The sequence below is a fragment of the Lepidochelys olivacea genome, assembly GCF_965140295.1.
Source record: "Lepidochelys olivacea isolate rLepOli2 genome assembly, chromosome: 8".
NCBI lineage: Eukaryota > Metazoa > Chordata > Testudines > Cheloniidae > Lepidochelys > Lepidochelys olivacea.
The window spans coordinates 22,289,955-22,433,120 of NC_140418.1; the positions used below are offsets into that span (position 1 = coordinate 22,289,955).

At 48.2% G+C, this 143,166-nt stretch overlaps 2 protein-coding genes across 2 annotated transcripts in view; both read left to right on the top strand.

Annotated features, from left to right (window-relative positions):
• Nucleotides 1-22,048: 22,048 nt before the first annotated feature.
• On the top strand, nucleotides 22,049-117,546 carry PPARGC1B (PPARG coactivator 1 beta). Its single transcript, XM_084636528.1, has 12 exons — nucleotides 22,049-22,187; nucleotides 85,427-85,600; nucleotides 91,720-91,932; nucleotides 93,988-94,104; nucleotides 98,180-99,362; nucleotides 100,373-100,409; nucleotides 101,103-101,167; nucleotides 102,228-103,020; nucleotides 104,441-104,516; nucleotides 105,312-105,433; nucleotides 105,837-105,988; nucleotides 110,243-117,546. Exons 1-12 carry the CDS (start codon nucleotides 22,104-22,106, stop codon nucleotides 110,344-110,346), a joined length of 3,120 nt encoding a protein of 1,039 aa, XP_084492654.1. The 5' UTR covers nucleotides 22,049-22,103; the 3' UTR covers nucleotides 110,347-117,546.
• Nucleotides 117,547-131,017: 13,471 nt separating this feature from the next.
• Nucleotides 131,018-143,166, top strand: part of LOC311525500 (E3 ubiquitin/ISG15 ligase TRIM25-like) — a 13,104-nt gene continuing 955 nt past the window's right edge. Inside the window, exons 1-9 of the mRNA XM_084637682.1 lie at nucleotides 131,018-132,017; nucleotides 133,150-133,245; nucleotides 134,151-134,384; nucleotides 134,485-134,507; nucleotides 135,902-136,038; nucleotides 136,455-136,485; nucleotides 140,492-140,529; nucleotides 141,975-142,070; nucleotides 142,524-143,166. The exon at nucleotides 142,524-143,166 is cut by the window's right edge and continues 955 nt beyond it. Coding sequence (XP_084493808.1) covers nucleotides 131,394-132,017; nucleotides 133,150-133,245; nucleotides 134,151-134,384; nucleotides 134,485-134,507; nucleotides 135,902-136,038; nucleotides 136,455-136,485; nucleotides 140,492-140,529; nucleotides 141,975-142,045 — 1,254 coding nt within the window. The 5' untranslated portion in view covers nucleotides 131,018-131,393 and the 3' untranslated portion in view covers nucleotides 142,046-142,070; nucleotides 142,524-143,166. The remainder of the gene's footprint in view (nucleotides 132,018-133,149; nucleotides 133,246-134,150; nucleotides 134,385-134,484; nucleotides 134,508-135,901; nucleotides 136,039-136,454; nucleotides 136,486-140,491; nucleotides 140,530-141,974; nucleotides 142,071-142,523) is intronic.

Below are 143,166 nucleotides of genomic sequence, written 5' to 3' on the forward strand. Positions count from 1 at the left end.
GCATCAATAGTGGGTCAGCATGGGACATGGACATGGGGATATCTGAAATGGGGCTCTATGGTTTGGCTTTCAGTTCTGAGGGACAATGCAAGCTTCAGACAGAAATTTAGTGGCTCCTGGCTCATGCACCGCCGATCGGTAGTTAAAAGCAGAAACCCGTTGAGACCAACTGCACACGCCACCCCCATTGATGGATGCATGGAGAACTGATGCAATTTCATTGCAGATAAATCAGTTAGACAATTTAGCCTTTTGTAACTTTTGCAAGTTGTTTGTAATCCAGCCCTGATCATTATTCATCACAGGTCACGGGATAATTTGGACAAACAATTTTGAGCCCATTTGTTGCTCATGGCTGTTTCCTTGGATTCTTCATTATTGAAGGGTTGTGACTGGTCAACTAAGTCACGTGGTTTGTCCCTGCTCACTGATTGGGTGAGTAAAACTTCAACGAGGAGGAGGATGCTGAGGAATAAGGAATTCTCCTGTTCCCAGTTGACAATGGGAATTTGCACATCAAGCGTCCATTTGCCCCCAAAATGTTCACACAAATGTCTGCAAATAACTAGTAATAAAGGGCACCCATGTGGTGGAAGGGAGGGAACCACTGCCGGAATTTCAGTGAATGTTTGTGAATTCTAGCCTAAGCTTTGGTGTATTCTCGCCACATCAGCACTGCGCTCCACTGAAGCAGCATTCACATGCAGTCTATCCTGGGAATCTCACTTGAAAATAAAGCAAGTCTGAAAAATCACAAAGGAAATTGTGCTTGGAGGAACTCCCTGAACGTTGTCCCGCCTCCAGCTGATGGTGCCAAATGCGAGGCTTTATTGGATTTTATTGCATTGGAGACAGGTGATGTCTGAAGGTGGGAAGGCAAAAGTGACCATAAAGGTCAGGGCCAAGCCAGGATATAGCAACAAAATGATCAGACTCCATTGGAACTCCAAACAGAGAAAGCCAAGCCTTTGGAATGAGTCCTGACAAACTGAAGGCCTCTCTGCTTTGCATTGAAATGGTCCCAGGACACGTTTTTATAATCATAGGAGTTTGCTCTGGGATCCTGGGCCAAAATTCCCTTCCCCCACACACCAGTGCAGTGTGCTATGTGCCAGCTGGCTGCCACTCTCCCATCCAGTGGCAGCTGCATTCAGCGGTGCTTTTGCCCTTAGTTTGTGGAGTGCTTTGAGATCCTTCTGGATGAATGGGGCTATTATTAATTTATTATTATTTGCACTAAGGTACTGCCAAGAGGCCACATCCAGGATTGTGCTAGGTACCGCTCAGCCTTAGGCAGACATGGTCCATCCCCTTACAATATAAAAAAAAAGATTATTTTCCCCCAGCCTCCCCTAAGGAGATTCCACTGTTAAAACTTCGTTATTATCCCCAAAGAGTGAAAAAGCCAGAGAAGAATAAACCTTAGCACTCCTAGGAGGAGAATTGCTACTGTGTGAAAGTCAAAGGCTTGTTATTATCATCTGCAAGGACATTCATTAAATCCTCATCTTCCATGACCTACCAACCCTCACACTAACAAAGAGAGAAGCGCTAGGAGGAATAACTGAGACACTTGGCAAATGGACGAGCTCCATTTCCTAATCACACTCTCTCTTTCTTGTTTTTGAATCAGGGGAGCCAAACGGAAGAAACTTATAACAGGAGCTACCCAGAGAAGAAGAAAGAGAACAAGTATTTTAAAGGGACAATCTCAATTTGCAGCTCATAGGCTGAATCGTTAGACAACGTAAGTCAGACAGTGTAGGGGGAGCACATAGGCACATAAAATGCCATGCAAGTGCACAGCTAAGTTGGTGCAATTTCCAGGACTGCACAGGCAAATGCAGGTGCAACCAATTGCCGTGATTAGTGCACTCAATCACACATAAATCTATGCACGCGTTTGTGTATGATGTCTGAAAATCTAGGCCCATATGGTTAAATAAAATTCCTTATCACTTACGTAAGATTAGACTATCAAAATCTTAGATTATTAAAACAACTGGAGAGTATCAATAAAACGAAGGATACAAACAACCTAATGTACTCTCCACCATCTATATATGGCATATTTGTTCATTTATTCACACAATAAATACAATTTCCACAGTATGCGTCCGATGAAGTGAACTGTAGCTCACGAAAGCTTATGCTCAAATAAATTGGTTAGTCTCTAAGGTGCCACAAGTCCTCCTTTTTTTTTTTTAATAAAAGTCTACTGAACCTTTCTAAAATAACAAGTATACTGAAAACATACATCTGTTCTTGACAGGAAGAGCGTAATTTTGCTTTGCAGTCGTAATGTTTACAGGAATATACATCCCTAATGGAACGTTCTACCTTTAAAAATAATTGGCCCTTGTGTTCCTCACCCGTATTGTAACTCACAAGAGGAAATGACTCAGACTGGACAGTGACACTTGACACAGCTTCACATTTTCTTTCTCATCACTTTTGTGGTCCAGTTCTCAGCCCATAGCTCCATGCTTTTATGGTTGGGTTCCGATTTCTGCGGAATGCTTACAATTTGGAAAAGTGCTGCATTGACGTTTTCATTTTTAGTCTCATGAAAACATTGTGGGTAACATCAGATTTGGTAAAACCCTTTAAAAATGAAACCAACGTTTTTGGCATTACTCCTCCTTGACGATGACCAGGGGCGCTGAAGATTCTGGCAAAGGACACAGTCTAAGGCCTAGGCTACACACGATGTTTGTGCCAGTATAATGGTGGTTTGGGGTGTCAATTTTACCAAACTAGTTATACCTGTGCATCTCCTAGTGTGGATGCAGTTATACTGATATAAAGCTGCTTTAAACCAGTATAGCTGATTCCATTTCCCATACAGGAACAGCATAGCTGCAGCCAGGTCTACACTACAAACTTTTGCTGTCGGAACTGCGTTGACCAAAGCCCCTCGTGTAGATGCAGTATACCAGCAAAAATGCAGTTTTGCCAGTATAGCTCATTTTGCACAAAGGGGTCAGGGGGCTGTGCTGCTTTAACTAAACTGATATAGATGACACGGTACAATGTTTGTGTACCCAGAATCACAGGTGCCGACTTCCCCTTTGCCCGGTGGATGCTCAACACCCCCACTGCACCTGGCCCCGCCCCTTCCCCACCTCTTCCTGCCCCATTCCACCCCCTTACCCCAAGTCCCCACCCCTGCTCCGCCTCTTCTCCTCCTCCTCCCCCCCTGAGCATGCCGTGTCCCTGCTCCTCCCCCTCCCTCACGGAAAGTCCAAAGCACTGCCAAACAGCTGTTAGGTGGCAGGAAGCAATGGGAGGGAGGGGGAGGAGCAGGGACACGGTGCGGTCAGGGAAGGAGGAGGCGAGGGGAGGGCAGGGGAAGCTTGGCTGCCGGTGGGTTCTAAGCACCCGCTAATTTTTCCCCATGGGTGCTCCAGCCCCGGAGCACCCATGGAGTCGGTGCCAATGCCCAGAATGTCTAAGAAAGAAAAGTTCAAGAAAACCAGCAACTGACGGGCTAAAGAGAAAGTTGAGGGACAATTCACAGAAACCTGATTTTACCCAAGAATCATTCTGGCTGCAATAATTGAGACTGACCCAACTGGGAAGCTACAGGCAGCACATGGCTTTACATTTTATAAAAAAAAAGAAGAGAACAATAATACTGAATAACACAAAGAGTGTCCCCTCCTCCGATGCTGCTTTTCAAGAATAAAGCAAGGGTAACATTAAGCTGGAAAGCTTCTGGACAGTGAACGGTATTCGTTTTCCCAAGGGAAGTGGTAGAAGCCCCATCACTTGGGTCAGCTAAAACTAGATAGGACAAAGTGCTGGAAAATATTGTGTAGTAAACAATCCTGTACTGGCCCCCAGGAGATGGGCACCCTGGGAGCCATTTTGTGCTCTAATTTCAGATTCTAAGAATAACAAAGAACTTTATAAACAAGAATCCAACAGTCCATGTTGATAACTGTGAAGAGTGGGAGGGGAGGGGGGGTGGAATGATGACATGGAGAAGTTATGTTCTGAGGCCAAAAAAATCTGCCCCCAGGATCAGTAATGGATCAGGAGTTTGGACACACTGGTTATTTGAAGTCTAGTGTATTGGCTCACTCTTAACCAGAGTGCAATGGGAAAAGACAGGGAAGTGAACAGAATACGGGAGACAACTAGAGGGTGGTTCTCGTTTGTAAGTGGCAAAGAACCAGTAATTACGATACATGTAAGTCCCATACCACATCCAGTCTCCAGACTAGCATAAACTTTGCTCGCATGCTCTCCCAACAAGAAGGAGTGCTTCTGTGATAGAGTGAACTGGTACTGAAGGTTGTAAGATACTCACTAAACTCCTGGGGGGGTAAAATATCCAGGATGTGTGAGAATGTGGGGAAAGCCCAGACACCAAGACTGTGTTGAGAGTAAGTGGGACGCTGATCCTGAAAACTTCGATTGTGTTCAGGTTCTTGTATTTCTGCACCGCATTTTCATTTCATACCATTATTGGGGTATGCCCACCTGCTCCCAGACTCTTCCTTCTGCTCCCCGTTCCTAGGCTACTAGCTCTTCCTGAGCCGGGGTCGACTCTTGGTCACTGACTCACTGCTTCCTTGAGCCACCTCAGATGTCCAGGCCTGGATCCCAAGGACCAGACCCGCTTCTGCTGACGTGACCCTTTGAATAAAACAACACGGAGAACACTGGACAAAAGTGAAACTGGAGATGCAGCAAAGACAGATGGTAGAGACACATTTACGGCTATGAGCCAAATTCTATAGTCTTAACTGGCCTTTTTCCAGACCGCAGCTCTGTATGCATTCCTCCTTTGACCATTATTCCATGGGTCTCCTTTTAATTGGTTCTTCTGTGTGAGCCCAGATGGGTATGAATGGCAATAATCTTCAGGCCAGTTTACTGGGACACAAGCAGAGTACTAACAAGCAGTATATGCAGTCCCTGGACTTTGGTAATAACCTATATGTAGCTTCACCATACTGTGCACATACGCAAAGCCCTGTGCAGGGTACAGGCGTAGAGGGATACTCCAAGTATATCACAACTTATTTGTCAGCACTTGGCATTCTAGCCAAAGACCTTCAGGCACAGCTGAGCAAACCCTCCACAACCCTCTGAAACAAAGGGAGGTAACTTCTAAGCACTGTGTAAACGTACCAACAGTGATGGGAGAACCATTACAATTTCAGAGGTTCCTTTAGGAAAAACACCTCATCATTTGGAATCTTACCTAAGGCCTTCTCTACTCGGGGGGTTTGGCCACTGGCATAGTTACACTGCTGTAGCTGTACCAGTGAAAGCCTTCATGTAGATGCACTGCATTGTATAAACCCTGACTTGAACAGGGGCAATTTACCCCAGTTAATGGTTTACCCCAGTTCTCTGCACTAAGGATTTGCATTGCTGCAGCTACATCAGGGTAACTGCACTGGTAGCTAAAACCAGAATGCAGACAAGGCCTACATCTTCAAATCTGAACCTCTGGGTTGAAATTCACATAAGAACATCTGCTCTTTTAAGATTTCCAGTGCTTTCTGCTTCTGGAGGGATGAGCAGTACAAGAAGAGCTGCCTTTCTTGGAGAGTGCTACATGTCTGCGCCAGAGAGAACCAACAAGAAAAATAAATTTAAAAGGCTAACCAAACATTTTGGAATTTAAGAAAAAAATGGTTCTTGTTTGTTTTAAGGACTGTATGGATGATGGATGTTCCTTATTTTGTTATTAATATGTATTCTTTGTCAAGCATTAACAATGTAAAATCTACTGAGGAAGAGATGGTCTATGGTCCAAAGAGTTTACAATCTGTTTGCTCCAGCAGAGCAGAAACTGCCATTTCTCCAACAGTGCCTTTCCCCCTCGTATTCTGGTGTCTATAATGCTCTTCTTTGGTGGTAAGCTATTTTGAGCAAACCCAGTTTATCACAGCCTTAAGTTTTTTTTGTATCACCATCCATGGGTTGCAAATAGCAAAATTTCTATACCATACACTCTATATTCCTATACCATAGCTTGTAGGAATAGGTCTCACACCGTGGTGTTGCTTCTCTAGATCCTGTTTTTTGCATCTGTGTGTGTTGTGTGTGGGGGGGGCGGGGGAGGATATATATACAAAAAGCAAGAGAGAGAGAGAGAGACCAGATATGAAAAAGTTAGATGCACAAATGTGCGTGCAATTCCATGTCTAATTTATTCACAGAATTACCCCCAAATAAATATGAAAATTGGGTATTTGTTTTTATGCAAAACACGATTGGCTTTGTCTATGGAAATGCTTGATCTGTGTCACAACTGTGGTAAGCGTGCATGCAAATAGATATGCAATTGTCTGGCTAACTTTTTGACAATCAGGTCTACAGTGTAGAGAGGAGAGAGGAATAGATAAATATATGGGCACATAGTGATGTGAGCTTGCTTCTGTAATAACATATTGCATGCAGAGGAGTCACCCACAGCAATGCTACTAGCTCCAGTGGTATCCAGCACATTATGTTGTGCTGAACATTATGATGTGGTTATTAGGAAGTTAGCCCATGTCATCCTTTGTACTAAACAGTAAATATTTATACCTACACACACATTATATATATAAGGGGTTTCTTTGGAAGGAGTCAGACAAACAGTAAGTAGGGAAGGATTTGGGAATCCAGACAAGGTGGTTGGGTGAGGGGAAAAAATGATAATCTCTTGCAGTTTTTTAGTCACTTGGACAGGGTTTTTCTTGCAGTGTAGACATACCCTGTGACTTTGGCTGTCATGACCAGTGGCCTCCTATTCAACTATGCAAGCTCTAGCCTACAAAAGTGCTCATGATACTGGGGTCTGGAGTGGTCTGGAGCGTAGAGAAGGCACAAGCGATAGGTAATAGCGGCCCTGGGACCCAAGCCCATCACTAAGGGAGGGATGGCATGTTCAGAGACCCTACTCAGAAGCCTGCTGTGCCAATAACGGCAATGAGGGTACTGGTCATTCAGAATGATTATTCTAGGTCAGCATAGTGATGGGGCAGGACTTTTAAGAGCAAATATAAAGAAAAGGGAAGCGAGGATCTAAAGTTGGGGCTAATGAGAGTCTTAGGCTCTTTGCTAAATGGGATACGGGCTAGCAACTGATAGCTCTGGGACCTGAGCCATAAGGAAATGGGATGGCGCCTAGGGATGGCATTGCCAACAATTGCAGTTTAAAGAACAAGAAGTCCTAGTTCCACAGAGAGCTGGATCCCACCACTGCTTCCTTCATTTGTCTTACCCATTCAGCACTTGCTGACACTGAAGAGGAAGCAGGGGTCTGTTCCATGAGATAATCATGCCTCTTCAGAGGGGGACAGATAAACAGAAGGAGGTGAAGGAAAACAGTGATCTCAGTACTCAGATAAAAACCAACCCAACCCCCCAAGGAGAGGTGCATGGAATTTCTGTGCTCTGGGGCCACGGTGATCAGAGAAGAGTGGGGACTGGGAGACAGTTCTTTGGCGTCCAAATTTTGGCCACAAATAAGCATCCCAAGCCCTAGAGAACACAATTAAAACCTGAAAGCAGATAAACAGCAGCTATCTCTATTGATAAGGACTGAATTAAGTTTAGGCATGGAGAACTGGTGCACACTGGCATGAAGATAGCACCATGCACACTCAGATATCGACATGCATGGAGACATCTGCATGCATGAGAAGATATCTGTGCACCCACCAGGCTGTCAGTGCACCCAAGGGTATTGGTGCAGAGAGAAATGTCAGCATACATGGAAAAATGGGAGCATGCACAGGGATCTCTATATGCAGAAGCCTCATTTATACATTCACATATACACTGGGAAAACTTCCCCCTCCCTGTCCGCCCTTGGTGACTTCATCCCATTTGGCTGAGTGCTAGTCTCCACCCAGGGCAGGTCCCACCCGAGCCACCCGGAGACGAAGCTCAGCATTTCGTAGCCTCTCACCCCACCAGGGCATTTTGCCTGTGGTTCAAATTGGCTGTGAAATGCTTTAGGTCATTCTCCAAATGGCCGTGTGTGCCCCTGCTGTGGACACCTGCACTAGAAATGCTGAGCCAGCCATGCAAGCTGCTTGCGCCTCCTGTGACTGATTATGAACTGGGCTATTATTATTCGCTATTATTTGTGGAACACTCAGTGGGGAGCTCAGCGCTCAACATGATTCAAAGGAGGACAAGGGCCTGGCCCTGAGCGATTAGTTTTGGAGTCCGATCTGAGAAGGTCTTCAGTGCATCTTGAGAGCCCTCAACTCCCATTGAGTCCAGTGGGGTCTGAGGGGACTCAGTGTCTTGCTGTGTCAGGCCCAAAGGACCAGGTACTGCTCCTGTTGAAATCAAGGGTAAAACTCCCCCTGGCTTCAATGGGAGCAGGATATATCCAGAAAAAGGGTGGGAGGCACTTTTTTTCTGAGCTGCTCTAGTGCCTGTGGGATTTGAGTTTTATTCCTCCCCGGGCTGAGATAGCATGTTTATTTGCCTTCCAAACTGTCTGGCTCTCTGATGGCACCAGCGGGCCCATGCTGTGAGCAGGAATGCGGAGACAAGATCTATATGGGTTATCAAAGGGAAGGAGATTCCTGCTCAGGTGGGAGGGGCTCAGACTTTGCTGCATTGCCTGTCACTCAGCATGGTTCTCAGTAAGACTGAGGACAAGCAGGTCAGCCCAGGGGGTTCCCAGGTCTCAGCACAGCCTGAATGAGTTGGCCTCATGCATTTAGGGACAGCTGAGTTGAAGCTGCTGATCCTCTGTTGCAGACAAATACAAAATACATGAGAGTGACAAATGGAAAGGTGATGTGGCTGCTGTTGCATGACATGACATTATTAACCACTGAGACCGGCCAGGTAAGCAATCTTATTGTAGGAGAAGCTAAGGGATGCTGCTAGGAAGGGACCTGCAGCAGGATCAAATGAGCAAGGCAGCATTACTAAGTTACAGCAAGATGACATCAATACAATATGACAGACACCGTAAGTCAAGTGTAACAGCCTGCAGTGGTACAGTAAAGCAGGGTAAGCAGAGTTCGTCCAGAGTGAGAGAGTGAGTGAGAGAGAGAGCTAGTGTAATGTATGCTGGGAGATTGCTGTGTTTGGTCACTAAAAGTAAATAGCTTTCTAGTTTTATCCACCTAGATCTCCTTCAAAGGAACAAATTGCTTTAGAGGGGTAGGAGGTCAGTGATCTAAAGTAGAAATGAAAGGGAAAGATCAGTGCCTTGGAGTCAGGCAAGGACGCAGAAAACTGCACAGATAAAGATGGGGCTGTTCAGTACCATGACAGCCCTGTAATTAGGGTAACATAAACCTCCCGATTTCTTCTCTGATAGGGTAAATAAGATGGGAGGTATTGGTGCCTGGAAAACTAAAAGGGGACAGGGCAGGCATCTTGCTCTCAGGTACAGGGCAATTGGAGTTACCCCTCTCCAGGAATGGCTGGCATCAAGAGAAAAGTGTGGTCTAGGGCCCAGCATTATGGCTATCCATTTATGCTGTCATATGAAACAAGCTTTGATTTCTACTGGCCTCCCCAGCATAACTGGCTTTCTAACTTGGCCTTTACCCTATCAAGAACTAGGGCTTCTTACCAACTGGGAGCTGTGTGAGATTTCCAGAAGAAGCCCGCAAAGCTTACTGAGAGCACATGGAGGGCATGACTGTACTGTAGTGGGAAAAGAAAAACACTGCACATGGGGAAATATTCAAAAACGGGGCCAAATTCTGCAATGTGCTCACCACCTTCAACTCCCACGGGCTTCATAGGGAACGGGGGGCTCAGCATTTTGCAGAATTGGGCCCTTTATTAACAACTTTGCATTGTCCCCTCACATATACATATCATCACCTACAACCCCAAGATGCGTGCATGCCCTGGTATACCAGGCCAATGCTAGCAGAAAGACTCATTAAGAAAGACCAGCCTTGCTTCAGCCATTGTTTGTTTCTTCATACACATATCTGCGAGTCACTCAAATGCCATAAGTTGCCATTGAAAGAAATCAGTGGCCTCAGTGTAATCTCTCAGGCCAGATGGGTGGCTGTTAACATGAGCTGTCACATACGAGCCAACTTCACTAGCCTTCTCCCCTGAAAACTCCATCATCCTGTGAACTTCTGCCTCAGGAACTCCCCATCTATTTTAATAGCTCAATAAAACCCTCTCTTAACTTTCTTGCCTCAGATTCTCCCCATTTCTTTTCTCTGTACATATATTATTTTAATGCTATAAACAACGTGTTGAGATACATTTTTGAGAAAGTCACTATGAAAAATTAGGTGACCTGTACTGTATGGCAGTGCTGTACTGTAGCTTATTGTATTTTTGGCTGCAGGCTCTTCTGCCTTTGTTTTGGTCTTTCGAATCGATGGGTTTTGCCTCAAACCACAACCTTCAAGAGCTAAATTTCTAACATCCCACTAGATCATCCAGATGGAATCAAACACTAGGCCAGGTCTACACTGGGAGCGCTACGCAGATGGTGCTGTGCTGGTGTATTCTACTGGCAAAGCGCTCCTAGGGTGGACATGGTTTATTCTGGCAAAACTGCGCTTTTGCCAATATAATTTATCTCAGGTATACTGAAAACAAAGCTGCTTTGCCAATATAACTGCATCTATACAAGGGACTTTTACTGGCTATGTTGGTCACGGGTCATGCTTCTTCAGACCCCTGTTGGACATAAGTATGCCAGCAGAAGTTTGTGGTGTAGACCTCGCCTAACTGTTAAAGATAAAATGATAGCTTCAAAACAATTCAGCCACTCAAGAATCCCCAGTGCAAACAAGTGCTTAGACACAGGGCCTGGAAACAGCTGGCACACACCTATATACCGGACTGGCACCTCTCTGAAGGGACTATCTTGTTCTCCAGATTTTTCATTTGTTTAAAAAAGCTAGTCTCTAGCTAATATGGTTGTGGAGAAAACCTCCAAAATATGAACCTAGGCGATGTCTACACTCCGGATGCTACAGCAGCACAGCTCCAAGTCCTGTCTACATGAGTCTGCAGAGAACTTGGAACAATAGCACTGAGAGGTGTGAGCTGTCCCATTCTTTTCGCTGAGAGGTTAGCTCAGATGCTCCTTGGTGAGCATTTAACTACCAGTATTTTTGACTGCAGTGTTGTTGTAGCTGTATTGGTCCTAAGATATGAGAGAGACAGGTGGGTGAGGTAAGTAATGTCTTTTACAGGACCAACTTCTGTTGGTGAAAGAGCCAAGCTTTCAAACTTACATAGAGTTCCTCTTCAGCTCTGAGAAAGGTCCTTAGAGTGTCACACCTAAATACAAGATGGGACAGATTGTTTAGCCTAAGGAGTTAACATGTTGTAAGAGACCATTTAAGGTGAAGTGGGTGGGTAGTTAACACCTTCTGCATTCATACGAAAAAGAGGGTTAGTGGGTTACAGATTGTTGTAATGAGCCATAAATCTAGCTTCTTTATTAAGTTAATGATTTTTAGGGCTTGTCTCCACTTGAAAACCAAAGTGGTACAGCTACACCGCTATAGCATTTCAGAGTAGGTACTCCTTACAGCAACCGAAGGGATTCTTCTGTTGGCGTAGGTAATCCACCTCCAGAGAGGCAGTAGCTAGGTCAACAGAAAAATTCTTCTGTCAATCTAGTGCTGTCTACACTGGGGATTAGGTCCGTTTAACTATGAAGCTCAGTGGTATGGATTTTTAACTCCGCTGAGCAATGTAGCTGAGTTGACCTAACTTTTTAATGTAGACCAGGCCTTAGTGTCTAATAAAATTGTGAATTTAAGTTCCCAGGCTCATCTTTTGAAGGTGTTGTGCGGGTTTCCGTTGAGAACGAGGACCAAGAGGTCAGATATGGAGTGATTGTTTTGTGAAAAGTGTTTGCCCTGAGTGACAGAGTGTTATCATTTTTCAGCATGAGTTCATTCGAGAGGGCAGTGATTGTCTTGTTTCACCCACAAAGTTGTTATTGGGGCATTTAGTGCACTGGATGAGGTACACTACATGTTGTAATAGGCATGTGTAGGACCCATGGATTTTGGAAGGTGTATTGCAAGTTGTATTAAGCATCATACAGGTCAGTGGAGATATGTCTGCAGATTTTGAATCTATTGTGGCAGGGTCTGGTGGTGCTTTGAATTGGTGGTGTAACACTGGCAGACCAGGTTCCAGCTCAGGCTAAAGGCCCAGGGGGCCTCACTGAACACTGAGCAGGAAACCAGTCTGGCTCACATGTGGGTTAGTATAGTTAAAATAGATATGAGTGTTGTTAGAATGTGTTTAGACTTTATGGAATGCTCGTAGGATGCTGCATGTATTAATCCTACTTATAATATCTGTATCCATTGGTTGAAAGTTATATTGAGTGTTTGCATTGTAAACCTCCATAATTATGTAACTCAGAAGTTCTCGAACTGTGATCCGTGGATCACCAGTGGTCCGCGAGCTCCATTCAGGTGGTCCGCGGATAGTTCCCTCTAAGGTGCAGAGCCGCACATGACAGAATGAAGGGCCACCCACCTAATTAATGGAGTTGCGCAGGCATGCCTGGACCCTGGGAAGATGCACATGTAAGGTGAGGTGGTGGCCTTGGGGGAAATAGGGGGTAGGTGAGAGGGGGCAGTGGGGTGAGAAGAGAGGGTGGGGGGAATTTGGGATGTGCAGGGCTGCGGCGGCCAGAGAAAGAGGTGACTGTCCCCAGCTCCAGGGCTGTGGCTGCCAGGGAGATATGGCCCTCCTTCCCAGCCTCAGCTCTGTGGCTGCTGTGGTGGGGGAGAGACGCCGCTCCTTCCCAGCCCCAACTCGGGGGCTGCTGCAGTGGGGGAGACAGGGAGAGACCCCCCCCTTCTTCCCAGTGTCAGCTCGGGGGCTTCCACAGCAGGGGAGAGAAGGAGAGACACCCCTCCTTCCCAGCCCCAGCTTGGGGACTGCTGCAGCAGGGGAGAGGGCACATCCATCGCATTAGAAAGGTAAGACTACTGATATTAAAATATGAGTTGTGTGCTTCTATTTGTAAAACAAAAAAAATTATTATTAATCTTTTTATATATATAGTGCTTTTATCCAAAGTGCTTTACAATAGTTTGCTAATGATACAAACAACATTTGGAAAGATCATTTAGTGGTCTGCTGAGACGCTCAGCAATTTTCAAGTGGTCTGTGGGGAAAAAAAAGTTTGAGAACCACTTATGTAACCCACCACACAGGAAAAGAAGTGTTAATTAAGTGCTCATCCTGCACACATGATGGTCCATTGAAGGCAAATGAGGCATTGTGTAGCATCAAAGGACAGAGACCTTATTGGCTGCATTCCTAACTCCCTCCAGGAAGGGGAGGGCCTGTGCATGAACTCATACCCTCAGCTTGCATTCTGAGGTTGAGGGGATAAAAATCCCTGACAAGGAGAAACTGGAATCTTTATGCTGTCTGGACTCTGAGGGGCAAAGTTTCCTAAACGTAAGCAAGAGGTTATATGCTGCTGGCATGGGTTAGCCATAAAGAATAATAGAGCTGCTTATTAGAGAAGCTTATATTATCTTTTTAAATCTGAAAGTGCAATTCATTTGTGTGTGTGTTTCCTGTTTTAACCTTCTAGATAACTCTCTTATCTCTTTTCCTAGTTAATACATCTTTAGTTAGTTTACTACAGAAGTTGTTACAGGAGTTGTCTTTGGTTTGAGATCTGAGTACAAATGACCTGGGGTATGTGACTGGTCCTTTGGGACTGGGAGTAACCTGAATATTGCTGTGATTTTTGGTGTAAGGTGATCATCTATCACATAGTCCAGCTTGCCTGGGTGGTAAGATAGTCTGGGATGCCCAAGAGAACTGTCTGTGACTCCATGGTAAGACTGTTCTAGTGCTTTAGGAGTTCACACTTGTTTCTGGGTTGGTCAAATCTAATTAAAGAACATACCACCAGCTTGGGGTGTCTGCCCTGCTTTTTGACAGTCTGTCCTGAGGTTGGCACTCTCGGTTGTGAGCCACTCCAGACAGCGCGGCAGGTGGGTCCTGGTCTGTGGGGAGCTTGCTTCTGATGATGAGCTTTGCAAGGCTGTAGGGTTGTTTAAAGGCCAGAAAAGGGTGCTTGGCAAAGATTTCTTTCAGGATGTGTTCCCCATCATGTATGGATTATAATTGTTTAATGCTAACCTCTAAGGGTTCCAATGTGGGGTGGTAGGTGACAACGATGGGTGTGCAGTGGGAGATTTTTTTTTCCTTTATAGAAGCAAGTCATCTCAGGGTATTTGGGTGGCCTGTTCCATGAAGAGATTTACTTCTCTGGTGGAATGTCTTAGGTGAAAGCGGTTTCAAGTGTGTTAAAATGTATATCCTGGACTTTCTCCTCAGAGCATAGTCTGTGGTATCTGAATGTCTGGCTGTAGATAACAGATTTCTTGGTGTGTTTGGAATGGTTACTGGATCTGTGAAGATAAGTGTGGTGATCTGTGGGTTTCTTGTAAATTGTTGTCTGTAGGGTTCCATTGTTGAAGCTGATTGTGGTACCCAGGAGGTTGATGCTGGTGTGGGAGAGAGGTTGATGAATGGGTGGTGGTTGTTGAAGTTGTAGAAATCTATGAGGGAATATAGGTCATGTGTCCAGATGATGAAAATGTCATTGATATATCTTAGGCATATCACTGGTTTCATGGTATATTTGTTTAGAAATACTTTCTCCAGGTGACTCATGAAGAGGTTGGCATATTGGGGAGACATCCTAGTATCCATGGCTGTTCCCATGGTTTGGGCAAAGTGTTTGTTGTTGAATGTAAAATTGTTATGGGTGAGGATGAAATGGATGAGTTTGGCAATGTGTTTGGGGTGGATATCTAAGTGTTGTCCATTGTCTTGTAGATATTTGAGGCAGGCAGCTAGGCCGCCATTGTGAGGGATGTTGGTGTATAGGGAGGTGCCATGGTGCCAAGGATGGTGTTCTGAGGAAGGTTGTTAATATTGAAGATTTTCTGGAGGAAGTTGATTGTATCCTGCAGGAAACTGGCCTTTTGTGTGGTAAGTGGTTTGAGGATGGTTTCTATGAGTCCCAGTATTCTTCAGTAAGAGTTCCATGGCCAGATATGATGGTTCTGCCTGGGTTCCCTTTTTTAAGAATCTAGGAAAGTCCCTGAGTGAATTGTGATGTGGTGTCTTTGAGTTCTTTATAGTAGGTGGTGTCAGAGAATTGTCTGTTGGCCTCCTTGACCTAGTCATCAAAGTTGAAGACCACAATGGTGTCCCCTTTATCTGCTGGTTTGATCACTATCTGGTGCTTGGATTGTACAGCAGTCTTCTAAGTGGTGGCAAGATTGTGGTGGATGTGATGTTTGTTAAGGATTTTCACACTCATTTTTTTTCCTGAAGCAATCAATATAACGAGGAGGTGTGTGGTTTTGTCCACTGTGATGTGTCCAGACAGAGGATTGTTTTTTTCTTATGACTACTAGTAAGGCCATGGTGGTAGTTGTAGGTGGGTGTCTCTGTTGTGAAAGAATTCTTTTCAGTGGAGTAGGCAAGATAATTCTTCTATATCTCCACATTAGTATAGTATCAGGTTCTGTGGTGAGGCAGAAGTTCAGTCCGTGGGAGAGTACAGATAATTCAGTTCTGGTTAGTGGTGGTCTTGATAAGTTGATGATGTTGGGGTGCCATTTAGTGTCCGTGTGATGAATCCTGGTGTCATGGTTTCTTCCGGAGGTGGTGTTCTGTGGGTTGCAGAGTTGTAGTTGGTTCCACTTCATATTTTTGTGTTGGATGCCTGTCATCAGTTTTTTTTAATAGTTTTTTTGGGTTTCTTGCATGATCTGCAGGTAGGTTTCCTGATTTTTTCCTTCCAGTGTGTGGGAGTACGTAATGATTTCTTGTTTACAGTGGTCCCTTATGGAGTATGTGAGGTGCAGGAGATGGTTCCTCAATTTTTCTGAAGTCCCCACAACACATCTTTCAAGATTTATGGGTCCTACTCCTGCATGTCACAACATGTGGTGTTCCTCATCCAGATCACTAAATGCCCCAATAACCGCCATGTGCGTGAAACCTGACAATCACTATGTTCTCAAATGAACTCACACAGAAAAATTATAAAAGACAAAACCACCATATCACCCATGGGTGAACACTTTTCAGAAAATGATCACTCCATATCTGACCTCTCAGTCCTCATCCTCAACGGAAACCTGAACAATACTTCAAAAGATGAGCCTGGGAATTTAAATTCATAACTTGTTAGACTCTAAAAATCATGGGCTTCATAAAGACACTGGATTTATGGCTCATTAACAATGATCTATAACCCACTAACCCTCTTTTTTACTACGACTGCAGAGGTGCTAAATGCCCATGTCAGCTTGGATGGTCTCTTACAACATGCTAAACCCTTATGTTACGCAATTTGTTCCAACTTGTATTTAGCTGTGACACTCTGAGGGCCATTTCCAGACCAGAAGAGCTCTGCGCAGCTTGAAAGCTTGTCTCTTCCACCAACAGAAGTTGGCCCAATAAAAGATATTATCTTACCCATCTTGTTTCTATAACTTTGTTGACTGTTTCATTCTTCATCTATAGAGGAGATTGAGGATCACAGACTTGGACAATTTATTGCATCAGCGGGATAGGGAGGGGGGACGACAGGAAGGTGGTGGTACTCTTGTTCACCAGTAGGTGGCATTTGAGCTAGCTCCATCCCTTTGTTTTTCCGATGCAGGAAGGAAAGCCGGAGCCCAGCTCAAGATGTCTAGCAGAGCCCATGGGCATTAACCCACCAAGGGGGAGCCAAGAGAACATATAGTATTATAATATGGACATCTGCATTTGAATGTCCCTGCATTTCACTGCATGCTGACTCAATGATTACAACATTTTCTATTTTACAAGTATCAGAAGCATCTGAGATATGAAACCAAAGCCAGAGAGTTCACACAGAATTTTGGGTGTTTCCCACTCAACTGATTTCCACTGGCTCTCTTCTTTATGTCCCACATTTGGCCTTCAGTAGGGCAACAGTATATATAAACTCTGTGTCCTCTCCTGACCAGTGGCCTAATGACATTAGTTGCTCTCTGTGTCCTGCTGTTTTGAAAGGGCATTTGCAGCCTTTTCCTGTCACACTTTAGATTGGTAATATTATACCTAGCCTCTCTGGGCCAAGCATCACATTGCAGCAGTTGGCTATAAAGCTGGTTAAACTCTTGGAGATCACACTGGTTATAATCCATGACTCACACAGACACATACAACTGTGAAAGAGGAAGACGCTCTGAATATTTTTTTTACCTTAAAATTCAGTGGGCTCCTGAGTCAGTATGGCCTGCAGGACCACTTGGCATGTTCCAAGTAGAGCAAAGAATATATATATCACTGAATCTTGAGGTATCAGAAATTCGCATGAGATGGACCCAGAGACATAACAGCTTCTTGCCCCTTTGTTTTGGATAAACCAGGAAATTTCACTGCTTTTCAGGAGAAAAAAATCTCTTTACAATACACTACTTATCCTGTTGCCTCTAGTACTTCTTCTATGTCTGCCAGGCATTCCATTATAACACTTCATTTCTCTGGGGTTTACAACTCATTCATAACAAACTGGTTTTGCCTGAAGCATGGATAAAAGGGAAAAGTTTGTTTTTAATTAACAAAACATTTTGTTTTATACATGAGTTTGGCTGTGCTTTCTTCAGTTACATAAATGCACAAACAAGAGGTCTGACCACTGTCAACTACTTTTCTTTCCTTGTATAACTCAAATGTTTTTATTTAAAAAAGAGACGTGGCAACCAATTAGCTTGTAATGTTGTTGTATAACCACTCAACATACATAATAAGTATATATAATACCACATTATATATGATTAACTCTTTTGCCTCAACATGACATGCAAATGGCACATCCTAAACCCCAGGAGTTGAGTATTTTTAATGCAGCCATGTGGTTTATTTCTAAGGGGAGGAAAACAACAATCATAACTATAATAACTGGCTCTTCTCTACTGCTCTCCATCTGAAGATCTCAAAGCACTTTGCAAACTTTCGTTAATTAATTCTCATACTGATTCTGTGAGTAGGGAAGTATAATTATTCCCATGTTACAGGTGGAAAAAATGAGGCACAGAACAGTAAATGACTTGTCCAGAATCACAGCTTTAATCACTCGCAGAGCTGGGAATGCAGAAGCTCTGACTCCCAGTCATGTAATCTAATGCATACTTCCTCATTCAGGAATCAATCCAGCTCTCATTCAAATCAATGGAAAGACTTCACGTGGAGAGATTTAACTTAAAAAGAAATCCACTCAGCATATGCTTTATCTAGCTTTCCTTCTATGGATTCTTCTATGCATTTACACCAGAACACTAGTTATGTATTAGATGTCCTTAAGGGCTAGAAGTTTAAAAAATGTAGATATCTGTGTTATAGCCCATGTCTGATCAATCATGCTAACTGTACACTTTCATGTTTAAAAAAAAAAATCACACACACACACACACACACACACACAGTGTTAAATATAAAACTATGGTCTGGCTTTAAATCAACAATTTGAGGGAAATTCAGATGCAAGGTTGAAACTATAATTAGCTTATTCTTTGTGTCTAGGTATTGGAGCATACATAGAATATAAAAATCATACTTGGACTCGGTTCCCACTGTTGTGCATCAAATTCCTTCGTAAATCACATGTAACTTGTGAAGGCTTCCAGCACTGCTCTCCTCACTGGCCACGCTTGCCCTGTGCTGTCAGTCTGTATATATAGGATTTAGGGGTAGCACAGTCCAGTTCATAGAGCACAGGACTAGGAGCTGAGAGGCCTGAGTCTGTCAGCAACTCTCCATGTGACCTTGAATTTCAATTTTCCTCTCTGGGTCTCTTCCCATCTTTAAAATGAGGACATCCCTTCCTTTGTGAAACCCTTTGAGATCTATGCATGAAAAGTGCTACAGAACTGCCAACCATTATTATGCTCTCTCAGACAGAAGTGGCTCCGTCCTGCTCCCTGCCCAGCTGCCAGGGAGAGTGGCTGAATGTGTGTGTGGGGAGGCGCAGGGAGAGAAGGACAGAGTGCTGTGGCCCCAGGCTGGGCACAGGGCGGGAGGGGTCACTGGGCAGGGGAGGCGCATGGGGTGGTCATGTGTCCTCCCCTTTAGCTTGCTTGTGCCCCCCCCAGTATGGGGAGTCACCAGTCATCTATGCTACCCACCACCTCTTTATTGGTGTGTTGACATAGTTTTTTGTTTGTAGACCACTCAGACTAACTTGTACTATTTTGTAAAATGACCATTGCCAAATCCTTCTTTTTCTTGATTTTAGTACATGGAATAGTGCCTAAAGCATGTGCTGTACAGAGAGCTAAACAGTGGTGGGAAATAGTCCTTCCTTTGAAACAGCAGTGTGAAGACAAAGTTCAACAGCTACAAATTTTTATTGTTGATGGCCTCAAACAACAATAAATTTATATTAATCCATTTAGAGAAATACAACCATGATGCACTCCACCTAGATCAGTACATATCCCTTATTTGCATAATCAGCTTTATGCACATAAGTATCATATGGTCTCATCTGAGCACTTTGATAGGATTTGGGGATCTGGGCCCAATAGTTTGCATGTGCTGCTACTCTGATCAATTTCACATCGGTTAATTTAGCTGCCTGCACTGCCAGGCAGTGCTTTTCCCCCCTTGTCATCCTTGTGGCTATGTGAAGTTGGAATGTTCATGAGATTTTGGTCCAGTGATAAATTATTTCTGAAAGAGCTTTTAGTATGGGCAGCAAAATGTAAGCCAGAAAACTGTGCCTGCAACATGAAACTATTCACTGACAGAGAGAACACCACACATGCAATGCAGCACTGAGTTAGTGGCGACCTTTCAGTCCTCTTCATTCTTCACTTTGGGTCACTATGTACTCTGGTTATTGAGTGTATTCAGGGGCTAGTCACATGCCTATGAACATTGCTGAGGCCCCGTGCAAGCAATTCTAATGACGATGTGCCTTTATATGCCAACAAGGTGCAACCCTCAGGCTCCTGGCACACTGCCAATGTAGTCTGAGGTGCTGTAAAGTTTGGTCTCTCCAGTTTAAAGGACCAATCCTGCCAACATTTTTACTGTTGGGCATAATGTTTATTACCATGAATAGGCTGACTGAAGTCAGAAGGACTTCTCACAGCAGTCAGTGCTACAGCCAGTAATAAAGGATTTCAAAAGTTAGAGTATGTCATTAAAGCAGCACAATATGCCAGTATAGTTAAAGCAGCACAACCTACCAAGTGCAGATGCAATAAAATCAGTATAAATGTGGTTTATACCAGTAGAGTTTATTCCTGTACAGAAGGAAAATAACCTCTACTTACTGCTATAAGGCACCTTTATACATATAAATTTATCCACACTAGGGTTGTACCCGTATAACTTTTTTGGTAAAAAAAAAAAATCACATCACAAGCAACACAATTATCTCAGTACAAACACTGTGCATAGAGCAGGCCTTAGTAAATAGCTGGCCTTATCTCTTTGAATTGATTGTATTCTGTTTTCTGACCTGAAGCGGCATGTAACTAATGGACATTTTTATTCTTTTTTCTGCTTTTGTCCTGTTTCTGTCAAACATATCGATTGAGAGAAGGTGAGGGGAGTTGCTTTCTATCTGCTGGAGACCCTCAGGGCTCAGCTCAGCCCAGCCAGCTTTTGCAGTGAATTTTATGGAATAAGATAAACGTAGAAAAGTATGACTGGAGCGTCATCCGTTTGCTGTCGCACCAAAATGCAGCGGTGAGGGGACAGCATTGCCTTATGTCATTGATGTGAGATTCAAATAAGGGGATTTGCTCATCCCTGGAGAGCTCTCTTTAACATTATTGGGGTTATCATCAGTGTTATTCACAACCTGGCCAGGGCCCAAAGGTGTGACACAGGCCCCAACGTTAGAGCAGCTCTAGGAAGAGCTGGAAATTATATGAGTTAGGCTGGTGTTGTGCCCAGATGGTTTGATTTTGGGGCTGCCTTCCTCCCACCCCATGGGAAGTGTTTTGTCCCCTGCCCTGCCTGCCCAGGAAGAGCTGTTCTGAGTGTTCTCCACCTCAGAACCCCAAGGGTTCTCTCAGTGGGAGCTACCCTGCACCCCAGAGGGAAGAGCTCTGCCCCCTGCAATGAGAAATGCTCTGCTGCTTGGCTTCCACACAGGGCTTGGCTTTGGCTCTGGTGGATTGCAGGGCTGTCTCAGCAAGGGAATGGGGAGTGAGGTGAAGCAGAGCCCCTCCTAAGGAAGGTTTCAGAGTAACAGCCGTGTTAGTCTGTATTCGCAAAAAGAAAAGGAGGACTTGTGGCACCTTAGAGACTAACCAATTTATTTGAGCATAAGCTTTTCTGAGCTACAGCTCACTTCACAGTATGCATCCGATGAAGTGAGCTGTAGCTCACGAAAGCTTATGCTCAAATAAATTGGTTAGTCTCTAAGGTGCCACAAGTACTCCTTTTTTTCCTCCTAAGGAAGGGGATGGTGGGAGGTGCTGTGGGGCTAAGTACCTGAATGGGGGATGCTCTGGGGTGGGGGCAGGACTGGCCCCTTGGGGGAGGCTCTTGAGGAAGGGATGCCCATTTTGGGGGTGCTCTTGGGGAGGCTGTCGGGGGGGGTCCTATCCCTTGGGGGGGGAATCTCGAGGGGGGACTGTCCCTTGAGTGAACAATTACCAGCCCTCCAGGATTGTCCTGGAGTCTCTCGGAATTAAAAATTAATCTTTAATTAAAGATGATATCACGTGATGAAACCTCCAGGAATAAGTCCAACCAAAATTGGCACCCCTACTTGGGGGAGGTGCTCTGTGGAGGGCTGCTCCTTGCGGGAGGGGGGCCTGCCCCCTTGGGAACGCACAGAACAGGGACAGGCCAGGAACCACAGGACCCGGCCCCTCCCCGGGCTCTGAGGCGGCGGGGGGGGGGCATTCCCACAGGCGGGCCGGCTAAGATCCCCTCCTCCCCGCCCTGCAGCCAGTGCCGGGTCCTCCCCGCCCTGCCGCCAGTGCCGGCTTCTGCAGCCGGCCGGGTCGTGGCTCCTCCCCGCGGTGCGGCCCGGCTCCGCCCCGCCGGCTTCCCGGCTCCGCGCTGCTCTAGGCTCGCCGCATGCTTGGTGCCGCCGCTGCCGGAGCCTGAGCCGGAGCTGGAAGATGGCGGAGCCGGCGCCAGACTGCAGCGCGCTCCTGGACGAGGAGCTCTCCTCCTTCGTGTTCAGCTATCTCACTGACAGCCAGGTACCAGGGCAGGGAGCCCGGCCCAGGCACCGGGGAGCCGCGGAGCAGGGAGCCCTGCACCCCGTGCACTGCGGGCAGGGAGCCCGGATCCCCCATGCACCGGGGAGCCCTGCATCCCATGCACCGGGATCAGGGGAGCCGCGAGGTGCAGGGAGCCCGGATCCCCCATGCACTGGGGACAGGGAGCCCTACTTTCCATGCACCAGACAGAGGGAAATCCGGGGGTGCAGAAGCCCCGCTCCCCCTCATGGACTGAGGACCGGGGAGTCTGGGGTGCAGAAACACCGGTTTCTCCATGTACCACGGATGGGGCAGTCCTGGTTCCTCGCATACAGCAGAGAGGGCGAGGGAAGTCTGCGGGTGCAGGAAGCCCTGACTGCCACTCTACGCCAGGGAGGGGGAGGTTGGGGGTGCAGGGACTCGTGATCCTTCCGTGCACCAGGCAGGCAGAGGGGGACCCAGGGGGCTGCACGCTGCTGCTGCTGCAGTCCCAGTGGGAGAAGCATGGGAGGCTGTAGCTGGCAGCCCTGACTGACGGGGGTGCGCGTGCAAAGCCCCCCGCGCAGCAGTGGTGGACCTGGCACCGGGGAGGCTGCTACGCTGCGCTCCCGAGGAGGCTCGAGCCCTGGTTTGGGGGAAAGCTCGCGGTGCCCGAGCACTTTCAGCACCACTCCCACGTGGACTCCTGGGTGCTGCTGCCAGGCACCTTCCCCATGCACAGCAGCCCGGCCGGGCTGGACACACGGGGGGGAGGGGACGATCAAGGCACAAGGGCCCTACCTGGGCTCAATCAGTCCGTCTTTGCAGGGTTATTGTGTGTGACTGGGGGGGTGGGGGCAGTCTGAGGAAGTGCAGTTGTTGGGGGAGGGGGTGACAGCGCCGGGGGGATCCGGTTGTGTGGGAGGAAGTGATAGTGTGTGTGTTGGGGGGGGGAATGCTGGGAAGGAACAGTCTAGTCACAGTGGTTCTCAAACTTTTGCATTGGTGGCCCCTTTCACACAGCAAGCCTCTGAGTGCGACCCCCACGTCTTATAAATTAAAAACACAGTTTTTTATATTTGACACTATGATAAATGCTGGAGGCGAAGCGGGGTTTGGGGTGGAGGCTGACCGCCCACCACCACTGCTTAATAACCTCACAACCCCTGGAGTGGTCACGACCCCCAGTTTGAGAACCCCTGTGGGTGCAGAGTTCCTTAAAGTTGTCAGGTTAATGTATCGATTCCTGCTCACCCCCCATCTTCCCAAGTGTGTTTCCTTTCTTCTTCTTCAGACAGGTGGGTGAAAGAAGGTGGGGGAGGAAGGGGTGAGAGGGGAATTGGTTGCCTGGGTTGGCTTCTCCCATCCCAACAAACAGCCTGGCCTGAATGCTAGGGCTGGCATTTGGTAGATGGATTAAACATTGTGGTTGCCCTTGCTCGGTCCTCCAGAGATATGGTGGTGATGGGGTTGTGTGGTGTGGGGGCAGATAAGAATTGGACTGTGTGGATGAGTCATGCTGTGTGTCAGTTACATGTATGAAGGCTGAGATCTGGGGGATGCAGTGAGAGGGGTCTTACTGTTGCAAATAAGCGACTCAAAAACCTGGATCAGCTCCTTTTTGGACGGAGCTGGATATTAAAATCAGATTGAGTCTCCTTGGCAGCTTTTGCATGATCACGAGAGGGTGCGTGCTAGATATATCAGAGGCTGCATGCTTTTCCATTTTGGGGGGTGGTGGAAAGGGGCTAAACAATAAACATTGCAATAGCTGAAACCGTGACTGATCTGGAGCACAACCACGCATTTTGCAGCCAGATTTATGTGCCCAGAGCCTGTTGCAAATCTAAAGAGTTTTGTATAGTTACTTATAACCCTCCCCCCAACACACCCTCAGTCTCATAACCACAGATTACAAAACAGCTTTGATTGTGGATCTGCCACATAAATGCCAGCCCTTCTTCTCTCACTGGTTTATTTGTTTTGACTGCAGGAGATGGGGAAGAATTGCTGTTTGGATTCATAACAAATAATAGTTGAAGACTTAGTAAATCTCATTTGCCCCCGGTGCATGTGCCAGACAGAACTCGGCTGGTCTTGCCACAAGCTAGATTGATGTGGTCTCTGTGCCTCCCGAAGCATACACCAGCACTGGAGATTTCCAGTTTGGCATGGGACATGGGGCAGTGGGGATGTGTGTGTGGCAACTTTCATTATTAACTGCAAGCTGTTGACAGTTTGATTACAGATGAAGGGTCAGAAAAGGTGAGAAGTGGGGGGAGGACATTTTATAAACAGAGTTTGTATTTTCTGGTTGGAAGGATTTATTATTACCAGAGGAATTAGTGATGAGGAACCACTGGAGAATATGAGATTGTATAGATAGATGTCATTCTACAAAAACAAAGTATTTCAGAAAGGTTACAATCTGTAAAAGTCTGGTTTCTCTCTATGCAGGTGAAAGGTCTTGGGTACGAGACCCAGTAATAAAATGCATCTTTTCTGCTTGTTTAACATGAAATAAATAATTATATATGCTGTGCATGCACTTTGACAGCCGAAGGAATTTAAAATGCAAAAACAATCTAAAAACGCTATTCCAATAAGAATCTTTCCCCTCTTCTTTTTTATATCCTGATGCAGACATTTTTGAGAGTTTGTATGTTTGCTGCTACACCACCATATCGTGAATATTTTCTGCAAAGTTTGGAACTGTGAAATGGGTTGTGATGAAATAAGAGTGTTTTTTCCCTGACATTTCTTGACATAATATTTGCTAAGTTTGCATCTCTCTCTCATATATAGCATACACAGTAGTTTAGTAGTAGCACTATGTACATACATAGTGTTATAGCTAATCTGTCATCTGTTGTGTGTGTAATGTGAACAGCAGCAAATAGATCTTTGCAGACTGCGCAGGCTTCCTCAGAAGTGTTATGCAGTCTGTGTTGGTTATAGGGTATGTATGGAAGGTGCTTTTGTTAATTTCATTTCGCTTCTCTCCCCCACATGTATAGAAGGGTTAAAGTCCCAGCATGTGATTTGTTTGAGAAATGATTGAAGTTGTAAGTGTGTGTCGTGCTTGTACCTTAACCTCTGATGAAACTGCAGTGAAGGCTCTGGTCACATGTTTTGCTTATAACTATAAAAGGGAGGCGGTTCCTAGGCTCGCCTCTGACGTCTCTCCCCATTACTACTGTACTAGCCTGTGCTTACAACTGGCTTACTGAGTTCTCAATGAAGCCTGAAAGCTGCTCCTGCAAAGTCCCCAGTGTTCTAGCACATGATCAGATTATCCAAAGAGGCTAAAATGTCAGGAGGCCATGAGATCATGAATATTATCCGTTTCCTTCATGGAAATCCTGAAGGACTCCAGCTCTCCTCCATCATCCCCCCTTTTCCTTTCTTTTGCAGCAGTATTGCAGAAATTCACAGCAAGGTGCACAAAAACGGTAGGTGATTAGTGGCCCAGCCCAGCTAAACAGACAAAATCCCTGAGAGGCGCAGTGCAAGTTTAACATGGTTATTTGCATCAGTCTCTTAATTACTCAGGATTGTACTGAGGGTGCATGCTAACCTCTATTTACATATGGAAGGTAATGATTATTCTCATGATAACTGCATTGCTACACAAAGAGAATAAAGGGTTTTCTTTTTATGTTTTACTTTTCTTACCAAAATGGGCTTATTTTGAAAGTGACCTGAAATGTATGATTGATAGGCCAATTTAATGCGTTCTGTGCTGCTCATTTAATCTTAAAAGGATAAAGACAATTGCAGCTAATTTGTCGAGGGTATCAGGTGTTGGAAGGGACCAGGCATAGTGGATAAAACCAGTCGGGTTATGGAATCTTTTCTGATTCTGTGGAATAACAAGGCTCAGTCTGACTTTTCCATTTTTGACTTGTTTAAAAATTAGCATCGGAAAAAATAACACAGGCTGCTGCTTGGAGACGTTTAAAGATCACATGAACTGAAATACCTTATTCCCTATTTAGCTTCTCTGCACCTTGTTAACAGCTTAATTCATTAATGGGTGCAAAAGCACTTTGAGGTCCTCAGTTGAAAAGCAGTATAGCAACTTAATTATTATTGTTAATCATTAAGCAGTTTGCTCTTCTCCAGCTATTTCTCATAGCTCGAACCCATGTTCTACTTCTTGTGTGCTCCTCTTCTCAGTCTTGCTCAATAGCTGTTTATCAAAACTTTTTGTCTTGAGGCCTGGAGTAATTAGGCCAAGCCAAAGATGACCCTTCTTTGCACTTGTGTCAAGCATACCTTTTGTTGGATGCATGCAGGTATGTTCCCTTGTAGTGTGAGTCAGTGAAAAGAGGTGGGAAGAAGGGTCTGAGAATAGTAGCCATGTACAAGTCTAGAGAGGTGTTGCGATGATTACTGAATCTGAGTTTATTGAAGAGCAGACTGATACATCCAAAGCAGAACACAGACATTTTGGGAAGGTGGCCACTGCTTGGAGTTGCAGCAACAGCTTATATCTCAGTGCTGAATGTGAAAAATCCAGAGTACAGCTTGCTGCTGAATTTGTCATTTTCAATGATGAGGTACTAACTGCTAGGAGCAGAGGCAGAGAATTCCCACTGGCAGCTCGGGTGGGACTGGTCCCTTTTCAGAACCTATGCACAGGTCAGCCCATTTTCAAGCCTTGCTTTTCTGGCAATTTGTGTTTAGTATTCATAGTAGGAATCCACTGATTGCATCCTGGTGTGGGTTTGGGGTTTTGTCTGTGTCGTACCAGCACATTCCTTTCCTTGTTTCATCCTGTGATTCAAAGGCATCTACCCCACAGGTGAATAATTAAGGTCTTAACCTGCTGTCTCTAGCAAAGGGAACTTTTATCCCACATCATAGGTGCTGGAACTAGGAGTGCTGGGGGTGCTGCCACACCCCCTTGCTTGAGGTGGTTTCCATCACATGCAGAATTTACGGTTTAGTTCAGTGGTTCTCATCAGCACCCCCACTATAAAAATTGTTCCAGCATGCCTGCCCACATTAACCTTTCCAGTGTCAAAAGCCTCTTTATAGTAAGAAATTCTACTTCCTCTAGGGTTTCGTTTGACAACCTGACGGGGTAAAAATGCACTGACATCCACCCCCCCCAAACTCCCCAGCTGATTTCCAAAAGAACCTCTTCTTCTTTCCCTTAAGGAGACTGGCTTTAAACCGCTGAGCCTCGAACCTAACACTGCTGTGTTGTTGAGTTGCATGATAGCACTGTATGGCATAGTCTCTGCCATGCACATATTCCCCTTTCCTTGGCCCAATAAGTGACTCCTGCTATTTTGAGCTAATTGGAGGGTTAGGCTGGAAGCGAATTGCTGTGCTTTTTATGCGACTGTTCTACTGTCTAGCAGGCATCCATCTTTTGTGTTTCTCACAGTGGAAGACACGGAGGTTTCATACATTGCCCTTTGGTTTCCTTCAGTTAAGTTAGGGACTGGCCCAAGAGCATTCTGTCATGTGGCAGTTCGGCATTCATGTTCCAGGCTAGCAGAGACAGAAGGCAGGGAAGGAGCATTCCATGACACTTAACAGTGACCTTCTTCTGGGCAACACACAGACTAGGATTAATGGGCTCACCAGTGGGCAGGATTCACCCCACCTTGGCTGGAGGGAGGGTGGCTCTGACATGAGGGCATTATGACTTGTGTTGGTGAAATGGGGGAATTGCAGAAGACCCTGATCTTTAGCAGGACCTCTAGAGTGTGTTGTTTTTGCTTCACTCAGTAAACCAAGATATATGCTCATTTGGCTTTCCCCTCTGCTCTGGACCAGTCTTCAATGAGTGTAAAGAACTGAAACTAACTCCGAGTCCCATGGTCCTTCGGAAGGCAGGGGGCAGAGTGCAGGAGCTCTGATGGGAGTGTCTGTGTGCAAAGTACCACTGCAGTGAAACTTGTATTTTCACCGCGGTGCCACTTTCAGGTTGTGAATTTAGTGCCAGATTGACAGCCCGCGAGGCCAAATCCCTCTGTTCCCCCCAGAGCTGGTGCAGCAGCCGGGCACGTGTTCCCTGGAAGGACTGCCTTTAGGGTAGAGACCACAGCTCATGCAGTTCTTGGCTTCTCTCTGAGACTGCCAACCAAGGAGCCAGACGTGATGAGGTATGGATGCCTGTCTACAGAAATCTACCAGACTCCTTTCATATGCTCCACAGAACAGGCCTCTGTCGGTAAATGCTTTTGGTCAGAGGAATCCCCTTTTCAGCTTCCGCTTCCATGGCGTAGCTGCGCTCCATGGCAACACTGTAGAGGCTTATGTTTCTCGTGATGGTTTGGCAGAATAAAGTGATTTAACAGAGAGAGATGGCTTCTAAACCCTGTGAACTGCAGATTGCCAGGGAGCCAGCCTTGGAGCTGGCTTTTTGAACAGCACAGCTGTCTATGGCACACAGCCTTGGCAACACAACACATTTCTCTTCTCCTTGGCCACAGAGTACGCAGTGGAACATGTGATGCGTGTTCCACAGGGTTGTATTTTGGATGGTGCGCTGCTGCATGTATTGTGGAGAAGGTCCCTAAAATGGGGTCTGGTGAACTAGGTTCTGTGGTCTCAGCAACCATATCGCAAATGGCATTATAGTCACCACACTTTTCCTTGCAAGTTTAAATGAATAGGAAGGACATTCCCCATCTCCTAGCCCAGGCTGCATGCTAGACAAATACCAGGTTGTAGAGACTTAGAAGAGGGAGAGAGATTTTAAAAAAATCGTTGACGTTGTAGTGATAAAGACCGCTAACAGGCTAAAGTTAATGGGCCAAATCATCAACGGGTGTAAATTGGCCTAGTTTCATTGAAGCCGTGCCCATTAGCACCAGCTGCGGGTGTGATGCCAGACATTTCCTGAGTTTGTCACTATGTACTGGTAGGCTGGTTTGCTTTTCCACATTTCTCTCAGCCTGGACTACGAAAAGACACAAATTACTGTTTGTTTATTTTGGGTGAAGTGAGCTGTCGCTCACGAAAGCTTATGCTCAAATAAATTGGTTAGTCTCTAAGGTGCCACAAGTACTCCTTTTCTCTTTGTTTATTGTTTGTGTTGCGGTAGCATCCAGGATGTGGCAGGTATTTTATGCACGCCCACCGCTATGTCTATGTCGCCTTGTCCTGCAAGTGCTTATGGTCTTGTCGGCTCCGCTCTTGCTCCTTGGCCATTTCACTTTGGGGCTCGCATGCACCAGTTTACAATGATTTAAAAACAGCAGCTTATTTACCTTAGAGTTGAAAAAGGGAAATCAAACCCTGCAAACATGTCTGCGGACCTTAGTTTCTGTAGAAGCTGAACAGGGTCAGGGCTTCCTCCACACTCCCCCGTGCTTGCTTTGGAATACCAGCATGTATGCAAGGAGCTGTGGGAGCATGAACTTGGTCATAGCCCCGGGGCCAGGTGTGCTGGGTGGACCGTCACCTTCCACTGTGGCTAGCATTTGGTTAGCATTTACTGGGTGGACGTGCTAGGGTGCGGCTTGGCAGTGCTTTATTTATCCTCTCCCTGTTCTTTCCCCCTTGTCCCAAGATGGGGCAGAAGTTTGCCGCTAACACTTCTTTTGTGCTTTCCACTTTCAAAATGTTCAGTGTTATAATCCAAGTGGCAGATCACTGCTTTGTGTGTGTGTGTGTGTGTGGGGGGGGGGGGTTGCAAGTCCACGTCTGAGGTATGGAGCGAATGAAGGAGCAGTGAGAGACAGGGACTGCTGGTGCATCTCTAGCAGCTCTTTGAATCCCTTTCTGTGTCTCCGGATTCCCCTCCCAGGCAGTCAGAGCCAGAATCTTTCCCAGCCTTGGGAAGGGAAGCTAGAATGGTTGAACATGACGCATATTTCCCTTCACACTGGAACAAGAGGCCCCTTGCTATTGTTGTGTGGAGCAGCAGAGAGGTAGAGGAGTCCCAGATGGCTGTGGCTGCTCATCTCCCATCACAATGTAAGTGGGAGAGACTCTGGGGCATTGGGAACACTGATGTGACGCTTCCCCTGTGTTCCTCCTGGGACCAAACGACATATTCTTTACACAGCTGTTTTCCTTTGCTGCTGAGGGGAGCAATAAAATGCAGCTTAGGATGAAAGCAGTGCCTCCAGCTCTTGCAATAAAATCATTGTGGGGAATTATATTTTGATTAGACGGACTTGCTAAATTCTCTCTCTGTCTTGCTCCTAAGCTGTGAACTTGCTCCCAGCAGCAGTACTGAGCATGCTGGAAGAAAAAGCCCCTTTCCGGTGAGAAAGCCTTTGCTGGTCAGGCAGCTCAGTTCTTGTTTCAGTTTGTGGAGTTCATTGCTGCTGCAGCTTCCAAATTTGTTATTCAGAAAGAGCTGCAAGTGACCTATTAATCCCAGGCAGGGTGGCCATGCATTCACCAGGCTAAGAGCCACCTTCACCTCCCCTGAGGAGCCCTAGTTTCCCTGCAGTTCAAGGGCAAGAAAATCCTGAAACTGACAGGACTCTCCAGGGGACCAGAATACCCTTGCCAAGCCACAGGATCGGAGGTCCCTGTGTGTATCAAGCTGGTGTGGTCAGAGCAGTGTGCAGAGGAACACCATTGCTGAGATACATGCACACACCAGGAAGCCTGTCACCATCAAATCAGGTTTCTTTTCAATCCCTGTATGGTGGTGTTTGCAAGTTTGCAAGTTGTCTGAGCATAACCTCCTGCTGTCCTGAGTCTGGGCCTGTTTCTGCTTTCACTTCTTCTGGTGTAAATGAGCCGTAACTCCACTAAAGTCAGTGGAGCTACACGGGTTAAGTGAGCTCAGGATCAGACCCTCCATGAGGTGCTGTTGGGAAGAGGAAGTGTTGCTTGCTGTCGTTGCATCTGGGCGGTTTTTTAGCCTAGTTGAGTGCTTGGTGGTAGAAATTACTTGTCATGTTTGCATTATGAAAGTGAAAATGTAGCACTGAAATGTTGCAATAGGTGTTGCAGAGGCAGGATGCCATAGTGACTGCGCTTTTTGCATGCACAGGAGAGAATATCCAGGGCAGTATAATTGTCCATTACTGGACCAGCTGGATTGGTTTCAAGCAAACAGTGATTACTATTTCATCTAGCCACGTATACAATAAGGTAACAGTAATAATCAGGCTATACGGTATCCAGCTCCCATGACGCCCACTGAAGGCAAATGCTGAGGGAGCCTTGGTTTTACATCTCCTCGGGAAGATAGCGCTTCTGCTGGGATTAAGAAAGAGCATTTCAAGGTGGACCCTGTAGACTCAGTAGGCTGCCTCTTTATTGAAGACAGTACTGCAGTTTGCTTCATGTTATGCAGAGGAGATGTGGTTCTTTGGCTTTGGGCAAGTTGACAGCGCAACCCTAATTTGGGCAGTTTGATTGTCCTAAGTACATGCATTGGCAAAGCAATGGAAAATGTGCCATTTCCTTAAGGCAATGCTGTTACCCTTCAACGAGGAAACCCACTACTGAGAGCAACATCTTTAGCCCTGGTTAATCATTTCGGTCTCTGAGCCCTGCATAGCCATCCTGGTTCCCATCACCACTTCTTCAGAGGACTCTCAGGCCACATCCACAGCAGGGGAGAGGGATTGCGTAGTGACTTGTGCTCTACCAGCTGACAGAGCCCTTTCCTGCTTCATGAATGCTCTTCACCTGGCATCCAGTGAGGCTTCGGTGAACTTTGTTCCAGTCTGTTCTCCATGTTCCCTGAATTCTTGGGAATTGAACAGGCTGGATACTAACAGGCTGGGTTCTCCCTGTTTAAAGAGCTTTGTTTTTGTTAATTAAGAAAGCTTTGCTTTGTTTCTCATGGGGTGTGTGTGTGAATTTAGTGCTGGGGAAAGGTGCTGCATTGGTAGACCTGTTGACTGAAGGCACGTCTTTATCAACCAGAGCAGGTATCATACAGACAGTACCGGTGAAAACTCCCTACACTGTCCCACCAATTCGACTGTAAGCTCCCCTGCCCAGAGACCTTAGTTCCCTATTTGTTTGTAAGGCACCTAGCACACAGTGGGTGTTAAATACATAATGTTAATTAAGAAATGATCAACATCACCCTCACCTAATATATGCATGTATTTACTTTTTTGGAGGATGCTGTTGGCCATACGTTCAAAAGAGCCCATTTTCCCCATTGGTACCTAAGTGAGCTGGGAAGATGTTCAGAGGTACTCAGCATCCAGAATTGGAGTACTGAGCTCTTTTGAAAATAATAGAAACACAAAATCATAGAATCCTAGGACTGGAAGGGACCTTGAGAAGTCATCTAGTCCAGTCCTCTGCACTCAAGGCAGGACTAAGTATTATCAAGAACATCCCTGACAGATGTTTGTTTAACCCGCTCTTAAAAAAATATCCAATGATGGGGGGATTCCACAACCTCTCTAGGCAATTTATTCCAGTGCTTCACCACCCTGACAGTTAAGAAATTTTTCCTAATGCCCAACCTAAGCCACCCTTGCTGCAATTTAAGCCCATTGTTTCTTGTCCTATCCTCAGAGATTAAGGAGAATAATTTTTCTCCTACCTCCTTGTAACACATTTTACATACTTGAAAACTATTATCCTGTCCCCTCTCAGTCTTCTCTTCTCCAGACTAAACAAATCCAATTTTTTTTCAATCTTTCCTCATAGGTTATGTTTTCTAGACCTTTAATCATTCTTGTTGCTCTTCTCTGGACTTTCTCCAATTTATCCACATCTTTCCTGAAATGTGGCACCCAGAGCTGGACACAATACTCCAGTTTCAGAGTAGCAGCCGTGTTAGTCTGTATTCGCAAAAAGAAAAGGAGTACTTGTGGCACCTTAGAAACTAACCAATTTATTTGAGCATAAGCTTTCGTGAGCTCAGATAAATTGGTTAGTCTCTAGGGTGCCACAAGTACTCCTTTTCTTTTTGCGAATACTCCAGTTGAGGCCTAATCAGTGCGGAGTAGAGCAGAAGAATGCCTTCTCGTGTCTTGCTTACAACACTCCTACTAATACATCCCAGAATGGTGCGTGCTTTTTTTGCAACAGTGTTACACTGTTGACTCATATTTAGCTTGTGATCTACTATGACCCCCAGATCCCTTTCTGCAGTACTCTTTCCTAACCCATTTTGTATGAGTGCAACTGCACTTCCTAAATGGAGTACTTTGCATTTGTCCTTATTGAATTTCATCCTGTTAACTTCAGACCATTTCTCCAGTTTGTCCAGATCATTTTGAATTATAATCCTACCCTACAAAACACTTGCAACCCCTTGCAATCCCAGCTTGGTATCGTCTGCAAACTTTATGAGTGCACTCTCTATGCCATTATCTAAATCACTGATGAAGATATTGAACAGAACCAGACCCAGAACTGTTCCCTGCGGGACCCCACTCGTCATGTCCTTCCAGCATGACTGTGAACCACTCATAACTACGCTCTGGGAACCATTTCCCAACTAGTTATGCACCTACCTTATAGTAGCTCTATTTAGGTTGTAGTTCCCTGGTTTGTTTATGAGCAGATCATGCGAGACAGTATCACAAGCCTTATTAAAGTCAAGATATACCACATCTACTGCTTTCCCCCCATCTAAAAGGCTTGTTACTCTGTCAAAGAAAGCTATTAGGTTGGTTTGACACGATTTGTTCTTGACAAATCCATGCTGGCTGTTACTTATCAGCTTATTAGCTTCTAGGTGTTTGCAAATTGATTGCTTAATTATTTGCTCCATTATCTTTCCGGGTACTGAAGTTAAGCTCACTGGTCTGTAATTTCTGGGCAGTTTGTTGAGCTGTGTAAAGGGGAGCGGGGCAATTTTGAAAAATCGGGTCCTGTGTTATTTCCATGCTTCGGGATTATTCTCATTGCTATTACCAGCAACATCCAGCATCCTAAGTGGGGGCAGCAGATAAAAAGCTACCTTAAAGGGGAATTGCGGATTTATTTTTCAAATATCTAAATATAATTTGAGGCAAGAGTGCAAGTTTGGCCAACTGTTTTGTTAATATTTTATAGGCCAATGGGATGAACTAATCATATTCAGAAATACACAAGGCAAAACTGTGCTTAGGATTAAATAACTTCACTTCCCTGCACCTCTGCAAGTTCTGTGCTTCAGCGGGGCTCTAATGGGAGCCGTGGCTGTGACATCTCAGGATGATGAATTCCAGGGCATCAGAGCGGAGCCAGCAGGCGTGACATTTGGGGGTGGAAAGGGAAACAATAGTGAAGGCGAATGCCCTTTGTTGCCCTGGTATTTGTGGCACTGAGCACATTAAAAATACATTTAGCTCATTTAATGAAAAAATGTGCAGTATGCCCTTTAAAACTGTGGGATGGAAAGAGTCTTGATGTGTGTGATTTCTATTAGTCAGAGATAGCTTCATAACATCTTGTTTGTGGCCCTTGCTTTACTGCACCACTTGGCTGAATTAGTTGAGTGGCCAGTGGAAGGAACTGGAATGCACTGTCAGACATATCAGAAAGGCAGGTCTATGGGAGCATCTGGAGTTCCAGTCCCATCTGAGACACGGTCATCCAGTGGAACATGGGATCGGTCGCTCCCGTTCCTTGAGTCTTGGTCACTCCGTCTGGAAGGAGAGCGTAAAAGTGGACGCAGCCTGAAGAAATAGATTGAACTCTGGTCTTTTCTGCCAGCTGGGCCATTAGGGTGGCCTGCAGGCTCCATTCTTATTTCAGGTTAACAAGTCTATATGCACCCCACATGCAGCTCCTGAGACACATACTTGGGCCAAATTCTGCCCTCAGATACACATGGAGAGCTCCTGTTGTCTTCAGTGGGAGCCACAAACAAGAAAGAACCTGAGCGCAGGATTTGACTGCATGTGTAGGTCAGTGTTGTGCAGTCATCTCTCCAAATTGCACTGCAATATGGAGTTTCTCTCTTACATTATCTGGGGATTCTGCTATAGCAACATGCAGATGTAAAATCCTTTTGAAGTGTGAACCAAATGTCAGTGGAAAGATAACTCCCCATAGCTGTGTAATGTGGTCTCTGATTTAACCTGTGATCTCTCTGATCTGATTTACGACTGGGCTGGGCATCATGATTATATGGGCTTGACCCTTCCTGTGGTGGGATCCTCCATTTGTGTATATCTGTGTTGCTGTCCTAAGAACATTGGGTATGATGAACAGTGTGTGCTGCATGATGAGTCTCTGTACCCATCTATTTATAACTGTATAGACAGAGACACCCACACGTGCCCCCTCCTTTCCAGGGCTGATATTCAAACCCAGGCATTCCTGCCATAGGCTTTGTCACTCAGCTGAGCTGTTTGAAGTGCTAACTGATCTGACTTGTGATCCAGTCTCTGACTGGAACATGCATAGGATGTGGCTGCTGTATCTTTTCCACAGGGATGTGGAAGGTCCCTTAGCTACTTGACTTGTTATGCTCAGTGAATTTCTTATTGTTTCCTTTTCAAGGCACGCCTTACTAAAGGAAAAAATACGCCCAGAATTCTGCTGCTGGGTGACTTGCTGACCCTCTGAGGAGCTGCAGTACATACATGGCATTGCCCACAGCACATGCTTCCCAAGCACTGGGCTTCTGCTGTTTGTATCCAGACTCGTTTTTTATCATTAGCCAATGATTTACATTAGACAGTCCCATGTTTAGTGTTTAGAGTCAGCAGTGCCAGTTAGCCCTATGTTGCTGGACCCAGGAGTGGTGCTGACAGCTGCTGTCATGCATGTGTGTGTACAGAATGGCTGAAGGCTTAGAGTGAATACCGATCTGGAGCTCTGCCATGGGAAGGGCTGCCTCTGCTGCTTTTGCTCAATCGCTGGGCACCAACCCATTCCCAGTGGACCAGGAACGAAGACCTGCTGTGCCAGTGAGCTTCCTGCCTGTTGAATCCACTGTCCGAGGGAGAGGCCTACCCAGAGCATGAGTTTTGGAGTCAGTGTGATGCCCCACATGGTCAGCTTGTGTTGTGACCTGGTCTAAAGAGTACATATGTGTGGCGGATATGCCATACGCCATATAAGAGTTCAGTGTGTTACCTTTTGTTTCAATCCACATCTTTGCTTGTGTGCGCACTCCTTTAGCAATGCAAGATACTGACTGTAATAGACATCTGCCAAGGCTCTGCTGTCTTCGCCACTACCTACCTGTCCATCTGTCTGTCTGTCTTGGCACAGAGGCAGAGAAAGCAACGACTGCAATGCATTAAATGAGGTATTACGCTGTAGTGTTGGGATCCATCATGCGTATAATGTAATAAATAGGGTCATAAGCCTTTTACGAAGTCTATTTCCACTCTTGAATCCAGGATTTAATGCATGGCTGCTTAGAGAGGCTGAGGATTTCAGAGGTCAGCAGGGCTAATTGCAATGCTGTAGTAAAAGGGAAGACTGCAGAATACTGCACATGCGAGTAAACCGCTCTGGCAAAAGAACTTAACGAAGGGTGCTAACTGGCTGCGTGATCGTCCAAACAAACAGGCACAAGTACACAGTGTTACCAGTGTTTTGGGAAAACAGTGGAGAGGGTTGTATGGGAGAGAAGGGGCCTCTCAAAATTGCCTCTCAGCTGGGTTCAGGTGACTTTGCAGGATCTGTGGGGGCCTGTGCCAATTTCCTGAGTCATGTGCTGAGAGCAGAATGTAGTGCATTTGATTTCCCCTGTCCTCCGGCACACATGTCTCTGAATATCAATTGGATACAGCATTGCTGGGATTCTTGACCTTAGGTTTCCAGGAGAACCTGAATGCCTCCTAAGGAGCTCTTCAGTGGCTGATGATGGCAAAAATTAGGGACTCATGGAGGGACCGTCTGCTCCACTCTGCCATGTACTCTGCATCCTTTGTGTGGAAAAGGTGCTGGTTGGGCAGCCCTGGAGACCAAAGGCCTGCATTGATCTAGGGACGAGGCCCAGCCTGGGCTGTGTAGGTGCCTCATGAATGTCCCTCAGCCCAACCTAGATGGGCTTCTCTAGATCCGCGATGGCCCATCCGGTTCTTGGGCTTCCTGCCAAGCCTGTCTGCATACAGGCCAGTTAGTGCCAGGCATGAAGTGAACTCCTGTCTGAGTGCTCAGACACCATTGTGCAGAACAGGGAACTAGACAGAGAGACAGTAGGAACTGAACTGAAACCCACTGACTCATTGCTCATATATCATCATCATTGTTATTATCTAGGCAGGGACAACAGGGTGACATGGTCCCTGCCCTGAGGAGCTCATTGTTCAAGTGGACATCACACAAATGCAGGAATGAGGTGGATGAGCAGTGCAATGCACCAAGCGGCTGATTAGCTCCATGGTGTTGTCAGTGGGGGCATTGCCATTGCTTTCCTGAGAGTCGGGCTGGGGACATGTGGCTTGTTGGAAGAGAAACTGGCCGGAGTTTTTACACAGAACTATGTGAAGCCCTAGAAGTGGCTTAAATCCTTGGAGGTAGGGTGTGGAGCAGTAGAGCCACGTGACTGTGCTGTGTCTACTTAGGGGCCCTTCCCAGGGGGCTGGGGGCAGGGCAGAGAGATGTACCTCCCCCAGCAGGGGCATGGTGCTCACCTTGTTCAGCAGAGAAGCAGAGCTGCCAGTGAGTGTGTTAATTTACACTAGGTGGTGCCCAAACTTTGCCACATCGCGAACTTGCCAGGAGTTGGTGGGCTGTGCCTAGTCAGCATAAATTGGAGCAAATGGTAGCCACTCTCAGACTCACCCATGCGTGCTGCAGGTCCCAGTGTGCAGTGCAGCAAGGCTGTTTGGAGTGTTGCATGCTGGGGGGATCATCTATGCAGGCTACACTTTGGCATCTCCCTTCATTAGAGAGTGATTGAGGTTGGGGGACTGGAGCAGTGGGGTCCCTCACTCGCAGGGGAGTTGCCTGCCAGCAGAGCTGTCAGGGCATCCTCACTCTTTCTGAGAGTTTTATCCATCTGAGCAGTTCCCTGTGGAGGGAAACTAATGGCAGTGGATAGCTCCGTGGAGCTAGCTTAGCATGTGGCCAACTGAGCACAGCCTTGGGTCAGCTCCATCACTTCCCCTCAGGATGAAGGATAATGCCAGCTCTTTTCAGTTACTTTCCTTGCCGATCCTGTCATCTCCATCCCGAGCAGGAGCAGTGATGTAGTCATGGTAACCAGCAGGGTTGCAGTCTCACTGTGCAGCTCCTGTGCATGATAGACCAGTAATCTAGAAATATTGTAATGGAGAACTGCTCGTTGGTGGGGAGCTGATCAGAACCCTCCACCAGTTACAGTGATCAGCCATTTGTAACTGGGGAAGCAGCCTTGTCTAGTGGTTCTACTGGAAATTAGGGCTCTTGGGTTCCACTCCCATCTTTGTCCGTGACTTGTTGTGTAGCCTTGGGGAAGTCATTTCACCTCCCCGTGCCTCAATTTCCCCATCTATGTCACAAGGATAATGCACAGATTCATAGACTAGATTATAATGCCAGAGGGGACCATTGTAACAATCTAACCTGACCTCCTATATAACACCAGCCATTGAACTGCCCTGAATTAATCTCTGTTTAAACTAGAACAGATCTTTTAGAAAAACGTCCAATCTGATCTAAAAATTGCCAGTGATGGAGAATCCACCACAACCCTTGGTAAGTTGTTCCAGTGGTTAATTATCCTCACTTAAAATTGTGTGCCTTATATTTCCTCATTTCCAGTCTGAATTTGTCTAGCTTCAACTTCCAATAATGACACTTACCCCTACCCACCCACAGAGAACTGCAGTGAGGCCTGATCTATTAGCATTTGCCAAGCAGTGCGAGATCCTCATAGAAAGCTGCTATAGAAATGCAAAGTATTACTATTAATAGAGTCCTTTTGCAAAGTTATCTTTAGCAACCCTGTTCCCACCTTCATTCGTAAGAGCAGTGAGACAGGCCTGATTCTTCTGTCCTACACTGGTGTAAATCAGGAGTAACTCCACTGAAGTCACTTGGATTTGCATTGGTGTGGGTGAGATCTTCCATCCCATCCCACTTGCCAGACAGGGTTCACACTTCAATATCTTGCCAGCATATTTTGGTGCTTAAATAAAAGTTCTGACAAATCTTCTTTCCCTGTAGTGGGAACAGACTGTTTTTTTTTCTGGTTGTTTTACCTACTGATGATTAACCTCTTGACTCTCTTTGAGCTCCCCTCCCCTTTCCTCCCATCCCATGCAGCCTCTGCCCTGGCTCAGACCTAGTGGGGAGAAACTACCAAGGACTTTCTCCTCTGAGTGTCTCTGAGGAAGTCCAGCATGTCATCTTGATCAAAGGAAGGAGCAGTGTCTGAACTGCTGGGAAGGATCTGGCAGATTTGATTGGCTGGGCTGGAATATGCCTTCTCCATCTTTATTTCAGTGGGTCTGTGATGTTAGGGTTCAGACCTTGGCTGGCCCTTCCCCAGACTGTCTGCCTTGAGGACCCTCACTGTAGGACAGCCAGAGCATAGGCTGTGCGTGCCTACAATGTGGCCTGGGGGTAGCCTGATGTACACTCCACAGAGAGTGTTTCCAGCCTGCCAGATCAGGACGGAGCATTGTGTGCGGCACTTAGCATCTCCACTGGCTGCACTTCCATTGCAGAAGTGCAGGTGATTGCAGTATGCTCCCTTGTATGCACATGGCCCCTGAATTACTGCTGCAGTTCTCAGCTGGGCAAAGTCTCAAGGCCCCTTCTTGCTTGACTCTGCAGTGAGATCAAAAGAACTGGTGAGGGAATGAAGCTGACCCACAGAGAACATGCCAATTCCCACTCCCACAGCTGAGTAGAACTAGTGCCTGATTTTACAAGCCCCAGCAGACTGAGAGGATGCAGCAGGAGGAGGAGAAAGGCGGGGGTCACAAGGGGAAACTTGCTGAATGGGAAGAGCTGTACGTCCCAGGAGAAGAGTGAACTCTGTGGATAGAACCTTTTTTCAGTTCATAAGCTGCTTCTCAGTCATGCAGGGTCGCAGCCTCTGCCTGGAATTCTCTTAGCAGCTTAATAATCGTTTTGATCTTGCTTTCCTTTTGTATTTTAAGCGTGATATCATGGGTCAACCTGAGCACAGGCTGTGCCTTAGTGGGTGTGTACTGGCAGAGGTGCATGCACCAGTGAGGGTGTGTGTGTGTGTGTGCATCAGTCACTGAATTCGAGTGTCAGATCAGACTGACAAGGTCTGAGCTGTGATGTCCGCTTGTGTTTCCTCCTGTTTGGAACGTCAGTCGGTCAACTGGTTTTAAGAAACAGCAGCGTGTGTTGCACTCTTGGTGTGCATAGGCGCGCACACACACACACACACACACACACAGACCAGTTTTCAAACATGGAGGCCTCAGTAGAACCCCCGTGTGATGGATTTGGACACTCACACCGGCCCTCCACCCCAGAGGTGGATGCTCCCCGGGCAGTGCTGATTTGTAAAGCTCTCAGGGTGAATATTGAGAAAGCCCATTTGTGTGCAGACCAGTGTAAATTAATTGAAGGAACGCATGCGGTGCAGGCTTGTTTCCTCCTGTCCATTCCTGGGCAGGCCTCTCCCCACCCTGCCCCCACTGTACTGGCCCTTTCAGCCACATGACGGACTGGAGTGTTGCATGTGCCTGTCACAACATATACAGAACAACAGTCTGACTTGATGCCCCATCATTTTCATGATCACATGGTAGAAATGGCACAGGCAGGTGGGTGGATGTTGCCCTGATTCTGGGTAGGTGGGTCTGATGTAACAGCACCTCCCGCTACAGGGAGTGGGACAAGAGGTGGTTGGAGCATGTGACATTCTCTATCCCTTTGGCCCTGTGGGCACATAGTGTGCTGCCATCCTCATCCCTTGACCCCCTTTTTCTTGGTTCTGACCTGTGGATCTAACATGGGCACGTTGTTAAAAACTTTTTAAGGTGGTAGAGGAGGTTTTGGCAGCCAGGGCAGAGGGCTGAGTGCTTACCCTAGAGGGGCACCTTCTTGAAGATACCTCTTCTCCCCATTCCCCCCTTTCCTACAGAAGTCAAGTGTCTTCCAGCCTCCCCTCCGAACACCATTTCTCCTCCTTTCTCCAGCAGTATTTCCTTCCCCTAATTAAAAACTGAACTGGGGGCTCTTCTTCCCCTATGGCTGCTGGCATTTGAAGAGAACCACCTTAACCGTTAAACAGTTAACCGTCTGTGTGAGACGGAGGGTCCATCTAGCTCAGTATCCTGTCTTCCGACAGTGGCCAATGCCAGGTGCCCCAGAGGAAATGAACAGAACAGGTCATCATCAAATGATCCATCCCCTGTCACCCATTCCCAGCTTCTGGCAAAAGAGACCCCATTGCACACAGCAGTTCAACCCCACTGGAAAGGTGGGAGTTGTGGGATGGTGGGTCTGTGCAATGGGTTGTGTATCCCAGACCCACTATCAGCATCCCAGACTTCCCTGCAGGGGCCACCCACCTGTAGCTTCTAGCACTGAGAGTTGCATTTGCATGTGGAGGTGCTTGTACATCTGTGTGTGTGGTGTGTGTGTGTGTTTGTGAGTCCCAGTAGGGGTGTGCATTAGGGATGTAAATACCATTTAAAAAGTTAACCATTTAAATTGTTAAAATATATTTTGTTTAGTCAGTTAACTGTTTAAGTGGCTGGGGCCCATCCGGCCGGCACAGCTAGGGCTGGAGCTGCTCTGGCTGGGCCTGCTCTGGCCGGACGGTGCTGCTTTGGCTGGGCGCCGTGGCTGGGCCCGCTGGCCCAGGGGTTAATGGTTAAGGTGGTTAGCTGGTAAGACTGTGGTCACCAGTTAACCGGTTAACGTTTTACATCCTTAGTGTGCATGGAGGTGCGTATATGTTTGTTTGGAGGGGTGCATGAATGTGTTATTGCTTTGCTAGAGCCCACCATCTACCTCTTCCCTGTTCGGCGTGCCGTTGCATGTACTGACTGTGTTGGGATACACCCTCCCCATCCCTGTGGGAGATGACAGCTACATCAGTTACACACTCAGCTCACTCCTTACACTGAGGTGAGATGCCCCAAGCCCCCATGGTGGGAAGGGCCTTTAGCTAGTGTCCCTGTAGTGGAAGGAAAGCACTGTTTGGCCGTGGTGTGGAGGCCTTAGACACAGAACCTGTGGGGTGAACCCAGGGTGTTGTTCCAAGGCAGCATGTGGGTGGGGCAGAGACCACAGTGCTACTGCTACACGAGGTTGGATGCCAGGAGAGCGTAACCATGATAAGCTGATTGCTGGAGGTTCCCTGTGAAGAGAAGCTGGAGCGCTAGGGGAGGGAGAGAGGGAACCGGAGTCTGGGTGTGGTGCAGTAAGCAGAGTCCTCCTCTGGGGATGGGAACCTCACAGAGATGCTGCTGCTAGGATGGGAAGGCTCCTGGCATCCTCTCTCTAAGGCTCTGTCTGACTGACTATCTCTTACTCATAAAGCTCCCAGGTTGGTACAGAACCAGCAGCAACGTGGATTCACTTTGAGGTTCCCGGTGCATTAGCACTCAGTGTGGTCTCTCAGCTGCCTTGGGCTTAAACTATCTTCAGTCTTGCGACCTCCTCTCAAACTACCCAAGAAGGTCACTCGGGCTCCCGAGAATGGGGTCGTGAAGCTGATAGTATAGGAGGAATCCAGGCTTCAGCAAGGTAGCTGGTTACTGTGCCTGTTGGTCTTCTTTTCATATGAGAAGTGTGTGTATGCGTGTGTGTGGGGAAAGAATAGGGGGACAAGTACATTAAACTCTGTCCTGGCTGTGTGGAGACTGGCCACCTTACACACAGGTTCTATGCACTGCTGCCGTCATCCTCCTGAACATGCTGTGACACACAGAACATCCTACCCTGCCCATTTGCAGGTGAAGGATTTTCTTAGAAGTGATGCAGCAGACACTGTCTCTGCTCTGCTGTCCATGCCTTTGTTGAATGCTGGAGCGGTTCCTCTGGTGGTTCCACAGCAGGGAGTCTTGCCCACTATTGGGGAGGTCAGCTGTATTGCAGCCTCCCTGTTAATTAAGGCACCTCATTTTTCTCTACGTCACCCTCTTTCAGCCCTAGTTGTGAGTTCTCCGGCTATTGCACTCAGACCCTTGCATGCTGTGCTGCTCAGTGCAGCTCACCTCATCTGTCTCAAGGGCACAGCCCAGGGAAGAGCAGCAGCCCAGACTGGTGGCACCCAGGGGTCGGATTCCCACCAGGGGGGATACATTACAAAGATGAGGACTAGCAGAGTTATTGGAGACGGAAGAGTGGCCTGTAATCTAAAAGGTGAGGTGGAGCCAATCCATGGGGCTCATGTTTACCCTGGGTCATGGAGAGACAGAAATAAGGAAGCAAGACTACACTGATATGTGTAACCCTGTGAGCGCTAGAGACAAATCTGTCCTCTCCACCTTCTCACCCCCCAGCTGTTGCCCCCTCCCCCAAGCAGAATGGACCCTTCCAGTCTCCGTCCACCTTGCTGGATCAGTCCCCCAGTCACTCACCTCTCCATTGTCAGCAGGGACTGTGCTCCTTTCCCACCGGCTGCTGGCTCAGCCTCCCCAGCTCTATATCAGTAGCTTCCTGTCTCTGCCTCCCATTGGTTCCCAGCCTGAGGGGAAGGTTGGGAATCGCAGGGAGGTGTGCAGAGAAGGTGAGTCCTATCAGGAGGATAGGCCTTTGGAAACAGCCAGCCTCTTGGTGACATACACCTGGAAGTTAACTGTTTTCCTAGGGTTAAAAAAGGGTGTAAGGAATTGGCTCTGGAACTTACTGTCACAGGACATTTGAGGTTAATAGTTTAGTGAGGTTCAAAAAAAGGTTAGAAACACGTCCAGATAAGAACAGCATTGACAATGACACTAGCTAGGCTGAAATCACAAGGACTGTCCATTCTCATGCTTCATGATGCTGGTTGCCAGCTTTGGCCCAGAAGGAATACCCCCCTGGCGGAATATTGCACATTTAGACACATAACGTGGGGAGGAGTCTGTTACACTTCCAGCTCTGTAGCATTCAGTCCTGGCCGTTATTGAACAGACATCAGATAGAAGGACCATTGGTCTGTGCTGGTGTGGACTTGATGGACCATTGTCCTGCTTCTGCATGGCAGGAGATGGGATACTGGATGGACAGGGCACTGGTTAGCTCCAATACATATTGGATGGAAAGTTGATCTGCTGTGGTTTGGCAGGAGATAGAAAGGGGGATTGGGCTTCTCCCACTTCCAATGTTCCTAACCTAGGTCACCCCACTGACATCATTGGACCCTGTTTTGATGTATGTTGACCTGCAATCGAACCAGTGACCTTCTGAGATACCGAAAGGAGACGGCCCAGGTCTGTTTGAAAGCTGGGATATTCAGGGATTTCTGGGGTTCCTCCATGCTGTTTGAGTGCTGCCTATTTTCACAGGGCTCTTTGCTGGTCTGTTCAGTGGGGATATCACAGATGTCTTTCCCAGTGCACTGGGCTGAGTACTCAGCACCCACCAGATTTTGTTGGGACAGGGCTGGGATGCCAGGGCCCGCCCTGCATGGAGCGATGGCCCTGCCGCAGCCCAGACTGGCAGTTAGCACGTGCAGTCACTCCCGGCAGTATCGGAGGGAGTGTTGCTGGCATCGTAGCAGGTGATTGCACAATCACATACTTCTTTTTTCTTCCTTTTGGCTGGAAGTGCTGGAGGGTGTGTATATGTGAAGGCAGGCTAGGACAAGGTCAGGCAGGCACTGAACTGCTAGTCATGTGAGGCCACTTGCAATCTTGTTACAACCGACTAACACTTTGGTAATGTTCATTACAACACCAAATGCCTGTACTCTCACCCAGAACTAGTTGCTCCATTAACCCATGCCAGGACATTAAAGCATAGCAACGGTTGAAAGACAAGGGGAAGATATGGCTTTTTGGACTATTGGATGGCCTCTTCTGCTGGGCAATAGTCCGTCACTCCATTGAATGGTAGTCCAGGTATCCTAGTCTGATCTTGAGTGGGGAGAGATCTGCTCCTAAAGTTGTTTTCTTTGGGACTAACGTCTTGCAGTTCCTGTTGATAGTGCCATGTATATAGGGTTTGTTATGTTCAAAGTACTTCCATGGCAATACCCACTAAATGGTCTTAGCTCCCCAGAAGGCAGGTCAGTATTGCCCCAGTGTTGCCGGTGGGGCAGGTGAGTTACACAGAGGAGAAGGCATTTGGCAAAGGCGTGGAGGGTAGTTGGCTTTGGTGCTGGAGTGAAGACTTGAGAGCAGAGCTGTGCAAATAATTGATTTTTTGGTTCACTGACAATTCTGAAAAATTGAAAGAAAAAAAAAAAGGTTTCGGATTGACCTGAAAACAAAATTTTTCAAAAATTCTTTCAGGTTGAACAAACATTTCACTTTGATTTTGAGCATTTTTAAAAAGGTTTTAAAATTATTTTAAATACAATTGAAGGAAATTTCAACATGAAAAGTCATTTTGAATAGGAATATCCAAACATTTAGGCTTAAAAAAAAAAAAAAAAAGATGAACAATTCAGCAAAAGAAACAAGAATCCGTGAAATGTTTCGGTGTTGCTGAATCTGCATTTTTTCTAAAAAAGATTGTCAGTTGAAAATGTTTGCCCACTCTGTCTGGGAGTTCCTGAACCTCTGCGTTGTACTGAGACTCTGAATTTATCTAGCGCCCCTCATTTGAAGGAGCCAGCCATGCATTGGAGACTGGCACCTAAACAATATATGGGGTTCACCTCAGCCAGCACTGATATGCAGCCACTCCTGGGATCGAATGCAGCAGCCCTGCTGCATGGCAGTTGAGACAGAAATTGAAGAGGAGTCCTGCCTAGCAGGAGAATGTAGGTGAGCAAGATGTAGGCACCCAGGTTAGAAGTTTGTTGAGGCGGCTCTGCCCCGGCTACACCGGTGTGACCACTGGAACAGAGTTACACATGAGAGCTAGAATTATCCCAAGGATATGTGCTGACTTTCCTTTGGAAAGCAGCCCATAAATGCTGGAACTAGGAGTGCTGGGGATGTGGCCGCATCCCCTGGCTTGAAGTGGTTTCCATTATATACAGGGTTCACAGTTTGATTCAGTGGTTCCCAGCCGCCGCCCCATTATACAAATTGTTCCAGAACCCCTGAAGCAACCTGTTGTATGACTGCACTGTTACCCTTTACCCTGTTCATCCTCCTCTGCGTGCCCATCCAGTCTGCCTTTGGGAACTGTCTCTCGCTTCTGAGCGGTCAAATGTGGAGAATGCTCCTGGCTGTTCACCCAGGAAGACTCCAGATGTTGACGCTGACGGAATGAATGTTGTTGGGGGTCCTTGCCGGTATAATTTAAATGGAGCCAGGTGGCTTTTCAGGGTGTAACTGACACCGGCAGTTACAGATGGCAAAAGCCCACGTACACTCTCTCCTGGGTGACCCTGGAGCAGCGTGAACCCTGGAGGGTTAATTCCCCTGCTGCAGCTACACAGCCATCTTAGCACAGCTGGGGCCTTAGCCAGTCCGTCCCTGTTCCCACTCCTTTTACAGTATGGGCTTGCTGGCGAAGGAAGCCCCGTAATCTCCTCTGTCCTGCTTCTTTCCTTCTTTGGTCGTCCTCCCTGCTCTGTGCACCACCACCCGCTCCCTCCCTCGTTCTTTCCAGAGCCCATGTCTATGTCTGTTGCCTCACATTGAAGCAGACAGAAAACTAGCAAGAGCAGAAATGGTCCCTGACATCTGGTTGTCTACAGTGAAACCTGGCGGGTCCGCTCATGTTGATTGTGGCCAATACGGAGGCAGTTTTGCAGAGGTTTCTCGTGTATCAATCCTCAGTCAGTCTCTGGCAGAATTCAAGATGGATGCCAACCGGCTTTCCAGGCTTATAGTGCTTAGCACTTAGAAAGCCCTTCACAGCTGCACAGCCCTTTACAGCCATTTACTAATTCATCCTCCTGGTGGGAGGTCAGGATCATTACCCTCATGGTATGGATAGGGAAACTGAGGCATGACAAATGAAAGTGAAGCATTCAGGGTTATAGAGTGAGTCAGTGGCTGAGCTACTCATGTGGTGTCTCCCACACTTGTGGATCAGGATCAGAACTCGGAGCATTCCAGCTCCCACTCCCATTCCTTGTCCACTCTCTCATGCTGGTCTCTTGGCTGGGCATGCTCCCTGCCGGGGATCTTCCTTGAACGGAGAGGAGATATTCCTTGATTGTTAACGGTGGCAATGTCTTTCAGGCCAGCAACCAATAATATGTGAGACTGATACAGACAGAGATACTCCACTGGAGCAGCAAGTGAGCCTTAAGCATAGATTCATATATTCCAAGGCCAGATGGGATCACTAGGATCATGTAGTCTGACCTCCTGTATCACACAGGCCATAAAACTTCTCAAAATAATTCCTAGAGCAGATTCTTAGGGAAAAAAAAATCATATCTTGCCAGTGATGGAGAATCCACCATAACCCTTGGTAAATTGCTCCAGTGGTAATTACTCTCACTGTTAAAAATTTACACCGTATTTCCAGTCTGAATTTATCTAGCTTCAACTTCAAGCCATTGGATCGTGTTATACCTTTGTCAGCTAGATGCAAGAGCCCATTATCAAATATATGTTCCCTATGCAAGTACTTACAGACTGTAATCAAGTCACTCCTTAACCTTTTCTTTGTTAAACTAAATGGATTGAGCTCCTTGAGTCTGTCACTGTAAGGCATGTTTTCTAATAATTAAATGCTTCTCACGACTCTTCTCTGAACCCTCTCCAATTTATCAACATCTGTCTTGAACTGTGGACACCAGAACTGGGCACAGTATTCCAGCAGCCAAATACAGAGGTGAAATATCCTCTCTGCTCCTATTTGAAAGTCCATTTATGCCTCCAAGGAACGCATTAGTCCTTTTGGCCATAGTGTCGCATGGGGAGGTGGAACGGAGCTGACCAGAGCTGTGTACATTGTTTGTCCTTGGACGGACATCTAGAGCCAGTTGAAACTCAGAATTTCTGGTTCATGGGAAATTTCGACATATTGAAATGTGTTTTTGAAATTTATCCAAATTAGACGCTTTATGTCAAAGTATCAAACTATTTCATTACAACACAAAAAGAGACACTTTGATCTAGAAAAGAAGATGAATGTTTCAATAAGTACCAAGTAACAACTGCCTTTAATTATTTTTAAAATAAAAATAATAGAATATTTCAACTAGTATATTGTGTTATATTATGGCAGGAGCCTCACATTATGCACGACAACTACTGGCATATTATAAAGCAATGTACAAATAATTAAAATAATATAAAAATTGAAAAACAATAAAATATTGGAATTTCCCCAAAACTAATGATTTTTATGAATTTCGAAATATTTTTTTGGGCAGGAACGTTTGTAGAAATCAAAAGACATTTTCCTAAATTTTTCAGTGTGTGTGAAAATTGCATATTGCATTAAAAAAAAAATCTATTTTGATGAAACATTTCCAGCTGGCTCTGCCTGCAGCACATTGTCCAGCAGCAGGGCTGCAGCCCAGTGAGAGTCGCCCCGGAACGCCTGGCCCTGGGCTGGCCCGAGCATGACACTAATGCGGAGGTGAAACCAGTATAAACACTGACGGTGAGCAAAGCCTGAGTCACCTTGCAGGGGGTCAGTCCAAGCCCAGCAGCTCCACAGAGCAGGCCTCTGGGCAGCGATGGGGGGAGAGACGGAGGGTGTCCTTTCAGCTAGGATGAAGCAGAGCTCAGGCTTCAGCCTGCAGATGTCACTGTCTGAAATAAACAAAGGTCAAGATGAGCTCTCAACATGAAAACAGTTTCTCTGGGTGGGGTTAAGCCCCCCACAGCCCCAGCCTAGGGGAATTAGTGCCAAGGCTTAGAGGTGTCCCAGCACAGGAAGGTCCAAATCACAGACCCTTCCTGGGACTGCACCATGAGCCTGGAGCTGTGTTCTCTCCATTTGCCCCCTCTTTCCCCTTTCCCCCTTCTGCTGCCCTGCTTCTTCCCCAGCACTCCTCCATGTCTCCCCAGACATCTGGATCCCTGAGTGTCCCCAGGATGTTTACTTGCTGACCGACCGTGGGAGAGTTTCTGGAGCATGCGCTGCTGCTGCTTGAGCTGCCGAAGGAGGAGTGGAAATGCCGGACGTCCATGCAGCTGCACTCTGATTCCAGCCCTGTTCCCATCCTGGCCTCGCTGGTCCCAGTGTGCTACCCATTTCTGAGCCTTTTCCTGGACAAACCTGCATGCCCTGAGGGTCAGAAGCAGGAAGGAAGGGAGCCTACGGGTGGGTAGGGGGAGTTAGGACCCCAGGGGGTGGGTGTGGGGAAAGTGGCTGTGGGGTGAGCACAGGAATACAAGCTCATGGCTCAGACCCTGCCTGTCTCTTTTAAGGGAGCCAAATCTCCCTTTCTCATCCCCTCCTGCTCCGAGCGTCTCCCTCAGTCACTGCCAAGCCCGGCTCGGCTTCTGCCAACTCTTATTTTAGTGCATTGTCTCTCAGCTGTCCCTGGTTGGTGTCTCAGTGGACTTACCCAAATACACTGCTTCAAGGGTTTCTCTCCCCGTAAATGAGTGGAAATTGGGGCAAAGGCCTCAGGGGGAGGAGGGGAGGGAATGCTGGCCACATTCCCGGTTGCAGTGCCTGGGTCCTGTGTGCTGATCCTCCCTGTACCCTTATTGCTACCCCAGCACCATTCAGTTGTGGGACCTAGTAGCCACGTGTGAGGCCAGGTGTGTTAGTCTGTGTGTGAAGGGTGCAGGGCCCCTGGCTGCCCTGGCCATGGAGCTGGGCTCAGAGAAGGCTTTTTTGTCCTGGGTTGGGTGTGCTGTTGTGATCACGTGTCCACATGTGTGTGCCTGCTCATGTGTGATTTACTGCATGGGCCATAGATTTAAACACCTCTCTGTGTGTGACAGAGCTTTACAAGAGAAGGCTAGTGAGGGAGGCATTGTCTGGTGGTCTGAGCGTGGGATGGCGAAGGAGTAACTCTCCTGAGATACAGCCCTGTCTGTGTTAGAGATCCTTCTGAACCCATGGGCCCATCACTGCTTTGTGCCTCAGTTATCCCCCTCTGAAACCACAAAGACACTGCCATCCCAGAGCTGGCTGAGGAATGGGGGGAGGAATTTTTGTACCCCCCCCTTTTTAAAAATCCACTCCCTTCCTCACCCTCATATTTTAAAAAAGCAATTTAGTATTTTGAAATGTCATGAAAATTTGAAAAATGAAGAGCTGGGTGGTAGAAATGCAGGGAGGAAATTCAGGAAAAAGAAATCATCCTTCAACCTTTTTTCCTTTTTTAAAAAAAGTCTAAAATTAGAAATTTCAGCTGAATTTCAAAACTGGAAAATTGTTGCCCATCTGTGCAGTCTCTGCCATGCAGGGGTGTTCTGAGCATGAGATAGGAGTATTGTTTGTCAGTGCTGATGGTATTTTCAGCCTTGTGCAATGCACAGAAGCACAGACAGTCTCCACCTCTAGACACTGACAGTGTAACAGGTGGATGCACAGAAGAAGGGACTTGCTGGGAAACTAGATTGTGTATCACTTTGGACACATAAAGGGATCTCTTCCATCACCATTGTAATGTAGCTGCCTCGGCGGTGGAGTGTGGCACCTGTAAAACAGTGAACAGCAACACTACACAACAGTATAGGCTGGAAAGAGAAGCAGAATTCTGCATCCTGTTGACATCCAAGGAGACTGTTGGGAGGCAGAATGGAATCATGTACCTGTGCGATCCTTGGGAGGGGTGAGAGGGTGGGCCAGAGTGGGAGGGGACAGGGCAGATGATCTTTGGCTGGTACAATGGTTCCTATGGTACAACTGCAGCCATTATCCAGTGACCTGAATGTCTCCCATTTGGGCCAGGATCAGTGAAACAGAATGTAGCTTAAGCCATCTTTCCTCCCGCTCTCCTTAGCTTAGCTAGATCAATCAATGTCGCATAGGGGTGTGAAAAATTCACACCCTGGGCACTGCAGTTAAATCCACCAAACCCTGGAGTAGACATGCGGGTGGGTCAGACTTTTAGCGGGTGCAGTTACCTTCTTTTCCCATGGCCATTGTGAACAGTGTGTGGAGTGGAACGTGGCCCCGGCGCCGGGGCGTTTCAGAGAGAGAACATTCTGGATCAGGTAGCTTCTCTGTCCCACCTATGCTGCAGCACAGACATTGCTACAGACCCCTGGGATTGCGTTTATTGATACAATGCACCACTCGAGCATGCCCAAAATAAAGTTAGGAGAGAGAGACCGCTCTCCCGACATAGGCTCCTAAGCCCTGCTGTGGAGCTGTTTCTCAACACCAGTATCCTTCCACCAGGGAAAGTAATGCTTGCATGGCACTGGGCTACTTCATTAGTAGCTAACTATTACCTCTGAGAGAACAATACCGTGCCCTGACTTTCAGCTCTCAAAGGTACTGTCGTGTGCAGCACTGAGGCCGTTGTTGGCATTTTAGAAACAACAGGGACCTGCCAGCTGGTTTGCAGCTTTAGTGTAGGTGCTGGGATTCAGTGAGTCTCAACAGGGCAGGAATTGCTCTTCCATGCATGTCTCTGGACTCAGATATATTTTCTTTAACTCTTTGTTTATTTACGTAGGAAGTATTAACAGGTTCACAGATTCTTGCCATGTAAATATCAGAAACGAAACAATCACGGCAACAGTGAGCTTTTGTTTAACTAGACATTATCCAGGAATATACTCATCAGACCTTTCTGTTTAACAGGGTGTTACCATATAGCATCATTCCAACACCTGTAATATGTCATTTCTAGTGGTTTTAATAATCTGAGTGAAATCTCTCTCTGCACGTTTTTAACAGATCTGGCATGTCTATTGAATGTTAATATTCCAAAATATTGGACAGGTGTGCTGTGTTTTTGCAGGTGAATGTGCTTGGGGACTCAGATATTTTTAGCGCAGATGATTAATTGTTTAGCACCTTCTCCTGTGTCCCTTTGGCTTTGACCATTGGTTGGATGCATTGCTTGGGGGCGTTCCTCTTGGCTGGCCCCACAGTCACAAGGCAGGAATATTCTGAGTGGAGATGTTGCCATGGCGTAGCAGCGCTGCTGGAGTCTGCCAGCCAGTTGGAGCACAGGGCCACTTGGACCTCCTGTTCAGCAGGTGTCCCAAAGTGAACCAACGTTCTGGAAGCACTGGCATTAGGAGGCAGGATGACTGGCGTTTCCATGCTCCTTGGCCCTGAGTCAATGAGACCGCATGCCAAGAGCAATGGGATGCTTACTCTAAACATCCAGCAGAGCATCTTCCCATCCAGGCTTCCAAAGTTGAGCAGCATTGCAGAGGCAGCAGCTAATTTCCAGTGATGTTCCCTGTTTTTACCCACCAGTTGGAATGACCAATGTGGAAAGAGTTCAGCTCACCTGGCCACAGTCCCACATAGCTCAGGAAGAATGTGGGCCCAGGCCCATAAACACAAAGGCCCAGATCCTCAAAGGTATTTAGGCTCCTAACTTCCACTGATTTCAGTGGGAGTTAGGAACCTCAGTAGCTTTGAGGATCTAGATGTCTGGGCTTCCTTTCTGCGACAGATGGGTTTTCTCTGGGTGTGCTAGGTAGCAGAGAAGGGATTTAGGACATCTTTTTGGCTTCCCCATATTCCTGACCAACCATTTTGAGGACCACTTTCCTCTCTGAGGTCACATGTAGGGTGAAGGCCATTTTTATGAAGGCCCCTCCATGTTGTAGGGCATCTGGCAAAGAGTCCTTATTCAGCCTAAAGGAAACTGCGGGACAAACCACGTGTGAGAAGCCAGATTACAGATACTCATAGAGGGCGTGAACCTGGTTAGCGCTAACACAGGGGGCTATAGACAAGAAAGACTTGGAGAATCCAGGTAGAACCATAATGAGATTCAGTCACATTGTGACCAAAATGGAGACTGTTTCCTACCTGCTCTGCACTGTGAAGGGAACAGGCCGAGGGGAGATAGTCTGGCTGCTGAGACTCAGGATGGGGTTCAGAATGTACAGTCACTCTCCGTAGTGCCCAGCCTATGGGGTACAGGGTGCCTCCCTCAAGGTACTGAGCACTGACAACACCCTGTGAGTGGGCTCATGGGGTGCTGAGCACCTGGCATTTCTCTGCATCCTGAGGAGAGGCTGCCTTGCCCTGGTTTTCAGCTCCCTCTCTTTGTCTTGGCCAAGGGTTAGCTGCTTACCCTGGGAACTGGCTGGAAGCAGACGTGGGTGAGGGGAGTTTCATGGCTTGATCTGTAGTTAGTTGTATTTCTCTTGTATTTCTTATGGGCCAGGGGATGCCCATACTCCCATGCTTTGACAGGGCTCTAGATATACAGCTCAAGGTCTCCAATCTAGGTACCATGCCCCCCTGCTCAACAGCACCACCCATCACTGCAGCCCACTGTGTTCAGATAGCTTTGGCTCTGCCTGGGCATTGGGCTCACACCGTGCAGCTGCCAGGGGTTCACTCTCTGGCCTTCCCTGTTTTAGAGGCAGGGCGGTATGCCCAGGTTGCTGAGGCCTAGCGGTGGTTGTGTAACTGACAATGGTATGTAAACTGTGCCCTCAGGTCCAGAGCCCCAGGAACCACCACAGCTATCTGAGAAAGGGCAGGGGTCTCTCCTCCCCCAGGATGAGGAAGATCAGTGGAATTTCTTGCTACGTGCTGGATCAGACCGCAGGCTGAGAGTCCCAGGGAGTGAGGTGTAAGTGGCCCCAGGTTCACTTCTCCACAGCATCCTCCTTCTCACTCCGGTGACACTGGGGCTCCCTTCCAGCTCAGCCACCCCCAAAAAGACAGTGACACTGAGCTGATAAATCTAGAGGCCGTTCTCCTGTGGCTATAGGAAAGGGCAGGGTTAGAATTACACTTGTGGCTCAGACCTGCCTTTAATTTCCCCCTCAGCAAGAGGCAGAATGGACCCTTCTATTGTTAGAACAGATTTGGTCAGTGATGGCAAGAAAACTCCCTGTCTTTTCCTCCTTCCCTCCCAAACACAGAGAGCTGAGGGACCCTCTGGTAAAGGCCCCATCAGACAATCTGCTCTCACTGACAGGAAGGAATAGACAAGTACAGCTGGGCCCATGTGGGGCAGGGTCACCTGAGAGATGATCCCTAACAGAAGTTCAGTGGCCACCTCCCTGTGTTCTCACTGTCCTTCGTCTCCAAAGTGCGTGGTTTCAGTTTGGTCTTCTCTAGAGTGTCAGTGAGTGATGTGTGACCACCCCCTCGTCTGTCCTCCCACAGGGGAGATGTGAACATTCACCTGCAACATGAATTTGTTGCTGCTGCGAGGAAGCCCTGCACTAGAACCGGAGGAGAGGAGGCTGTGAGTCATGACTAAGGTGCATCAGCAGAGCCGGGGGCTAGGGATTGAACAGCAGGGCATGATGCAGGTTAGGAGTGAGCAGAGTTGGGGCATTCATCTAGGATGTGTTAGCTGGGGTGTCACAGGTCAGGAGTAAGGGGCACTGTCAGAGCTGTGTCAGGGGAGCCCTGGATTGGAATAGCCTTGGGTGCTGCAGATCCGCTCCAAGGAGCTAGCAGAGCTGGGGAGTGGGGTGTGTTTGGGCAGTTTACAGAGTGCCTGCCTCTTGAGCTCAAGCCAGTGATATGCAAATTTCCCCACCCTCCTTCCTCCACAGGCTCATCACTTCTGGAGTCAGACAAGCACATCCCTGGCTTGAGAATTCCCCCAGGTTGCTTTAGGGATCCTTTCCCTAGCAGCCTGCGTTGCTGTAAAGATGATGTTGCCCAGGTACAGAGGCTGGACCCTCCTTCAGTACATTGTGTTTCCTTCCTGGGTTGTTTCTCTGGGGAGGAGGTTGTGCATGAAACAGCCTCGCTCCCTCCCTCCCAGGGTTTGGAACTGGTTGTAGCATGGAGTGTACCTCCAGCAGAGCTGAACAGGTGCCCAATGCAGCTGAGAAGGATGCTCTGCTGTAGGGAGGATTTGATGGGAAAGGCCTTTATGCAGCACATGTCGAGGATGATGTTTGTTTTAACCCGTTGTGCCCGCTTCTGGCAACTCCATCCAGATAGGCTCTGCAGAACCACGCCTGACTTTTGTGTGTTGTTGCAAACTCCTGTAACTTGGCTTTGTGCCATCTCATTTTGTTACTTCCTGGGGAACGGCCAATCCCTGTGTACTTCCTGTTACCCCCAGGGGAGGCAGGCATCACGTCTCTGTGCCTTTGGCTCTCTTGCGGTTGGGTGTGGGACACAGCAGTAACTTGTCTCACCTACTGCTGCTAAGTTTTAGGTGTCCTGAGTGTCATGGAACTCTGCCACTGCAGCAGGGTAGTGGTTTCTGCCGCTCAGAACTTGCCTGCAGTGAGTCTGATCAGGAATCCGGCTGTTTCCTGATTGGTGCTAGGGTTCTGCCCATTTCCAGCTTCCCCCGCCCTGTTCCCAACCTCCTCCCAGGTGAGAATGGTGTGGGTCAAAGGGTTTGGCACTTTAGGGCATATCTACACGGAAAAAAAACTTGGCTCAAAACAGCAGTGAAGACACGGCAGCTTGGCTTTAACTTGATTTGGTCAGTGATAGCAAGAAAACTCCCTGTCTTTTCCTCCCTTCCCTCCCAAACACAGATTGCTGAGGGATCCTCAGGGTTAGCAGTTTGACTTCAATCCTAGGCTGCTCTATAGGTTGACCTTGAGCTTCTGACCTGAGTTAGAAGCCGAATTACCCTGTCTCCACTGTTACTTTAACCTGAGTTAGCTAAGCCGAGGTAAGAACACACCATTATTTTGCAGCGCAGACGTACCCGTTGATGGCAGGGAGGCAGCTTTGCTCTCTTACCAGGTGCGAGTGAGCCACGCGGTTTGCCTCATGGTGACTTATTGAGCCAAATGATTAGTGCAGTTACCCAGGCATATTTATTTCTGATCTGTTACATATTATCTTGGAAATCAATAGCGAAGCTCAGTCCCAACCCAGCGCAGGGGCGTCTCTTTTGTTCCCAGGCCAGGGTCTCCCACACCCTCCAGATCCAGTCTCAGATCTGCATCAAGAACCACTTTGACTTCCCTTTCCCTGCTGCAGCAACACAGATCTCGGCCTGTGGCTGACAGATCATTATGGAGGGTGTAGGATGATGCCAGCGCATCTTCTCAGTCTGTCAAATTTGAGAATTGCCCCCTTCTGCCTCCCACATCAGGACTTGCCCTGGAACTTTGAAGAGGCCTAAGACAGCCAGTGAGCAAAAATTAACCCAGTGATTGCGAGTATCATGATGGAAGAAAACTCAGGAAGGAAGTCCCCTTAAAAATGCAGTTCACATTTTCTCTCTCACTATGGGATCTGAGATGTAGAAACAAAATTATTGCGTGACTTGAGCAATCCTAGGAATTTGGCATAAATGATTCCTAGCTCCACGTCCTGGAGGGACGGCTGATTCCGTCAGATTGACCCCTGGTATCCTGGCTTTTTGGATTGTGAAATGTACCAAGGTGCCAAACCTCATCAGCAGAAAACAACATAAAATGGGTCTCTGGGGGCGCTGGCCCAGGCTGGTTAGCTAGTGTCTCCTGGTCCTTAGCTGCTCTGCTCTCACAAACGGTAAAGGGAATCCCCTTTCCCTTCTACTTCCAATGCCTCTGAGGTGGTAAATGGCCAAGTGCTGTTCTGAGATATGGAGATGGGGTTCATTCTCTTGGAAGATGCCTACAGTGCGAAGCATCAGGGTTAAATCTACAGCTCTGGGGCCTTCTTTAAAATGCTGCAAGTGCCAAGGGGAGACCCCCAAAGAGTTTACACTGTCCAAACAACTATGTTTAGTACCTGGGCTTAAGCAGGACAGTTTAGTGCACTTGTGGTCAAACTGGATCATAACTGCAGTTCTGGGCAGGGCCAAAGCAAGTTGTATCCCAGCGTGAGGTTTTAGGCTGGGCTATGTACCTGGTTCGCTCCCATCTACACTGGCAAGACCAAGTTGTATTGTCACTATGTGGGGGAACACTCCTGTCCCCCAGCAGGCTGGTTTTTATAGCCTTGATCTGTGTTTATAAGTGGGACCATATTTAACATTTTGTGCTCTTTGCATCACTGTCCCTCTCTCAGAGCAGTGGGGACCCTAGATGGGGTGCTGAATGCAGAACCAGTAGACAGTGTTTTCCCCCTGTTCAGCTTTGACTAATCCCAACGCTGCCCACTGTTTATTTTTATACTGATGAATAATGAGGTTTTTCTTGCTGCTGCTACACTTGTTCCTGGCTGTTTCCAGTTAGTTTAGATCACTTAACGATTGTCCGAGTGGCTAACAGACAGCAGGTTCTACGTGTGCACAGACATGTAGACAGACTAACCAGTGAATCGCAGAATGCCTTGAAGCTTTTATATGGCCTTTCCGATCATTCTGGTGTCTTAAATGAAAGTGGGAGACCAATCAGAACTCTCCGTAGCTACGCACAGGTTGATTTTTTCTCTTTAGGGACAGATTTTTGATGTGCCGCCAAAAATACGTACAACTATTCTAAAGGCCCCAGCACAAGTACCTGGTTTTCACACACCAATATGTCCGGCTGATTGCATACTCTGCACCAGAGTATCTGAGCACCCTGCACCCTCCAATCTGAAGAGGTCTATCCTACAATTACATGGGTAGATGAATATTGTTGGCATGTAGTTAGTGGCTCCTTGAGACTTTGGCCTTTGATTTGTGCAGGCAGCACTGCATTGGAAGGCGTGGCCGAAGGGGGATGCTGGGGCCAGACACACACCACTACCTTCCTTCTAGCTCTCCCTTCCTCCCCTGCCCGCCCGTCTTTGGTGGCTTTTGTGTGCCTGGCATAGCAGCTCGCTCCTCAGTGAGACTGCCAGAGAGCAATGCAGCATCTCAGTGCCTGTCCCCATGCACGTGGCTGGTTGCTCTCACTGGCCAAGGGCTGACGGAGGGCAGGGAGGTGTTGTCACAGGCGCCCTGGCTCCGCTTGTACCGAATCCAGTAGGAGGCCCAGTAATAAATGAGGATGCTATATTTAGAGGCGCAGTCTGGAGGAGCATCACATTGTTGCCAGCAGATTTACTACACAACACAAGCAGGTTTCCCTGCCTGGCTGCTGCTACTTCTCTCTCACTCAATATCACCTTTCCAGAAGGATTTTATGGGAGATCCAGCACGAGCTGGAAAAAAACACACCTAGGGTTTAGTGCCCAGTCAAGGATGGTCTGAGCAGGATCCGCTCCAAGGAGCTCTGGGAGGGGTGACGTGGCCAGGAGCCCATTTGCTTTTGCAAAGGCCTCATTTACTTGCACGGAAGTTTAGTAGCAAAGAAACATATTCCTGGGACAGATCCATCTTCTGTGTCACACTCGCCTGGTGGTCATCCTGCTTTCCTGGCACGTTCAGTAACTCAGCCAGGCGGGAATCCTCCTCCCCTCCTTCCACCACGGCCCTCGCTGATCGATTTCTATTCCTCTTACAAAGGGCCGTGAAAACGCCTGCATTACTGCTGCCCACAGCCTTGTGCAAAGCTCTCAGCATAAGTTCAGCACAGGGGAAATTCTACACTAGGCAAAAATAAAATTTTCCTCCATTGCTACTGTGGGTCCAGCAACTCTGGGAGCTTCTAGTGCAGATGGGCTGTGGGATTCCGCAGCCATTTCTGCATTGTGTCATCTAACCCAACACAGACTAGTCTGTAGGGGGCTTACAACGCTGGCAGCAGCCCATGTCCCCAGTGTGGCTCACAATGAACTGGGGTGAACAACAGGGGGATGTTTTGGCAACATTTCCTTTGTGTAGCCAGGGCCATAGAGGATTCTGCTAACCAGAATGCTAAATGCCCTGCAGTCTGTGGTAACAAGCAGATAAAGCGGGTGGAGAGGAGTAATTCATAGCAGGGAGCGCTCAGCTGCTACCCCGCCCCCGTGTCTCCAAATGACATCCCGCACAGCAGATCTCCAATGAAGTCATTCCGGGGTCCAATTAGGACAATACCACCAAAGGCTTTGGTCATGCTGTAGGATGTCTCCAGGGACCCGCAATGGACGGACACCCCCTTTAATGCTCAGTTACTTGTTTGTTTCACATCCCGACAAGGTTCGTTTAGAACAAACACTGTCCAGATATTAGCTTGTTTCTCTCCTCTCCTCCACCACCTTTCTCTTAAGAATCTGCATCAGTTTTTCAAGTTGAAGGTTGAGGCCAGGTGTAAACTACAGTGTTTTGCCAGCCTAGCTCTGTCTGTTAGGAGTGTGATACTATCCTGGCCAAAGAACTTCTTTGGCTGGTATACACTGCATCTCCTGGAGGGAGCTTTGCTGGCATAGGTGTACCAGCAAAGCCTTCACAATGTAGCCTAGCCCTGAGATTTTCCAGGCACGGCAGATCCTCCAATTGGCCTATGCACTGCTTTGGAAATCTCAACACAACAGCATTGCCTTAATGCAGGCAGGCGTCCTCACCCAGCTCTGCCTGTGGAGCTTAGTCCTGACCTGCAGCATTCATAACTAATCTAGCTCTGTGCTTCCCACACACAGCTCTGGCGAGGACCTCAGTCGTGACCTACAGCACCTCTTGCTATTTGTTTTCTTCCTCACCTCTGCTCTACCAATGCACCTCTGCATCATGTTCTGTTATTCCAGTATTGAACCTCTCCAGAGCAGCTATCCAGTGGTTCATTTCCCAACAGTTTGGTGATGTACACAAGTGTCCTCTAAGGTCTCTGATTAGATCACTGAACATGTTTTGCTAGGAGTCTAAACATAGATGTGAACCTGGGTCCTCAGCGATGCAGTCAGTGAGTTGAGAGCCCCTGCAGAGCAGGTTGCCTGGAGCTGCTGTCTTGTGTTGTCATGGAGTGAACACCCCAATGCAGCCATCTCTCCTCTCTGAAGCTAAAAGGCCCCTCATGATATTCCCCATCTCTGTGGCATAAGAACGGCCATACTGGGTCAGACCAAAGGTCCATCCAGCCCAGTATCCTGTCTACCGACAGTGGCCAGTGCCAGGTGCGCCAGAGGGAGTGAACCTAATGGATAATGATCAAGTGATCTCTCTCCTGCCATCCATCTCCACTGTCTGACAAACAGAGGCGAGGGACACCATTCCTTACCCATCCTGGCTAATAGCCATTAATGGACTTAACCTCCATGAATTTATCCAGTTCTCTTTTAAACCCTGTTATAGTCCTAACCTTCACAACCTCCTCAGGCAAGGAGTTCCACAGGTTGACTGTGCGCTGAGTGAAGAAGAACTTCCTTTTATTTGTTTTAAACCTGCTACCCATTAATTTCATTTGGTGGCCCCTAGTTCTTATATTATGGGAAAAAGTAGATAACTTTTCCTTATTCACTTTCTCCACACCACTCATGATTTTATATCCCTTTATCATATCCCCCCTTAGTCTCCTCTTTTCCAAGCTGAAAAGTCCTAGCCTCTTTAATCTCTCCTCATATGGGACCCGTTCCAAACCCCTAATCATTTTAGTTGCCCTTTTCTGAACCTTTTCTAATGCCTGTATATCTTTTTTGACATGAGGGGACCCACATCTGTATGCAGTATTCAAGATGTGGGCTTACCATGGATTTATATAAGGGCAATAAGATATTCTCCATCTTATTCTCTATCCCTTTTTTAATGATTCCTAACATCCTGTTTGCTTTTTTGTCTGCCGCTGCACACTGCGTGTATGTCTTCAGAGAACTATCCACAATGACTCCAAGATCTTTCTCCTGATTAGTTGTAGCTAAATTAGCCCCCATCATATTGAATGTATAGTTGGGGTTATTTTTTCCAATGTGCATTACTTTACATTTATCCACATTAAATTTCATTTGCCATTTTGTTGCCCCATCACTTAGTTTTGTGAGATCTTTTTGAAGTTCTTCACAGTCTGCTTTGGTCTTACTATCTTGATCAGTTTAGTATCATCTGCAAACTTTGCCACCTCACTGTTTACCCCTTTCTCCAGAGCATTTATGAATAAGTTGAAAAGGATTGGTCCTAGGACTGACCCTTGGGGAACACCATTAGTTACCCCTCTCCGTTCTGAAAATTTACCATTTATTCCTACCCTTTTGTTCCCGGTCTTTTAACCAGTTCTCAATCCATGAAAGGATCTTCCCTCTTATCCCGTGACAACTTAATTTACGTAAGAGCCTTTGGTGAGGGACCCTATCAAAGGCTTTCTGGAAATCTAAGTACACTATGACACAAGGATCTGTATCCCCAGCTCGGAGCGGTGGGGCCACTTCACTATCAGCCGTTCGTACACAGCAGCACGGTCTTTCCTCCAATCACCCTTGGCGGCACACTGCTCGCATCATCAATACCGTAAAGCTCGAGGACACCTCAAGGTCTGAGAAACCTGCTGACAGGGCTGGTTTCCAGCTGCCTCACTCCGTGCCTCCTACCTTTCATAATACCGTGCAAAAAGCAGAGTGCTGCCACGGGGCACCAAGCTGCTACTGACACCTCGAAGAGTGTTGCGGAGAGAGCATCTTTATAGCAGTAGAGAGAAACTGTGGACCAGTGGTTCCCAGCCACTGCTACATGCCACATGGCTGTGTCCAAGCACGAAGGTGTATCAGGGAAAGTAAGGAAGCCTGTGCAGTGATAATGGAAGAGGATCTGCAGTGCCCATTCAGCACAGAGGACAGCAGCATCCAGGGGTGGGGGGAGGAAGAGCCTGGTTATTCCAGTAGAGACCATTTCAGGAGAGGGGGGAAGTACCCACCTGACGGAAAGGCGGAAGCCCAACTAATTCATATGGTTACAGTTGCCTCTGTTTACTGTAAATACTGATACAATTAAACCAGCCCCTAGCGGTTATGACAGTTCAGATCCTCCAGGTGGTCCATGGTTTGAAACAGAATTTCAGAACTTTGGGGCCCGATCGTAAGCCCAGTTGCCCAGGGTAGGGGCAGCCACATCGCTGGAGAAATGTGCTGGCTTCCTACATGCTGCAGGAGGAGCTTTCGGCTGGGCAGGGACACGCATCCAAGACCAGAACCTACAGCCCCTGATTTGGCTGCAGGATCACCACTGGGCACAAGCCTGATATGTCCTGGCACTTGAATTCACAGCCTCGGAGTTCAGTCTGTTCTCCACCTGCATTGCTTGCCTGGCAGGCAGAGCGGGGGCTACAGATGATCCCACCGGTGTGTCCGTGAACGGTAGCAGGGCCTGATCAATGTTCCTGTCGCTCTTGTTTTCTCTGAGCAAAGCTGGGAGTAAAGCACAGAGCTCTCTTTATCTCCTCCCTACTCCCCCCTCCCCTTTTCTCCAAAGTTTGCATTGCAGCGTTTCTTTCCAAGGTGACATTGGAGGCGAAACTGCCCATTCAAGGGCACCCAGCTGCATTCTGAGTCCAGCCGCCCCCTGACACAGAAAGCGGAGGCAGCGGAGAGAGACTGATGGCTTCCTTTGAGTGGGGAGATGGATCTGATAAAAGCCAGGCTGCACGATTGGGTGCCGGGTAACTGGAGCTGCTCATGTGACTCGCAAGCAGCTTTCCCTGATGCCTTTCAAAGTTCTTGAAGGTGGCATGGTGAACAGCCACCTTAACCCCTTATAGTGTTGGTCGAGGTGACCAGGCATGTCAGGAACTGGTCTCCTCCAGTGCAGACCTCATTGCCAGGCCTATACGCTGTGTTGGTGCCTTTGCTTCCAATTCACTCAAGCCAGAGATGGGCCCACGCTGCAAAGACTGGATCTAGATTGAAACTTCTTCAGAGTATGTGGATCCAGGTTTTAGGTTTGTGCCATTATAGATAAAGGGGCCAAGGGCAGAGTTTGGATCAGGTTTGGATCAGAGCCTGTGGCTCTGAGGTTTGATCCATCTCTGATTTAACTGGACATGATGTCAAAACCTGCTGCTGGGGGACCTGTGCCTTTGGGTGGCTATGAAGAGGCTAGGTCAGGAGCCAGGGTCGGAGCTGGGAAGAAGGAGGGGTACCCCTGTTTGGGAGCCCATGCCTTGCTCCAGCTCAGCATGCAGCAGCTAGGGCGGGTTACGTGGGTATGGATTTGTCTCAGTTCTGGGATGCGGCGTGCACTGTGCTGCCAGCTGGGTTAGCACTTGAAGCCACATGTGCTGTATTCCGGACTTCCATCAGCTCCCACTGGATTTCTGCTTTGCAAACAATGGCAGCACCCAGGGCATGGAGACACAGCTCAGCACCATTGGGGCTGACCCCGCTGGGAGAGAGGAATGTGCTTTGCGTTCTGTGGAGGTGTTACACACTACACTAACATGTATGGATGGATGGATCACTCGATGATGACCTGTTCTGTTCATTCCCTCTGGGGCAGCTGGCATTGGACACTGTTGGAAGACAGGATACTGGGCTAGATGGACGTTTGGTCTGACCTGGTATGGCAGTTCTTATGTTATGTAGCATCTAGCCCAGTAGTGGTTACTCACTATGTCTACCTGCCATCCCGTACCATCCCCTAGAGAGGGGGCCCCTCATCGCCCTTCAGCCCCACTCCCCAGATCCACAAGCCTCAGTCATATTTCTGGACTATGCTGTAGCCTGTTGTCTTGTCAACAGTCAGTGGAAATCAGTATCCCTTATCTAGGCAGTTGCAGCAAGAAACCAGCTTTGGACACAACTAGCAGGTCTTCACCTTAGATTTCTTTCCTTTTAGGCTCTTAGGATTTGTGGGGAGTTGTTTGTTTTTAGGTTTATATGGATTCCTGCAGGAGGGTAATTTTGAATGGAGGGGAGCTCTGGGGACCTGTGTGTGTCTCGTTTTACATTGAATTATAATAATTAATAAATGAACATTTGACCCGGATAGTGATTTTCCATCTGTAGATCTCTAAGCACTTTCCTAAGCTGGGTCAGTGTCAGTGAGGTGGGAGCAAGGAAGGAAGATTACAGGATCCCAGAGCATTCAGAGGTGCCTGGCTCCGGCTCCCACTCCCAGGCCAGAATACACCACTGTCTAGTCCTGTAACCATACCAATATCAGGAGCAGCTGGATGAATGGCCCAAGCTGCCAATCCCTAGTTGCTGTGCAGACTTCTTCTCCCCAAGGCGTGGCCCAGAATACATGGCAGCCTAGTTCTAGCCAGTCTTTGCTTTCCCCCACCACGTTCCTATCCCTGTGCATTGTTATCCTGCCTGCAGTGCCAGTCACTCAAGTGCTGGGAATTGAAGGGCAAATAAAAGGTTTTACCACATAATGTAATCATCCAGGTAAATGGATGGAATGAGAAGGGTGTTTATGTATAAACAGACCAAAGGAATTCCCATGAAACCGGATTATTGTCTCCTTAAACCTAGACAACCGCCCATTCATTCCACCAACTCCTATGGAGTCCAGACATGGCTGCGAGTTTGGGAACCTGGCAGCAGATCAAACTATAATGTCTGGTCTCCTGCCTCCAGCATGGCCACTGGTGCTGGGCACACGGGCACACATCTGTTCTGACCCCTAAGGTGAGCAGCTGGTGCCCTGAAGCATGGCTTTGGATTGGCCCCGTCTTAGCTATAGTATTGCAAGTAATGGTCAGACATCCATCCTTTAAAAAAATCTAACCACAGCATTTGTCATGCCCTTTCCTCTGTAGTGTTCTAGCCATAGCTACCCAGCGTGGACAGGTGTGAGTGGGGAATCACAGAAGACAATGGCAGTGTCACACAGGTGCCATGGAGAGGGGTGCAGTCTCGGCACCTAAATGGAACAGCCTGGGGAATGGGTGCTGTCAGTCTCAGTGGCTAATTCCAGTGGGCTCCCACTCCTCGGCCAGGGCTGAGAAGAGGCTAGCCAGGCACTAGGCTGGGCGTTGTCTGTTGCGTGCAGCACTCTCGGTCATGTTTCCTGGAGATTCTGTGTCACGCTGAAGCAGAGTGGAGCAATAACCACTCCGGCTGGTCATGTGTCTGCTTGTGCCACGACATCTCCAGGGGCTTTGCAGAAGATGGACACTAATTTGATGAGAAAGACTGCAGTGCCGAGCTAATGAGGGAAACCACAGGGGGAAACAAGGGAGTCTTCAGCTTTGATTGAAAGAGGGTCTGCTGTCCAGATTCCTCTGCACTGGGAGCTGCAGAGAGAAGCGACTGTCCCACTGCTCACCCCCGGCGTGTGGTGTATTGAGACCTCATAGTGCGATAGGCAGGGGCACTGCTGCCGAGGCAGAGCCTCCCTTGCAGTGGAAAGTGACCTGAGCTGTTAGCTCAGAGAGAGGTGTTTTCCCCTGGCATTATGCGGAGTAGAGTGCCGGAGCCGACAGCAGGCAGCTCCCAATATGGTGCCAGGTTTTGTCCGGAGCAGTGGAGGTGAACGTGATGTGGCACTTACAGTGTTGTCCTTGGTCATCCAGGGAACAGCACTTCTGTGTGCCTCATAGTCAAAAATGGGGATGGCATGAGCAGGGCTTTGTTTAGGCTTGTACCGATGAATAGGCCTCCATAGGAATACCCTGCAGGGAGAGATGGGATGCGGGGGTGGAGGGGCACAAAAAGATGCCAGTGTTTTTCCCTTGCAGCTCAGCCCTCAGTTGTAGTGGTGCAACGGACTTTAATCCCGAGACGTCTTGTGACTCGGTCCCTAACAACGCCCTTTAATGTGGGAGCTCTGCACAGCTCAGGATCCTCTGGAGCAGCACACCTGGGAGTGGGGGCGGGGGCAGTGCCTTCTCAGGAGCTCTGGCACGCCGGTTCGCCTTTGTCATTTGTCTTCCAACAATACCTGCTTTTTAAGGCTTGCGAACTGTTCAGCCTTTTCTCAGGAGGCACCTGGGGAGGGGAACAGGGAAGGGAGCGGGGTTCAGAGCATGACAGTAGAAATCATGCCAGTTCTGAGGTCATCATGCTTCTGGGCCCCGGGGGTGTGTGTTGGAGGGGCTAGCTCAGCCCTCGCCAGACAAGCGCTCTGTTCTCCTGTGGAAATGATGGACGAGCCCCCAGAGTACCTGTGCCCATGCAGTGCGTGTGGAACTGAGTGCTCCCATTGTGCGATTGGAGCCAGCTCTGAGACAGTGTGTTTTCTGCATTATACTCCGAGTGGAGGTGTCATCACGGGGCTCCTTCTCCCGGTAGCCTGCCTTGTGCAAATAGTTCTCCCCAGCTTGGGTGGCTTCCTGCTCAGAGGCCGCAAGCCCCTCGTGGAAATGGACTGGGCCAAGCAGAGCACTGAACTGGAGACTGTAAAGCTGATTGCAGCAGATACCGTTCAGTAGCCTAATAAAGGGGTCTTGCACTTACAGAGAATGGGAGAAACACTCCCCCTTCTTCCCTGTTTTCTTTCTGCCTCCTTCCATCGATGTCATAGGAGGGATCCCTTGGAGGCTGGGGGAAGACAAAAATGGAAGAGTGGACCAAAGTCTAAGGGGAGATGAGTGAGCAGGGACACTGTAACACTGCCAGGCAGGGCTGACCTGTGGGGGGAGAGAAGGGGGAAGTGGGTGGGCTCCTGTTTTGCTGCCCAGTAGGGCTGATCTGGGGAGTGGAATTTGTGGGGAGCTGTGGGGCAGCGGTGAGCTTTGCAGCTCTGGTTCATTCAGCTGTTCACAATAATTCTTCTCCCTCCTTCCTTGCTTCCAAAATTTTCCATTTCCTGCTTTTGGCATTTGTATATTTTTTCCTATGGGGGAAAATGGCCAGATTCCAGCTCCCTTCTACTCTGGGAGAAGGAGGAGGAGAGAAGACAGAAAGCTAGGAATTGGCTGGATTTAGATCTGTTGGGGCTCGTGCCTGGTGCTGCTAGCCAGGACCTGGCCAGATTGCCCAGCTACCAAAGAGGATCATGTTCTGCTGTAAACATGCCAGGTTTCTCTCTGTTCCTGGATCTCGGCCACAATCCCTGCTTTGCATTGCAGCTGCAGGGTACATCTGATGGACCTGTGGGTACTTATAGCACCAGGTGCATTGGGGTTTTCATCCCGTTGGAGGTCACGCTAATGCTAGGAAGGACAGAAGATGCTAAGATATTTCTTGTGCTTTCTTAACCCGAGTGTGAACCTTCTTTGTCTCGTTGCTTGTCCTGATTAGCACTAAGGAGACAGTGCTCCATTTCCTTATCTCTCAGGCGATGACACTCAATGAATGCAGGGCTCTGTATTTTCTTCTGCACAGTGAGGGGACTTTAGAAACCTGGTACCTGACCACAAATGACACAGGCAGCCGGGAGAGATGCTCTTCCTTACCAGTCATCAAACTTTCCTGCCCAAGTGCTACCAGTGGTTCAGGAGTGAGGCAGGCTAGGGGAGAGCATGGTCTAAATGCACAGATAGATACTGGTCTGGGTTTAAGGGAATGCAAGATTTGAGAAGGCGCAGGCTGCTTTGGGAAGTTAAAGGAATCCAAGAGATTATGGACCATAGTCCTAACAAAGTGGTAGGGCAGCTTTTGTTGTACAGCTGCAGGCAGCTTATCAGATGTATGCAAAGGGCCTGGATTTGCAGCCTGGTCTCAACCTAGTCTCCCTGTCTGTGCTGCGGGTGTGCTGATACTGAGACGGTTCCATATGGAAAAATCCCAGAGAATTTACAGGAGAATTATAACCTTTCCCTATGGTTGTAATGGACAGAGAATTAGGGTTGCGTGCTGAACTGTTATACCCCTTTATTGGGATGTTGCCCATAAAGTCCTGTGCTAGGTTTCCCAAACCGGAGTAGAACTATATAGAAATAACGTTAGCACCTCCTATCGTTCCTCAGTCGAAGACAGAGATGCCAGGCATCCCGCAATCTGCATTTAGACTGTGGTTCTCTGGTTCCCCCTCTTTTTCTAGGCCACCTGCGGGAGTGAGAAGCTGGGCAGGATACAGAACTGTTGGCATTGCAGGCACAACTTTTCCAGCCTCGCTTTGGAATGGGATTTACAGGGAAGAAATCACATAGCATGATAAGACAAGACTGTGCTTCTGGAGGAAACACGCACACACAAACTGTATGCTTGGGAATCTGACTCCCAGTGACATTCACATTTTGGTATTTCCTGGCTACTCACCCAGGACCTCAGGCATTTCTTCAAACTCAGAGGAACTGCACAAGCACACCAAGAATAGGAATCTCCCCCCACGCTCCATGTGGTTATTGCCGCGTCCCTGGTGTGAGGGTGGGTGTAATCCCTCGCAGAGGGGCCACACTGAAAATTGGTAAGTGTGATAAGTGGTGTCTTCTAACCACACTCCCTGGGGAAACATCACCCGTTTCCCACAAACACGTGCTCTGGCAGCTCCCCCAGTGGTAGTGTTGTTAGGCACCGTAGCATTGCGCGCCTGCTGCCTTCTGGCACCGTTTTACACACCGTTGATTTGGCCATCTGAGAGCAAGGTTAGAAACCCAGGGTTACAGTGTCAGAGACCTGTCTATTCCAGGGCTCTCAACACTGCCGCTGAACTGGTGTGAGCCGGGGGAGAGGGGAAAAGAGATTTTTGCTAAACACTGTAGACAGGGCCCTGGATGACAGTACAGCTCCCATGACCTCCACGGTCATGGAGGGGCCTGCAGTCCAGTGCATTTGCACTGTGCCGGCAGGGTAGTGAGCCTCACAGAGCATGGCTCCTCAGCGGCTCCCTGTACCACGTGGCAGAAGGGTCATGGACAGCAGGTATAATAGGCCGGGGAGGCTAAGCCCCCCCAAACAGCCGCAGACCCGCCACCTTTGAGAGTGCAGATGCCTGGGCTGTGGCCCCACCTGCAGTCTGCCTCGAGGTCCCGCTCCCACTCTTCCCCTGTGGCCCTGCCCGCGCTGCTCCAGCCTCCCCAAATGCCGGAGCCATGTGCCACTCATGAGGGGTAGTTTGGAAGCAGTGACCCAATGATCAAACCCCACCATGGAAGGCAGGAGGGGGCTAGTATGGTGCCTGCAATAACATGAGCAGGGCCAGCAATTTCCCCTTGCCCTGCTAGTTGGCTAGCCCCTCTCCGTCTACAGCTATCATGTGGCCATTTGCTCCAAGACGGTCAGATGAGGAAGGTCTTAAAATATTTCTCCAGTCATTTGTTCCTTTCAAAACAAGGGAGATGCTTGGGTGGGGGAATTTCTGTGACAGATGAGCCTGGCTAATAGCTCCTGAATGAATCAGACATTTGCCCCCTCATCCACAGGGCTAGTCAGGCTCAGCTCCCTGCCTCTGGCAGAGCTGTGGAGATGCAGTGAAAGCTCTCCCAGCTCTGGCCGGGCCCTGGGGCTGGCTGGGGACTCAGATGCTCCCGTTATCTTGTTTGGTTTTATTCCCCTCCAATCTGCTGCTGCTCCAGCTGGAGCTTTCTCTGAAGCTTTACAGATGTGCGGGCTGGATCTCTGAATAGGGCTGGCGTCGTCCATCACTCACGCAGGTGCAAGAGAGAACCCGGTCTGCTGCCTGGGAAGGAGTTGTCCTGATAAAACAGACCCAGCTTCCTCTCATCTTTGGAGCGGCTGGAGTGGCCCATGGAAGGGTGCTGGGCAGCCACGGCTATCAGCCCCAGCATGGGGATGGTGACATCTCTCTGACTTATTCCTCGCTCAGCACCGATTGTGTGCGTGGTGCTGTGTTAGCCAAAAGAATCAGGTGGACAGTTCCTGCTCAGGGAGCTGCAGGAAGGGCCTTGGAGGAGGAGCTGGCTTTAAAACAGGGGTAGCATGAGGCATGGCATCCTCCTGTCTACCTCAAGAACACAGAGCACTGTCCCCTGGCCCAGCAAGGGCAGGCCAATTGTGAAAGGTTCAGGTAAGGGATGGGCAGAAGCTTTGGCTGATTGGTTTTAACCTGGCTCCCTATCATGGGATTCCTGGCTTCCAGCCTCTGGGGTGGTCTCAAGGGGGATCTGCCTACCCAGCAGCCTCAGCCTTGGAGCCAGGAAGCTCTGCTCTTGAGTCACCGTGGGAAAGCCTAAGGGTGGAGAGCCCTGCTAGGCTGAGCACAGGTCACCAGCTGGGCTTGGGAGTCACTAATCACGTCAGACGTGTCTTCAGTTTAAAGATTCAGTCCAAAATAAGCTGGATCCCGGGGGCCTTCTTCTGTGTTTATACAGACTTCTGTTAGCTAGATACTGGCTGGCATTAATGGGGTTTTGCCTGAGTCCAGGTCCTCATTCAGGACTCATCTCTACAGAAATCATGCATTCAGAGCTTCTGTCTTTCAAAAAACAAAGCCTGATCTGCTTGCGTCACTTCCTCCATCCCTCCCTTCTCCCCGGGGTGTCTCAGCCGTGGACAGTCTATGCATCCTTACTGGAGAAAGGCCACACAAAGGGCTGAGTCTTGCACTGGAACAGAAGAGTTGGATCTCCATCTCTGCTCTGTTTCCAGGGCTAGTGTATTCTGCAGCTGTGGGCTCTCGGCTGAGAGATCTTTGTCCCTGGCTCTTGAAAGTTTACCCTGGAGACAATCAAGCCTAATGGGTAGGAAAGAGATCCCTTGTTGGACAGATTCCCCTGACCACATCTGGTTATTTCCCAGATCTACCGGTGTCTTCTCTCGTTACCCGCTCATACCCAAAACCTGTTGCTGCTGCAGGGCTTGGCTGCCTGAGCCAATTTGCTCCTGTTTGAGGTTCCAGTTTGCACTTGCATTTTTGTGCCTTACCCAGCACATACTTACTGTTATTGCTCCTTATTTATCCTGATTTCTTTTGTGTGGCTGATAGCAAGGGATTTATTAGAAAATACCATTAGGGCTCAGAGGCACGTCTGGGAATCTCAGCAATTCGATCTCAGGACTGGCCCCCTTTGCAGTGCATTTTTGTCAGTATGGGTGAAATGGACTCTGACCAATGGAGCTGTGCCAGTCACACTTGGATTGCGATCACAAGTTGCCTCCTGCCTGAGGGATAGAACTGGCATGTCACATGAGCACAGCAAGGTTTGTGTCTGAGTGCATGCAGCGCTCCCCTTGCTGGGGGAGATCAGGCCTGCACGAGTGTCTGAATGCATTCAGAGAGAGGGGATGCTGCTCTCCAGCACGCTGAGGAGCAGCTGTCGTTATTAGCCTGCAGTTACACCTAGGGCTGAGTGTGTTGCTGGTTTTCTGCGGTGCTAGGCTACTGTTGTATTTTTCCCCCATGCAGGCTGGATAAAAAGTCATCCTGTGTAGCCAACGTAAACCAAACTCACTCCTAGTGGAAGCCTCCAGACCTCAGGGGGAAGCATTTGGCCTTTTGTCTTCCTGGTGCGCTTGCCCCATCTTTGTCAGTGTATTGTATTTCTTTGAATGCACTCGTTCTGCCTGGATGGCCTGTTCCCTCAGTGCTGCATATCCTGTTGAAATCAGGGCAGAGCCAGCAGCAAGCTTCCCCCCGCAAAAGCAATAGGTCTAATTTCCATATGCTGCTGTTCAGACTCCAGCTTTGGGAATGTCCTTTTCACAGTTACATTCTACCTGACTCACTCCTGCGGTCTCCTCGCTCTCTGTCCGAATGTGCTGTGCAGCATTGCCGCATGCCGTTAAGCAACTGCCACATTCCACTGCAGAAGTGGCTGCGTCTCAGTGCTGGGTGAATTGAGCCCCGAGCGTAGTCTGATCTGTATATCGGTTTGGGTTTGTAAAGCAGGTTGGGATCCTCTGGGATGAAAGGTGCTAAACAAACATAACTGTATTATTACTTCTCTGTGTTAGTCAGGTCTTTGCTGGGGGAAAGTCTGGAGGGGCTGTGGGTTTTGTCACCAGTAACCTTGGGTATACCTCATCTCTTTAACTGTGGGTGTCATTGTTCGCACAGTGAAACAGAGAGGACAGTGTGATGTGGAAAAATATGAATAAATGGAAGTTTAAATCCCTGTAGTAATAAAATGGGGCTGTTTAATCTGTGACAAAATATACTTTCCTTCAACCCTTCCCAAATTCAACACACCTTTGTTTAGAAATGGTCTTCTTCACCTTTGCTTATTCAGCATGTTTTACCAGTATTTTAAGCCCTGTTTTTTTACTTTCTGAGATACATGGTATGACTCAGGGATGCTCTAGTGCAATTACTTCCATTTTTCCTCCATGTCAAAGATAAAACTATAAAAAAAATACTTTGCCAGGTAAAGTTAATGTTTAATATTTTCTATTGCTCATACCTTGTGGTACTTTTCAGTGCTGTCTTTTTCTATATAAGGCAAAAGCCAGTACACAAGGACACTGTATGTGTTTGTGTGAGTTGTACTATGGGCGAAAGCACAGGGCTGAGAGTCAGATTTGGGGTCTGTTTCCAGCTTTGCCACTGATCCATTATGGGACCGTAGGCAAGTCACATAATCTCACTCTATGCCTCAGTTTCCTGTCTATAAAACACAGCTAACCTGACAATGTGTTGTGAGGCTTAGTGTTCAGTTAGGCAGTTTGTGTGTTAAGACCACGGGCCATCATACTGACGACCATCGGTTCCTTGTGCTCCCCATCTGTCTGTCTTTCTCCATCTCTCTCTTGTTTTATATTTAGGTTTTGAGTTTGTTGGGGCAGGGACTGTTTTAGTGTTCTGTGTTTGTACAAAGGGGCCTGGTCCATGTCTAGGGCTTCTGGCTGCTATGACCATATAAATGATAGCAATAATAAGAAATGATATTTGAGATCCTCAGAAGGAAAGCACTAAGAGGGGTAAAGCATTATCATGTATTTGCGTAGGCCCTACATAATGTGGTAGTATTTTTCCTGGTAACCAATTTGAATCTTTGAAATAAATTATTATTTAATTAAAAACAGTGAAAATGCACAGGCCCAACCTTCCCAGATTCTAACAGGGAAGTCTGATGCTGGAAATCCCTGTATGTAAATATAGGAAGCTGGGAATTCTGGCTGCTCCTTCCACATTAGCCTAAGGGCGAGAAGATCCATGTGTGCGTGGGAGTTAGCATCCTCTCCTCTCACACTGTGCTTCCTGCACCACCACTTTCCTTGCTTTGAGCCTCTCCTTTCATGTCCCCTCTTGGCTGGAGGGTGGGAACTTAGTGCAGGCCTAATGAGAGAGCTCCCTGCTCACCAGCCTCTCGCATTTACAGATCAAAACCCCATGGGGGCTCCTGGCCCAGTCTCCAGTTGGCAGGTTTGCATTCTGCCAGGAGAGGGGCACAGCGGAAGCCCTCAGCAGTGGGCTCGCTCCACACCAAGGGAACCCGTCTCTTCTTTCCGGAGCCCAGCAGGGCAGCATTCCTGCTGCCTCCTCCCCCCCACCCCCCGCGTCAAATATTTATGTTTGCGAGTGGTGCAGGCTGGGTCTCCGGCTCCTATCGCTGCCTCTCCAGGAGGAATGACTGCCCTTGGTGTTTGAGACTTCAGCTATAAATATCCCACCGTCAAGAGGGGCAGCCTGACAAAAGACACAATCCGACACCACGGCTACCCATTCGGAGTGACATTTTGTCAAATGCCATCGCGGGGCTTTACTTATCTGCGGGCACATGCCGCGATGACCTTCATGGCTCCGGCCGGGTGCCTTCTCTCCCTATTTACATGTATTTATAACTTACTTTTCCATCTCCAGGGCTACCCTGCACCAGTCACTCCTCTCCTCCATCCCCCACTTCCCAACACCATATTCTGACTCAAGCAGAGAAGGGTGCAGGGGTGGGACAGCTGTGTCCTTGCCAAACGATGGCCCCTTTTCTGGAGCCAGGGAGGAGGAGGAGGCCTGGACCTGAATCCCACTTGGGGTGGCTGATGATAACAAGGCTCACAGCCCAGGAACCCTGAAGATGGCAGCAGTCCATGGAAGCCTGGCAGAATTCTGCTGAAAGCAGCTTTTCCCTGGACTGGCTGATGGGGGCTGGCAAGTGTGGGGCTCTGGACATGTGAGAGAGGCCTTCAGTTAGGTAGGGCTGAAATCACTTCTCTCTAATGCAGGGGTCAGCAACCTGTCAGAAGTGGTGGGCCGAGTCTTCATTTATTCACTTTTAATTTAAGGTTTTGCGGGCCAGTAATACATTTTAACGTTTTTTAGAAGGTCTCTCTCTGTAAGTTTATATATTATATAACTAAACTATTGTTGTATGTAAAGTAAACAAGGTTTTCAAAATGTTTAAGAAGCTTCATTTAAAATTAAATTAAAATGCTGATCATATGCCGCCGGCCCGCTGGGCCCGTGGCCAGCCTGGGGTTCCTTTCACCTAGGCCAGCAGTGGGCTGAGCGGGACCGGCAGCCGGTCTGGGGTTCAGTCTGCTGGCACCTGCCAGCCAGGATCCCGGCTGCCGGCCCCGCTCAGCCCACTGCTCGTCTGGGATCCTGCCCCTGCCCACATAAAGTGGGTACCTGCCTTCTCCCTGGTTCTAGCCCATTCTCTTCCTCTCTCTCTGCACTGAGCTGAGGGTGGGAGTGCACGGAGCACAGGGCTGGGGGTGAAGGAGCAGGCTAGGGCTTGGGGGGAAGGGTCTGGCCAGGAGCTAGAAGGAGGGAGGGGACTCAGGGTTGGGGTAGGAGGCTTGGGTGTGGAGTGCTTACTAGGGCAGCTCCCATTTGGTGCGAGGGGTGCAAGTGGGAATGTGGGGGGGGGGGTTTCAGGAGCTCCTGTTTGCTCAGGTTGGGGGTGGGAATGTGGGGGGTGCAAGAGTCAGGACATGGGGTGGGATGGGGGGGCTGGGCATAGGGTGTGGGGGGTGCAGGAGTCACGGCGGGGGGACTTGGGGGTGGGGGGGTGCAGGGATCAGGGCAGAGGGCTGGGTCATGGAGGGGCAGGGCAGGAGGTTGGGCGGTGCAGGGGTGAGGGCAGAGGGCTGGGTGTGTGTGAGGGGGGTGCAGGAGTCAGGGCAGAGGGCTGGGGGGGTGGGCTAGGGTCGTGGGGGTGCTCCCGGTCCAGAGCGGCTCACGGCAGGGGGCTGTAGGGGATATGCCCTGATTCCACCCCCTTCCCCAAGGCCCCGTCCCCACCTCTTCTCCACCTCCTCCCCGCCGGCTCTGCTTCTCCCCCTCCCTTGCTTCTCCCCCTCCCTCTTAAGGGCCATCAGCTGATGGGGGGGGTAGGGGGTAGGGAGGGAGAGGAGGAGGAGGGGCAGGAAACCAGCAGGCTGGAGGAAGAGGCGGGGGAGGGGGAGGTTGCCTGCCCTGTAGCAGCGCCCGGCAGGACCAAGCTTCTTCACCCTGCCCCCGTAGCTGGGGGGGTGGGGGGGGAGCGGCAGGCAGGATTTTTAATGGCATGCTGCTGCCTGCCGGGGTCCGGCCGCCGGCCCTGTTTAGCCAGCTGCCGGCCTGGGTTTGGCAGCGGGCTGAGCGGGGCTGGCGGCTGGGACCCGGCAGGCAGCAGCGTGCCATTAAAAATGTGTTTGTGAGCCATCTTTGGCACACGTGCCATACGTTGCCAACCCCTGCTCTAACGGATTAGGAGGGTTTTGTAAGCTCTTTCTCTCCTAGCAAAGGTGCAAGTCATCAAGGGAGGGAAAGCCTTGGACAGAGGGAAAGGAGGACAGTAAGGTTTCTCTCCTGTCTATATGGCTGTGGCCCAGTACAAGCTCCTCTCTTTTATAACGCAGCTTCAGTGAGGCTGGGCGTATTCAATTCCCAGCTTGGGACACCTTGCACATTCTAGATGTGCAAAAGCCACAGACTCCTACAGTGCCTCTTGGTTGTGCTCTAACATGGCCTGGGCTGTTTTGGCTGCCCTTAGCTTTTCCCCAACACTCCTGGGCTCTTTACTGCAGTGGATGAGGAGAGGACAGACCCAGCTCTGACATTAGTCTGCGAACGCTGCTCTGAGCCCCAGGAAGAGGTGGCCACTCAGGGGTGACACAAGGTGCTCCCCCGCACCGGGCTACGCTGGCTAGCTCTGTGGAGCTCCCAGTCCCTGCTGCCCCAGGGATCGTGGGCCTCAGATATAACCCTTCAGGAGGGGTACAGACTAATCAGGCCAAGTTCAGTGCTGGTCTGAGCGTGGGCTCACTTTGACTGTAGTGACTGGGTACACTTACTCCGGAGCTAAGATTGGCCCAATGTGTCCATTGAAGGGCCCCGTTTCCAGACTCATCACACTCCTTGTGTGCACAAACCCCTGCAGCCGCATGCACATGTCAGATCCCCAAGTGTACTAGCCACACACTTACTCCGGTCACTTCCCGCCCCCTTCCTCCCCACCTTCACCAGGGCTAAACATCTACTTCTCGAAAGCAAACCCATTCAGCAGAGCAGCCCTAGGAAGGTATGGAGGCCCCGCGGCTCCCATCTCAGCCAGTGGGGAACTCAGCACATCTTGGGGTCAGATATGTGGGCTGGAAGCATCACACGAGAGCTCATCCCGACAGCTGGGTCAGAAGTTCATCAGAGTGAAACAATCTCTGTGTCTGTCTCCCTGGATGTCCGTAATCCGCATTTTAAACTGTCGGTAATTACGGATTTCCCTGGTAAGCCCAGACGGCTCTCGCCAAAACCCCTGCACAAGGATTTTCTGTCCTTTTTAGAAACAATCCAGAGTGGGGCCAAAGCTAACCTGCCTTTCAGACACACAGACATTACCCTGCACCCGTGTGTGCAACCCTTCCGGTGCTGTTTCCAGCCCTTGGGCTCTGAGTGCGTCACTGAAGGAGCCCTGCGCGGTCCGTGTATTTGGTCACCTTGTGTCAGTTTGTGACCCAACTAAAACACTACTGGCTAATTTGGGGCTCTCTCCTGAGTGCTAATGTATATTTCTCTCTTAATGCTTCAAGTAGGCACTTAGTCATGAGAGGACGGCTCTGTACGGGGTGGGATGAGTCACCGCAGAAGCCGCAGCTCTTTGTGAGTAGATGGCTGCTTGTTTCTGGCTGGGGTTATTGCTTCCTACAGCCTCTATGGTCACTTTTCTTCCTTTTTCTTGCCTAGAGAGCCGCAAAGCGGCGTTTGAATGACAAGCCTATTGCAAAGCATCCTGGGGACATTTATGCAAATGACAATGTAAATCTGGCCTTCGAGGCTTAAACTGGATTAAGTTATTGAGAAGCTGTTGCAGTCAGTCCAGCAGCATTTTAGCAGCGGCAGACTTAGAAGCTTAAACTTTTGCAGCCTCGTTAAACCTGAGCGCAATTTGCATGTGATTACCCAGAGCACTTTGAGCTGTATTGCAAAGTACTTTGCCGTGATTTAAGGTGCTGGAATTAGGGGTTTCCTGGACTAGGGAAATTTGCACCAGTGTAACTATAATGATATTGAGATTAACAGACTAGTTAACTAATGTGCAGTGGGATTTGTGCAGCATATCAACACGGGGTAGCTACATGGGAGCAGGAAATCCCAATGTAGGCAAGACTTACATGCACCTTGTTCCGCTAGATCCCTCAATGCAGTGAAGACAATAATACACTATAGATTCAGCTCTCCTCATGGTTGTTTTGTACACCTCGCTCTGAGAGGCAAGGCTTTTTTCCTGGTAGTAAGCATTTTCAGAGGCTAAAAGCTCAGGTAAGCATTAACATGGGGAGAAATTCAACACTGATTGCCCAGTGGGTTCCAGCAGCAGGCAGAGCAGCTGGCTCGATGTTCCTGAAATGCTGGCCTGCACTATTTTAGCTGCCCACGTGGTAGCAGAGTTACAATTCTTCAGAGATCATGTAGAAATAGTATGGGAATTGTGTTTCTTTCCAAGAAAGTGCACAGATTACAGACCGGGGCCTGCGTGCAGATACCGTCTTGGAGAGGCGCTTGGTTAAAGCTTGCCTTCTGCAGTCTGCCTTCGGTAAAATGAAAAAGTGCTTGTCTTGAAGGCTGCAGGATGGTGTGGATTGCACCCTCAGCAAGTTTGCAGATGACACTAAACTGGGAGGAGTGGTAGATACGCTGGAGGGTAGGGATAGGATACAGAGGGACCTAGACAAATTGGAGGATTGGGCCAAAAGAAATCTGATGAGGTTCAACAAGGACAAGTGCAGAGTCCTGCTCTTAGGACGGAAGAATCCAATGCACTGCTACAGACTAGGGACTGAATGGCTCAGCAGCAGTTCTGCAGAAAAGGACCTGGGGGTTAGAGTGGATGAGGAGTTGGATATGAGTCAGCAGTGTGCCCTTGTTGCCAAGAAGGCCAATGGCATTTTGGGCTGTATAAGGAGGGGCATTGCCGGCAGATCGAGGGACGTGATCGTTCCCCTCTATTCGACACTGGTGAAGCCTCATCTGGAGTTCTGTGTCCACTTTTGGGCCCCACACTACAAGAAGGATGTGGAGAAATTGGAGGGAGTCCAGCGGAGGGCAACAGGAATGATTGGGGGACTGGAACACATGACTTATGAGGAGAGGCTGGGGAGACTGGGGATATTTAGTCTTCAGAAGAGAAGAATGAGGGGGGATTTGCTAGCTGCTTTCAACTACCTGAAAGGGGGTTCCAAAGAGGATGGCTCTAGACTGTTCTCAGTGGTAGCTGATGACAGAACAAGGAGTAATGGTCTCGAGCTGCAGTGGGGGAGATTTGGGTTGTATATTAGGAAAAACTTTTTCACTATGAGGGTGGTGAAACACTGGAATGCGTTACCTAGGGAGGTGGTGGAATCTGCTTCCCTAGAAGTTTTTAAGGTCAGGCTTGACAAAGCCCTGGCTGGGATGATTTAATCAGGGATTGGTCCTGCTTTGAGCAGGGGGTTGGACTAGATGACCTCCTGAGGTCCCTTCCAACCCTGATATTCTATGATTCTATGATTTGCTTCCAGATGGCTGGACTCCCTGCTTCCCCTCCACTTCCATTCAACTCTAAGCCTTGCAGGCAAAGGCCAAGTTATATCCTCTGAGCATGTGCCATCAACTGTTCCCTGGAGCTGGCTGATGGGGTAGAAATGAGCTAGGCTTCCTGCCTCTGATAGAGGTCCCTCCTGAGCTGTAGCAAGGAGGCTGCAGGCCCAGTTTTTCTTACTGATCCCAGCCTGGTTTGAAGGAGCCAGCACATTCAAAGCCCCTGGATATAGGCCCGAAGCCTAGCACACTCCAAATAAGAGGGAGGCCTTTGTGGAGCTGCCTAATCTGAAGAGCCCAAGTTCACATTTAGTTTTGAAAGAAGGGAAAACACTGTTAATCCAATCCCTTGTTAATCCAATATTTGAATTGCAGTTGGTCTCAGGGAGACACTTCACTTAGCTTTTGAGAAAAGGCCTCCCACATGCTAACACGTGGGTTAAACAGCTCCAGAAGGAGAACATTCAGAGACTTCGGGCTTTCCAGATAAATGTCCTGTTCCAGCCCTGTGTCCAGGATTGCGAAGAGAACTGCGACCTACTCTTCCCGTTGTAACCAGAGTAGAGTTTGGGTCAAAGCTCTGCTGAATCAGGGACTTCTTGGGGCATAGCCCTTATCAAAGGGGCATGTCTGCCACAAGCCAGAGAATTCAGCAATCAAGTAACTTGGCCTGTCAGAGCAGCACAGGCTGCATTTCCCAGCCCTGTTCTCTCTGTTGTAACAGCCCACAGCAATTATGTCAAATATTGTTTTTCTCTTTAACAACATTCAAAATTGCTGCTGGCGGGCTGTGCTGATGAGTGCTGCCAGGCGGGGAACTAACCTCGCCACTGGCTTCTCCTCCTGCCCTGGTTCTAGGAAGCCAATAGGATAGTTGGCACTAGCTAGTTTCTTAGACAGTTCAGCACCAGAGTGCACATGGGGGTGGGGGGTGGAGAGGGAAGGGGTCAGAGGGAATCACCGGCTAGAGAGAGATATTACCCAAATAATTAAAAGTGAGGGCCAGATCTTCCTTTGGCGTCAGCGGAGCTGTGTCAGTTTACATTAGCTGGGCATCCAGCCCACACTCTTTATTTGGCTCCCCTGAGAAATGGAAAGAAACGTCTACCTCTCTAGTTCTAGAACCGGCTCTGTCCTGGCCTTGGACGCATGAGCCTCTCTTCATTCATCTCTCTTTAAAGATAATACCGGCTAAGCCCCGGGCAGTTCATATGTCACAGCCTCAAAGGAGGCGTGGGCATGCTCTCTGGGTCATGCACATAAGGGGCACTCGTGCAGCAGAACTCTGGTTTTGAAATCCTTCCCTGGAGCCCACCTCAGTCTGTGGAGCCCAAGTCCACGTATAAGTCCACATTTAATTCTGAAAGAAGGGAAAACACTTCCTTCATTGTGAATCCACTATTTGAATTGTTTGTCTGTGTGTGGCATTAGCTGTTCCCTGGAGCAGGCTGGTGGGGTAAAAGAAGAGCTTGGCTCTCTGCTGCAGATAGAGGGGGCCCTCGTGGGCTGTTACCCACTGGTAAAAATTAAAAAAACAAACACAAAATGCCCTAGGACAGAGGCTGCCTCTGTGTCTGCCAGGGCATTCTGTGTCGTCTATTTAAGTTATAAGCTCCTCACAGCAGGGAGCCTGCTCCTGGTGCTTAACAGTAAATTAATAATAGTTTCAGTGCTCTATCCATCCGGTAACCAGAGTCTCTGTTGAAGTAAAGCTCTTTGCAATGCGTATCCGACTGTCGGCAGCTTCTCTGTCCTACTTTAGTCAATAATTGAGATCTTTTCTCCCTGAAAGGAGCGTGCAGGAAACTCATGATTTCAGGAAAGCCATGGAAGCCATCTTAAAGTCACTGTCATGTAAGCCACCGAAATTGCATGTCTGGTATTCTTGACAGGCTGCTGGGTGCTCTGCGGTAGCCTTGATCCTCACGTGCCAGTCAATCATGGCTAGGGTCATCCTATATGATCTTGAATTTGACAAGCACAAAGCCAACCCTCCCCCCTCAAAACCCCTCTATTAGGTGAGAAATGGAAAGACCAACGTATATATTTCTGAGTTACCTTTGAAGTTTTGCTTCTGCCTTCACCTCTCCACCTTTGTGGTCATGTGGTTACTGCCCTCGTGATACCTACACAGTGCTGAAAATGGCAGCCTTGTGAGCACTCCCGCTGGCTGTTACCCCCATTCCCAAAGGGTTGTAAGAATCTGGAGTAATTTCCAAAATGAAGTGAATCCCACTGTGCATGGGTTCCCAGTCCCACTGAAGTCAGGTGGGTTTTCCCCATGGATCTGGAGTGGTGATCGGTTGATTCTCAAATCCCCTGGGCAAGTCTCTGAACTTTGCTGAGCTCCAGTGCACACGAATCAGTTGTCTCGAGTGACAGATGGCTCAGAATTTTCATCTCTCTCTCCATGGGTGTTTGCTGGCCACACACCAAGAACCAACGGGCTGTTTTCCCTATAAACTCCTGAGTGAAATTAGAACAAAGTTTGTTCCTCCCCAAGCCAGTAGGAAAGGCACAGAGTGGGAAAAGGGAAAGCTGGACCAGCCCAGATCCAGTCTCCATGGTCAGCAGACCCAGCATAGCCAAGTCCTACCTACCATTCCCCTACCCCTGACTAGGGTAGGGGGAGGGGAAGAATTGAAAATACTATCACCTGCCCTCCTGCCAAGTGCCTTTATTCTATTTCTCCATGGCAGGCAGCCAACACGGGATTCTTTCCTCATTGCTGAAGTGAACTTTGTGCTGGGCAAAAGTGCTGGGATTGATAAATCCCCTGGAGACAAGTTCTTCCTTGACAGAGCTGATACCACACTGGCAGCGCTATCTTCTTTCTACCCCACCTCAAGTGTGGCCTGGATAATAGGGTGTCACAGCTGGGAGCTCATTCAGTCCTTGGCTTCCATGTGGCGATTACCAGCCAAGGTGCTAGCTGTGGTGGTGGTTTGTGCCGTCCATCTGCTAGGAACTGAACTAAGGCTCTCCCCACTTTTCACATATGGGGTCCCTCCATCCAGCAGTCAGACGGGGATGACTTTTGGCCACTACCAACCTGAGCTGGATGCGAAGTTATTGTGGTTCCTATTAGCCTGAGCTGGCCAGTCCCTCAAGCAGCAGCATGGCAGTACCAAGACACTGATTTCATTCTCTCCCCCTGCCCCCTCCGAGTGCCAGCAGGGCAGCTCAGCATTCCAAGGAGGCATTAGGTTGCAGGAGTTTATTTTTACACCGCTCTGTTAGGAATGGGTACGTGTCACATCTGTAGAGACGATCAAAAGATGTCCCAAGTGCAGGTGTCAGCTGCTCCTTGTGATCTCAGGATCTTTTTCCTTGTGGCATATCAAAGGGAACAGGAGAATCAGACTGTTGCTTTTTTAATTGAAAATATATCTAAAACGGGGATTTCTAAAAATAAAAACAGTTGCCTCTGTTCCCATGGGAAGAATTGGGGGACAGAGGGAGCCAGAGCAATTGCTGGAAATAGACATTTTTGGGGATAGACACAAGAAACACGGAAGGAAATCAGGACCAAACTGTAACAGGTGATGGGGGAATCTGACGGCCCAAAGGGCACCAGTGCCCCAGAGCTAACCCATATCCATTTGAGAGCAGATGCAGAAAGGGGAGGATAAAGGCAGGAAACTGTATCCCTGTATGTCTACAAGGGGTTGGCTTAGGGGAAATCCGAAGCTTCTGGTTTGAAATCCTCCGATTCCCTGGACCCACAGGTTTGACTTGACTCTTCGTCCTTCTAAATGAATTTGGGCCATTTACAGCATGGGAGGCCGGCCGGGGGAGGAGTTAAAAGCCAAAGCCCCGGCAGGCCTGGGTAAACTTGAAAGATCCTGCAGCCCTTCATGGGTATGCCCTGGTGTCCTTGTCAGCATTTCTCCTTCCCATTCTCTTATGCAGTTTGCTTCTGGCGCTTGGCTGTCCCTCTTGATGCGATGGTGCATTCCAGAGATCTAGCAATGGGCCCAATCCTGTTTGCCTTACTTGCTTGAATCAGACTTATTGGCGCCACTGCGGTGGCAAGGCAAGTAGGTGTTGGCCCTGTAACTGTAAAAAACTTCTGGGATCCTTTGACATGAGTGTGCTTCCTACATACAGAAACACACATTGTAATGCAGCCTTGCCAGTGGGAAAGACGATGGAGAACATGCTTTCAGAGCCATTGCTTGTTTGAAACCAGGTTCTCTGCTGCTTGTTGGAATTTTGCCCTGTGTTGAGCAGGATGAGTGCAGCTGTATGAAAGTACTTAGAGCCTTGTTATAGTGCTCGGTGAGGGTCTGTCTCTCTGTAAGGCTCTGGTGCCTCAGCTCCCAGACACATGAAACCCACTCAGAATGCTCCTCGTGGTTGCCTCGCCTTGCAAGTACCCTCCAGACAAGTTGCCCTTCCTTTCGCCTTCCCCGAGGGTGGTGTTGATAAAGAGAGAAGGAAGCTGAGGGGCTTAATGTTCACTGCTTGTGGAACAGTGTCCTAAACCAGCCTGGAAAATAGGGACAGGACACACAGTCCCATTCCCTGAGTCTCAGGAAACTAGACCAGTTATCCCAGATAATCCCAATTAAAAAAAACAAAACAAAAAAAACCGAGTGAACTGTCTATTCCATTCCTGTAACTTCTTGTGAAGTCTATTTTACTTCCACTTGTTGAATCGTGAAAAGATTATTTAGGGCACTTTAATGCAGCTCCTGGGATGTTTTTTCTCTCTTCACAGCCTCTCGGATGCTCAAATGTTTGTCTGATCTGAAATGCAGTCACTATATAAATAAACTTGCTTCCCCATTCATCAGAAAACACCCACAAATTGGCCAGTAACAGCAAGAATTGTGTCACACCTTTCGCCTCCAGATTCAAATCCTGCCCCGGCCATTAGTAGAGGCAGACAAACTATTAACCAATTAATGACTTGTGGTGAGTGACATGAAAGGAGTTGTTGACCTCGGCTCAGAAGGGAAGAACTGAGAGCCTGCTCCGTTGAAGTCAGTGGGAGTTGGGCCCTCGACTTTAGAAGAGGCAGGATCAGAGTATGAATGGGCCATGGAGTCTGACAGACACTCACCCCAGTGTAGGGGGCAGACCTGTTTGCATGGGCAGTGTGTGTGGGACTCTCAGCTTTCCACTAGGGGGCTATGCATGCTCTGTGTGCAGAGATGAGGCCTTCAGGGCTGTCAAACGAAGTGCTAATTTCAAACCAACCCTGTATTAGCCAGCCAGGCTTTTGTGCAACCTCAGTGGGAACAGGACCCTGTCTGGGGCTCTGTGTGTTTGTATGTGTTGCAGCTGGAACAGAAGAGGGTCAGGAATGAAGAGACTCCTCTCTGTACTCAATAATTAGAGCACATTGACTCAGACACCCAAACTGTCCGACACACTTTCAAATTAGCATTTGCCTGGGGATCACTTTTTGCTTTAAACAAATCCCCCCCTTCACATTCATTCCTGGCCCCCACAGCCAGTACCTATCACATACCCATGCTCTCTGGTTGGCAGGGCATTGGCATAATGTCAGTGGGGGCCTTGCCCTTGGCCACTTTTGCGTCCATGGTGCCGGTGTGTAACGCAGTCGTATGTTCTGCCCCTCAGAGAGCCGTGTGGCTTTGCAGCAAGGCAGCCATCGGGAAGGAGGTGGAAACGGGGCAGGTCTCAGCTGCTTTTCGTGATTACATGGATATTTTTAGCTCTGTTCCTAGAGCTTAAATTGGCCTGGGTGCGCCAGGAATTGATTCCTCTCTACACTAGGTTTTTTGAGAGTGAGTGTGTGTGTGTGTGTGTGTGTGCTGTGTTGGACACAATGGAAAGAGAGATGGGGAATTAAGAGTCCGTGTTGCCTTCCTCAGTGATTCAGCTGCAGGGGGAATGTGAAACTGACTCGACAGGATTGTCACTGGAGGTTGGATAATTTGGAGGTGATACAGTGATGGCTGGGGTTACAGAGTTTAAATCACATGACAGGTGGGAGGATGTGGAAGAGCAGAGGGGCCAGAAGATGGGTTTGGGAGACGGAAGGGCTGGCTTGTCTAGCTGTGAAACCACCCACTCAGAAGTCTTGCCCAGAGCAGGGCTGTCTTATGTGCCCTGTAAGCCTCTTGCTCTCCTCTCTAGTTGCTGACTTATCAGGGCAGTGGGATTAGCCCTGGCTGTCTGCAGGATGTCACCAAAGGCTGGAGTGGCTTAAGTTTCCCTGAAGAGCGTAGACTGCTGCTTTGCCAGCATCTGGCCTGTATGGTTTTGAGCTTGTGCTCGCTAGAGGAGACCAAGGTATTCCCTTGCAAAAGCACCCCGTTGTGACACTGGCAGATCCTGAGCTGGAGCTTCTGACACATGGATACTGGAACACAGTTTTGTGGCAGTTTTTGAATTGCAGCCTTGTAGGGCAGCTTTCCAAAGTTTCTGATGTGAACTTGAAATGATGTGGGCACTCCCAATTGAGTGGCAAAGTTCTCAATGAAGAGAATCCCCTGTGCTACCTCACTGCCATGGAATTGTTCCAAACTTGGCCATATGCCAATAAGCTGCTCCTGGGGTAAATATGACCCATAATACTCAGTAATGCTTCCCTCTGCTGCTCTCAACTTTAATATTGGGGGTAGCGCATCAATACTACAGCTCCCAGCGTGCAATGCTCTGTGATTATATCAGGCCCTTGACTAGAGATGGAGCAGTGCATGCTGGGAGCTGAAGTCTGCAGGCCACATCTCTACATTCAAGTTGAAGTCTGTTGAAATCTGCTCATTTTAAGCAGATGTGGTTTGGTTTTTGGGCTCCTGGTAAGTTGCCAATGCGGCCCGTGGTTGGGCAACGTTTCGGTACCCTGAGTCAGGTGCAACTCAACCCGCATGTAACAGACAGGCATTTTATGAGACCCTGGGCTTTGGCTGCTGTATCAGGCTTTCCTGGTGCTGGCAGGTGGAGGAGAGGATGGCTGGGCTCACCCCCTCTTGTCTCTTCACAGTATGAGGTGTCTGGCGAGGAGCACCTTTACTCTGATTTCCCTGAGATTGACCTGTCCCCATTGGATGCCAGTGACTTTGACTCTGCCAGCTGCTTCAGCGAGCTGCAGTGGTGTGCCGAGCACTCAGAGACCGAGTCCAGCCAGTACAGCACAGATGACTCCGAGCTCCTTCAGGTACCGTGTGCCATGCAGCTCCCTGGCCCAAGGCAGAGGCCACCAAGCGGCGCTTTCACTCTGGGGCGAATCTTTCCTCCTGGTCTCCCTCTCCTCCCCTGCCCCCCACCTACAAGTACAGGGCACTGATATTGTCCCTTCAGTCCACTGAAAGGAGGAAGCCGCCTCTGGGAAGGGGGAGGGAATGCTGTGTTGTCCCCTAGCCTAGCCATTGAAGAGCTGTAAAGACTGAGCGATCTGGGGTTAGTCTGTCCTGGCTATTCACTATGGACCCTATCCAGGTCCCACTGATGTCAGTGGAAAGCCTCCCATTTATTCCAGGGGGCTTTGGAGCAGGTTCTCTCTGAGGAGCGCAGTCACCGAGAACAGATTTCCCACTCCCCAAACTGCCCGTCCAGCCCCTGCCAGTCAAGAACAATGCAAACCGTGTTGAACTGCAGGAAGGCGGCTGTGCTGGACTGCAGCACACCCCCCCTCCCCCTTCCCCCCCCCCTCCAAACACACATTCCCCTGCAGCACGGGGAGCCAGCACAGGGCACCCAGCCCATGTGCACACACCTCACTACACGGACGCACAAAGTCACTGCCCAGTGCTGCATATCCAGCCCATTGAAGCCAAGGCAGCTGAGGTTCAGGACGGGGCCTCCTGTGGGCTTCTCCCCAGGTAACATCGCCTCATCTCCTTCCTTCTCCTAGATCAGCATGGGGAAGCAGAGGACAGGTGGCGGGATGAGGAGGGGAGGGGGTCCGGGCTATTAGTCTCTCTTCCCCAGCTGATTAGCGCTGCATTAATTGGTACTCCGTTTCTAAATGGGGCAAGCGGAGTAAGGCTATAATGAGGCGGTGGAAGAATAGAAGAGGGCTGCTGAACCAACTCTCCTGTGATGTATTATTAAAAGGAAATTACAGCGTAGTGCCTGGTGCGTCCTGTTTGATTTTAGGGCTGACAGGTTGTGCTGGGGTGGGTGGCTGCTGTGGTTCCTAAGAGGCTCAGCAGCAGCACAGAGCGGGGTGGCACAGGAATGTTAATTTCCAGCATGCAGAAGACAGCTTCCCTTTTATCTGACTCTCCAGCTTCAGCATCACCTCTGCATTCTGCGCACACGTTTATTTATAGCAGAGACTCCCTCTCAATGAATTGCGCTCTGAACAGACATGCGAGCATCATGTTCATCGCTGATCTGCATTTGGGGGGAGGCGCTCTGGATTGTCTAATGAACAAGTAGGAAGTGGCCCACTCAGGCCACTCATGGGTCACACACAGGATGTTAGTTCACCCTCTCTCCCCCACAGCACTGTCACTCCAGACTCCGCTCCACTATTGTGCAATCAGGAGGTAGCGTGGCAGTGGATGGGTGGGACACAGGGCTGGGAGTCAGGAGATGGGTTGTGCAGCCCAGCTGTGCCACTGGCTTCCTATGTGACCTTAGGCCAGCAGCTTTTCCCTGCCTCAGTCTCTCCATTTGAAACGTGGGGAAGATGAAGGGTGTTCCCCATCCAGAAGGCTTTGAGGTCTATTGTTGGGCAATGCAGTATTAGTGCTAAGCTTTATCTTTGTCCCTGTGTGTGTCTGTGCCTGTGGGTATATAAACGGGGGTTAGGTGGGTAGGCGCACCAGACTGATGGTTGTAAACAAACACCTTGCTTACAAAGTAGAGCTGGACCCAAGTCACCAAGTTTGGATCCAGAATCAGATCCAAATCCAGACTTCACTGACATTTGAGGTGCTTCTTACAGACACACAAATTCATCTCTGGATCTGATCTTCCAGTGCAAGGGGCATGCTGGTCCAGCGTCCTGCTTCTGGTCTCTCTAGTGCATATACACTAGTTTGCAATAGAAAAAACAGAGTTGGTGCTTTTAAAACAAGTCAGTGGGGTGGCCCCTTTAAGAGGCAGGGAATTTGCATGTGAGAGTCACAGAAAGCCATAGAGTCAATTGCTGGATTTAAAAAAAAAAAGAATGGATTGCTTTTGTCATCAGCACTGACATTTGCAGTGACGTGCTAAGAAAAGGTACTCAAACCTCATTCGGCAGGGCGTCTAGTAATCGACACAAGAGGTGGGAAGGAATCACAGGACTGCATGGAGTAAGGGCACTTTTTCCTGAAGCATCAGAGATAGCCACTGCTGGAGGTGGGACAAGAGACCAGCTGGCCCATTGGTTGGATCTGGTGTGTAGCTAGAGGGGGATTGCGAGCTCTTTGGACACACTGGCTGTGTCTCCCGCAGAAGCATCTGGCACCACCGCAGGCAACACCTCTAGGCACTTTAGGAGGAACATGGTGGTAGGTTACAAGTACTAACAGAATGGGGGGAAAGGCAGAAATGGGCAGCAGGTCCCCTCCCTTCTGTAAATACCTGTCTGTCTATCTAGATAGCTAAGGTACTTATATGGTCCCCATTACCAAAGTATCTGAGCGCCTCCCCAAACCCCTGAGACTTAGGGCAGGGCTATTATCTCCATTGTACAGAGGGGGAACTGAGGCACAGAGAGACTAAGGGACTTGCCCAAGGTCACCCAGGGAGTCTGTGGTTGAGCAGGGAATTAAACTTGGGGCTTCCAAGTCCTAGGCTAATGCTCTAACTGCTGGACCATCCTTCATAGAATCATAGAATATCAGGGTTGGAAGGGACCTCAGGACGTCATCTAGTTCAACCCCCTGCTCAAAGCAGGACCAATCCCCAATTAAATCATCCCAGCCAGGGCTTTGTCAAGGCTGACCTTAAAAACTTCTAAGGAAGAAGATTCCACCACCTCCCTAGGTAACGCATTCCAGTGTTTCACCACCCTCGTCGTGAAAAAGTTTTTCCTAATATCCAACCTAAACCTCCCCCACTGCAACTTGAGACCATTACTACTTGTTCTGTCATCAGCCACCACTGAGAACAGTCTAGAGCCATCCTCTTTGGAATCCCCTTTCTGGTAGTTGAAAGCAGCTATCAAATCCCCCCTCATTCTTCTCTTCCGTAGACTAAACATCCCCAGTTCCCTCAGCCTCTCCTCATAACTCATGTGTTCCAGTCCCCTAATCATTTTTGTTGCCCTCCGCTGCACTCTTTCCAATTTTTCTACATCCTTCTTGTAGTGTGGGGCCCAAAACTGGACACAGTACTCCAGATGAGGCCTCACCAATGTCGAATAGAGGGGAACGATCACATCCCTTGATCTGCTGGCAACGCACCTACTTATACATCCCAAAATGCCATTGGCCTTCTTGGCAACAAGGGCACACTGTTGACTCATATCCAGCTTCTCGTCCACTGTAACCCCTAGGTCCTTTTCTGCAGAACTGCTGCCGAGCCATTCGGTCCCTAGTCTGTAGCTGTGCATTGGATTCTTCCGTCCTAAGTGCAGGACTCTGCACTTGTTCTTGTTGAACCTCATCAGATTTCTTTTGGCCCAATCCTCCAATTTGTCTAGGTCCCTCTGTATCCTATCCCTACCCTCCAGCGTATCTACTTCTCCTCCCAGTTTAGTGTCATCTGCAAACTTGCTGAGAGTGCAATCCACACCATCCTCCAGATCATTTATGAAGATATTGAACAAAACCGGCCCCAGGACTGACCCTTGGGGCACTCCACTTGATACCGGCTGCCAACTAGACATGGAGCCATTGATCACTACCCATTGAGCCTGACAATCTAGCCAGCTTTCTATCCACCTTATAGTCCATTCATCCAGCCCATACTTCTTTAACTTGCTGGCAAGAATACTGAATACATGTCAGTGTCACAGCTTCCTCTTGTAGCTGTGGCCTTGACATGCCCCATCGCCTCTGGACTGGCAAGGAAATGTCCCCTTTCCCCTAGGTGATGGTCGCACACAGAGAGAAGCCTTGACTCTTCTTCTGCCACTTAGCGACGGGCCTATATTGGAGTCCAGCTCATTGGTGCCTGTAAGCAGCCAGTTGTGGATCTTGGCACTGGTTACATTTTTTGGAGACTTTTAAAAAGCCCCAATATTTCTGAACTGAACCAGAACAGTGCTAACGTTCTGGCCTTTAAACTGCGCTTCTGCTGTGCTTGAAAAGGCTCCAGTGCAGCTGACAGGCCTTCATCACGAGATGCATATTTTCCACTGAACTTCCTGGGGAAAAGATAAACAGAACAGAAATATAAGAGACAGGCCCGTTAGCAGTGAGCAGGACACAGTGAAATGTATCCCACTGAACTTCTATGCACAGCAGCCCAAAATGGAGCATCCTGGTGCCTTTTTCCTGGGTCTTGGTGTAGAAACTTCTAACAGGGTTAGCGGATTGAAGAAAAGAGTGTTTTAATTCTCGTTAGCAGGTGCTAATGTACATTTGGGCCTCATTGTAGACCCAGATTTATCCCTGTGCTACATGCAGAGCTGCAGTTATCCTACTTATTACTGCCAGTTATTTATATCAGGAATGCTACAGTAAATAATCCCATGGAAATGAATCCTCCTGAAGAAGTAAATCCGGGTCACTGCACTTATTCCTTTTCTTATGTCCAGCATTCTAAGGTTTTGCCCCAATTTTGGCCTTTGGCAATATGGTTGAAATGATGGTAGTTACAACAGGGCAGGGGCCTCAGCAGAGCTGTGTGGGGAGTCCAGACTGGAATAGTTGGGGGTCAAGGCTGTAGGTTGGGATTGAGGTGCATCAGCGGAGTGGAGTGTGGGAGTTCAGGTCTGGAATAGCAGGTCAGGACTAAGGTGTCTCAGCAGAGCTGTGGTGGAAAAGTCTGCGGCCCTATCAGGTCTCTTGTGCAGATCAGGTCAGAGTTTAATAGGCTTGCCCTCTTCGTTTCCCTAGAGCCAATGACAGCATCTTTCTCTTCAAAATATCTGCATGCAGCGTGACACAGTGTCATGACATGTGACAGTACAGCCTCAAGTCAATCCCGGTATTACCACCCCCAGGCATTCAGAAATCATGAGGCAGGAGCCAAAAGCATGAGAGTGGCTTAAAAATCTTGAGTTTACAAAATAATAATACATATTGGGTTCTTTCTCCTTGCTTTCTGATTTCTGAGCCTTTAGCATTCATGCCAGTCTCATTTTCAACCTTTTCCTACAACCGCAAAGGCTAGAAACTGCCTTAGTTTTCATTAAAAGCTGAGAGACTGATTCCACTCATCGGGGCTTTAAGAATTAAACAGTGCTTACCAAAAAGGCCAGCAGTGGCAATGCTGCCATCATGCAAGTGCCATTCCTGCGCTCCCCCGGATCCGAGGGGAGGGGGTCACAGACTCCCTTCCATTGCACAACCCTGAGCCTAAGCCCTCCCCATACCCTTCTCGCATTTTGCTGTGTGCTCCTCCTCCCCACCCCTCTTAGCTCCGGTGCTGGTCGGAAGCAAGAGAGCGAGTCAGGTGGAAATTGTGGTCACAGTTTCATGCCAGCTGCCCACAAATTGAGGAAAGAACAAATCACTGTGTGTCCTTCTCTGTTTTCAGAGTGTCTAAAATACACCCAAAACGGGAAGGGTGGAAGTTAGTTGGAGAGGAAGCTGCTCAGCAGCTGCTGATTTAAAGGGGGGATTGAGTTGGGCGGTGGGTTTTTTTGTAAAGACACTTGTGCAAGTTTGATTCGGAAGGATACAGCCAAGCTCTTGCAACTTAAACCGCACCCCCCCACCCCCAGTAGAGAAATAATATGCCTGTTCAGAGATGTGCAGTGAATCCAGAAAGAATGCATCAGTCTGTTCAAGGAGTGAGCTTTCCGTGCACCAAGCCCAAGTAAATTAATTTAACAGCATTCACTTGGAAGTGAGTGTTCACTGATGGTTGAGTAGGCCAGGATCTCTCAAACTGGCTACTGTAGGGCACCTACACTTGGAGCTGCTGAGGCCAGCCGTGGCAACTTGCTGGGAATCGGAAGGGCACCATAAATTGGCATAAAATGGACCAGATTCCAGCCGCTCTTGGGCCTGATTCTGCTTGCACCCTGGGGTAAATCGGGAGCAGTCTTGCTGAAGTCAGTGGAGTAGGACAGATGCAAACCTGGCATCAGCGCGGGAAGAATGAGACCCCTTTAAATAATATGGTGGGGCAGCTTGTGGGAGCTGTAGTTATGCCCCCTCGAGGTAGCCTGTAATGGAAATGTCTGCTGGCTCTCACTGCTGCGTGCAAATCTCTCTTGCTTTTCAGATAATAGACAGTGAGAATGAAGCACTGCTGGCGGCCCTCACCGAAACACTGGATGAAATACAGGAAGATGACATTGGCCTGGCTGCCTTCCGCACTATGGAAGAAAGGGATGTGCCCAACCACACCTGTGCCTCGCCAGCCCCTTCCCCCAAACCAGTCGCCCCCACCCCGGGGGGGCCACCTTTGGCCCCTGAGGTTGATGAGCTGTCTCTAGTAAGAACCCACTTCCTACTGTTTAAGGTGGATTTGGATGAGCCTCTGATAAGCCGGCTGCATGGGTATGATAGGAAGCAAAGGTCTGAATCTTTTCATTATAGGCTTAAAACTCTTAACCGTCGATACAAAGCATATACCTGTATTGTATACGTATACATGTGCCGTGCCATCACTGTCACCTCCATCACCATCCTCATGGGAACAAGCTGATTGCTGCTGTGTGCCAAGGGCAGTGGGTGTTAGCAGATGGGCATAATCCATTTTCCAGCTCCCCAAACCAGGGGGGATTTGGACTGGGGCCTCACTTCATGTGAACCCCACCACGGTTGGGCTAACGGGATCTCATTGTGGCTCATTCCTACCTCCACTCCATCCCAGAGCTCCCCATCATTCCACTGCATCCCAGTAGAGCACCTGGGAGCAGTACCCAGCCATTTCCCCTGATCCCCAAACCTCTATCCATAGCCTGATATTTCTCCCTCCCTTTCAGGGTGTGGGCTGAAGACGCCTGCCCTAAAGGAGGCCTCTCTGTGGCTTTGTGAGGTTTCTGGCTTCCAATCCCACCTCCGAGTCTTTTCCATGAATCCTGTGCTTTGTGCTTCCACTCCTTGGAACCCAGCTTCACTCACAGCTTGAGCAGGAGAGCCCTGGCATTGCTGCCAGGTGGTACAAAGCTTGCTGGGCCATATATAAGAGCATCCCTGCTGGTCTGATATAACTGAGCTGAGTCTGTAGCTCACTCACCAGCCAGAGCACTCAGTCCATGGGGGGGACCCCCTTACCTCTCTGCTGTGTAATGACGGAAAGGCATGGTTTATATAAAAGTGCATTGCGGCATCTAGTGGTGAAAGCGTGCATTTCCACTTCACACTAAAGTGCGTGTGTGGGGGTGTATATATCACACACAATGTGTATGTGTATATATAGGATGTATACGTTGCAGGGGGAGAGCACTTATACTTATTATAAATGGGAAGTGCACAATTAAGCCACTGGGCAACCCCTGTTGAAATTTCACTGCAGAACCCAACCAAGATAGCAGAAATGCTGTTGGGTGAACCTCCCACTTCAATAACCATTGTCATGGGCCTGGTCTTAAAGGGGCCCCTAAATTTGCAGGCCATCTTTGAAGACCAAGCCCTAGATATTGCACTTCTGTACATTCCCACAGAGCCTAAGCAGTCGCCTTGCTATTGATCTAAGCTTCAGGACTAGCGCTACGCGTGTGGAACATGGAATGTTTTTTAAAAAATGTTTTGGACAGAAGAATATGCTAACCCTGTGATCCGAAATGTGTATGCCATGATGCTGTGTAACCTAAGGAAATTCCAGCTCAGCTGTTGTCACCAGACCCTCTTGATGGGATTACAGTGGAATTCACATCAGAGTCACCTTGGGGGAGATCACCAATAAATACTTGACACTTACACAGAGCTTTATACAGTTTCAAAACACTTTGCAAGCTGATTGATTAATTCAAGCCCCTTTGGATCGTTACTGCCAAATAATCCTTGCATGAGGACTCATGTGAGCTGCCCAAATCAGACGCATACATAGAACTAAAATCACCATCTGAAAAGGACAAAATTGTTTTGGTGGGTTATTTAAATGCCCCAGCAGTTTGAGTGACTATAATAGGACGTGGCATGGTGTACAATGCAGTGTGGTTTTGGGCAAGCAAATTCACCTCTTTGGGCAGCCTTTCCCCATCTTGCAAAGCTACAGGGGTGTTATGAGCAGCAATGTGTCAATGCTTGTAAAGTGTTCTGAAGACATAAAGCACTTTCACAGGCTATAACATTCTTTACCTGCAGCCAAGTTGCATGCAGAGAGGCGTGAAATTCTTTCTTTCTTGGTTCTATGACCCTTACAGCTGACATCCCCAGCCTGAGCCAAGAGCAGATGCAGGCACACCAATGGTTTGTGGCTCTTGGCTTCAGTGACTGGATATCACTGAACCCCCCTCACATGTGTGCAGTAGAGGTTAGCACGCGATCGATCGCTGTTCGCGCTGAAATTCCCATTCTTTTTCTCAACACTTCTCTTTTTTAGCTGAAGAAGTTGCTTCTTTCTCCGTCCCACATGCCTCCAAGCTGTGAGGCTCAGAGAGAAGGGAGAGCACGACGCCAGGGGCCCCCAAAATCCAGACCCCAGCGACCCTGCACAAAGGTATTTCCCATCCCAGCTGCCATGGCCCTGTCCCAGCAGGGAATGCTAGGGATGCCCCCGCCTGCCCATCTCCTCATCACCCAATCTCAAGACTGGCATTCAGAAAACAAGCCAGCCAAATGATGGTTCCATGGAGGGATAAATAACCTCTGAGTGAAGCTACTGGGGGATAATGAGCCCTGGGGATGAAGCTGGTGGAAAACACACTTGGTCTAAGAGTGTCACGATCTGAAGGGGAAGGGAAAGTGCTGTGCATGGGGAAATAGTCTGTCTCAGTGTGGTCTGTCTAACCCCGAAAGGGTTCTGGAGAGACCCTAACTACCCTTTCTGTGCATTTGGGGCAGCTTGTTTGCAGCGGGGCTGAGGGTGAAAGCCTCTCACAGTTTCCCTGAGGTCAGTTCTTTGGAGTTCTGATTTATAAAATCCCCCCTCCTTCCCAATAAATTATAGTAGAATTTGCTCTTGGTTGAGTTGACTTATCCTGGGGAGAGCTGCAATCAAAATTGCAGAGCCCAAACCAATCATTCAAGCTAATCCCCTGAAATTCAACACCAGCCACCATCAAAGTTTTTCCATTTGGATAATGGAAATTGTGTAGTGCATTAGATAGGTGGACTTAGATTGCCTGGGAAAGGTAGAAAAATTTCTGCCAGTGAATTGTTCCATATCAGCTGCAATGTGGGAAGGACTGTTGTAAAAAGAAAGAGCTGGTGTTGTCACGGACCCCAGCTACAGCGATCAGCTGTGTCTGACGGAATCCATGTAACCTGCCTATCTAGCGGATCTCTCTAATAGGTTTCCATCGTACCTGCACTATTTTCTGCCACATAAACTGAAGGGTGAGAACTGACTCTGCTCAGAGGCCCAAGAAGAGCAACCACAGCATTTGAATGTGTTACCGGGGCTCAGAGAGACGAGGTGCGTGAGGTAATCTCTTTTATCAGTCTAACTTCTGTTGGTGAGAGAGACGAGCTTTCGAGCTATGCAGAGCTCTTCCTCCCTGTAGCTTGAAAGCTCGTTTCTCTCACCAAGAGAAGTTGATCCAATAAAAGATATTACCTGATATTATCCCACCGTGTCTGTCTAATATCCTGGGGCTGACACAGCTACACCACCACGGCAGACACAGTTGGGCTGGTTGGATTGAGTCGGTGACGAGAGATGCTAGTCACTCCTCTGGAGTCAAGTGAGTGCTTTAGGGCTTCAGCTGCCATGCTAGCCCTGCTGCAGGGTGAAGGAGATGCAGAGAGCCTGAATGGTGCAGGAAGGAGGCTCTGTATCCCAGTGCCTTTCTCCTCTAGGTAGCTGGTGCAAACTCAGCCCAGGTCAGTTGTAACTAAAAGCCAGTTCCATCTGCCGGCTCTTGGGCAGCTTGAATGAAACAAATTTTGGAGCGGGATGCTCAGTCTGTTCAGACCAGAGAGACCACCATGTCAGTGATGGGCAGCTCGACAACAAAGTCAAGCATGGAAGGGCTATGAAGATGGAGCTCCCTCATTCAGAGAGGCGCTCTTAGAAGGCTGAGGTTTGCCCTGCATCTGACTAGATATGACATTCCAGGGTGCAGTCCAGACCAGAGAGGGGCTGTGCTAAACTGCAGATTTGCCTGGTCTCCTGGCTGTCTCAAGACTTTATATGTAAATTGAGATAGGCACACATTCCTTTGTTTAAGATAGGCCTGCTTGACAAGTTTTGCCTAATCAGGACTACGTGAGTTTGAACATGTGCCACTGTCAGCATTCAGGGGGAACTCATAACTTTGCATATAATTGCTACACACATTTCACCATGATATTACTGACCAGCAAGTTACTAGTTTTCAAATGATACCTTACAAGGCATATTTTGTACAAAGACTATTACAGTAGTAAGAAAAGGAGTACTTATGGCACCTTAGAGACTAACCAATTTATTTGAGCATAAGCTTTCGTGAGCTACAGCTCACTTCATCGGATGCATACTGTGGAAAGTACAGAAGATCTTTTTATACACACAAACCATGAAAAAATGGGTGTTTACCACTACAAACGGTTTTCTCTCCACCCCACTCTCCTGCTGGTAATAGCTTATCTAAAGTGATCACTCTCCTTACAATGTGTATAATAATCAAGGTGGGCCATTTCCAGCACAAATCCAGGGTTTAACAAGAACATCTTGGGGGAAAGAGGGGGGAGGAAAAAACAAGGGGAAATAGGTTACCTTGCATAATGACTTAGCCACTCCCAGTCTCTATTCAAGCCTAAGTTAATTGTATCCAATTTGCAAATGAATTCCAATTCAGCAGTCTCTCGCTGGAGTCTGGTTTTGAAGTTTTTCTGTTGTAATATTGCAACTTTCATGTCTGTAATCGAGTGACCAGAGAGATTGAAGTGTTCTCTGACTGGTTTATGAATGTTATAATTCTTGCCATCTGATTTGTGTCCATTTATTCTTTTACGTAGAGACTGTCCGGTTTGACCAATATAGTGTGCAGGTGTGAATACAGGGGTGCATTCCATCGCATTAAGCCACCCCAGTTCTCTGGCTAACGAAAAGCCTGTGGTTTACAAGATGGGAAGGCTAGCACCATTGACCATGATGAATTGGGATCAAGGCCCTATGGGCGTGTCTGCACTGCAGCTGGGAGGTGTGATTCCCAGCATGGGCAGACAGACTTGCACTAGCTCAGCTTGAGCTAGCATGGTAAAAAATTGTGGCCTGTGCCCGAGCTCAGAATCAGGGCGTTGGGTGGGCCTGGATTCAAGCAACCAGTCCAAGCTGCCACTGGTGCCGCAATGTCCACACTGCTATTTTTAGTGCACTAGTTCGAGCAGAGCTAGTGCAAGTCTGTCTGCCTGGGCTGGAAATCACACCTCTCAGCTGTAGTGTAGACATACTCTCTTAGGCCAAGTCCATTCCCTCATCCGTTCGCAGCCAGTTCTCATAATCCTCCCAGAGGCATCACTCAGAGGCTGTTCATCATCCCTGTCTGTTCCAAAGAAGGAAAGCAACCTTCATCCACTCTCCCCAAAGAGCAAAGGCTCCTTGGCGCACTGCCTTGCCCGACCCATGGTCTCAGCTCAGCAGCAGGGGCCCAGGCAGCAGATGAAGGAACCGTTGTTATGAAACGTTCACGTGTCTCCAGTGAGATATAATGAGATGTGATTCGGCCCACTCAGCTGGCTGTGATGAAGTAGACATACCTAGGGCAGAGATCTCCATAACCACCTTGAGGACACATCCCAGTAGACTACTGAGGCCGGATGCGCCTTCTTTTATTGCTAACAAACAACCCCTGAAACACTGCATTGTTTGCCAATTCTTTGCAGGGATGACTGAGCCTGCCTTAGTAACGGTGCACTTACCATGTTCGGAAGGGCCTGGGGCTGGAGAGCTGGTCTCACTAAAAATTACTCAGCCCTGGTTTAAAAGTGACCTTGTGAACCCAGGCAGAGTGGAGCCTGCCTAATGGCAGACCATGACTGGGTGTGTAAGAGGCAGAGGGGACGGGAAGCCACTGCAAATGACTGCATTTAGAGCAAGGATAATACACGGAGCGCCAAGTATCCTCAGCCCTTTCATTATCACAGGGACAGCGCAGGTTAATTGTTTACAGTTGTTCAGCATGTCCTAATAAATGTTGTATCCTGTCTAAATCTGGGAACATGGGAACTCGCTGCAGCCTCTGCAGTGGAGACTTTGCTGAGAGCCGAGGCTGGCAGTCTGTGCCATTAGGGAGGTCCTGCTGTCACTCCGTGCTAGCCTGGTTCTAAAGACGTTCAGTGAAGCAACTGCTCTGTCCATGTAACCAGGCAGTGCAAACAGCGGCTCCTCCCACCCAGGGCTCAGAAACAGGTCCTGCGCCCCAGAGAGGGCCCACTTCCTTACGCCGCTGGGTGAGAAAATGGGCCCAGGGTCTATTTCTCCCGTAGCATTGTTTAGTGAAATAACTGGACCTGGCACATGTCCCTAGTGGCTCCCACAGAGTGTATTTCTGCAGGTGGGGAGTCTTGTGATGCACTAGTTAAACAGCCTCATTTTAGGGCTTGGGGGCTGAGTCTGTTCTCATTGGGGCATCTCTCTTCTGTCTCTGAAGGTGGAGGGTCCCCGGGACAGAAAGTTGAGCTCTCTCCAGGCTCAAAGTCGGAGCTGCACAGAGCTGCACAAGCACCTCACCTCCACCACACGCTGCCCACAGACCAAAGCCACCTGGCCGCCAGACGAGCACCAAGGCAGCAGCAGCCGCTCCCCTCTGAGTCACTCTGCAAACAGTGGAGACGACAGCGACTCGAGTGAAGACTCACTGAGCTCCAGTGAGGTCCCGGTAATGCCTCGCTCCTCCAAGGATGGCACCAGTGATCAATTGGCTAGCGAGAAGGCCATGCACACAGTGGTGAAGCTTATCCGCTACATGCATACCTACTGCCTTCCTCCGAGGAAGCTGCCTCTCAGAGACCCTGCAGATGTGAAGCACCAGCCCTGTAACAGCCCCTACAAGAGAGCAAAGCCAGACTGCCCTTTGCAGATACCTCCCCTTTGCAGCCAGGAGAGCCGGACAACCTGCACCTTGCAAACAACAGCCGGCTGCAAGAAGCCTAGAGCCACATGGCCTGAGTTCTCCATCCTGAAGGAGCTACTGGCCCGGGACCTGCTGTGTGACGTGAGCAAGCCATACAGATTGGCCAAACCCGTGTATGCTTCCTTAGTCAGGCCTCATGGCTCCAGGTCTCCTGGAGCATCTGCTCAGGAGGCTGAGGGCTCTCCTGGGAGATATCAGTCCAGAGCCAAAATGCCTCTGGAGAAAACAGAGCTAAGGCAAAGCCCCAAGGCCGAGTCCGAAGCCAAGAGAGAGACCAGCAGCCCAGAGGATGCCACTAGGAACCATGTGGCTCACCCAGCCCAGCAAACCTCAGGGAAAGTGGGACGGAAGCAGGAGAGCACTATTTATGCTGTCCGGCGCTCCAAGAGACTCAACCCTGAGCTCGGCCACTGGCTGTCATTTCTTGATGAGCCTCCCCCAGAGCCACTTGTCCCCAGAGAGGCAGCAGAGAGCCGGGCGAAGGATGCTCTTGCCTCTCGGGAGCCCGCATTGTGCCCAGCCCTGGAGAACTTCAATACAGAAGAGCCAGTGGCAGAGGTGGAGGTGGGCGGTACAGACGAGGGGGACAGCAGGTGTCAGAACCACCCAGAGACCCGGACCCCCCCACTGGGGAGCCCAGTTGAGGGGGAAGGATGTGAGGTGGATGAGAGCCAGCACTGCACCCCATTGCATGAAACAGGTAAGGAATAGAGAGAGTACAGGGGCCTAGAAGTGAATTAACCCCAGCATTGACCTGGCATTGCCAGAACTAATGCTCAAAGGTACTCCTGCTGACTCTGTTCTTCCCAGGCTGTCAACGCATGAGGGGCTTAGCACAGGCTGAGCTGGTCTGTGGTGTTCTAAGCAGTAGCCCTGCATGTCAGACCCTGTGCGCTCGCTGGGCGGTGCTGCTGCCTGGCTGACGTAGGAAGCATTTGTGCATGTGCCCATGAATGGCCGTGCACTGCAGACCCCAGAGCCAATGGGGCAAACACCAAACTTCTCCAGTGCTGTTGGGTTTTCTCTGTGCAACTTGTGGGGTGCATAGTCCAGTGGGCAGGGCGTGGGCTGAGAGACCAGCTCTGCTATTGGATCACTGTGCCCTTGGGCAAGCTGTTTCCCCTCTCTGTGCCTCAGTTTCTCCATCTTTAAAATGGGGTAGGGATACAGATCCTCCTTTGTGAAGGACGTTGAGATCTATGGCTGAGATCTGTGGCAAAATAAGTGTCAAGTAGTATGTGTTCATCAAAAGGCACTGTCTACTGGGTGAATCACTGCAAAACCACCCGTGAAGGATCTCCCCTATTTTGAGGATGAGGATATTTCTCATCCTATAGAATACTTCCCCTCCAGCTGCGGAGCGGGCCGGAGCTCCCCCTGGAGCCCCTTGTAATACTATTAATTATTAGCAGCACCTTAGCATGTGCATGTTGAAAGCGCTGTACAAATGTTATGTGATTAACCCTCACAACGCAGGCAGATATTATCCTGTTTGGTAGATGGGGAAACCAAATCACAGAGAGGCAAAGTCACTTGCCTAGTCACAGCAAGCCGTGGCCAAACTAGGTCTAGAATTCAGAGCTCCTGGTGCCCAAGCCCTCACCTAATCTGCTAGCCCACGCTGCCTCCTCTTTCTGGGTGTGATGCAATCAATCAGTCTGAAGGGAATGCAGCCTGTTCGGTAATTCTGCTTCTCTCCGTGTCTTTCAGAAACACCCACGTGTCTCACGCTGTCCTTGGCACAAACGTAAGTGTAAAATAAAATACCAGCAATTTAAACTGAACCCGGTGGCAGTCTGGGCCAGCATGACTGCCAGGTGGCCTATAGTTTTGCCTGGATGGACACTCATTTTAAATTTCAAAGTTAAAACAGCCAGCCAGGCAAAACTTCAGGACTTTTACCAGTCAGACGAAGACGAGGTGCAGCAGGGAGGAGACATTTGACTAGCTGTGGCTTGTGTTTGAAGCATAGTGTCTTGGACTGGGATCCTAAATGCAAGTGATAGCATAGCTCCAGGCCCTCAAATTCAGGGTAGGTTATGCTTATGGATTTCTCTGCTGAAGTGCCATATGCTGGAGAGAAGATAGGGGGGTACTTCTCTGACTCCTTTCCCTGAAAATAAGGACTTGGAGCTCTGGCTGTGAGGGATACATTTCTGCTGGAGTGTCTCTCTAGCTGTTTGTTCCTCTGTCTCAGCTGGGAGGGAAAATGGAAAAGCTTCAGAGGCTTGGATTTTGGGGCCCCCTCCCCCCATCATGTACTATCCGTGGTGCCACAGAGAGTTGGAGAGGGACACAGTAGGCATCCTGTATAGGTGACATCTCCTCTTCCTGTTCCCCCTTTGGTCGTGGTCTCTGTGCTGCTCTTTCAGCAGTACTCTCAGTCTCTGATGTTCATATAAACACCACCCAGATCCTCTAATGTTCTTCTCCTCTCCAGTGATCCTACGTTTGGGAAGAGGAACTTTGAGCAGGTGCTGACTGTAGAGCTGTGTGGGACTGCCGGTAAGCCACTCATGTAAAGTGCTCCCTTCCTCTGTTGTTGGGATTCTCTCTGTGTACATTGGAAGGTGAGGGGAAACAATACCAAAAATTCAGTGTGAAGTAGTCTAGCGCTAACCGCTTCTAGATATGGTGGGGTGGTGGTAATCTGAAGAATTATTTAAACAGTGTAAATATAATGGATTTTAGTAATAAAAACCTACATTTCTGTAGTGCCTTTCATCTGAAAGGACACCTCAGCACTTTAAAGCTACTTATTTAAGCAATTCAGATACCACTGAAATGCATCCACCTCTGGGGTGGAACATAGCAGCTGTTCAATGGTGCATAGCAACACTGCACAACAGATCCATCCAGGAAGTGAGAAGGAATCCTGTATGAACTGAAACTATGGAAAATACAAGGAGCCAGATTGTACATTCTCCTCTTGAATTTGGTCAGAATCCCAAGGATAAAGTTAACTGTTAATGGGAGCATTTCCATTGACTTTAGTAGGGGTTGGATTAGGCCTCAAATCCTTGCTTTTCCAAAAATTGGTATAGGATTGACAAAGACTATGGGAACTGGGCTCACGACTGGTCTGCTGTTGAGGGCATTTGCCAGGGAAGTCTCCCTTCTAAGCACTGCCCAGGTCCAAATCTGCTTGGCAATCTAGATGTAATGATACGCAACAACTACAGGCTAAATGTATGATGTAACAAGCGCATGGGCTAATTTTCAGAGGTTCAGAGTGCCTGCTGACCTCCACTGTTTCATGGGTGCCCAGGTCCTCTGACAATCCAGTCAAAGGCCTTTCTCACCAATGTGTTTTGAGGAGGAGGCAGGAAGGGGATCCTGTGGGCCTCTCTATCTGCAAACCACTGTGGTGTTGCAATGACCCTCTTCTGAAGACAGGAGGCTAGTAGTAACTATCAGGGAGCCCCTCGCTACAGAGTAGAAGGTTGGTGACTCTCCGTAGAGTTACCCAGACCTAGCTCCTTTTGCCATGACCAGTCGTGGTAAGAGTGGGAAAACTCTGCTCAAAGAGTTTCACTCTTGTGGTTTGTTGTGTGGGGGGGTCTAGGTCTCACACCGCCTACCACTCCTCCGTACAAGCCTGCTGAGGAGGACCTGTATAAGCCGGACATTCCCCATGGGTCAGCAAAGGAGGAAGCCACCATCACCTCCTCCATCCCGGGGCCAAGAACCTCAGCAGTGGCAGTCGACGTGTCAGCCTCCAGGAAACTCATGAAGAAGCACCCAGAGCGAACAGAGCTTTACGCACACCTGAGCCGAGCTGCCGTGCGCCCTTCCTCCTCGGAGCAGCAGGGGGTGCTGAAGCGGCCATTTTCTCGCTCTTTTGGGGACCACGACTACTGCCAGGTGCTGAAACCCGAGGCTACGCTCCAGAGGAAAGTGCTGAAATCCTGGGAGCCCCGGAGCCACACGGAGGGTGAGCACAAGCGAAGAGTGCCAGATGCACACTATCAGGGGTCGGGCCAAGGCAGCAATGAGGGGAAGGGTGAGGTCCTGTGGAAGGAGTGCAGCAAACAGCTCAGAGACCAGGAGATCAGAGCCAGCTTAACCAAGCACTTCGGCTTCCTGGACAGTGCCCTTGAAGATGAGGACACGGCCTTCTGCAAGACCCCCGAGTATGACACTGTCTTCGAAGATAGCTGCAGTGAGAGCAGCTCCCCCGTGGAGGAGGAGGAGGAGGAGGAAGACGAAGAACATTGCGAGCGTCCATTGGAATCCAAGCTTTGTTTGCGCAGGAACCCACTTGCCAGGTCCAGTTTGCACCACTGTTCCCGGAGCAGATCCAGTTCTGGGTCTTCGTGCTGCAGGTCCAGGTCTCCAGCAAACAGACGGACATTCAGGTATAGTTGGGCAGCTGGCAGGAGGGGAAGGGTGGGACTGATGAGTCCCAGCCTGCAACCACATCTCAAGCAAAATAAGTTCTTGGGGGTTTACACTGAGGGTATAAGAGAGGCAGGTGAACAGAGCACTGGCCTGGGCTCTGCCACCAAATCCTTGTGTAACCTTGAGCAAGTCACTTCTCCATCTCCCTGGGCCTCATTTTCCCAGTCTGTCAAATGAGGATACATTTGTTTTCCTCTGTGAAGCACTGAGATGCCAGGACAAAAAGCCGGTGCTAGAGACGTGCCAAGTGATGTTCTCATGTCAGTGTGACAAACACAAGGACCCCAAAGTGAAGCTGAGGTGGTCCCCCCGACTCCTAGGGAAACATCCAAGCATTCAATCCCAAAGATCACTCAGGTGTTAAGCTTCAGGCGTCAGCCCTGACACACCGTACAGTGCAGAGTTAACACTGAACTCCTCCACAGAGCATAGGCGCCGACTCCATGGGTGCTCCAGGGCTGGAGTACCCAGGGAACAAAAATAGTGGGTGCTCAGCACCCACCAGCAGCCCTGCGGATCAGCTTCTCCCCCACAGTGCCTCCTGCCTGCCGGCGGGCTCTGGTGATCAGCTCCTCTCCCTCCCTCACAGCGCCTCCCACCCGCCACGATCAGCTGTGCAGCGGTGTGCAGTGGGGAGGAGCAGGGCTGGGGTGCGCTCAGTGGAGGGGGCAGAACGGGGATGGAGTGGGCACGGGAAGAGGCAGAGCAGGGGCAGGAAGACACGGGGCAGAGGTGGGGTCTTAGGGAAAGGGGTGGAGTGGTGGTCAAGCACCAGCTGGCAAATCGCAAAGCCAGCGCCTCTGCCACAGAGCATGGGTGTGCAGAGCACCTAGTCTGCGCATGGCATACACTGCATATCAATCCCAGGCCCTTCCAACCATCCAGCCCAGCAGGGGAGAGTTCTGATGAAATCGTCTCCAGTCATTTATTTTAGTTCATTAAAAGTAAGTGATAATACACCAGTGGCTGCTTGGCACTGGTCAGTCAGGCAATGCTTGACCTGTCGGAGGGTGGGTTTCTCTGGTGGTACAAGGAGGAGAATTGGGGAGGAGCCAGGAGCTCCTTGAGAAGGGGAGAGCTACAAGGAGATAGGGAGCCACATCAAGTATCTGTAAAGAATGATTTCCCTTGCGGCTTAAGTCCCGGAACCAGGCCTAAAGCGGTTTGGTTTGGGAAGCCAGGCTCTTCTCTGGAGGATCCACACCTGGCATCAGGGGAGCCTACTCACCAGGAGTCTCTTGGGTTAGAGATTTTTTAAAAGCTTGTGCCAGACATGGCAACTTGATTGTGCCTCCGCTTCCTTTTGACTGCCAAAGCTCCCCCTGCAGGATCCCTTGCTCCGCACTGAACTCCTCTCTCGTGCTTGCTTACAAACAGATGTGAATACAGCGAGCAATGTCAAGGGGGAAACGCGAGCTGGGACCAGATTGAGAAGAGACGCGACAAGGCCATTGTAAGTGCCCTGCAGGCTCCACGGGGGTTCTGTGCTGAACGAGGTGGGAGCAGATGGTTTCATCCTGCTGAAGCCCGTTTAAATCTTGGGACAAAGCAATTTGCAGCCCCTCAATTCATCTCCCACTCCAGAAAGGAGATGGTGGAGTGTATTGGCCCTGGCTGTGGCATTCCTGGGGGTGGGGCCAATTTTAAACAAGGGCGTGGGGAAAAGATAAAGAGCAAGCTATTGACGCTGGCAATATTCAGAATCCCTGGCACTGGAGGAATTCAGAGCACCCTACATCCACTGCACTCGGAATTAGCAATTAGAGCTGGGAATTCGGGGAATACTTGGAATTGCTAAGAGATTATGGAGCTGAGCCTCACTGCATATAAAAAGCAACAGATATACATAGAAAGCCTGTGTGTGTAGTGGTAGTACTTTATTGGTCTTCTGTGTTGCCTTGTACACCCCCATACATCTCTGGCATTTTTAGCTCAGCACAAGCTGAGTTCCACAGACAGGAATTCTCAGTAACGTTCTCACAGTTACACTTCCACAAGGAAAACGCTGCAAAAGCTGAAAGGATGCAGTAGAAGGATAAAGGAAAGAAAATGTGCATGAAAAGAACTCAGCTGTTTGAGGTTGCTCAGAGAGCTGTTTGCGGAGGGGGGCTGGATCTTTGTTTTGCTTGTGCTCAGAGACTTGGGGGCATCGCCCAGCAGTGGGATTCCCCAATGGGTAATGCCAGGGGAGCAGCAGGGAGGCCTGGTAAGAGGGCAGGCCTGAGCTGCATTGGTTGTGCTTGTACAGGGTGAAGGCCGGGTGGTGTACATCAGAAACCTCTCCAGCAGCATGAGCTCCAGTGAACTGAAGAAACGCTTCGAAGTGTTTGGGGAGATCGTCGAGTGTCGGGTTCTGACCAGGAATAACAGGTGTGTTGAGCGTGAGCTCAGGCCCACACCTGGCAAAGCAATGGGAATTCTCATAGGGCTTTTCGGACATAGGACATGTGCTGGCTAACTCATTCTCATCTTTTAATGGGATGAATGGGGATGGCCTTAAAACAACACAGTCCGCTGGTGTACATCGCATCCCAGGGCTCACAAGGTTCAGAGGAGCTGTCTGTAAATTCCCCCTTGGGCCAAGGTGGGTGTGGGAGGCCTGTAGAACTGTTAAGATACCACAGGTGCAAGCGAGATGCACTGTACAATTCCTGCATGTGCCCTCCGTAAACCAAGCTACACGGTATGTGGCTCTCAGTCTCTTAGGAGATAAGGCTCATCAGATCCCTCTCCCTGGTCAGTCACCTCTTGATTCCTCTCTTTGGCTGCTCAGGGGGGATAAATACGGCTTCATCACCTACCGGTGTTCGGAACACGCCGCCTTATCGCTGAAGAACGGCGCCTCGCTGAGGAAGAGGAACGAGCCCTCATTCCAGCTGAGCTATGGTGGCCTTGGCAACTTGTGGACCAGATACACTGACTTGGGTGAGAAAGCAGGCGGGCCCCACTGGTGGCCAGGCTCTCATTTCCTTACGGCAGGGGGAGTTTTATGGCCCTCTGTGAACGCTGAGGCCCAAACCTCTCAATGGGGCGCTGCAGCTCTTCAGCTCAGTGTCCCCTGGTGAAGTCACGTGGGAGGCACCTGCCTTGTCCATTAAACCCTCATGGGTCTGGATTCTTCTTGACTGGGAGTTTCATTTAGTAATGTGCCACGGGGGATCATTTAATCGCCACAGCTTGGAGGTGCAGCAGCGCTGGGAAATCTCTGAACATCAGGGAGCACAAGGGAAAGTGTAGCAGCAGAGCTGCAAGGCATGCCTTTCCCAGGCTAGCTGGGGGGAAGCATTTAGTCTTCAGAGTGGAGGAAAAAACAAGGTTCCCCATAGCCCACACTCCAGCTGCTCCTGCTGAGTGCTGCAGAACTGCAGGCCAGTCCATGGCAGCCAGCAGGAAAATGTCAGGAATAGATAGACACATACGCCTGTGGAAAGGGCTTTCCCTGGGAGCTGCTTTGTGAAGAGTGGCCACATTATCCTGGCATAACTGTAATAGCACATTGCATTTTCCAACTCATTTCATCCTGGGACCGCAAACCACTTTACAGACATTAATTAAAGCCTCACAACTCCCATGTGACATGAACAGTTATTAGCCCAGTTTCACATACTGGGAAACTGAGGCACAGAGAGGCAAAATGACCTGCCCAAGGACACAGAGTTAGTCCATAATAGAGTCAGGATCAGAAACAGGAACTACTGAGCCTTCTTCCCAGGAACTAACCAATCGATCACATATCTTTCATCAAAGTTATATGTAGCAACTGGAAACCCCCCCCCCCATCCCATGATTGCGTGATGCATCTGGCAGTGTCTGATTCAGAGGTGTTCCAGGCCAAGCATTTGTGCAGTCATATTCCACACACTTTATGTGTATGTTTAATCCAAAAAAAAAGTTGTTGAAAGACCATAAAGGTCGCAAAGCCAGTCACTCAAAAATTAGCTCAGCCCCTTGGTGTCTCTGAATTATGATACAATCTTTAATTACCTGATCACAGACTATTTTCACCACAGGATCCCTGCCTCATTCAGTGAATGAATAGTTCTTCAATATTTCTTTTTATCCTCTTCATTCAGTCTATGGGCCCCAGTCTTATTTAGTACACACCATTTGAACTCCGCATGAACACAGAATTATTAATATCCCCCTGGGCATTTCTGTGGTCCTTATCACTATAGTGGTGGAGTGCATCACAAATTTTAATGCATTCTTTTCACAGCCCCCCTGTGAGGGGAGAGGCCAGGGAGCATTGCTACGCAGGGAACTGAGGCACAGAGATTAAAGCCAAAACTATCAAAGTGGCAATGAATTAGGGCTTGAGGTGCCCAGAGCCCGATTTTTCAGAGCACGATAGAGGTCCAGAGGAGAGCTCCCCTCGACCTGAGTTGCTGCTGTGAGTGCTCAGGACTTCTGTAAATCAGATCCCAGGGTATCAAGTCCAGCCCCCAGAAAATGAGGAGCACACGGTGGCCATTGGTGAAAATACTGGTGTACGTGACTTGCTCACATCACACAGGAACTCTGTGGCAGAGGCAGGGATAGAACCCCATTCTCTAGGTCAGCATTCAGCTGCTTTAATCGTGAGACCATCCTGTCTCTTCCTTCAGTCCCCTGCCTCATCCACTGAACACATTCCAACTTCTGTACCGAGTGATGCAGGGGCCCTGTAGGCCAGAGGCTCTCAACCAGCTGGGGCTCAGGAGTCATTTGTAAATGTTGATAGCCTGTTGTGACTTAGTAAAAAAGGCCGGGGGAGAGGGCTGGGTACTGCAGCAGGTGGGAGGCTCTGGGGGGCATTGCAAAGCCCGCCCTGCATTCACTCCACAAATTTGGCCTTGCTGGCCCACCATCATCATGACGGAGAGGCAGCTGCGCCAAACCTGAGTGGCACTATGACCTGGGAGGTTGCAATGTCCAGAGCAGGTAACTGAGCCCAGCCAGCCCTACGGGACCAGAGCCTCTGGAGCGGCCACACAGCCCTTTAAAACATACTGGTGACCCAATTTTGAGTCGCGACTCATGGGTTGAGAAACCCTGCTGTAAACAACAGCCTCATTGACCCGTGACCACCGTCCGTCCTGTGAACTGAATGATGCAGGGCTCTTGTGCAAAAAATAGTATGTAATCGAAGACTATATCATAATGCATACACAGGAGTGGACTGAATTAAGGGGGCAGGGGCAACTTTAATTCTGGCATTTCCTAACTTTTGGAAGCTTGGCTTTGCAACTTCAATGTTCTTTTAATGTAGGGTGTTTGGGTTTTTTAAAGTAATCTCCTACATTGATTAAAAACTTAAAAAATTTATAAAACAAACTTCATCCTGTGGACATATTGAACCCCATATGGGTCATCAGCGAGGGCCGGAGTTTTAGATCCCCAGCACAGTCCTCCATCACTAAGGCTAATGGAGTAACTGGTAGCAGTAGAAGGCTATTAATGTCCCTCAGGGCCTGCCACTACCAGGGATGGAGACGTACTTTGCCAGTGAGTTTCACAGCTATTTGCTAGCAGCAAAGGAATGTTGAGACACAGGAATCCTGGGCTGTCCAGGTTTTATAGGAGAGTGTGTTCTAGTGGTTACAGACCCTCTGTCCTGCCCCAGCCTCTCCCGGTCCCCTCTTCTCTTATTCCACCATTTTCCCCTCTCCCATTCAAGTCAGGTGGCTTCTTCCTTCTCCTTCATGCTGCACAGGAGAGAGAGTTTCCCTTCTCTTAGTTTCAGTCGCCTGGCGCCACAGAGGAGCAATTGCTTTCTGTAGCAGCCAGGATGAGCAGTTATTGGGAAAGCCCTGTTCAGCCCTTCCATCGCTGAGCTGGAGCATTCTGGGTCAGGCCGGTTGGCACAGAGGAGCCATGACGGGACAGAGATATTCAGTGCAGATGGAATCTTCAGAGAACTTAGCTGCCAAACTCTAACCAAACTGTACTGATCATGTCTGAACTGAATTTTTTCAGAGGCTCAGACCTTGCCCAAATTTGGGCACATTTCCATAGAGATGGGGAAGGGTATGGCCCTGACACCAGGGTAACTCCCCTGTTCAAGCCCTCGCTCCAAAGCATGGAGCTGTGAGCGCTTCTTAATGAATCAGCCATAAGAATTTTTTTAACCTGAGCAAAACAGTGTATTTTTTCCTTAGTCTCATTCTCAGAAATGGCTGGACTGTTTTAGCTGAAACTTTTCAAAAAAATTTAGCTTGAGTCAGACACCCGGCATGGGAAGTTTCAGACTCAAGTTTGGCAAAGTTAGAATCAAATGGAAACAGTTTCTTATAATGGGAAGCATTGAGCAATCTTAGCTATAGGGTCTGCTACGAGTTCTGCCTACAACAGAAAACAAGTAATTGCCCAGGATTTTGATGGAGAAATCCCTCTCTTCTCTATTGAAAAGAGAGGGCTTTTCTCTGAGATGGAGGGGAAAAACACTGCACACTCCACTGCATTAGAGCTAAGAGAAAATGAGCTCATCTACTGCCAGGTTTCTTCGGGGGCTCAGTCAGGTGGGGAGTGGCTGGTCAGATTGCTGTTGGGAGTGAGAGTCACAGTATAATTTACATCTAATTAAACAGAAAACCCAAACCCACTTTTTTGAGGAGGCAGCATGGACTGATTATTTGACTAGAACCCTGGAATTCCTGAGTTCTAATCCCAGCTGCTACTACTAATTCATTGGGAGCCAGTTTGATCTAGCGGGTGGGGCAGTGGCTGGGCCTCAGAAGAGCTTGGTTCTGTTCTTGACTATGCCACTGACTTGCTGTGTGAACTTGATCAAATCACTTCACCTGTTTTCCCTCTCAACCTTTGTCTGTCCTATCTAAACTGTAAGCTTTTTGCTGCAGGAACGGTCTCTCACTATGTGTTTGTACAAATACTTAGCACAAAAGGCCCCAGTGGCTGAGGCCTAAAGGTTCTACTCTAACACATCATCATAATAATGTGAGAAAGAGCAAGTCAGAATACCACTCTGTGCCTCAGTTTCCCCATTTGTTAAATGGGGACAATTCTTGCCTTATGAGGGAGAGTGCAGATTAATTAGTCCACCCATGTGAAGTGCTTTATAAGTCTTAAGTATAATTAAGTAGCTATACTGATCTTCAAAGAGAAGCAGGATGTCAGTGCTTTGTGACCCCAGCAGATGTCCTGCACCCTGACTATCTCATACTCTGTCCTTGCCTTTACCAGATTCCAATGTGGAGGAGTCAGCCCCGGCTCCAGTGAAAAGCAAGTACGAGACCATGGATTTTGACAGCTTGCTGCAGGAGGCCCAGCGAAGCCTGCATCGATAACAGCCTTAACCTTGGAGGAACACCTCAATACCTCAGTCAAGGCACTTCCAATATGTTTACGTTTTCAAAGAAATTATTAAGTATATGAAAAAAGAGAGAGAGATTGAGAGAGACTGCTGTCCCTTTAAATTGATGTTTACATTGAACAAAGCTGCTTCTGTCTGTGAGTCCCCATGGTGTTGATGTTCCACTGCCACACATTAGTATCCTTGCTTCTGACTGGTTGTTTTCGAGTGAGCCTTCTCTTCCCCCTGCCTTCCCCGGGTCCCCCAACATCCACCCACGCTCCCGGAGTGGAGTTGCAGCTGTGTTCACCATAACATTTTTTGTCCGTAGTGTGTGATGATGAAACCGTTAATTGTGAATAGAATCAGGACTATAAACTAATTTTTAATAGAAGAAAAAAGTATATACTTAAAAATGTATTTATGGCTCAGATGTACTGTAATTCAGATTTATTGTATCGCTTCCTTGATTTTTAACTATGCACTGTAATGAGGCACTAGCCACTGAGCAGATGGGGGTCAGTCCGGGCGGGCATCCTGGATTAATCACTGAACCAGAGTTTGCCCCTTCAGCTGTGGAGTGAGCCATCCCGGGCCCCAGCCCCTGGTGAACTGGAACAGAATAGGGTTGGAGTTTGGCACTCCAGTGTGTTGGAAAAGCCATTTTTCCTGCTTGCATGGCTGAAAGTCCTGGGTCTCCAGCTGTCAGTCTCGGGCTGCCTGAGACCGAACATGCTGGAAAGCGATGAGTTTGGTGGTTGGGCACCGGCTGGTCCGGAGCTGGCGCGTTGTACAGCGGTGCAGCTTTGTGGGACCGGGGGAAGGGGAGTTATAAGGATGTAGTGTTAGGACACTATCAAACTGGGCACCATGGGAGTTAATCGCTGCTGGCCGCTTTGGTGATGGAATCAGTCACCATCCAGTGAAGCTGCTGTCCTGCCTTGAGAGCCTGGGAGAGAGTGAATTCTAAAAGCCCCCAAAGGGCCATCCCTGTTCATCCCCCCGCCCAGTACACAGGCAGGTGCATTGGTTTTGCATTAGGTGAGGATCACAGCTCCACTTAGATGATCAGCTAAAGCCTCTGTGAGATGCTGCTGGGCCCTCCTCAGCTCCATCCATTGGCTGGCTCAGCTGGAGCAAAGCGACGGGCTGGGTGTGTCGCGCACAGCTACTTCCACACCACGCAGGGGAATTGGGTGAGAAAAGTCTCCTTTCACTCAGACTGGCAGCTAGATGGCATGGCAGCTAAGCGGAACATCCCTGCCGCATGCAGCATGCCGCCCTTCCTTTGGGTGGTGTCTGAAAAGCTATAGACCTACCCAGTCCCACTAGGAAGTTAGCAAATCCCATCTCCCTCTTGACCCCTCTTGGGCTATCACAGTCTCTCCAGTGGTCCTCATCTCTCCAGGCTGCTGACTAGCAGAACGCCAGTCATGAAGGCACTGCAGCCCTGGTGGGTGTTTGCCTGCTGCTGTCACCTCATTGCCTGCTGGGTAGCACTAACCCTGGCCTGCCTCTCGCTGGTTCCCAGAGATCCCCAATCACGGGGGCGTCCTTGCAAAGCCCATCAGCAGGGCTGGGTTTAAGGCACACAGTAGCAGTATGGTCAGCAGCTTCACTGGAGAGTTGACCTAAAAACTTTAAAGCCATTCCACATCTGAGCCGGGGAGAGACCGGGCAGTCAGAGAAAAAACAAGCCAGAAACAGTGTTTAACAGTGGGGACTAAATAACCTTGCTGACGCCACAACCTGCCCCCACGTTTTCAGTTTGTTTTTCACACACAGGTGAGACCGCTGGGATTGAGCCATCCCTTGTAGATAGAATAATAGCCTTAAATTCTGCCAATAGATAGATTAGATTCCCTTAAGGTCTCCCCTAGTACATGGCACTGACATATTGTGATGGTATTACTTCACCATATGGGGCACACATGACCAGAAACTAATTCCACGGGACTAGGTTCTAAGACTCTAATTCCTGCTGAATTGTACTGTGCTCCATCGACGCCAATGGCATCGCTTGTGATGTAAGATACTATTCAAAGGGGGAAGGGTGCTGGCTCTGTGTGACCCTAGGACACTTATCTGATTAGTTGTCTTATAACGTGGAGCTCAGGGTTCTAAAAATATCCAGTTACATGGTAATTACCTATGAGCTACCTGGTGACTTAAACGACACTTCCCAAAACCTTCATTAATGGGTTTATTATTGAGCACTTACATGGCATATTCCTCATGCTACTTCAGTCTTATTCCAGAGTAGTTACCTGATTGCGTCCCTACTGTAAAACAGAATCATGGGCTCTTCCTCTCCCAAGCTAAAATTACACAAGTAATTCTGACCTAGACTGAGCATCTGCTATTGGCAGTCGCCTCATTGTAGCTTTGCCTTTTTCTGTCCTAGTATTTCCTCACAACAATGATGTTTACATGTGATTGCTATAGAGCTTACTGTAGAATGTATATAGCGACACATTTAGGGTGAGTAGTACTGTCCTGTGCTGTGCTGATGTTTTTCAGAAAACGATCAATCAAAACCGATACGTGTAATTCTTCCATCTCCTTGCTCAAGACAAGGATGGATCAAAGCTCACAACGCTGGCTTTGGTCAGAGATGGAAAATGCATCAAATGTTAAGAATGTGAAAGGGTTGAATGCAGTATAGGGAGAACTTCCTGGCATCTGGAAGGAGCCTCCTTCAGTGTGAATCACTCACTCGCTTCACAAACATTGATTTCAGTACACCCAGTTTTAAATCTCGTATTGCTTTCATGAGGCTGGACTTCCTGTGTTGGCCATTGGCCAATGACAGTTGCAGAACGTCAGCGCATCAAGTGAGATACTCTTGAAGAGGAAGGAAGATCCCGTGATGCACAGGGTCAATCAGTACTGCAATCCTAGGATAGGAAGAGATGCAATAAGTGGTCTTCGTGTTGCCTGAAGCCTATAAATTATTTTTGCAAGAAGCGTCTCCAGGACTTATGCAATATGCACTCAGGTGCACAAACGCACACACCTCTGGTTATGGCCTGGGCTGGGCAATGAGCTCCTGTTCGTGCTGCTGGTGACCACATACGCAGTGAAGCCAGTATTGCTGAATGTAAAGCCGGGGGGGCTATGGTTTGGAATATACGCACAGTTTACGCAGGTTAGCTCAGACCAGTTCCTCTTGGTGGCTGCCGAGGGTTGGATGTTCAACCTGAGAAGCATAGCCATGAATATTCGCTTTGTTTATGTCAGTCACATTAGGTCTAGTGTAAAAATTGTACCCTCTGGACTGAGGCTTTTTTTAAGCTCCCCTTGGCTTGCAGTGCTACACTCTGCAGCAGGAGATTGTAGGGGAGGGAGGAGTTATATAGTACGGTGTTCTGGATGGGAATGCTCTTTGCCAATGGAGTGTGGATCCTTTCCTGGCTTTGATAGGGGAATGATTGCTCAGAGGCCAGCCACAATCAAAGAATGCAGTTTGATTCCTAGTATGCTACTGATCAAGGCTCAATCCAGGGAGGTGCTGAAGTCACCCAGAGTTGGGGGCACTCCCCATCTTTGAAGGATTGTGTCCTAAATTTGGAGCCACATATTTTCCCTGGGATGGGAGAGGGTTATTCTGAGAACGTGTCTTCAACTCGAGGAGAAGAAAATAGCAGTCTGAAAGGAATAGCTTTAAGTCCCACGGAGCCGGCACTCGACAGAGAGGGAGAGAGTCTCTGTGGGCATTACACCATTCAGCTGAGCAGAGGCTATGGCACATTCACCGACGCTTCCCATGCAGAGTGGCACAGTGCATAGCAGCCAAGGAAGGGACTCCTCCCCTGCGACACCCCTCCTTGTCTTCTCCGCCCTTCTCTGCGCACAGTCCCACATTCTACAGGGACACTCTCCCACTTTTCCCCACGTTTGCTTTTCAGGGTCCATGTATCTCCCCCGCCCCCAGTAATAACTACAGTGCAGCAATAACATCAACGTGCGGAAGAAGCCATGCGTCTATGAGGGAAGCAGAGACTTATATAAGGAAAGAATTTAGTTTCTGCATGAGGGTGGGAGTAAAAATGGTGTGTTAAAATAGGCAATCAGGAAGGGGCATTTAGTTTTTTAATTAATTGTGTGTGTGCACAGAAAATCCCTTGATGGTTTCTATTTGCTATCAGGTACAAAACCTGACATGCAGAGTAAATGATAAAGCCCCAGTCCCCTTTTCTCATCCACTGACCCATTAAATCTCATTGTTTTGCATGAGATACAGTTCTTTGAGGCAGAATCTAGTGCATTCCTATGACTTCTCAAGATGAGGATTGTTTCTGAATGTCTGGACTGGGGAGGGACAGCTGGGGAATGCAGGGTTTTAGAGCTGATGTTGCCCATTGAAAATATCTATCCCCAGTTCCTACTCAGTGCAACTTTGAGCTGCATTATCTGCACAAAGTGTAAGCAGCCGCTCAAGTCTCTATGTTGCAGTGTTTGCATTAGATCTCTGTACTGGTCCATGTAAAGAAGATTTACAGAACCAGCTTTATTTTTTTGTACTAATATTCTTTTGGGAACTCTCTTGAATTCTTAATATATCATTATCTGTAGCTGAGCCTTTAAAACCTTTTGTTCTTGACGTGATAGTCCATCCTTGACAATTCTGAGCAATACAGAACCAAGTAAAGCTTGCAGGTTTCCATTGCTCTTCCTATATAGATTCTGTAATCAGGTAGTGGCTTAGAAAGTCAGGTTGCAATATACCAGGTGGCACTGCAAGGGGCATTATTTATCAGAGAGCTGAACAAGGTTAATCTAATAATCAGGTGTGTGTATGTGAATGAGCGAGAAGAATTAAATTGATGCATTTCTTGAGGAAGGTGTAAGAATTTCACCTAAAAAGGGGCACATCTGCTTTGTTATTTATAATAAAAGCTAAATTCTACTTTTTGTTTAAAAAAGGACACTGCTAATAACTCTTAAGGGCTCAATTTTGCCACCCTGCTCATGGTGAGTAAGTAGCACCTTACTCCTGGAGTAAGTAAAAGTAGCAGAATTGATCCCTTTGTGATTAAGAATCAAGGTTTTAGTTGACTGCATTTTTTGTTTTAAATTGGTAGAGGTTTTTTATATTTCACTTAATTTCTTTCCCAGTTGTGTTCCGTTGTGTCCTTATTTATGTAATATACTTTAACCTTAAAAATGGCATGGATTCTTATGCCTTTTCTTTATTCTTATTTTTAAAAAGAGATTTATTTCTAGTGTGATTTAACTGTCTAAACGAGAGAACGTTTTCTTGTATTTTTACATTGTCAGATTCTATAGTTTCATAGATAATTTAACCAAATCGCTCAATGTATTATCTATATCTATCCGGTGGGTATAAAAGTTCTATTTTAAATTGTGTAAATACTTCAGAACTGGCTTCTTTTTCCAGACTCCCCTTGCTGTGGAGTTACTTGTTTACATCACAAAGACTGTAGAATCTCTACGCTCATGTACTGTAAATAGTGAAGTGATCTGCCTATAAATAAACTATAACAAATACACTATAACATAAAAAAATCCAACTCTGTCCTGATAATGCTTCAGTTTATTAGTGCAAACCCATTTATACATGTTCAGGGAGAAGGTGACTTTTGTTGCAAAGAAATGCTTTCCTCCATCTTTCAGACTTTGAAGAATGATTAATTACAGAGCAAAATATATGCCCCTCCACAAACAGGTGTTTCCTATGGCCACCCATTCATTTTAGGACTTGAGTATTTGCAGTAAAAGCGATAAAGGGTAATTCCTTCACTTGGTGTTGCTAATGGAAGGAATTGTACATTCTGCCAAGAGTGGTTCTTTATGGAATTGATTGATTTTTGTTGCTTTTTGCCTTTTGTTATACAGAAGTTGCACTTCTTTAAATTGGGAGTTTAAATTGATTTTGTTACAAACCAGTGCAAACCCCTGTGTAAGAGTTGCTTATTTCAGTTTAGGTGAATCCATTTTATTTGCTGTATTAAGCTACATCGAAATAAGCCACTCTTACTGCAGAATAAGAAGGTCTGTATGCCGTCTTTTACTGGTTTAAGGCACATTGGCTGAGCGCACAGGACAGTTGCCCTGCTGCTACCTGTTTCGTGGGCTTTGATTGGTAGGGATGTCAGATGGACACATTTCACCAGCACTAAATTATCTACGATTTGGTAATAAACAGTTGAACTTGCCCATGCTAGGATAGAGAACAACTCCTCTCTCCCCTCTCAAAAGCCTCCTACACTCCAGCTGATGTATGTTTTTACACTAGCAGAAGGGAAAGGGAAACATCCCGATAAAAATGGGAAATATCTGGAGTTTATCCAATATGTAATATTCACATTGACCTACATTTTCTGTCCACACTCATAGCAGTGTGAACCAGGAGTAGCCCGACAAAGTCAATGCAGCTGGAACCAGTGTGAGGTCAGGCTCAGGTCCTTTACAACTAAGTACCTGGCCTGCACATATGTTTTGGAGTCTTCTCATGTCAGCAGTCCTGCTGACTCCAATGAGACTACATAGGTGAGAAAAAATTCCTCGGTGAGTAAACTGTTTGCAGGATCGGTCCCTTCTTTGGAGTATTCCTTTCTAAAACAAACAAACCGCATCCATCCTGATAAGCAAATGGAAACATTTACAAATAATTTGTGACATCTCACTGATGGGAGAAAAAGATTTGTGTCAAGTACATTTTTTGTTGACTGTCTGGCCATCAACTGAGTTGATTAAAGAATGAGAAGAAATGTGAAGGGTTCATGTTTAGTTATTCCACCTGGAAACAGTCAGGGCACACCCTGACTGTTTTGTAGAAGCAATGCACACATTGCTCTATCCAAGGACAAGGACTAGATATGAACCATGAGAAGTTGATTAAAAGACAGTGACCGTGGGAAGCTTACTTAGCCTGGGCTCAAGGCCTGAGAACCAGGATTGTAGTAGATAAAAGTTGATAAACAAGTATCTTAATCAACGTCATACATTCCTTTGTGTGTCTTTTTGCGGTAGAAGTATGTAATGCATAGGGGGAAGAAATATAATAAAAGGGGAAGGTGGAAAGCTGGGGGAAGCAGCCCAATTCAGCTGACCAGCCTGCTTGCTTGCATAAAGCAAGCAGCCCAATTCAGCTGACCAGCCTGCTTGCTTGCATAAAGCTGTGTTCTGTCTCATCATTGAACTGCCACAGAAATGGTTTGTGAATAATGTATTTAACAACATCAATCGGTGAGATAAATCATTTGCAACAAATATCTCCATCAGTTTCATTTGTTCCCATTGAAATTAAAATAATGGAGTTTCCCTATGCTGGTTGCAGTTTCTATTTAGTAAAATATCAATTTATTGCACACCTAGAGGCCTTTTCTGTTAGTTCATATATTTTTCACCTCCTGCATTAGTCAGTGCTCTCTCTGTTCCCTTCAGCATAGAGATAGATTGACACATTTCTGTCGGGTGATGGGAAGAAAAGGCAGGAGTTTGTTTTTCTGACTGGGGACAGTTTTTACAGCTGACCTTGTGCCACACGGCCTCCATGTCTTTGCCTACAGCAGGGACAAGGGAGGTCTTGGTTGAAAATAACCAGCTGCTCCCTGGTACTTTTCGTAGTGGCGAGCGCGTGTGCTGTACCGCTGTCTGTGCACGTTAGCTGAGCAGGTATTGCAGTTTTACAGAGCTATAATGCCCACACTTTTTGGATGACTGTGCTCGTTTATCAGGCCAACACCTCGGCAGCACCAGCTGCCTCCCATTCAGTTGCACAGGATCTAGTCTGCCATAGTCAGTGCCAGATTGACAATGGCTCCAGTGGCTCCATGGAGCTGGGCCCATGCTCAGAAGGGGCCCTGGCCTGCTCCGCTTGCACTGCGCCCCGAGACCCCGTTGGCTCCCCCAACCCACCACTTGCTCCTCTCAGTCTGCCCGCCGGCTGGCCGAGATTTCCTCTCTGCCCCCTGGCCCCACTCCAGGCTGCTCCTCTCAGCCCTCTCGCTGGACCCCAGTGCGCCTCCGGCTCCGGGCAGTCTCTGCTTCCCACCACCTGTGGGGCCCCGCCTGTCTCTCCGGAGCTGAGCCACCTGGGACTGGTGCAGAAGCCTGGCCAGTCTCAGCCAGGTATGTGTGGGGGGAACAGTGTGGAGGGCTTGGCTGGGCCCCTCCAGGCAAGTGCATCTAGAGGGACCCCGGCCGGGGCAGGTCCTGTCTTGGCACTAGGGAGTGGGGGTTCTGTGTGGGGGGGTGCTGGGCATAGGGAGACGGGAGGTGTTGGTTGTGGGAGGCTGTGTGGTGTGACATGGGCCTACCCCTGAGGGGAAGGGGCATGCTGGCAGCACAGGGACGGGCAGGCCACTGTGCGCCTGGCAACTGGCGGTCTGTAAATAGTGCCCTCGCGTTAGCCCCTGCCATGCTATGCCCCATTGCCTCTAGCTGGCCCCTTGCTCTGGGGACTGACCTCCCTGCGCCATGCTCCATTGCCTCCATAGGAGCCCACAAATATGTTTGGTGCCAGGCCCACAAAAGGTTAATCTGGCCCTGGCCATATTGCTTGGGTGGCTTCTGCTTTCATGACTCTGAACTTTGGAGCAGTCCCAGGCACGTTAAAATCTATAGGACTGTACAGGAGATGAGGGGTTGTAGTGCGAAGGGAACCTGGCCTGGAGACTTCTCATTAAGACCTTGTTTAGAGTTCCTGCCCAGAAAACGTGAAGTACAATGGAAGGAGGAGGCAAATGGGGTTCACATGCAGAAGAAGTTGAAGTTCTTACCAGGAGCCTCTCCACCTCGTAATTGAACGTCTCCTGCAGAAATTGAAGGCCTTGTGTGTATAGGCTGGGGCCAGACTGGACACAGGAAAGCTGAAGTTTGCCATTTCGGGGCCAACAAATGGAGGATAATGTCAGAGAATGGTGAGAGAGAGAGAGAAACATAAATGGCTCATTAACCCTCCCTGCAAGAGAGAGACACTTAAACTGCGCCTTTAAAGTGGAAGCAGGATGAGGGTGCTGCCGCTGGGAAGGGTGCACATGTCCTGAAAAGCAAGGCTCCCCAGTAGAATACACTTATCCTAAGTTTAGTACCATGACGTTTCACTGAAAGGTGTGCTGCAAAGAGCTACCCCCTCAGAACATGCCTCTGCAAAGCTCCAGCCCTCAGATCTAACTCAGAGCCTGGCAAGGATTTGTCCAATAAACTCTTGTGATTTAATCTGTAGCAGAGCATGATCCTCTCCTGCCTTCTTGCCACAGAAACTTGCTCAGACTCCACTGGCTGGATCTCCACAACATGCTGTTCATTCATGTTCCCTCCACCAACACCTTTACAGTTTTGTGTAGCAATGCAGTGTCCCTTGTATCTTCAGCCCTTTTCCCAGGGTCCAGGAGGAGGAGAAGCCTCCCTTGCTGGAGATCCCTCTGACTCTGGGCTCAGCCAACCCTGCTCCTCTCCCTTCCTGTGCTTTTCTTAACAATCCTGAGCTCACCCAGCTGCCTAACCCACCATACCTGATTAGATAATTAACTGCAATACTCAGGTTAGTTTTCGGGGAGGGGCATGGACAGAATTGGACTATGTGGTGGCAGAGTGATCAGGGTGCAGGCTCACCTGTTAACTTCCTGCACTGTCACACGATCCATTTGCATTTTGAAAATGTGTCCGCTTCGCAGCAAGGTTTGCGTGGGGTATGTTGTGAGCTGCACTCAAAAGATAATCTCACGTGCTCACTTTACAGCAATGCAGGGAACAGGAGGACTAGAAGATGTATGGTTTTAACCCTTGCCTCCACAGATCCACTTTTCTTTGGAACTTTAAACCCCTTTTAATTCTGAGAATGTTCCATTAAAACAACTCCGTGAAAAAGGGTCTGATCCTCCAAAGGGAGTGGATCTTCTGTTAAAAACTACTTACCTGGCATGTCTCAGAGCTCAGATGTGGACATCCCTATCTTCTAAAGATCAGGAGGAATTGCACAGTGTTTTCACTCACAAGTATCTCCTGTTGCTGCAGATTCACTCACCAACAGGCCGTACAATCTTTTTTTCATTATTTGGGAATAAGGCAGAGGCCAGCTAGTTTCCTGCACAGACATCCTTTATGAGTCTCTGCTGCATATGAAGTGGGAATTCCTGTTGATCCCAGAATTGTTGAACACATTCAGTCTACGACTCTGGTAAATACCGATTTTTTTGGCTGAGTTTTTATTTCAGCTTCTTTCTCTCAGAATTCCTCCAGGTCTGGCCTCTTAGCTTAAAGTTATATCAAGTGTCTTAGGCCAAGATGTCCTAAGTCTAATTCCCACCTGAAGTTTTGCCAGGCATAGTTCTGAGGCTCTGCTCACCAAAATGCCCAGACTGCTTTATAGGTTTATTCCTGTTCTCCATTGCTCAGGGAATGATATGGGTACTAGTGCAGTATTTAAAATCATAGAATCATAGAATATCAGGGTTGGAAGGGACCTCAGGAGGTCATCCAGTCCAACCCCCTGCTCAAAAGCAGGACCAATCCCCAATTAAATCATCCCAGCCAGGGCTTTGTCAAGCCTGACCTTAAAAACTTCTAAGGAAGGAGATTCCACCACCTCCCTAGGCAAATCAAAACCTTGATGCTTTAAATTGAGGTCAGAAGAACTTCAGGTCTCCACGTCTTGGAAATACTGATTTTAGCTTCTGCTTGACATAAATTCCAGTTGATGAGGTCTCTGAAAGCTTTGCCAACTCAAGGCATGTAGAAGTCTGGAGAGAAATCAATTACGACAATGTGTGCGCGTCCCCATTCCAGTATAAATCAATCCTTGCTGGCTGCCAGGAGCAGACAGGTAACTGCAGGGAGCAAGGCATGTTGGTTTCTTCCTTTTGTGAGGGCTCTCTACCCGGTCTTCAATTTGCCTGTCCAATCTGAGCCACCATGCTGATTTCTGTGCCCTTGTCACACCCAGAAGGTGCTGTTCCTTCAGGGCCCCACTGTTTTTTAAGGAAAACGAACCAATTTGCTCCTCTCCCTACAAGGCAGTAGAAATGCCTGCTTCTATTGTTGCTGCTATATTGGCTATGTTATTGGTTGCTATAGAGATGGGTTCTCTCTGTGCCTGTGCAGCCAGCCCTGGATCTCCATCTTACTTCCCTTCATGGTTTATTCAGTCCCCGGTTGTACTTTTTCCCCATTCATGGCTCCTGCCCAGGCTCCTTCTCACATTCAGACTTAGATTCCTGGTTTCCTCTCAGCAAGGTTCCAGAGGTCAGGAGGGAGCTTTCCCCGCATCTGTTTCTTCTTTTTCTCCATCATTTCCAGCTACCTTTGTGTCCACCACTGTGCTAACTCCCTCTTCCATCTCTCCTTAACTTTTCCAGCTTTCCTCACGGACTAGCCCCGTCTCCTAGACCAAGTGAAGGTTTCTGTTTCTTTAAATTCCTCAGGTCTTTGCCACTCATCTTTCATTTCTTCTAGGGGAAGAGGGTTCCCTTGTGACATTGTACGGACTGCATTCCCCAAGGCTATAAGTTCACTAACTACAATCGCACCAGGGATGAATTTGGCCCCCACATCTTGTGTGCTGCTACAGCTAAGTCACTAACAATGGGCCAAAGTACATGTACAGGAACCCTGGTTTGTGTCCACATTCAACACAGTTAGATGTCAAGTTGCAACCAGGCTCAGAAGCTGGGGAGCCTCAAGCATACTTTTAAGCCAACAGGGTTATCTGGAACAAAGCCCTGCCCATGTAGGAGTTCCAGACCACGCTAGCTGTTTGATAATAATCACTGTATTAAGCAGAACCAGGCATGGCAGCTGCCTCTGGATACACCTGCAGCTCGTAGGGATTTGGTGTCCCAGCCTGGTGAAGGCTTTAGGGAGGCAGGTGTTAATATACAAACTAGGTAGTGGCCCTGCTGGCATATTCACAACTCGCTCTGTGCAATCAGCATTAAGATGTTCTGCTTCCTTTTCAGCTTTGCTTCACTGCAGCTCCGTGGGGTGCATTTCTGGAGCCAGGGAAGAGGCAGCAACAGAAAGCTTTGAAGAGGAGTTCAATTACTCCCTGAGTCTTGACATCTATAAGGACCCCATGTCTCTGAGTTGTGGCCACACCTTCTGCAAGGAGTGCATCCAAGAGGTGATCAATACAAATCAGCAGAAGCCCTGGGACACCTACTCCCACTCCATCTGCCAAGTCAACCTCCTACCCTTCCCAAAGCTGCAGAAGAACTTCCAGCTGTGCCGCATTGCGGAGAAGTTCCTGGCCCCACCTTCCAAGGAGGACTGCTGGCCGGAGTTGAAGCCAGCAGCACCCAGGCAGGAGGAAAGTATCCCCTGTGATTTCTGCCTGGGGCAGCCTCAGCACGCAGTAAGGAACTGCCTGAACTGCGAGGCATCATTCTGCCAGGACCACTTGAGAAAACAGCATCAAGACTGCCCAGTAAAGCCATGTCCAGTGGAGCCTCATGACTTGAGCTATCTATTGTAATGAATGTTAGCAGCTACTGCTTCCCTTGTTTTATGTGCAGCAGTGTGAGTCTGCTACATTGTCTGAAAGTGGCTAAGGGACCAGAAGCAAAGGGCAATGCAAAGCAGCCATGTTATCTGATTTGGGAGTAGCCTATAGTGAAGTACAGCAGGGATCAGTTCCACTTTTACTTAACATCTGTGTTAATAATCTGAAATTGTACAATAACAGCACAGTCATTACATATGCAGATGATATTGCACCAGGAGACATCGCAGACACCAGTGAGGACAAGGGAGTGTATACAAGGGGACACAGAATAGGCATAAGAAAAGGAAATACAATATTCAACCTGGAAATCATTTAAATCCTTTTTGGGTTGGGGAGAAGGAGGAAGAGATCAGTGGATGCATCATACCAGACTGGATTGATGGCTTGTTACTATCTATAAGAAAATGGATTTGTCTGCTGGATAAAAAACGTTAAACTCCATATTCAAGGAGTCCTTGTCTGGACACAGATTCAGGACTCTTTATTGACAGAACCAGTCCCAATCTGCTAAACTCTCAGGACTAGACAAAGGAGTTAATCAACTCTATTCTTTGCAAGTGGATCACAAACAGCAACACCTTCCATTAGAAGGGTATTGTGGTCTCAGTAGGAAACCTCTTTGTGCTGCAATAACACCTAGCTCTTATGACAATATTATTAGGAAACCTTTGTACGTAGCACCATAGGTGTGCCAGGCACTTCAAAGAGAGTGTTTACAATCTAACTTCTGTGCCACATAGAACTATGAGGAGAAATGATCGCAGGCAAAGGGGAAGGGAAAGAGGGAGTAACACAAAGGATTGCAGACAAAGGCAGGGGTGATGTTCCCTGGACTTATAACTAAAACTAAACCAAAACAGTGTAACAAGAAAAGCCAATGTAGTTGTCAGATCGATAATAGAGCTGGGTGGAAAATTAAAACCAAAAATGTTGGGGTTTGATTTTTTTGCCAAAAAGCCCAAAATTTCCATTGGAAGCAGAAACTTCTCATGAAAAATACCATTTAATGGAAAAAACTCAAATCAGCTCTACTCCATAAGCCAAGGCATCACGTCTCTGTCCGGAGCAGTGTTAGTCCCCATCTCTGTGTAGCTCTGGTAAGAACATAGCTACAACACTGCTTTCAGTTTGGGGAGCCAGAAACAAATTGAGATACTGGAAGTTATTCAGAGAGGAATAACTTCAGTGATGAAGGAGCTGCAGAACCTGAGTTATGACACTAGCACTGGGTCAGACCTAGCTGGTTACCTAGTGCACCTTCCTGCCTATGTAAGAGTTTTACTGTAGTGCAGGACTTCTCAGACTCCATTGCACAGCAACCCCCTTCTGACAACAAAAATTACTTCACGATCCCAGGAGGGGGGACCGAAGCCTGAGCCTGCCCAAGCCCCAGTGCCCTGGGTGGGTGGGAGGGAGGTGGGGGCCAAAGCCTGAGTCCCACCACTCTGGGCAAGGAGGCCAAAGCTGAAACTCAAGGGCTTTAGGCCCAGGCAGGGGGCCTGCAACCTGAGTCCTGCCGCCCAGGGCGGAAGCCCTCGGGCTTTGGCTTCGGGCCTTGGTAGTGGGGCTCAGGCCCCAGCAAGTGTAAGCCAGCCCTAGTGACCCCATTCAAAGGGGGTCATGACCCACTTTGGGGTCCCGACCCAGAGTCTGAGAACCGCTGCCTTAGCGTATGATTTCTAGTTCTTTGCCTGGCCAATCTTTAAATGTCTCACACACTGAGACTGTTCCAAAGCCTATATCCTGATATTCACCTACATTTTTTCATCTCTTTTTAAATTTAATGCCATTTTTCCTAGTTTTCTGCTCCTGCATTGCCCTAAATCAATCATCTCCCTGCTGGGGCTTTCCACCTTTCAAATGTTCAGCTGCTATTATGTTTCCTTCCACACGCATACACTAATTGCTCAGCCAAGCTACATGTGTTTGGATCTTCTCTTAAACCCACCAGCTTGCGTTGCTCTTCTCTGGACTCCCTTCACTTGGTTTATGTCTTTCAAATACTGAGTGCTCAGGACTGCAAGCAAAAGACTCTGACTATACCATGATAAGGCACCTCTGTAGACATATCCCAAAACTGCATTGACCCTGTGTTTATGGATAGTTTGTTGGTCGCCATCAGCCATACAGCTCCTTTGGCATCGCTGCTTGTTTTCCCCCCAATTCCACAGCTGTGGTTTGGATTACATTCCTCCAGATAAATTAGTTCACAATTTTTCTAAAATGAATCCTATTCTCACCTATCTGTGTTTCTAATCTCTCTAGTCTTTCCCACTAGTCTTTCCTGTCTTCACTAGTATTTGCAAATCCCTGCAGTTGAATATCATCTGCTCATTTCTTTAACACGTCAGTAGAGACTAGAAAAAGACTGAGTATACCTAAGCTTAGGGAGACCAGTCAGGGAGCCCCACCGAGAAGGGAACCTCTACAATTTGGGCTTCCTGAACTCCACCTGAATGCAAAGGCCAAGGACAAAAGTACAGCTATAAAAATAAAACTCAGCAGGAGCCTGTCCCTGAAACAGTTTTTAAAAAAGTCAAACCAAGGAAAAGGGGAACTACTGTTTCCTATAGTGTCAGGAGAATCTAGCCACTAAACCTGGCAAAAGCTCAGTACCCTAAAGCACTCACCTCTTTTAGTTCCCTGGAGGAAGTAACTCATAACCCCCAGCTGGGCTGGTTCTCCAGCAATCCCTGCTGAGGGCAGGCAGCTGTGGCATCTTGCCCTGCTCAGGAGGAGAATATTAACCCTTTCCCTGCTTCCATCAGAGCCCCATACAGAGGCCCATTATATCTGTTCAAAGGGGAGCATCTATTATTGTATGTAATTATTTTGAATTATGTCTCTGTGTTAAAGAGCCCTAGAAACCCTGACACAATTTCTAAAAACAATATAAATAACTAGCATTTAGCCTCACCACAGGTAGAAAATTCAGCCGTCTGCAGAACTCCTCCAAAACTCTGCACCCTCAGAGGCCTCCCTCTGCAGCAGCCTGAGCAAGCAGCTGGACCTTCCAGCAAGCCCATGTTCTTTTGGACCAAGAGGGCCGGAGTCATAAGTGCCGACTCTGTGGGTGCTCTGGGACTCAAGCACCCACCGAAAAGAAAAATAGGGGCTGCTCAGCACCCCCCAGCCACACTGGCTCCAAGCCCCGGAGGCTGGCTGCCAATTAGCTGTTCGGTGGGGCCCTCAGGCTGGCCCCCGATCAGTACTAAAAACAAAGCTTTTCCATCTCTGGGTAGTTTCTCAGATCTTTTCTGGGTTTCTTCTTAAAGGTGGGTGAAACGGCTTCACTCAGATGTTTAGGTACATTTTCAGTTTCCAAAGATCTCCTGCACTTTAGAGCTCATGTTGCATTTGACCACCCTATCACTCTACATATTTAAACAACTACCATACCCCTGTGAGGTAGCTAAGTATTGTCTTAATTTAATAGTTGGGAAACTGAGGCACAGAAAAGTTAGGTGACTTGCCCCAGGCCACATGGGAGTCAAATCCTATACTCCTGAGTCCTGGTCCAGTGCTTTAACTATAAAACCAGTCCTCCAGACAAGGAAAGCTGGCTGTAACCTCCCCTGTTGTCCATCAGTGCCCCTCTTAAATTTGCCCTGGGGCTCACTGGAGAAGCAATCGGAGTCATACCCACCCTTCCCCAGGTGAAGAGGCAGAGTGTAGAATTTTTAGTTTCCCAGCAGCCATATTTCATATGAGAACTATCCAGCTAGCGTTCAGTGTCATGCATCTGATGCACACATTCCTGGATATAATCTGTATCTAACTGCAGTGGAGATGCTGGTGATCATTAAATGTGCATTGGCAGGCCTACCATGGGAGATGATAGGGATCCTAGTCCTTAAGATGTACACCAAAGTATTAGTCCTATTCCCCACTCCCTCACCAACCAGGAGTTGCAACCAGCCCTAAAAGTGGTCAGGGTGGGGCTAGATTGTGAAAGAAACTTGGTGTCATTTTATGACGTCTGACCAGAAGAAGTTCCCTGCAAAGAATCCTATACTTATAAAAACTTCAAGCATTTGTTTGAAACACCCTGTCCATGCGTTAGTCTTTCTAATGGCTCTCACTCTTGTAGTGATATTAGTGAGGCCATTACATATGTTGTTGGATCTTAGTCATATATGAGTAGGGCCCTACCAAATTCACGGCCATGAAAAACGCGTCGTGAAATCTGGTCTCCCACCGTGAAATATGGCCTTTTGTGTGCTTTTAGTCTATACTGTACAGATTTCATGGGGGAGATCAAACTGGGGGTTCTGACCCAAAAGGAGTTACAGGGGGATCACAAGGTTATTTTATGGGGGTCGTGGTATTCCCACCCTTATTTCTGTGCTGCCTTTGGAGCTGAGTGGCGGTAGGCCAGGTGCCCAGCTCTGAAGGCAGCGCCCCACCAGCAGCAGAGCAGAAGTAAGGGTGGCAACATCATACCATGCCACTCTTACTGCTGCGCTGTGGCTGGCAGCGGCTCTGCCTTCAGGGGTGGGATCCTGGCCAGCAGCCGCTGCTCTCCAGCTGCCCAGCTCTGAAGGCCGCGCCGCCGCCAGCAGCAGCGCAGAAGTAAGGGTAGCTGTACTGCAACCCCTGCCCCCCCCACACAGAATAACCTTGCGACCCCCTCACTGCTCCTTTTTGGGTCAGGACCCTTACACTTACAACACCATAAAATTTCAGATTTAAATAGCTGAAATCATGAAATTTATGATTTCTTAAATCCTGTGACTGTGAAATTGACCAAAATGGGTTGTGAATTTGGTAGGGGGCCCTATATATGAGCAAACCCACTGCTATGCAAAAGCTCTAAGCTGACCTGAAGTATTTGAAATAGAAGCTTGGGGTCAGAGTGGATTGCAGCCTGCTAAGGCCCTGATATAACCCTGTGTCAGATATCTAGCTGGGAGCTATAGGGAGGCACCTGATGTTGCAAGTGTATCAGACTGAAATGGAGGACAAAAATGTGTGTACGGGGGAGAAGATGGGAGAAGTGTATTGTGGAAATAGACCGCCAATCATTTTAATGTGCCTTTCTTTTGGTGCACAGCAAAGAATGCACAGGAACTTTAACAGCAATATCTGTTACATATACTACACAAACGTTCACAGTTTTCTATGACTGTAGATCTATGTGAAAGTTAAATGGTCATGGACTATTTTATAACACTACACAACTCGCTAAAAGCATCCCCATTTATTTAATGTGCCAGTCTGTAAGGAAATATTTTTACTGTCTGATGTATTTGCTTGGTGGCATAAACTGCTGTGTTGGGTGTACATTTTGAAATTATGTAGTTTACAGTTCAAAAAGATGTTTGCAGGTGCCATGAGTTTACAAATGTACAGCCACGGTCTGCTCAGATTAACCACTACGGGAGGAGCAAAGCTGATTTTAAACCTCCAGCCTCTCACTCCTGGACGGTGCCTCTTGTGAGCATCAGCACAGAACCCTGGCGTCCAGCTAGCCTAGTGGCGAAAGCAGGAGCCAGACACTGAGCCAGGACACCTGGGTTTCTTTCCTCGCTCTGACACTAGTTGTCTGCGGGAGGCCTTGGGCATGTCACTTCACCTCCCTTTTTCCTCAGTTTTCATCTCAGGCGTAAAAACAAGGCCGATGATGATCTCATCCAGCCTTATCAAGTGCTCTGAGAGCCTCTGTTGTAGAAACTGGAAGTGTCATGGCTCTATTTTGTACACCTTATGGCGCTTTTGTTTTTGGCCCCACTCTACAATTTTCTACACGACAGCCAGATAAGGCACCGTGTTGTCTGTAGGAATTGTTTAGTTATTTTTGGCATTTGTTTTAATTCTTTATTTAATTGCTTTTCCTGTTCAAAGCAAAGTTTACACAACGCATTTAATGCACACTGCAAAAGTGAAGGAGTTCAGATGGTGCCAGGTCCCCAGACTGACTCAGTTTCACACAAGAATATATAGCAATAACCCCTGCAAAGGGAAGGAAAGGAATGCTAATATCTAAGCAACTTCCCTTTGGATAGCTCCCTTCAGCACTACACCTGTGGGGAAGGGCTTAGAAGGAAGAAATCTCTGCGAGGATTCCCTTGCAGAGTTCCTCCTCGCTGATTATTCCATTCGGGGGGCAGGGTTTGCTGCACTGCAGATTGGTCACTGGGACCTATCCCCAATCCCTTTAGGTCCTGAGGGATCAGAAGGAGGCCAGGGTCATTTGTGCAGAGGCCCTGTTGCTTTACACCAGCTTTGTGCTGGTCAGGCTTGCCCTCTCCTGGCAGCTCTGATGGAGCAGCACACTCCTATGGACTGTTCCTTGGCCCCAGGATTTCCCCTTAAAGGGAGACCTCTGTGAAGCCAGAGACTCCACCACAGTCCTCTTTCTTGGCTGAGCTCCATGGTGCCAGAAAGGAGAGATTACATCAGGGATCAGCAACCTTTGACCCGTGGCCCGCCAGGGTAAGCCCCCTGGAGGGCTGGGCTGGTTTGTTTACCTGCCGTGTCCGCAGGTTCGGCCGATCGCAGCTCCCACTGGCCACGGTTCACCGCTCCAGACCAATGGGGTTGCAGGAAGCGGCGCGGGCTGAAGGACGTACTGGCTGCTGCTTCCCACAGCCCCCATTGGCCTGGAGCTGCGAACCACAGCCACTGGGAGCTGCGATCAGCTGAACCTGCGGAAGCAGCAGGTAAACAAACCGGCCCAGCCCTCCAGGGGGCTTACCCTGGCGGGCCGCGTGCCAAAGATTGCCGATCCCTGGATTACATATATGCCCCCGACCCTTATCTGTGAGGATATGTGAACGGAAGCGAGACACTGGGCAGGAGGGGGCCTGGAAAGGATCTAGGTAGAAGCTCCAGAGTTAAGCCAAAGGAGAGGATGGATTATACTGTTTGCATAGTCCAATAAAGTTCCTTGTTCAGTGTTAGAAAATTGTGGCTGTGTTTGCTCTTTACACAACAAAAGACTATGAAGAAACCACCTGGGCATAGTTGGGTCCCAAATACCCTTGTTTTCTAACTGTACTGTACACAAACATACCACGCTTTGTCACATAGGTGCGTGCACACACACACACACGCACTAACTCAGGGGTTCTCAAACTGGGAGTCGGGACTCCTGCTGGGCAGCGCGGTGGTATGGCTGGCTCCGGCGGGGCTGCGAGCTCCTGCTGCTCTGAGCAGCATGGTAAGGGGGCGGAAAGCTGGGGGGGGGGGTAGGATAAGGGCCGGGGGTCCTGGGGGCAGTCAGGGGACAGGGGGGGTTGGATGGGTCATGAGTTCTGAGGGGGGCAGTAAGCGGGACGGGGCGGATAGGGGGCAGGGGCCAGGCTGTTTGGGGAGGCACAGCCTTCCCTAGCCCTCCATGCAGTTTTGCAACGCTGATGTGGCCCTCATCACAAAAAGTTTGCCCACCTCTGCCTCAGGGGGTCACGCGGTTATTACCTGGGGGGGTCATGAGCTGTCAGCCTCCACCCCAAGTCCCGCTTTGCCTCCAGCATTTATAATGGTGTTAAATATATTAAAAAAGTGTTTTTAATTTATTAGGGGGGTCGCACTCAGAGGCTTGCTATGTGAAAGGGGTCTCCAGTACAAAAGTTTGAGAACCATTGCACTAACTGTTGTTGACTAGTTTCAGGCAGCTTACACAACACAGAAAGCACCACTAGAGGGCTCACAAACTATATCACGCAGGGGTGGGCAAACTTTTTGGACCGAGGGCCACATCCGCATTGTGAAACTATATGGAGGGCCGGATAGGGAAGACTGTGCCTCCCCAAATAGCCTGGCCCCTGCCACCTATCCGCCCCCTCCCACTTCCCACCCACCTCAGAACTCATGACCCATCCAACCCCCCCCCCGCCCCGCTCCCTGTCCCCTGACTGCCCTGACCCCTATCCACACCCCCACCTTCAGACAGGCCCCCCCGGGACTCCCATGCCTATCCAACCCTCCCCAGAATCTCTGCCCCATCCAACCTCCCCCTGCTTCCTGTCCCCTGACTCCCCCAATGCCTGTCTACACCCCCCCACCCGGGACTCTGCCTATCCAACTCCCCCTGCTCGCTGTCCCTTGACTGCCCCCGGGACCCCCTGCCCCTTATCCAACCACCCCGCCCCCCGACCATGCTGCTCAGAGCAGCAGGAGCTCTCAGCCCCGCCCAAGCCAGCTGCGCTGCCTGGCAGGAGTGGTGGGCCAGAGCTGGCAGCGCGGCGCACTGAGGCTGCGGCAGACGGGGGGAAGCCTCCCGAGGCGGGAGCTCAGCTGACTGTCCTGGCAGCCCTGATAGTCATTTTAAGGACGTGTCAGAGGGAGAGAGAAGGAAAGAGACGAAAAGGTCCAAAGCTGCAGATACCACCCAAGCAACCGGCACAAAAAGTGGCAAATCTGTTTGCTTGTGGGAGGAGGAGCCAGAGAACAGATAGCTCAGAGGGTGGGTGTCTTAGCCTATAAGGGTGGAGAGGGGAGGTCCTTACAGACTTTGGTATGGGTTTGCTGTTGTGTGCCTGTCTCTGCAGTCGGCACTAAGCCCAGCAGCTTCCTGTTTAGTTTAGTTTCATTTCTCGCAGATTGGCTAGGAGGGTGTTGTTCCTGAAACCATGGCAGAGGCAGAGGAAGAATTCAGAGCAGCTGCTGACCTGGAAGATGAGCTCAGCTGCCCTATCTGTCTGTGCTTCTACAGGAACCCGGTCTCCCTGAGCTGCCATCACAGCTTCTGCAAGGAGTGCATCCAGAAAGCACTGGCTGCCCAGCAGCAAGCCAAGGCCACCTACTCCTGTCCTATGTGCAAGGTCCAGCTGGGGCCCTTTCTGGAGCTGCATAAGAACTTCCAGCTCTGCAGCATAGTGGAGAAGTTCCAGACCACCTCTTCAAAGGGAAAGCAGGGCGAGGAGAAGGCCTCTCCGCAAGGGAAGGAGATAATCCCCTGTGATTTCTGCCTGGACCAGCCTCACACAGCAGTGAAAACCTGTCTGACCTGTGAGGCATCTCTGTGTCAGGCCCACCTGAGCAAACACAGTGCCAAGGCTGCACAGAAGGATCATGTCCTGGTAGAACCCAGTGACAACAGCTCCCTGCAGGAGAGGAAGTGTGGCGAACATGGCAAGCTGCTAGAGTGCTACTGTGAAGATGACCTGGTCTTTGTCTGCATGATGTGCTCTATCACAGACTCCCACAAGGGCCACAGCATCATCACCCTGAAGGAGGAGTACGACAAGAAGCTGGTAAGGGGCTTTCTGCATCTCTGCTTGATGGGCACAAATTCCAAAGGAGATCTTTATGTACAGCCCCTTATAGAGCTACGCTCAGTGTGATAGTTCAGGGTGGAAGTGCTAGGCAGGTAAGGGAAGGATTCCCCAGGTAATTCAGGACAGGGGGTAAAGGAGGAGGGCGGTGACTCATGAACTGGTCTTAATGTTCACCCCCAAAGTGAGAAAATTGTAGTAATCTGCAGGAAATTGTCCTTGATTGCTCCTTTTTTATGCTGTGTCAGACTCAGTTAAAGGCAGGAGGCAGACTTCAGTTCAAGTAATGATGTGTGAGGGTCAAAAGTATAGAAGTCCATTGTGGGCCTGTGTGGATGCTGCTAGAGTGCAGTGATAGCCCAAGATAGCATACAGGGAAAGCCCTGCAGTTCCGCATACTGAGCTTTGAAGCAGTAGTACGTTTAGCTGCACTCTAGGACTTTCAGTGCAGCGTAGCAGTGTCCACACCGGACATTACCACGTGCCAGGCCTATGTGCCAGAGATTCACACCTTGGCTTGCTCTGCAGTCACTTGCCATGCAGATAAGTCCGGAGAGAGGTTTGGGGTAAATATCCATTATTGCTACCTTATGTTCAGATCCTGCAAATGGTATAATAGGACTATTCACCTGGGTAAAGTTATGTACATGTATAAGTGTTTGCAAGATCAGGTATTAAGTGATAAGCTAAACTTGTACAACTTCTCTTTTTAACCTACCCAGTCACTGTGTGTCTAATGAATATGGGACTGTCTTTTTGTTCTGTGTTTGCACAGCACTTAGCACAATGGGGTCCTGGTCCATCCCTGGGGCTCCTGGGTGCTATGATAATGCAAATGATCAATTTCTAGGTAAAATTAAAATCAGTTCTGATTAAGGATTCCAAGAAAGTTTCCATTTTCCAACTCCTGCATGGTCTTACGCCTTTGGAGGAGGGTTGCAGGAGGCGAGAAGCACACAACTTATTATGTGGCTCACTTGAAACAAATGGGTGCGCGTATTTGTTGAGAGGGGATAGATAAAAGGGTCGCTTGTTCATTTCATCAGCTCCATAAAAGCCATCAGTGTTGCTTTCCCGTTATAGTGTTTAATGCTGGTTTTCCTTTAACTAGGTTGTTCTCTCTCACACTGTGAAACTGATGCAGGAAAACAAAAGTGCCATGAATAAAACCTTAGGGGAGCTTCAGAAGAGTGAGAATCAGCTCCAGGTTTGTCCCTGGATTATTCAAAGTATCTTTCTTTAATGGCGTGTAAGAAAAAGAAATGGCATTCTGATCAATGTTCTCTAGCAACCCCTTCTGACTGTGAAGATGACATAATAATAAATCTGTATTAATAATACCCCACTATGGGGCTCTGCAGGTCATGGGACTGCAACTTAAAAAACAACCACCACCAATGTGAAGAAAAATGACAGAGGCAAAGAATATTTGTTTGCATTCTGTAGTGTCTTTCTTCCACAGATCTCCAAGTACTTTGGGGCTGAATGTGCAACCCTAATTCACATTTGTGAGCAGTTACTCACATAAGTAGTCCCACTGAAGAAGGCTAGCCATTTGCAATCAATAATTTAATTAATTTTCACAATGCTCCCAGTGTAAGTTAGCTGCTTATTATTATTCTTATCCCCATTATTCTTATCCCTCATTTAAGAATGAGTAAACTGAGGAACAGAGAGGTTAAGTGTCTTAGGCAAAATCACACAACCAAGTCAGAAATAGAACCCAGGATTCTGGCTCCTAGCTTCCTTGTCAAATCACTATACACACTTAATCAATCCCATTGCTTTGTTCTTAAAGCTCTCTTTCTCTGTTAAAAGAGGAGCTGTACGTAAGTATGGGATTTTCAGAGTAAACCAATGCAATTCTCAGTCTATAATGACCTATTTGAACTTTCTCTGCTTTATTCCCTTTCATCACACCCAGATAATTTTCAGATTACGCTGATTACTTGGCTGTGCCGAGGAAAAGTGAAACATACTTATTGTCCACTTCATTCTTAAATCTGGTATTGCAAAATGTTGGGTATAATAATGATAATTAATAAATAAACACACTAACCTGTGGTACTGAATTCCTGAGCCAGCACCTTATTTGCTTACCTGTTCTTTTAGTTGAATAAGAAAACTTTGAATGCTCAGCTGTCAAACCTCTTCAAAGAGATCAAGGCGGAGGTGGATCAGAAGGAGAAGCAGATCCTGGCTAACATACAATCCAGAGAGAAAAAGCAGCTGTCAGACATTGCCACACTGAAGAAGCAAACAGAAAAGAAGAGAGATGAGGCTGTGAAGGGTCTTCAGAACCTGCAGATGCTGAGTGCGCAAACAGACCCTTTCCACTTCCTCAGAGTAAGCAGCAACATTTAGCTCTGATTTAATAAATGAACATTCAAGCAGTTGCCCTTGCCCTGCATTGCACTAAAACTATTTTTTTGAAATATTTTTATAGGAATTTAAACTGGTACAAGACGGGTAAGTTCTCCCCCAAAAGATTTGTCTTATTCCTTGGCACAGTAGGGAGCTGGCAACTCTAAAAACTCGAAAGTCTTCTCTGTGTCCCAAGTCTTCATTCTGTGTCCCAATGCCCCTCAAATCAAGGTCTGGTCTTGAGTCAGAATTCACCACTCCCAAAATATGGATGGATAGTGTTCACCTGTAACTTCAATAGTGCCCCATTAGTTTTCAATGTCCTAAGCCACTGCCTTGATTACCCACCTCTAAGGGAAGCCACTGGAGCTTATTAGCTCATAGTTGTATTTTCCAGAGATGAGCACAGTGTAGGGTTCAATTGTATTGAGAGTGATGCTTTGTCATGTGTATGCAGCTTTGTATAATGTGCTTGGGCAAAACTACTGCACTTAGAAGAAGGTGCAAGGCTCCATTTTTGGGTTAGGGGTTAACTGTCTCATTTGGCTCAGTTTGGGGTCTCATCGCTCTGCTTGAGGATAGTCATAGTAGTTTTAGTGTTGTTGATGCCTCCTGTTGCAAGTGGCACAGGTGGTTAGTAAGTTTCTTATTGGCACACCTATCTGTTATGGTTATCAGTACAAAAAACTAATAATCATCTGAGCAATATCACAGGCTTGTTGTGGTGATAAAAAGTCCCCTTGAGGGTCACGTAGCAATTTGGCTTTAACGTTGATTTGGATTTTAAAATGTCACCTTTGCACCTTGTAAGAATCAGGGTTAGACTGTGACTTGGACTATGTTTTCTGTTTGTTTATGCCGCTTCCAAAGTGACTTAAGCTATACCAGAAAGAGCACTTTTTATATCAGGATAAGAGTATCCACATGGAGAATATAACTAGAACGGTACAATTATACCAGTATAGTAGTGTCAGTAAATTTCCCCATGTAGACAAGCCCTGATAGGGTATGAATTGTAGCACTGAGTCACAATGCCCTCCACGGCTACCTTTGGGACAGTGCTCCTTACACACCTCAGAGCTCTCAGCTGTATCTAAAATAAAAAATCTAACCTTTAGAGAAGGTCATTTCCCGGACGCTTGATGCAGTTTAATATGTCTGGCATTTTTCTTTCGTCACCTTGGTGGCTATGCAGCAGTAACAATAATATTCAGTAATGTTTAGAAAAAAGGTGGTCCTATTTTTCATCAGACAGTTTCAAAATCTGAATGTTTCCCCCCAGTGGTAATCAATAGCAATACTAGGTAACGTTACTAATAATAACTGTAAGAGTTATCGTAATGCAAAACACTTCTTTTGTACTTTATGTTGCCGAAGCGCTCTCCTCTCTGTATATTCTCTGCTAATTACTAGGTACCTACCTACCTAACTTTAGAGATGGTCAACTTTCCAATTGTTAATTGGTGATCACTGATTAAATGACTGTCTGGGTATTCTAGGATTAATCATCAGGATTTCAGCACTGACAGTATGGAAGTATTAGCATTGCAGCTGGATCAGGCCACAATTGCAGGTGTTAGAAGCAGGACACAGCAGTATATCTCAAACCTAGATTCACTGATGCAAGTGATACACAGTAAGTAAACTACCCAAACTAGTAACAACAACATTACTGGTCTGTAGTGGAAAATGGCCATCTTTTATCAACAATTGTGCAGTAGCTCCCTGATTTAGTCAACTGAGCATTGCCTGTGTGCTGCAAATTTTGATCCTTCTCCATAGGGGCCATGTATGGGTGTGGATGTATGCCATCTGTCATGGCACCCTGTCCCCTCAGCCCCTCCCCCAACCAGTTTCCAGCTGCCCCAGCATTCCAAACCTCACCCTTTGTCAGACCTTTAGGGAACCACCCCATTTGTTTGCTCAGTGGACCCATATTTTCAAAGCTGCCTCTGATAATGGGATCAAGACCCCACAGCAACACATTCCAAATGACTGTTTATATTGCAAATACACTGGCAGCTTTCTAAGACATTCTCTCAATCCTTGCAGGTCAATTCGTTAACCAAACACAGAGGAACAGGTAAATCCCTTTCTTCTCTTCACTTTTGAAATATTTACTGCAAATGCCACTAACCAGCCTTTGTATTTTCCAGAAGTTCACAGCTCTTCATTGGGAGGCCATTATGTATTGGGCTAAAGGGACAGAGATTTCACTGCTTTTATCCTCCTTCAGAACTGGAGCTGCACTGATGCTGCAAACATTCCCCACAAACATTTGTTCACGTTGTTAAACAGATTTGCTTTGAGTGTATCTGTGCCTCTTTGCTTTTCCCAAATATGCTAGCGAAGGGGTTTGCCAGCAGAAGTGCTCCCCCAAACAGCACACTTTAATTCATACAGCAGAGTATTTGTGGAAAGTCGAGTGTGAATGCAAAAAGTGAGAATTCACTATGGCCACTTAATTCTAAGACTTACTGTCTGGAGTGGTTCATGACAGTGAGTGCCAGCCTTAGGCAGACTGTCATAAAGCAGGGTAGAGACCCCAAGCTGACTGTATGTGCTATAATTAGATTTCACCAACCCAGAAACAAGTGTGAACTCCTGAACCACTACAACTGGAGTCACAGACAGCCCCCTTGGCGCTCCAGTCTATCTTGCCACCCAGTCAAGCTGGGCTTAGTGATAAATGGTCACTTACATCAAAGATCACAAAAGATTCAGGTTTCTCCCAGCCCCAAGAGACCAGTCACTTACCCCAGGTCAATTTGTTCCTCAGATCTCACACCAAAGACAATGCTTGCAGCCAGTCCTATACTTAACTAACTAAGGATTTATTAACTAGGCAAAAGAAATGAGAGAGTTGTTTGCGGGATAAAGCAGGCAACATATACACACACACATATGAGGTACAGTCTATGGCTCCAAAAGGTGGCAGAGCTGTAGTAATCTGTCAGCACTGAATGTCTTTTAGGGCTAACCCAGGTCTACCCTGGGGATCTCCACTTTTACTTCTTCGCGTCAGCCCTGTGAGAGTCCAAACAGCAAAGAGATGAAGAATTTTCATGTCAGTTATCTTTATTTCCTGTCTTTGTATTGTGATGGTTCACAATGGCCCTTAATATTGATAGTCCTCCTTGATGGGCTGGGGAACCACTCCTCCTGCCTGAGTTCACAAGTTCAGAGCAAGCATTTTTACAATTATAAAGCAAAACTTACATATGACCTTATTAGAGAGACCAGGTGGGGGAAGTAATATGTTTTACTTCTGTTGGTGAGAGAGACAAGCTTTTGAGCTTACGAAGCTTGTCTCTCACCAATAGAGGTTGGTCAAATTAAAGATATTACTTCACCCACCTTGTCTGTCTAGAATCCTGGGACCAACATGGCTACAAGAACCCTGCATACATATTACTTTATAGCATGGGATACAGATATTACAAGTAAGATTAACGCATGCACAACTTACAAGCATTTTATAGAGTCTAAAACGCATCCTGACAAGTCTAATATCTATCTTTGAACAATACTAATTGTGGCAAATTGCCAGCACTACTATGATCGGTCTTACGCTTTCTCTTCTGAGAGGGGGGGCGTTCAGGGCACCATTTCTTGCCCCTGAACTGGGGTATTAACTGCCCCACTAGTGTCCTAGAGGAGGGGAGTGGAGAGGGAGGGACCCAGGCCCACCCTCTACTCCAGGTCCCAGCCCAGGGGCCCTAGGGATAGCGGTAAACCACTAGAACTAGCAGTTCCTTCCCCTGGGCTACTTCCCTCTCCTGCCCTTCAGCTTGTGGGGCTTCCTGCCCTCCCTCTGCACAAACCAGGTATCCCTTTACCTAGGGTCTTGGTCTTTTTAGCCCACCGCAGCACTTCTCTAAATTCTCCTCTGCTTCCCTCCAAACTACTCTCTGCTCCAACGCCAGTCCACTCTGCTTCAACTCCTCCAAACTGCTCTCTGCTTCAACGCCAGTCCACTCTGCTTCAACTCCTCCAAACTGCTCTCTGCTTCAACGCCAATCCACTCTGCTTCAACTCCTCCAAACTGCTCTCTGCTCCAACGCCAGTCCACTCTGCTTCAACTCCTCCAAACTGCTCTCTGCTCCAACGCCAGTCCACTCTGCTTCAACTCCTCCTCTTGTCTGATTGAAGCAGGGGGGTTTTATGATGTGACTGGCTTCAGGTGGTTTAATTTGCTTCAAGTGCTTTAATTAATCTATAGCAAACTTTCTTCCCTCTACAGGGAATAAGGCTCCCTTCTAACACTCTCCTGCTCTCGGAGCCCCTGCTACACAACCCCCAGCTCCGTGTTCAGGTGGCAGAGTCCTGCTCGGTGCACCAGAGTTTGGTCCTGGCGGAAGTCATGAGAGTCGGAGACCTCCTGGACTACGACTGGGGAGACTGGCTGGATCCCCTGACGCTCGCTCGGCGCATGGGGCTCTCCAGACCCCGTACTCCCCAGCGCATACTTCAGGAGGTGAAGGCCACCTTGACACCCGCTGCTCGGGCTTATCTCAACCAAGCCCTGCATGAGGGCGCGCCCTGCATGAGGGCACACCCTGCCCACCCTCTACCCCAGGCCCGCCGGACCTTTCAATTGGGCCCCTATCCCGTAGATCCCAACAAACCCCTCACCCTTTCACTGCGAGCCGGCTGCATGCACTGCAGCCGGTCAGCTTCCAAATCGCGCCACGGAAATATCTATACACACTCAGGCTTCACACCCTTCACGCCCACACCCTGGTGTCCCGCCCCGATACAAAGTGGCGGGACCTCCTGCCACCTTTAGAGGGTGAGCAATCCCGGTGGGCCAGCCTGTATTCTGCCTTGGTCCCGAGGCCCGTCGGGGACATTAGTTGGCGGCTCCTTCACGGAGCTGTGAGCATGGGCGTGTTTTTGAAACGGTTCACCCCCATCCCGGATACTTGCCCTTTTTCCAATGTGAGGGAAGCCCTGGCGCATGTATATTTGGAGTGTGCCAGGCAGCAGCCCCTTTTCTGGCTCCTCACGAATATTTTATTACGTTTTTGGCTCCACTTTTCCCCTCACCTTTTTATCTACACACTCCCCATCCGTGGCCCCACAAAATCGCGAGATCTCCTGGTTAACCTCTTCCTAGCCCTAGCTAAAACAGCCATTTATAAAACCAGAGAGGGGAGGTTGGCTAATGAAGCATCCTGCGATTGTAGGGCCGTTTTCCGATCCTCAGTACATTCATGTATCCGGGCGGAGTTCCTCTGGGCGGCGTCCACCGACTCCCTTGACGCCTTCGAGGAGCGGTGGGCGCTGTCCGAAGTTCTCTGCTCAGTGACCCCGTCCGGTTCCCTCCGTCTGACCCTTTGATTGAGGGGAAGAGCGAGAGACCCCAGCCCCAGCCATTGCCACTGTGGATACCATCATCACTGTCACCTAGGAGGGGTCCTATCACACGTGGTGTATGTCCCCCACACCCCCAAACCGCCCACCCCACAGCCGTGCCCATCTTGTCGGGCACTCTCAGGAGAGGAATAATTGGTGACACTGGGCGTGGCACTAGATAACTCAAGGGGGTGGAAGACCATGAGTGTTGAGGAAGCCCCTCTGCTCTGGGCCCAGGCTAGCCTGAACACTTCTCCCTCCTGAAGGCTGCTGTGTTATACCTTGTGTTTGCTTTTGTTTTGTTGCATAGTTTTGCTTTATCCTTTTTGGTGATTCCTTGTAAGTGTTACACAAATAGAATTTTTTTTCTGCTTTAAAAAAAAAAACAAAACACTCTCCTGCTGTCCTCTGGCCAGGCTGTATCACATAACATACAGGTGAGCTGGTCTGGTTTCCAGCTAGGAATTTATCCATGCTCAGCTGGCACCTACAGCCTCGGGAATAGCTGGCACCTGGTCCACTGGTGTCACAGTTACGTTCCTCCAACCAGACTCATCCATTGGCTTCAACAAGGGTAGGAACAGGCCCTAGGAGGTTGTTCTTCTTTTCAAAATAATGGGCTTTGCGTGTCTCTGTCTCTTAATGAATTTATTTCATACCCAACTCTGCCCCCAAAGTGCAACTTGTGTTTTAATGGGCACTAATATTCAGTGTTGTCTCCTGACATATAGAGCAGCTCCAGACTTCAGAGATCATTTCCATTATCAAGGTAAGGGTTCAAAAATATTGTGTTTGCTCCTAAAGACTCTGGTCCATATCTCCTCTCTCCAGGGAAAGTATCTCGCCTGCATTTTGTATTGTGAAGCTCTGTCAGATCTTCCTGTCAGAGGCGAGGCCAGTGGGAATGCAGAGGACAGGTACAGGGCATGGTCCTCAAAATCTGCACCAGGCTGATATCTGCTAGAAAACACACAGGAGACATCCTGGAATTTAGGCCTTAGGGAGGGATTCTTCTGCTTCAGTGCTCCTTAGGGGCCTGATCTAGCTCCCAGGAAAGACTAGGCAGACTCCCTTTGACTATAACAGAAGGTGGATGAAGTCTATAAGGATCAGGCCTGGTTACTGGGTTGCCACTGAATAGTAATGTGGGTGGGAATATAGGCTCAGATTTCAAAAAGCATCTGTGCATTTGCATGCCTACTTGATGTGCAAAATTATTACTATAACTGCCTTTTCTCTTTCAGTGGTTTTACTGCAAAGTGAATGAGGCAGTGCTGCTATCTTCCCTCATTCAGTGAGCACCTTAACAGCTTCTCAGTGATTAAGGCATTTCTCCTCCCTCCCCATTACACAGCTAAGTTAGCCATCCACATGGATGTTCAGTGCAGCCTTCTTTTCTTTAGCTACTCCCATGAGATTCTGCTCACTAGTGGGAGTAAGATTTTTACTGTATTGCCCTTTATGCTTCAGAAAATACAGGAGTGACTTTAGATTGACTCTTGTAAAGGAGATGAGTCTAATCCAATGTTTCATAAAAAACAAAAGCTAAGTAGCAAAATGTTAACTCAAGCATATAAAGATTTCGGTGAAATGCTGGTCCCAGTGAAGCCAAGGGGGGCTTTACCATTGACTTCAGTGAGGCCAAAATTTCACCCCCTGATCTTACATCCATGCTACTTTGTGCTGTTATTTTTGTCAAAATTTATAAATTTAGCAGGATTAAGCCTACTAGATAGGAGACTTTGAAGAAAAACCTAAGGGCTGCGGGACATGATGTCGGTGACTCGTAGCATTCTCTTTCAGTTGCTACTAATCCAATGCCCAAACAGTGCAGCTGGTTGGAAAATAGTGAGTTGTTTCTGTAAAAATTTTTGCAAAAAAAATTATTTTTACGGATGTTTTCTAGGTGTGAGGCAAAAAATAGAAAATGGAAGCCTTTTCAGTTTTCTAACAATGTTTCATTGAAAACCCAGAACGTTTAAAAAAAAATGAAAATTTTCCTCAAAAATTTTGGTTTAGGGGAAAAGAAGTCATTTCCCATCCAAACCTGTTTCTGATGGAAAAATGTCAGCCAGTTCTACTCAACAGGGTGGTGGTAACATTTTATTTCAACAGGGCTACATGTATGATAGCTGCTCACCAGTGGGAGGAAGGGTTCACAATCTAGTCCTAAGTATGATTACATTTCCCTGAAATATTTGGTTGTTTTGCCAGGTAATCCGAACACTTCTTTCTTTAACAAAAATCCGATGTTTTCTGGAACTTCCGCATTTTCATGGAAATAGACTGGGAACAAGGCAGTGAATGCAGGTAAGGTACTAAGAGGAATTTATTAATTACACAGAATAATTAAACAGTATCCCTGTCCTCTCTTTAGCATCCACCCTGCCACAGACATGATAGTAAGTGTTTAAAACAGCTTGCCATATTTCTCTAAGACACTATTTTGTCAAAACCCTATATATCAGCTGAGCATTTTAACACAATAGTCTTGTGTGATTAACTGTCTTAAAGAAAGCCTTAGCTCATTATTAGGGCTCTGTGTTTGTAATGTAGGTTTGGTTATGAGACAAGTTTTCTGTTGGTGTCAAACGAAATGTTCCATACAGAACAAGAACCTAACTGAAATGAGAAAGCGGGAGAAAACACTGGACAGGATGAAATGCTAAATAGCCCTTAAGAAATATGGCTAACATACTAATACAAATATAATTCATTATTGAGGGTGACAAAGTTAATCTTCTCAATCTTTTATATTTCTAGAACATACAACGAAAGGAAAGGATGTGGTGTCTGAAATAGTGGTTCCAGCAAGGCGCATGATTCCCAGAAGTAATAAAGAGACATGAAAAAGTTGGGGAAACTGAGACAAAGAGATTAAGTTCAACATTTGCAAAAATGCCCATTAATTCTGGGTACTTTTCAAGTGTCCCTGCCAGAAAAACTTCCTGCAGCAAATAAAAATATGAATGCAGTAAAAACCCATGTTGCTTGGCCTTCTCTCTTTCTCACCAACAAATGGAATGGCTTGTTTCAGAGTATTTATCCACCAAGCTATAGTCGTGTCACCAGTGATGTCTGACTAAATAGTGGCTGTATGTGTGTAAGCTTTTGACGTCTGTTCAATGTGTTTTGAAGTAAAGTCAGTGCTATAGTAGTTCATGCCATTAAGCAGATTTCTAGTATTCAAGACATGTCTACTTACAGTTGATTAGAGTAAACAAGGCAGGACTTCAGGAAGCTGTATAGTTCAGTACCATATAGAATCCTATTAAGAAAATTGTGTAAAGGGACTCATCAGTTCACAAGAAGCATACTTCACTTACAGTACTGCAGGCTGGGAATGTGCTGCTTTATTTAACTATATACAAAAACAGGATTGTGGGGGGAACCACAGGAAATGAGG

What these genes read in the sequence shown, in the direction of transcription:
- PPARGC1B (XM_084636528.1), top strand. Translation starts at nt 22,104, where the DNA reads ATGGCGGAGCCGGCGCCAGACTGCAGCGCGCTCCTGGACGAGGAGCTC. An exon ending in ATGACTCCGAGCTCCTTCAG is followed by an intron (nt 85,601 to 91,719) that starts GTACCGTGTGCC and finishes CTTGCTTTTCAG; the next exon opens with ATAATAGACAGTGAGAATGA. An exon ending in GACCAGATACACTGACTTGG is followed by an intron (nt 105,989 to 110,242) that starts GTGAGAAAGCAG and finishes TGCCTTTACCAG; the next exon opens with ATTCCAATGTGGAGGAGTCA.